General features: G+C 36.1%; 6 protein-coding genes and 1 long non-coding RNA gene across 12 annotated transcripts; 5 read left to right on the forward strand and 2 right to left on the reverse strand.

Moving 5' to 3' along the window:
- The first annotated feature begins 31941 nt into the window (after positions 1-31941).
- On the forward strand, positions 31942-48775 carry LOC115435679 (glycerol-3-phosphate dehydrogenase 1-like protein). The gene is made up of 8 exons (XM_030158254.1): positions 31942-32109; positions 34110-34287; positions 34690-34830; positions 40230-40368; positions 41818-41930; positions 43747-43983; positions 44142-44248; positions 45231-48775. The coding sequence occupies exons 1-8, from the start codon at positions 32066-32068 to the stop codon at positions 45325-45327; spliced, it is 1056 nt and encodes a 351-aa protein (XP_030014114.1). The 5' UTR covers positions 31942-32065; the 3' UTR covers positions 45328-48775.
- A 1570-nt stretch (positions 48776-50345) lies between these two features.
- tcaim (T cell activation inhibitor, mitochondrial) lies at positions 50346-60146 on the forward strand. 3 transcript variants are annotated; one of them, XM_030158378.1, is made up of 12 exons: positions 50380-50398; positions 50809-50811; positions 52347-52444; positions 53182-53314; positions 54286-54436; positions 54523-54778; positions 55259-55381; positions 55593-55690; positions 56332-56423; positions 56505-56737; positions 56814-56945; positions 57956-60146. In XM_030158378.1, exons 3-12 carry the CDS (start codon positions 52410-52412, stop codon positions 58179-58181), a joined length of 1479 nt encoding a protein of 492 aa, XP_030014238.1. In that variant the 5' UTR covers positions 50380-50398; positions 50809-50811; positions 52347-52409; the 3' UTR covers positions 58182-60146. The 3 variants fall into 3 exon arrangements, with proteins under 3 accessions (XP_030014236.1, XP_030014238.1, XP_030014237.1); XM_030158376.1 differs by lacking the exon at positions 50809-50811 and having other exon boundaries at positions 50346-50398; XM_030158377.1 differs by lacking the exons at positions 50380-50398; positions 50809-50811 and adding an exon at positions 50447-50745.
- Positions 60147-61730: 1584 nt separating this feature from the next.
- On the reverse strand, positions 61731-75058 carry cnot10 (CCR4-NOT transcription complex, subunit 10). Of its 3 annotated transcripts, none has more exons than XM_030158656.1 (19): positions 74868-75058; positions 73821-73912; positions 71837-71998; positions 71571-71721; positions 70892-71031; positions 69865-69948; positions 69696-69779; positions 69151-69268; positions 68467-68616; positions 67892-68094; positions 67617-67738; positions 67326-67505; positions 66160-66240; positions 65941-66054; positions 64941-65071; positions 64818-64850; positions 64576-64700; positions 62245-62320; positions 61731-62097 (listed from the first exon to the last, which is right to left on the reverse strand). In XM_030158656.1, the coding sequence occupies exons 1-19, from the start codon at positions 74881-74883 to the stop codon at positions 61961-61963; spliced, it is 2199 nt and encodes a 732-aa protein (XP_030014516.1). In that variant the 5' UTR covers positions 74884-75058; the 3' UTR covers positions 61731-61960. The 3 variants fall into 3 exon arrangements, with proteins under 3 accessions (XP_030014516.1, XP_030014513.1, XP_030014514.1); XM_030158653.1 differs by having other exon boundaries at positions 64576-64703; XM_030158654.1 differs by having other exon boundaries at positions 61961-62097; positions 64576-64703; positions 70892-71028.
- Positions 75059-77570: 2512 nt separating this feature from the next.
- calhm6 (calcium homeostasis modulator family member 6) lies at positions 77571-81078 on the forward strand. Its single transcript, XM_030158475.1, has 2 exons — positions 77571-78218; positions 80149-81078. Exons 1-2 carry the CDS (start codon positions 77673-77675, stop codon positions 80581-80583), a joined length of 981 nt encoding a protein of 326 aa, XP_030014335.1. The 5' UTR covers positions 77571-77672; the 3' UTR covers positions 80584-81078.
- Positions 81079-86637: 5559 nt separating this feature from the next.
- On the forward strand, positions 86638-89739 carry calhm5.1 (calcium homeostasis modulator family member 5, tandem duplicate 1). Its single transcript, XM_030157083.1, has 2 exons — positions 86638-87293; positions 89313-89739. The coding sequence occupies exons 1-2, from the start codon at positions 86751-86753 to the stop codon at positions 89700-89702; spliced, it is 933 nt and encodes a 310-aa protein (XP_030012943.1). The 5' UTR covers positions 86638-86750; the 3' UTR covers positions 89703-89739.
- A 7667-nt stretch (positions 89740-97406) lies between these two features.
- Positions 97407-108978, forward strand: LOC115435942 (C-type lectin domain family 9 member A-like). 2 transcript variants are annotated; one of them, XM_030158578.1, is made up of 10 exons: positions 97407-97535; positions 99235-99282; positions 99912-99968; positions 100717-100794; positions 101655-101726; positions 101889-101999; positions 105849-106043; positions 106969-107120; positions 108444-108562; positions 108705-108978. In XM_030158578.1, the coding sequence occupies exons 1-10, from the start codon at positions 97481-97483 to the stop codon at positions 108850-108852; spliced, it is 1035 nt and encodes a 344-aa protein (XP_030014438.1). In that variant the 5' UTR covers positions 97407-97480; the 3' UTR covers positions 108853-108978. The 2 variants fall into 2 exon arrangements, with proteins under 2 accessions (XP_030014438.1, XP_030014439.1); XM_030158579.1 differs by lacking the exon at positions 99912-99968 and having other exon boundaries at positions 101664-101726.
- Positions 108979-114813: 5835 nt separating this feature from the next.
- LOC115434843 (uncharacterized) lies at positions 114814-116291 on the reverse strand. The gene is made up of 3 exons (XR_003937601.1): positions 116262-116291; positions 115231-115349; positions 114814-115102 (listed from the first exon to the last, which is right to left on the reverse strand). It is a non-coding gene; the product is annotated as an uncharacterized LOC115434843 (long non-coding RNA).
- Positions 116292-124322: the final 8031 nt, after the last annotated feature.

The following is a 124322-nucleotide window of genomic DNA, read 5'->3' on the forward strand; positions in this document are numbered from 1 at the left end:
GATCTGCCTTGGTGGAGGTCTTGGTGGAGGTGCTTTTCTAGTTTTTACCTTTGTCTGTTTGTTTGCCTGTTTGTCTGTTAGCAAGATAACTACAAAAGTTATGGACAGATTTTGATGAAATTTTCAGGAAATGTTTATACTGGTACACGGAACAAATGATTACATTTTGGTGGTGATCGGGTGTGTGTGTGTGTGGGGGGGGGGGGGGGGCACTGATCTGCCTTGGCGGAGGTCTGCGCTCTCCGAGTGCTTTTCTAGTTACCTTCGCCAAGGAGGTTATGTTTTTGCCAGGGTTTGTTTGTTTGTTTGTTTGTTTGTTTGTTTGTCTGTCTGTTTGTTTGTTTGTCTGTCCGTTAGTGTGCAACATAACTCAAAAAGTTATGGACAGATTTGGATGAAATTTTCAGGGTTTGTTGGAAATGGGATAAGGAAGAAATGATTAAGTTTTGGTGGTGATCGGGGGTGGGGGGGCCCACGGGGGGGGGCCACTGATCAGCCTTGGCGGAGGTCTGCGCTCTCCGAGTGCTTCTAGTTTTTACTGTATTCTGTCTCTTATGGTTGAGGCTTAGTTTATATGTGTGTTCTCACTATACACACACACACACACACACACACACCCTAGTCAGTTGGGGTGGGTGGGGGGTGGATCTGCCTTGGCGGAGGTCTGCACTGCCTGAGTGTTTTTCTAGTTTTATGTTTGTCATTTTCATCATTCTCACCGTCATCGTCATCATCATCATCATAATGTTCATTAATAGAAGCTACAACATATGTATGTGGACATTGTAAAGCTGGAATCCATGGACCTTCAAACACTACAAATATATGATTTCTTTGGAAATTACTCTATTAAGCGATTGCATTTGATACAGATGACGTTCTTCAGACTTTTTTGACCATGTCGGGGAGATAGGAGCCAGCTGATAGTCTGTCTACCTTTTCTGGCGACAACAGATTAATCATGACTGTGATTAATGTTTGTGGTTCATCTGTGAGACTGCCAGCAGAGTATGTAGGGCTTTTTATAATGAGGTGGTGGAGAGGTCATCTCTATATGATCCACTGATCTACAATCAGAGCTGGACTTCCCCTCACAAAACACTGTTCTCTGTTGCTTCCACATACCGAAAGGTTTACAAGTCAAAAGCCTGAAGCTTATTAGGCCACATTTTGCAGCAGAGTCCAAGTCTCATTAAGAGCCTGCCTGAGCAGAACAGGGCTGAAGGCTTCAGTAATTATTATTACACTAGTCCTTAGTGGTTGTTAAGGATATCGGATCCAATTCACAGTGTCCTCTTTATGTCCAGACATATCATGTAATTTCAGTTGGGTGTTGTCTGAGAGTGTCTACTGACTCCTCTTCAAAGGAGAGACACTGAAATTTTCACCACTGGTGTCTCCCTGAGAGCAGTAATTACCATAAAAAACAAGATAACGGATAGTTTTCTTCAACGTTTGAGGGTCTCATTTCTTTTGCTGTTTTTTTTACAGCAGCTTTGGTCCTGCTCAGAACAAATATTTATTCTATGTAAGACCTCTGTGTTCTGTACATCTTAAAAAAGTAGCACCAGTCTGGGCTGTTTTCACATTTGTTATTTTTAGCGAAATGTTGGATGATTTACTTTAAAATTCTGGTACAAATGGAAATTAAATTCCATCTCAAAGAAAAAAACAAGTGGCAAAGCTTACAGAAACAAAATTTGTGTGATTGGCAAAACACTTGACCAACATATTGTTCTAAACCAATCAGTAAAGAAATCAATCAATTATGTTTCTTTCATCAGCTATTTTGAAGTTGAGGTGCAATGAATGTTATTTCAGTACCAATACTGTCCTTCTATCATCTGAGTATGAACAGGTTTTATACGGAAAAAGAATGAATAACGGATGCAATAACCCCATCTGAAATGACTATGCTCAAAGCTGAAGTCAGAAAATATGCTCATAGTTCTGAATCATCTTCCACATTGGCAAGCAACTGTTCATGTTGATAGATTTCATAATGGAGCGATTTTTCTTTTTTTTTTTTATTTTATTTTTGGAGTATCATTTGTCCTTTCTCAGTAGTGAAGTGTCTCTAGAGGTAAAAACACCACCACACACTGACAGGAAGCAGAAGATTATTATTTTGAGAGTCTATATAGTGTTTTTTTTTTGTGTTTTTTTTTTAAGAAATGCTATATTTATGGCCTTTAAAGTAATAACTTCTACATCAGTACAGCTCCTTTCTAGTCAGACCCATCTCTGCTCAGAGTGTTTTTTTTTTTCTTTGCTGCCAAAAAAGTGTTACATAAGTTGAAATATATAAGAATTATTTTGACAAATATATTAAAAACTACCAACAGAAGTATATGAGCAGCAACAATCACACATTCAAGTTTTTTTTGTTTGTTTTATTGATACTGATGTAAAGGAAATAAGTTTCAATGCTTTGTGATTTGCCAAGCAAAGGATAAATGTGTCTGTTCATGTCTCTGTATGTATTTCTGAGACCTTGGTCATTGCTCTGGGGAAACACTCACATCTTCAGTGCATGAGTCATTGCAGTCGTGGCACACAGACTGATGAACTCCTTCCTGAACCTAAATGAACACTGAGAGCCGGTGGACAGGCTGACAAATTGATTCCTCATCGTGACCTCATATGCGGACCACTGAGGAAACTTTATGCAGTGATGCAGGGAGAGTATTATTAGACCTGCCGTCCTCCTCTCTGCGGCTCTCTGAGGATTGGCCTAGAGCAGCAGTTTAACATGCAGCTCAGGAAACCAGCAAATGATGGTTTTAAGTCACTGAACAAGAAAATCTGTATTCTTTACATGAAACGTGGGTCAATGACGCTGTAATGCTGTGACTTTTTGTGTGTGTATGTGTGTGTGTGGTGTCCAATTTTTGGCTAAACTTTCACATTATTTGTATACATGTCGTGGAGCATAGGTGGAAGTGGACAAGTGGACTTCACCTCTGTAATATGACAAAATATTTCATGAATATATCCTTATAACAGAGCAGATTGCTGGTGTAAATGCTATGCAATGAACACAATTAGCAGGCAGCAATTACCAAGTGTTTCTTATTAATTATGACTTGTCTGGCACAAGTTTCCCTAAACTTTACATGTCTTTTATGAGTTCAAGATTCAATAATTTATCATAAAATGTTTTTTTTTCTGTATGTTATTATTTTCATTTGGTGCGTTAATACTTTTTACAATAGTAATTGTTGAGTACAAACATTTTTTTCCAGCAGAAATGATTGACTTGAAGATTAAATCTTTAAATAAATGCAAAAAATAAATACATTGGCAATATATTTAAATTATAATGATAAGAAATGCGCTATATCACAGGTATCAAACATGTGGCCCGGGGGCCAAATCCGGCCTGCCAAAGGATCCAGTCCGGCCCTTGGGATAAATTTGCGAAATGCAAAAATTACACTGAAGATATGAACAATCCTTTAGTTCAGGTTCCACATTCAGAACAATTCAATCTCCAGTGGGCAGGAACAGTCAAATACTATCATAATAACATATAAATAAGGACAACTCCAAATTTTTCTCTTCATAAATATAAATATTTTCATGTATTTGCACTAAAATAAAGTATAATTTCGCCGAAAATGTGAATAACCTGAACAAATATGAAAAACCTGAAATGTTTTAAGAGAAATAAGTACAATTTTAATAATATTCCACCTGCTATTAAATGTTTCGTGTATTTGTAGATCCACTGTGATCTGTAAGTTATAATGTACATGTGTAAATGATAAACTGAATCATAATATTGTTAAAATGACACTTATTTTTTCAGTTTGTTCATGTTATTCACATCTTTTGAAAGGATAGTTTGTAGATGTAAACCTGTTCATAACATAAATTTACTGTTTTGCTCTAAAACATAGAGAGAAGTTTGGAGTTGACATTATTTATATATTATGTTATTATTTTACTGGTTCGGCCCACTTCAGATCAAATTTAGCTGAATGTGGCCCCTGAACTAAAATGGGTTTGACACCCCTGCACTATGTGATACATTTAATATACTTTTTTTGAGACACCAAAATAAATGCTCTTCTTAATCTTTATTAAAAGTTGCTGCTACCATATATAAGAGTTGAAAACAAATGAGTGCATTAAAATATCCTCTTCATGTACTCTTTTCTGCAAATGAATTGGGCTAAACACGCTGGTGGTGTTTTCTGCAGATGGATGAAAGCATCGGGAAATATGGAAAGTGGGTGTAGTCCGAAAACAAAAAGTAACAGGATCAAAGCAGACAGCATCCAGGCTTTTTCAGCTTCTCCATTTACAGAAAAAGCTCTGTCTTTTAATGTCACAGAGCACATCACAAAGCATTACCTTTAATGCACCTGAATGTCTAAAACGCCGCCAGGAAACAAACCATTACTGACAGCAGCAGCTGTTTCAGCTATTTAACCACGGAGTCGAGAAGCAGTATTGAAAGGCAACACAGGATGAACTCAGGCCATGGCTGTAGATTTCAATCAGAGGTTTGCATTACACTGAAGTTGTCTCAAAGAAGATTATGTAGTTTGATTCTGTTAGACACTGACATCTTCTTAAACATTCTCTGTGTGTATGAGCTTAGAGTTCATATATAACTGAAGGACTTTTGAAGTCCATGGGATATATCTTGCATACATCTTTATTAAAAGAGAGAAAAAAAAAAGTTTTTTACATTCATTGTGATCATGTCTTTAAAAATTCCATAATTATTTAATTATGGAAAAAAAATCACTTATTAATAAATGATTAATAAATAATTAATAAATGACTAGATACAAAAATGTAAAATAAATAACTGTCCAGATTTAATAACTACCTTCTAATTATCCAAACAATAATAAAGTGAGCTTAATCAAAAATTGTGTTGATTGTGTTCTTTTTATTAAGTTGAGACTGACAGATATTTACTATTTGGTAATATATCAAATTTTATACAGAAAATCACAAATTGAATCTGTGTCCGAGAAATAGCTTTCAACTAAATTACCCATTACACAAACACTTCTGAAGGAAGTGTGTTAATCCTAAATCACATGACCTGTTCCACATGATGTCATTTCCTCCTGAAGAAAAGACTACTAAGACTCCAAGGTATGTTCTGTCTCCTTTTTCTCAGTTATTTAATATAAAGTAGTGTTTGAGTCAAGTGTGTATTTATCACACTCTTATGTCAACAGTGTTACTACAACATCTGTATAAATAACTTTCAATTTCAATTTAACTCACTTGTAAATATGATATTTAGAAGAATCGTTCTGTAAAAATGCCACGTGGTGTTATGGTTATGTTGATTTTAGGCCTGAAAACAGCAAAAATGTCAACAATGTTACCCTGTAAAGGCAACTCAAAAAGTCCCTCAATTATATATTGACCTGTATATCCTTCTGAGACCCAGGAAAGTGAAGCTTTTGACTTTTTTATACATTAAATAATTGTCTTGGTTGGAACAAGCATGATGCAACATCTTTTTCAGATACATTTTTAATTTTTTCATGGAATGTTCTTTGCAGTGTTTTCTTTCTTTCTTTCTTTCTGTCTTTCTTTCTTTCTTTCTTTCTTTCTTTCTTTTCTTTTCTTTTCTTTTCTTTTTTTTTTTAAGTGAAGCTGCGAAACTCTGCAAAAGGACCAAAATGCATTGCTGGGTCTCAGGAAGATATATTATTTTGAATGTTAAAAATCCATCACAATGAAAGTATAGCATCTGGAATAAAAAAAAGCTACATTTTTTTCATGTTTAATGCAGGGGTATCAAACTCATTTTAGTTCAGGGGTCACATACAGTTCAATATGATCTAAAACGAGCCGGAGCAGTAAAATATAGCGGTAAAATAAGTAAAGACAGAGATGGAGATGAAAGTCTGATTTGATGGTGTACTCACCTTGGCGCTGCTGTCAGAGTGACGTCGAGAACATAACTGTAACTGTGTCATCCATAACTCCTGCTCCTGAGCGTCTGATGCTGAGAAGAACAGAAAAACACAAAGACACAGAGAGATGTAACATGAAACTGTGCAAAGTCCAAAAACTGATACCCATGTTTCTGTACAACTACACTATAAGAATGTGGCCATATTTATTGTTTTAGAGTCATTTCCTTCCATGTGCAAAACCAACAACCTCTGAAAAGTTGCATTAGTTCCAAATCCACTGTTCTACCATTACACTATTGGATTATTCTCTCAACACTTTTTTTTTTTTTTTTTTTTGTTTTTTATCTCATTTATGTCTTTTCATCTTGTGGTGTCTTATATGTCTTGTGTTTCGTGTTATGTCTCATGTTTTCATCTCGTTGCACCTTTTATACCATGTTCATCCTATTACACATTTTGTCTTATTTTTAAGTCATTACGTCTTATACATTGCTTTTGTTTTGCTGTTATTTATGCTGTTTTCATACATTACATTTTTTGCTTTGTTTTTCTATGTCATTTTGATTTCATCTACATACATCTGTTTGTCTTATGTATTTCACATTTTTGTTTTACTCTTTTCTTTAAGTCATTTTTATCTTATTTTGTTTAAATCTTGTTGCATCTTTTACATGATTCTCATCTTTTGTGTCTTTTCCATTTTTTGGTTTCGGTATTATGATCCTATTCTGTATTTTTGATGATTTGACATAATGATAATTTCTAATATTGACTGATATGAGCATTTTTATGAACACAACATTTATGGCTGTATCACTGTCGCCAGCTGTTTTTCAAAGACACTATATCTTTGAAAAAAACAATACAGGGTACTGGTTTCATTATTTTACCCTTTATAGGGCACTCATTGAAATACTCAGAAATTCAAATTTTCAACCATAGTGTGTTACTGGACATCGTCATCTACTTCCTCTTGCCATAAAACATCTGAGCACTACTTGCTAAAAAGTAAACACATGCAAAAAATAACTGTTATAAGGTCATAAACCAACAAAAATCACTCATATTCACTATTTGCAGCTACAAATTTCTATAAAATCTCTCTGAATCACTATATAATGTTTTAAAAACCAACATACTTCTGGACCTCACTGAGGCACGGGATTGGTACCATATTTAATGTTTGAAGAAATTACCAAAAATAGACACTTACCCGATAAAGGGCTAAGGAGTAAAGTCAACTACTGACAACATTTCTCTCAAATTCCAAATAGAAGTATTGTCATTTCTGGCATTTATTTAAATAAAATGCCAAAACTGCAGTGTCTTGACTTGGAAATTTGAGCTGTGATACCATTTTTAATTTTGGCTAAAATTTACTTAGGGGGTCAAATGAGTGGCCATTTTTGTCCAAAAAAAAAGTTGTAAGAAATTCATAGAACTGTGTTGAAATAACACTAATACAGTTGTGCACAGACTACTGATATTATTTGACAGTGGAAACTATATTTTCAGAAATATTGGATTTTGAATAGCATGTGTATGTGAAAACTTTTGCTGGTGGATGGACGTGACATTACCCATGATGATCTGGTCAGTACCAGTACTGTATTAGTAATAAACTTATATACTTACTATTGCTAATTATCCTCTTATCCATAAATGTTAATATTGTGGATCTAAACCAATAACAGCTTAACAAAAACACAAAATGTGGCAGTGGACGGATGTGACATGGTTGTTACAGATCCCATCATACTGATGCTCTGCACCCATGTCACCGTTTCCACAAATGATCCCTGTGCAAAAACTAGTATCATAATTATTTATTGTATAGTTTATCATCATACTAAAGAGTAAATAACAATACAGAATTGTTATTTCTTTATAAAAATGCTTATTATTAGAAAACTGTTGATTTAAAAAGTGACATGTGACATTCTTAATGTATGTATTGGCGTAACATAAGCAGGATGGACCAGCACCATACTCCATATTGCAACCTGTAAAAATAAAACATGTGATATGTAGTATATAATCTGGTAAGAAAAAGTGGGGAATCTAAAAGAATAGAATATTTGTTTTTCAGGTAAATTCAGTTAAAATATAACTTGGCCATTTGTGACATGAAAATATATCATTAATTGCAATGAAATTGGACATTTTTGACCTGAAAACATAGTTCATATGACCATCAACATGTTGCAACAGAACTGAAATCCTGTAAATTTGCATAACTTGCATTTACCAACACAAAGTTCCTTTGGGGATTCACTTATATTGATTTCTTATGCACAAAGACATAAATAAGACCTCTAAGCAAATTTTAGCTGTTTTCAATCACCACAGTTTAAATCTCATCCTCCTCTTGACCACATTCTAGATGTTTTTAATGTTCTTCAGGTCTTGTTTGTTCTTTTTATTTTGCAGACTTGTATATTGTCAGCCATCTACTGTGTTATAAAAGTCACCTGTTGTCACATTCAACACTTCATCTCTGTGTTTTTATGTGTTTAATCCGTAACTCTAATCCTCTTCCTCCTTCTGCTCTCCTGAAATATATATTTTATCTTTTGTAATATTTTGCTGAATTCTGTAAAGCTCCAGATTAAAATGTCAGATGATATACTCTACTCATACTTCTAAAAATTTACAGCTATGCCTTCCAGAACACAATCCAACTCACAGTGCTCGTGATTAAACTGGGACGCAAAAAGTGCTACAGATACAACCTGGGAACAAATTGAAATGTATCATCTTTACATCAAATACAGTTTATATGTAATTATGAATATGGATCCTATGCCTTCTTTATTTAGAAATGGATTTACAGTTTGTGAACATTTTCTAGAATATTATTTCATCCATTCTACATTGTTTCTCCAGCGTTTCTGTTTTTATCTCAGGTGTCAGTGAACAATTCTCACCAAGTCTCATGAAAAAAAAAACAAAAAAACCTCAAGCTAGAGGTGTTATAAATGTGCAGCTGGAGACAGAAGAGGAAAGATGAAATGGTTTTAAAAACAGCAGAATTGTGCCACAGCATGTTCTTTATTCTTTCTACCTGACATTACATAGCACTGAATTAAATAATGTTGAATCCTACCACACTGCAATAGGGGGTGAATCAGTGGTTGCTATTTTATGTGTGTCTTTCATATACTGGATGTTGACATGACTGACATCGGCCTCTGTGGTGAAGATAAAGATTCCTACTTCAGAGATATTCACATATCACTGGGCCATTATTACTTGTTTAATTCTTTTAAGTGCCATCATCATGTAACTAATTCTATTAAAGTGCTACAAAAAAACTAATCATTATTTTCGTTGTCAGTTTGACAGTGTCTCTGCTTTTCTTCTTTAACCAATAAAGACCCGAACAGCCACTGGTGACCAAATCTACTTATCTAAATGTTTAATACCTATTGATCTGCTAATCCTATCAATGCATGTGTTAAATGCAGTTTGTCATCTTTTCGTGATCATCAGATATGACCCAACTGCACGGTCAGAGGCTCCGGAGTGAATATGGAAACACCGTCATCTTCTACAACATTGATTCACCAGTAAAACCCATGGATTTTGATCAGTGATAGTGGATGGATGCACTGAGTTTATGATCCGGTTTTGACGACTTGCTGAAATATTCACTTTTTCTTCAGTTTTCCCTGTTTCTGATGTAATAACCTTCAATTTTAATCTGAGCTTTTATGAACATCTATATGATCAGTAAATTAAATATAAAAAAAATAAATGATTTACACAGAAAAACGCAAATTAACCCTAAAACGCCACACTCATCATATTTGATACATGAGTTTTGAAGCCCTCCACATGATCAGTGTGATTTTTTTTTTCTTGAAAAACCTGATGTATATAATTAAATACATGCAATACACTGATAATCCACCAGGGGGGAGAAATTCATTCACCAGAGGCCTTTCCAGTGACACTACAAGATTGTCATTATTAAGGAAGGAGGCAGAACTTTGCCAGTTTTGAAAATTACCAATTTGTTTGTCATGTTTGCATTATATTATGTCTTTGTTTGTTCAAAAACAATTATATTTGAGCATTGAGACCTGATGTATCAAATATGATACAAAATTGAAACTCATACATGGAAATTGATATTTGAAAAAAACTTTTTTTTGTTATTCAGAAGGACCAATAAAGGCTCCAGTTTCAAATAACTGGAATTTTCTGCCAATGATTTAATGGTACAGGCTTTGCAGGGTTAAGCAGAATGATTATTACAGTCAATGGTGACAAACCCCTTGAAAAAGGTTAAATATAGAGGAAAATTAATTTGGAAACTGCCACAAAAGTACAAGTTACAAGTTAAAAAACAAAACAAAAAAATCTAATTTGGAAAATAAATAGTTCTCTCCATAATAGTGTGTCTGAAAAGAAGTTTTTGCTCCTACAACACAAATCATACTTGACGGATCCTTTTTATGCTTTACAAAATGAGTTTAAAAGAAGCTGATGTGATTGAACACAGGCCTGTCAAATATCCATCAGTGTCACAAAGATGCAGAAGAGAGTAGCGAGGAGAAAATCAGAGCTGTCACATGTGGACAGTCACGGCCGCATGGGGAAAAGCTGTGACCTCTGTGGTCAACCAATCACACACTATTCTCCCTGTGTCAGCTTTTCTGGATGTGGATTGTGTGGCAGCGGCAAACTACAGCTTCGGGCTTCACAGGTAGATTTCAGCCACCAAGAGAGATTTTTAGCCCTAAAATTAGAACTTCATCAACCATTTAAATCTCAAAGAAGGTTTAAGATGAACAAAGAGAGTGGGATAAGGTAGATGTGTGCATTTCGCAAATAAAACATCACACACCTGAACACTGATTTATACATTCTGTGCACGGAGTTGCTGACAACAACATTCACACTCAATAACTCTCTCTAAGCAGTCGACACATAAGACAAATGACGAGCACAGAGGAAGGCGAACACTGCGTCAACAATCACTTGAGTGCTCCTTCAAAGGGAAATACTGACCTGAAGGCTCCCCAATGTTCCTCTAACAGAAAGTCTCACAGAGGAGGCATCTAACACTCAGCTCTCTGCATCTGAAGCCAAACTTCAAACAGCTACGTTTCACTGAGCTGCTGTTTGTCTGATTCACATGGCAACACATGAGACATCACCCTCAGAGCATTAAAAATGTTCTGTGTAGATATTCTGACTAGTTGCAATAAGGGTGTTAATGATTTAACACAGTATTGTTGGTTTAATATCCATAATTACACCTTACTTGATTATTACTGTTTATTGATTATGATTATGGTGTCAGTGCAATAAGTGTATTTGCAAGAGTCTTATATTCTAAATAAAATGTGATTGTGTCAGTTTTTTTGGTGTCATTGGACAAAAATTCCATAGTCAAACATATTGTAATTCAAGTGGTCTGAGTGGAAACAAGATATCCAACCCCTACTATGTAATCTGTTTTGTGGCTGTAGAAATTCTACCCATCTATATCATAATACTGGAAGGTTTCAGAGTGTCAGTGTGCACAGTTCTGAGAAGTTGAGACGTTTTGAATTGGCCGATTTGGTACCTACAGCTGAGGAATAGTCCCATCTCCACATTAAATATCTCTGCAAGTTGATAGGTCCAATATTTTGGGAGATATTAGTACTTTTGGAATAAAATAGCCTTATAATCACATTACGTTGCCCATGACGGTTGACCACAAGTGCAGTATCACACTGCATGATGGGAAATGAAGTTAAAAACAGGAATGACACATATACTAACTGCAGTCCATGACAGCTGATTGGAAGCCATTACCACTGAAGCATGATGGGAAATGAAGTTAAAAACAACTCATCTACTAACTTCAGTCCCTAGATATCGGTATTAATATGACACGCTAGTTAAATTATAATATTGCAAGTAGGAGTTTAACATATGATTGAGAGCTGGAATTACCAGTTGTTAAAATTTCTTAAGATGTGATTATGTTTCTCTATTTTGTGACTTGACATGGAAGCTGAATAAAATGGAATAGGAATGAACTGCCTTTTTTATGACCATATGAAGACATGAAAAGTGGACAAGGCAAAATACATTGCTATTTAAATGCAAAATCTTCAGGTTGAAGAATCTGTCAAATCCACTGTAGCTTCATCTTATTAAAGGACTAGTGTGTATAGTGATTATATCCATGTTTTCATTAGTCTATAATCACCTATAGCTACAAGTCATTGATATTTCTTCAGCTTCGAATGAACCCCGTCACATTAGAATACCAAGTATTGCCAATACAAACTGCACAAATTGGGCTTTGCTTTGTGTCGTAATCAAAACTAAATCTACATTATGGCCTCACAGTGTACAGTTGTATTGAACTTCTTCTGCAGGATTTCACAAAATTGCACCTTCTCTCCATAGTATTACCATGTACCAAAGTTATAACTGAGACCAGAACGGAGAACATATGTTATTAAGAACATATCATCTTTACCTCTGAGTTTGTAGAAGTCTCCAGTGGTGGATTGAACAGTAAACATGAAGGGGAAGTCATCACTGGAGACCACCATCGCACCGAGAAGAGGAAGGGAGCCTCGAGGAGGATTCTGGCTTTTATTGAGTTCATTTAAATAATATTTGAGCTGACCGACCTCTGGATCAAGTACAAAATATCTGCAGAAGAAGGATGACACACAGAGACAAAGAGGACAGTTCAGAATATATACGAGGATCTGAGGTAATTAAGGACCGAGAAACTGACAGAAGAGGTAAAAGGCAAAAGCATAAAAGTAGGACAGAGATAGAAGAAGAGTAGAGTGGTATTTGACTAGAATCGTACTTAAATAAAAGCCTTCATCACAATTACAACATGGGTAATTTAACCCATAAAGACCCAAACAGTGACTTGGGGCCAAAAGCATCTACTGATCTAAACTGTTTAACCCTTTCATGCATAGTGGTCACTCCAGTGGACAGTTATTCTACAGCTGTTCTCTTGCATATTCATAGGTTTTGTTGTTTTAGTTCCATATATTCTCTCTGTAGCACTTTGAGATTCTGCTGAATGAAAAGTACTTTATAAATGCAACTTACTATTATTATCATTATATCAGCCAACACAGTGGACACGTATGCATCATCCCATCCACTGCAATTCATACCATTTCTGTAACCTTGCTGTTCTTGATAAACCTGATCTGAAGAAATACATTTTAAATCAATTGTTAATTGTTATTAGACTGTAATTAACACTTTTCTTAATAAAAAAAAAAGGGTTTTTTGCATATTATCTCCATGACGTTAGTAATAACTAGTATTGGAGTATGTTAAAATGTGAGAAAACATCAGATTAGCTGCATGAAGAATGTTTTTGTTTCATAGTTTTTCTTCTTCCCACTCCTTTTCAAGTGTAGATGAATGATTTTGGAATTTTGAATTTGCATTTATTCTGTAAATGCTCGAAATAAACAAAAAAATTAATGAATGAATGAATAGTTTTCACACAGTATATCACTTTCTGATGATGGGTTTTAAATCCATGTTTCTTTGCTTCAAAAATTAAATGCATGGTGTCCAGCTGAGCAGACGTGTTTGTAACTCCATGAAAAACAGGTTCATAAAAAAAAAAAAAAAAAAAAATCAATTACTTTTTTTAATGCCTAAAGACGAATAAAAACACTCAGGAAAAAAAAATCTCGACTCAGGTTCTCAAAATTAATGCATGAAAGGGTTAATACCTGTTGATCTACTAATCCTATCAATACATGTAAATAATTGATGTAAAATACAGTTTGTCATCTTTTCATGGTCATCAGATATGACCCATTTGGCTCTGTAGTGAACGTGGAAACACCGTCATCCTCTACAACATTGATTCACCAGTAAAACTCATAGAGTTGGATCAATGACAGTAGATGGACACTTATTTTATGTTCAGTTAATGATATATTCGCTGAAAAAGTCACTTCATCTTCAGTTTTCTCTGTTTCTGATATAATAACCTCCAACTTTAATCTGAGCTTTTATGAACATCTACATGATCAGTAAATTAAATACAAGAATTACCTGATTTTCAGTGAAAAAACACAAAATAAAGAAGATAATATATAACAAATGATGTTAAGTCAATTAAGAAAGGTTAAATATGGAGAAAAATTCATTTGGGATCTGCCACAAAAGTAACACTGGGTCTTTTTGGGTTAATTAATCAACATTTAAATATGGAACTAAACTGTTCATTTGCAAAAAAAAAAAAATCATCACCATTAACCATCATTAAAAATAAACCTGTGGGGAGTTATTCTCAACCCTAAATACACAAAACTGTTATTGTGCATTTTCAAGGCTTTGCAAGTTCACATTTTACAGCAGATAATATCAAACACCTTGCTCTGTCAGTCAGTATCCAAGTGTTGCCCTTCTGAATTAAACCCAGTGTTATTCTCTCTGCTTTACTGGTACTTAAAGGACATACACAAGGCTTGAACAACTGGACTCCTAATGTTGCAAATCTTTACCCAAAATCATTCAACAGTATTGAAAACTGTGACTTTTATTATTTTCTTTGGATTTCTGCAATGCACACAGTCAGCTGTGTGAGGGGAATTGAATTTCCCTTCATAGTAAATGAGAAAATCATTTGAAGCATGAAATATGTCTCCACTAGACCAAGTATTCATATTCACAAATGAAATCTGATTTAGAGAACCTGTCATGTGAGGTTTGGTTGTCCCCAAGTCCACATTTAATAGTCCACAGAGCTGAAGAGGGTTGGATGTAATTTCTTGCCAGTAGAATGGCAATTAATAAGATTTTGGTTTTCTGTAAAAATATCTCAACAGCAATCTGAGTAAAAGCTGTACTATTAGACTTTTTGAACCCATATATCCTCTGAAAATGTCATCATCAGATTAGTTCTTTAAGTTTTTGGGTTTACCTTTGTACAGCTTTTCTGATTCTTACGTCACTATTCTACAGGGGGTCTGAAAACAGTTTATTTAAATCCAGGTTAAAGACCCACCTGTTTTAAGCTGCATTTGAAGAGAGTTTTTATTCTTTTAAGCTTAAAGTTTTCATCTGTTTTATCTGCTTATCTGTTTTATATACTTTTTATTGCCTCTGCTGTAATGCTTTTAATGTTTTATGTAAAGCACTTTGAATTGTCTTGTACATGAAATATGCTACATAAATAAACCTGCCTTGCCTTGCCTTGAATACTTAGGGCCATGTGCTATTTCAGATTTCCTTTTTTAATCAATCAGCAAAAATGTCTACAGTTCTGTTTTTTTCTGTCAAAATGGGGTGCTTGAGGGAAAAATTAACTTAAATGATTTTAGCAAATGGCTGCAATATAACAAAGAGTGAAAAAAGAGTGAAAATTTTAAGGAGGTCTGAATACTTTTTATACCAACTGTATATAATTTTCTTAGCACGTCTATGGATTTCAGCTTCTTTACAATGTGTGTGTGTTTTTTTTTTTTTTAATTCTTGTTTTATTGAGTCGAATTTAACCTTTTCTTTTGTCTGTCAGTTTGGTCTACTCAATATCAAAAATAAAAACACACTCCAGGGTATTGCAAAGGTGTGCAGCAGAATTGCAGGAGTGACCTTGAATGACCTTACACACATGCAAAAGGTCAGAACTTTGAATAAGGTGCAGTTGGTCCTGAAGCCACCCTCTATGGTCTGAGTTCACGCTGCTTCAGTCTGGTCGCAGATACGCCCTATCACATATCAGGACCAACAGGAACAAGAACTGTTTTATTCCTGCTGCTATCAGACTCCTGAATAGTGAATAGTGTATGATTTGTGTTTTTGTATTGGATCTGTCATTTGTTTTTAATGTGTGTACTGCTGGCTGTACAATAATTAGCCCTTAGGGAATAATAAAGTACCTTGAACCTTGAACCTTGAACAATGTCCATGTACATATATTGTGGCTTCCAGTCATGCACAAGGATTAAAATGGCAAACATCCGTGAACATAAAGAGGAAATTAAGAAAAGAATCATAAAAGAATCAATGGATACTGTTCACACTGAAATTAGTTAAAGGAGAGGAAAGATAAAACTACACAACAACAATTCACTATGCTTTTGCTCACATCAATTGAAAAAATACTAACATGCCAGTGTGGGATCCAGAAAAAATGTCATGGGGGGGGGGCTATATAAACATACATATGTGATATTCTTCTCCAAATTGTCATATTACTGCTCAGTAGGACTGCTTGCTTTGTTTATAGAACACACAGTACAATACGGTCATATTTCATAACACAGCGTACACTTTAATCTTAATTAACCCTGAGGCTTAGATGTAAACGTCACATGCTGAAAACTACCAACACAATCAGATAACAAATAGGTCAGTGCATCAGATGACTAGAAAATAGCTCAATAGAAAAGGCTTCAGACTGCAACATGGAAGACTGCGGTTCAATTCCTGGTCAAAGCAATAAATTTTTCTGCAGATTTTCAAACGGGGGTGGGGGGGGCAAGGCCACCGATATGTAAATCAGCCATCGCATGGACAAATGTTCATTGGAAACGTGCGTATTTCCAGACCTAAAACCCATAGATAATCTCTGGAGCGTGCTGGAGAAGACTCTCACATCATCAGTCGAAGATACTGGTGAAAAATTAATGCTATTGTGGATGTAAAAAAATGCTGTGACTTTTATTGTGACATGGCATTAGCATTGTGGGGCATACAGAACACCACAACGAATGAGTCTTATAATCAAAGCTAGAGGTTGTCTGATGAGATACTGCATGTAGGACTTTTTTTATAGTGTATATTTCCATATAGTGCAGTAGTTTTTACGTAATCCTTTTAACAAGCTAACAAATGGTTATGAAAACATAACCTCCGCGGTGAGGTAATAACCCAGGCGTCATATTTCTTATTCAGAGAGTGAGTAGCCTGGTTGTGAAAGTGAGATATAGACTCTTAAAAATCGCCTGCAGTACGATGGCGCTGAAATCTCAGAAGAAGCAAGAGAGCGTCCTCTGGGAGTCATTGTTGTGCTCTGGTTGTTGTTAATACTTTATCACTCCCTTAGTTTCTACGTCTCTCTCTCTAGCACACATACAAACCCACTAACACTGTGTATGGTATTGCCCAGTCAGCATTCCTGATCCGTGATGAGAGTGTTTCATCTCACACTGAAGCTCATATGCAAGCTGAGGGCGATTTTACCCTTGAGTGTTTAACGGTCACGGAGCAGCATCTCAGAGCACAGATGAGGAACGCTGATGGAGGGACAGGTGGAAGAAAACGGAGAAAATGATGGAACGACGGAGGGATGGAATAGGACGACGGTTTAATGGAAGTTAAGGAAAGCCGGGAGTGAAGAGAAAGAGACCGCTATGAATAATTCATTCACATCTGTTTTCACGCAGCAATCTGTTTCTTCACTGCTCGTGTGACTGCAGATGATCATCAAGTACATCACATTTACAACGCGTCTGTTTTTACTGTGTGTTCAGCAATCAGAGGGATGAAAAGGATGAGTTTAAGTGCATTTAAGTGTAAAAAATACAGAAGTTAAAGGTTTTTTTGTTGTCTTGTTTGGGGCTGAAACTCTTTCAATTTATGGCTTAGTTTTAGGTTTGATATATGGTATGTGGATTTATTTGTTGTTTGTGTTTTGGCCAGTCTTTTCTACCAAATTGTCTTTTAATTTTAACCCTGCCTATTCTAGTTTTTATTCCGTTTTTAGCTGTTGCCATTTTTTTTTTTTTTTACTTTTAATGTGGTTATTTTATTTTATTTCATTTTATTTATGTTTTTATATGATATTTTCAGTGTTTTCATTTATTTGAAATGCTGTGTAACCATTTTTTCAAAAAATTATATATCCTCCAGAGACCCAGCAAAGCATTTTTGTCCTCTGTAGGGGACAAAAGTCTAACACTTTAACTTAAGAAACGCTGTCCATTGCAAAGGACATTCCATTATAAATAAATAAATAAATTAATTAATTTAAAAAAAAAACTTCTAAAATGTATCTAAAAAAACCCAAAAACTGTTGCATTATGCAGTTTCTAAGAAAGACAACTGTTTAATGTAAAAAAGCCAAAACTTCCACTTTCCCGGATCTCAGGAGGATATAAATAAAGGTGTTTATATTAGATATATAAATACACTAGATTTGTATGTAATTTAAGTCACAAAATTTGATGATTTCTTTTAAATAAAACCAGTTTGTGGTTAATTTTGGGACACCTGTCCTATTTTCACTTTTGTATACTTAAAGGTTGCTTGCTTTACATGTTTACTATTCATTCTTTATAGGCTAAATAAATATGTCATAGAGCAGGGGTGTCAAAGTCATTTTGGTTCAGGGGCCATATTTAGCCCAATCTGATCTCAAGCAGGCCAGACCAGTAAAATAATGACTTAATAACCTATAAATAGTGACAAATCCAAGTTTTTCATTTTGTTTTAGTACAAAAAAAACAAAAAAACAATTAAATTATGAAAATATTTACATTTTACAAAAAAGATGTGAATAACCTGAAAAAACAGAAATTTCATTTGAAAAATTTGCGTAATTTTAACAATATTATGCCTCGACTTATTATTTATTAATGTGCATTACACACAGTGTTACATAAACATTTGGTAACAGGCAGAATATTGTTAAAATTTTGGAGTTTGGAACTAAAATTTGAACAATTTCTACAGTATTACATCTCTTATTATTAACACAACTACAGATCACAGCGGATTTATAAATGCACAAAACATTTAGTAACAGGCAAAATATTGTTAAAATTGCACATTTCAGGTTGTTAATCTTTGTTTTTTATTTATATATTTTTGTATTGTATTATGAAAGAATAGGTTTTTTTTAAATGAAAAATATTTTCACAGTGTAATGTTATTTTTTTTTTACTTAAATTTTTCCCACATAATTCATTTTCACAAAGAAAATTTGTAGTTGTCATTAATTATGGGTTATTGTGTTGTTATTTTTACTGTAGATCACACTGGTCTGTATGTGGAACCTGAACAAAAATGATTTTGACAATCTTGACTTTTCAGGTTAATTTTTGCACTTCTATCCTGTGGGCCGGAATGGAACCTTTGGTGGGCCAGATTTGGCCCCCGGGCTGCATGTTTGACACCTATGTCATAGAGAAATTCTTCATTAGTCAATAGAATACTCAATTACTTATTAATATTACTTTTTAGACACTGTATAATGTACATATATAGGTGAATAAAAGAATAAATGTAGTTTTGTCCTCTGTCAAATCCTCTTGACCTTACCATAATTAAACTCTTCTTACAAACTGAGCAGCTGATGTTATATAATTCCTTGTATTGCATAATGTTAGATGCAAATTTACAAATGCACAAAGGATCTATGAACAGGAAATTAAACTGACCCCAGGTGCACTACTGGCTTCAATCCCAGAGTTTGTTTATGCAGCAAAGAGTTGTGATCATACTGTTTTCTCCAATGTCTCCTGAAAGGACTTTTCCGGTCTCATGTGGCTCCAAATATTCATTCAGATGCCAATCATGTGCTCAGTAGCCTTTGGGCACTGAGGTCAGCAGCAAACACAATGAAAACCAAAATGAGAGCAAAATTAGGAGCTAGAAAAAAGGATGCCTAGAATGAAAATATGTGAAAACTATATAAGATCCTCATTTTGCAATAAACAGTTTCTATTGTTAAGCAATATTTGTGGATCTGGTCTGTTTTATGATCAGAGGGAGAGCCGAGGAGGACAAAGAGTTGCATAAAAAGGAGTGAGCAGCAGGAAGCAGATGATGTAATGACTGCTGCTTAGAGATAAATGAGATAAATGATGAATGAATAAAGACTGAACAAAGAAGGAGAAGACAGAATTAGTGTGAGATGACAGAGAACAGCAGATAAGCACAGAAATAGAAAAATACAATATGAATAGATCGCAATAAAAGCTAAGGGAAAATGAAATAATTTATAGCAGATAGTCAGAGAAAACAGTGAAGAGAGAATCTGAATGAAAACAAATGTGACCACAAGAAACAATTAAATAGTAAGAAAGTGATAAGGTGAATAAGACGACCACATAAGATGACAGAGGAAGAACAAAGGCCACTTTGGAAGGGCAGACCTCCACCAGGGCCAACCAGAAGGTCCACCTCCCTCTTCTGCCACGATCAAATCATAAACAAATCTTAAATTATGGCCTTTGTTTCCCTCTTTTTGTCAACTCATGCCACTTAAATGGTTATATCAGGGGTGTCAAACTCATGTTCTTTCAGGGGCCATATTCAGCCCAATTTGATCTCCAGTGGGCCAGGTGTGTAAAATAATATCATAATAGCCTATAAATAATGACAACTCCAAATTTTTTAGTGCAAAAAATAACATTAAATGATGAAACTATTTCTATCCAAAAAAAAAAAAAAAAAAAAGTGAATAACTGGAAAAAACTGAAATTTCGAAGAAAAATAAGTACAATTTTATCAATATTATGCCTCAACTTATGAACAGATCAGATCTACCAAGGCACAAAACAGGCAGAATATTGTTAAAATTGCACTTATTTTTCTTTAGACATTCCAGGTTGTTCATATTTGTTCAAGTTATTGACATTTTATTGTTAAAGGATATCAGAATTTAATGTTCTTTGCGATGAATCAAAGAGACAAAAATTGGTGTTGCCATTATTTAGAGGCATAACATATTATTTTTCTCACATTAAAACAAGAAGAACATTTGGAGTCATTATTTCTAGGTTATTATGCTATTATTTTTGAGTTTGATGCCCTTGACTGTTAATATCTTCAGAGTAATATTTGCGTTTTGCACTTTGTAAATTCATCTTGCGGGCCACACTGGAACCTTTGGCAGGCCAGTTTTGGCTCCCGGGCTGGATGTTTGACGCTTGTGGGTTATATTCTTCTTAAAACACAAAGCTAGATGACAGTGGATGACTGGTACTACTGCCTGATACTCAGCCACGATAACCCCAAATGAATAAGTCATGTCTGTAATTTATAAAATATAATTCCATTACTGAACAATTTACCTACTCTGTTTCAGAAAACGCAGAGGTTTTTCTGTAATGTTAATCCCATGCAAACTGACATCTCCATGATTTTGTGGGATGTGCAACATTTTTTGTTCCTCCATGCATTTATTCAGACTATTTCATGATTTAGGATGATAAGATGATGGAGGCTGCACTGGTGATAAAATCAATGTTTTAACCCTTAACGACCCAAAAGCATCTACTGATCTAAACTGTTTAATACCTGTTGATCCACTAATCCTATCAATCCATGTAAATAATTGGTATAAAATACAGTTTTTTTGTCTTTTCATGGTCATCAGATATGACCCATTTGGATGTTCAAAAACACCGTCAACTTCTACAACATTGATTCACTAGTAAAACAAATGGAGTTGGATCAATAACAGTGGATGGACACACTGGGTTTATGTTCAGTTAATGACAGATTTGACTGAAAAAGTCACGTTTTCTCTATTTTTCTCAGTTTCCTATATTATGACAATCAACTCTAATCTGAGCTTTGATGAACATCTACATAATCAGCTAATCAAATATGGGAAAATACCTGATTTTTATGGAAAAAACACAAAATACAGAGGATAATATTTTAATAAATGGTGATAAATTGCTTAAGAAAGGTTAAATAGAGAGAAACATTCATTTGGGAACTGACACAAAAGTAGCACTGGGTCTTTAAGGGTTAAAAGTGTTTTAGGTGGAAATCCAGGAGGCTCAGCAAAACTGAATGTTTGAGAAAAGATGGATGAATAACAAGCCTGACAGCTACAGTAAGGAACATGTTTCTGTCTTTCAACAGCTATCTGTAAGTGGTGAACCTGCCTTGGACATGAAAACTGAAGAATAATATCAGTAAATTTGACTAAAAAACAGATATTGCTTATTTTGTAGAACACACTGCATGAATAACCAATATGGTTAGTTAATATCCAAACCACTAGAGGTTCACAGGTTATACTAGTCCTGTGTGAATAGATTTTAAGACTCATCTCTCTCTGGCTCGTCTCAGCTCGACTGAAGCTCGCTCAAGGCTTCACCCGTGACTCATTGTTAAATCATAAATCAGTTTTAGAAGTGTGGTTTGTACAGTGTTTGTTTTTTCATCCTTTCTCCACACTGTTAGTTCCAGTGCTGGAGAGGTCTGGCTCCATCCAAGATCTTTGTGGAATCGGGGCCAAAACTCTGCTGTGTTGTTTAGCTAATTCTTTCAATGAATCACCCTCACCTTGGGCAATGCTGAGTGCAAGACACAACAGCAGTGCTTTTGAAAAATAGTGTCATTGACTAAATTATTAAATCTCTACAAAAGAAAATGCAAGGAAGGGGACTTGTACGGTAACACACATAGTGGAAGAATTAGCAAACGTGCAACTGAAACACTTATGATAATTCCAGCAGGACGCAACTGTGGTAAGGAAGTCACTATCACTGTCCTCATTCATAATTTAAAATAGTGTAAATTATATCCAGCGACAAAAAGCCTAAAAAGCCTGCAGTTAAAATAAAAGTAAAGAGATTATTGCTATTTAAATAATGCACAGTCTAACCCTGTCGCATTAATATATTAATAAAAACTGGCAGGTTTTCATAATGTTACAGACTGAAACACTGTAAGTAGATGCAAGTTTTCTGCCTGTGTCATTGCGTGAATGTTTGGCCTGAACAGGATATTACATAGCCTAGTTGTGATATAGTCTGGGGCTCTTCTTCTTAAAGGGTTCATCTGTGGCCCATGCCCTAAACTTCCACCAAGTTTCATGAAAACAGAGAAGAAATCATATTATGTCATCTCATATAATTTAGGAAACGGGCGGAAAAGCGAAAACAGGTAAAGAAAGAGATGGAGGATTTCTTTGACAGGCATATATCCCCTTTTTCATATCCCCTATATAAGGCAGATGATGGAGCAATGTGCTGAAGAGTGCTGCAAGGCCCTCTGGGACAGCACAAACCCACTGCCTCATTGATTTTCCAAATCATATCACCCAACCAATGAACCTTCCCTCAGGTCTGTGGGGATTTGGGGTGGGAGTGAGGGTTAGAGTTTATAAAACAGGGAAACCTCTCTCAAAATGACAGATGTCAGATATTCTCATATGGTAGAAAGCACTGCTCCAGGATGAGGAGGAAAATAATCATGAAAAGAACAATGGCTGACAACAAAGATGGACCTGCACCTGCACCTGCATATAGTGACCTCAGGTTTTTGTCACTGAATAAAAATGTAAGGACTAAACAGAATTAGCAGAGGTTACAAACCAAGGTGGACAGGCCTCAGTGTTACTCAATTTAAAATAGTTACTGCATGGTAAGAAAGCCATTTTCAGTTTTTTCCATCATTACTCTAAGATTTAGTTGCAGTTTTTTTTTTGTTTTGTTTTTTTTTTTTTTTAACTTGGTCAGCTTTAACCCTGTAAAGCCTGAACCATTAACAGAAACACTGACAGAAAATCCCAGTTCTTTGAAACTGGAGCCTTTATTGGTCCTTCTGAACAACCCAAAAAATATCAGTTTCCATGTATGAGTTTTAATTTTGTATCATATTTGATACATTGGGTCTCAATGCTCAAATATTATTATTTTTGAACAAACAAAAACATAATAGCACAAACATGTTTAACAAATTGGTAATTCCTTTTCAAAATTATCAAAGTTCTGCCTCCTTCCTCATTAGTGACAATCTTGTAGTGTCACTGGAAAGGCCTCTGGGGAATGAATTCCTCCCTCCTGGTGGATTATCTGTGTATTGCATGTATTTAATTGTATACATCAGGTTTTTCAAGAAAAAAAAATCACACTGATCATGTAGAGGGCTTCAAAACTCATGCATCAAATATGATATATTTGGTGTTATAGGGTTAAACACCAAAGCTAGATGGTTACATTTAGGAAAATATACCCTTTTACAATAGCGTGTTTTAAATCTTTCTGCAAGAAAACTCTGAGAACAAACTCCTATGGGCTGGTACCATCAAGTCCTACCATCTAAAATTGGGATTATGTAGAGTTTTTGACCCCTGAATCTCCCATGTCATGTGCTTTGAAATTAAGACAAAACAACACATCATGTCCGAAGCTAGAAGATAAGAACATACATGACAAGAGGGTAAGGTATCACATATTAGAAAACATTAAACAAACAAAGGCGATAATACGCATTCTAAAATGTAGTTTTCCCCATCAGCTTTTCCAAAATTAAGTATCTCAGCACTGGATAAAATACTGTATATCTGGTAGCAAATGTGAAGGTGGATTCATGCCTGACTTAGCACCAATCTGTGAAGAGCTGCCACCTACTCAGAGCAGAAAACCACAGGAAGAAGGAGGCCCAAGCTGTTATTCTTCCCACTTTCAGGTGCCAAACAATGATGGTCCATATGCTTTGTTCTAATCAGATTTCTTTATAAAGGAGTGTCAGGTGAACTGCAGGTTGAGTGATGTGATGTGATAACACCTGTATTACAGAGCATAGTGCTGTCAGTTAATAAGTAGCATCACTCACTGTCTCAGATCTAAACTCATATGTGGCAGCCAGAAACCTGAGTGCCTGAGACTCAGACCAGAGCCAGATCAGAGCTGTACACACACTGATTATAGCTACAGATGAGAATTACAGGAAAACTGATGCAATGACCTCGAAGATCTCCTTGGCAATCAGTTTGTTCTGCTTATGGGAAGGAGCGTCGAGGAGCGCAATGGAAAACTGTTGACTACAGATAGACCTTAAGTGGCATTAGCATTTGCATTTTAAAAAGGTGAGTCACCAGTATGTCTGATAGAGGAGGCAGCCAACCACAGCGCCAGAGGAAGACTTCAAAAGCCTGATCCAGAATTTATTCCTGTATGACAGGAATTCAATGAGTCCTCCAACCTGACATATATCATTTACTCCTACTTTCTCTTATGACCCACAGCAGCATTTGATGAAGTGGCACCACTACAGTCAGTATAAGAAATGACCAAAAAACAAAAAAAAATGCTGCTATGTTTAAGCTGTCACTACGCCATAGTTAAGGTTAGGTTAAATTCATGCACAAAAACAAATCCATTCAGATTAGCAAAAGATTGTGGTAAAATATCACTGTCAGAGGACTTAACTATTTGGGTTCTAGCATTTCAACTAAGTTTGTGCAAGATTTAGGTGCATGGTTGTGTCTGAAGGTCATTTTGCAAAAATATTTTCCTTTTTAAATGAAAAATACATAATTTAGCACAGTGTTAGACCATTAATGTTATTGCACATGTGTGCGAATGGATCCAAAATACCCAAACCTTAAAAACAAAATCAAAAGGTGTCTGTTTATATTTTCAAAACTTTGTAAACAAACAGCATATATTTAACTGTAATATATATTAAAAAAAACACAATTTTGTGTGCAAAATATAAACTGAAAAGTACCCTCTTTCATTGATAAGAAAAATAAATAAATTGGTCATTAATTAATAAATGAACCTTTCATTAGCAAAAAATAATTACTTAGCTACTCAAATAAACTAATTTTAAATAATATAAAATAAAAATGTTCTTAAAATGTTACCAAAGCTTAAACAAGAGGATTGATAATGAAACTATTGTGTGAATGTATTTATTGTGTTTTATATTTCAGCATTAATTCTCATCATGTATTTTGTATTTGGCACATGATGACTTATTCAATGTATTTTTCCCAAAAAATTTAAGTACCCCCTGGGCTTCTTCCGAGTACTCCTGGGGGTAAGTGTACCCCACTTTGGAAACCCCTGCTTTACATGAACTTGGCTTAGATAGTTCTCAAAATGGCTTTGCTAATGTAAACTAGTGTATATTGCAACAACAAAACATACAGCTAAAATTTTAAAGTGACAATATGATGATTTGGAGCTGAGCAGAAAATGTTGCAGCAAGACATAACATGGGTAAGAACAAGCCGGCTCCTCAAATGAGCAATTAATAGGGTGTCAATTGAACAACAGGCTCAAATACCCAGGAGGATCCTGATAATTGTGGGCTCACTGCTGATTTTGCCTGAATACATTGATCAGACCATGACTAATGTTCTTCTGAACATATTACTCCAAACACAAACAAAAGTAAAGATACAACAGTCAGAGCACTACTTCTAGGATTGTAAGGTTGTGTTGTCTGCAGTGGACTGATGTCAGGGTTCCTCAGACTGCAAACAGAGCAGGATAGAGCTTCTCAAGCAAAAACAATGCACACAGAATAGTGTTAATATTTCAGCAATTGTATGTGTCATTTAATTGTTATATATTATATTGCTGTATTTCATCAAATTCCTACATCAGCCAGTCAGGTTGCAGGTTTTTTCATGTCTGCCCAGACTCATATACAGTAAAGACTGAGGTACTGAAGGTTCAGAGTGTAAGATTTAGGGAGACTACAGGTGGCTTATCACAGCTACCTATGAGTGAAAGTAGGGCACACCCTGGATGCATCACCAGTTCATCTCAGGGCCAACATATACAGATGAACAACCATTCCCCTTCACACACACACCTAAGGGTGATTTAGATCAGCTAGTTAACCTGTTGAGTCCATGTCTTTGGATGGTGGGAGGAGGTCAGAGAGCACCCCCACACAGACACAGGGAGAAAATTTAATCTCCACACAGACAGTCCCATGCCGGTGCAGTGAGGCGATAGTTCTAATCACCAGAAAACCGTGCCACCCCTTAGAAGGATCCAATTACACAAAATGAATATAATATTCATAATTAGGTTCTCATTAGTGTATAATCCTCCTAAATGAGAAGAGTTGTACTGTAGTTGCCTTAGAAGCAGTTGCTTATGTCTACAGAGTGGTCACCTTTCATGGAGCCCACAATATTGTGCTTCCATGTTTTCATGTCACTTCTTATATATGAGGATGGACCAATAATATCTAGTGTCCCTTTAACTCCCTGTTTTCTAAAAAGACCAGAACAAAAAAAAAACAACTGACAAGGGCTTTTACCGTGATTGTAGAGGGTGCATATTCATTTGGATGTAATATGCAAATCACAATTCAATGTCACTACAAACCAAGTGTTTTCTTTTTTGCTTAATTAAAGTTTTCTTCATATTGACATGCCTGAATATAACTCATTTTCAGATACATGGTGCCTTCAAACTTTTGCAGCGGCTTGAAAACTGGCTTGAACAATCTTTGACCTTCTATAAATAAAATGTCTGCAGATCATCATTTTATTCTGTTACACATTTGTGTGAGATTTTATCTTTTTTTCACAAGCTATGAACCAAAATTGAAGGGTTTTTTGGCAGTCATGGTGACCTTGACCTTTTACCATTGAAATTCAAGTTCAAGTAAATTTGAAGATATTCCTAGGACTCAGCGCTTGCAAACATGGGACTACGAGTGACAGGACACCATAGTGACCTTTGACCCTTTCACTACCACATTTAAATCAGTTAATCCTTAAAATAAAGTGAATATTTGCACCAAATCTGAAATAAGTGCTTTCTGGCACATTATACAAGCTTAACAAACAAGAACATGAGACATATCGATAATACATATCCTCCATCAACAGTTCAAATAATTGCCACTGGTCGCTAAATCACCCATATTGATTAATTATTACCATGACTTTATGGAAAGTGTGCTTTATATTGATAATAAACATCACCTGGATTAGAGATGATCGATATCAGCATATGAGATTTAGATCATATCACACAGCCTTCATACATTATTAATTAGGTGGATACCGTATGTTTAGTTGTCATACTAGAAGCAGCTCTGATTCTCCGGTGTATTTTCTCCGTCAACTTCTTGTCACAACAAATAACCACAACGAAATCCCCCCTGACAGACTGCGAACAACAGTAAAGCAACAAACAGTACAATGATGCAAACATGACACCGCCGCTTCACTGCGTCGTGTGTCTCAGATGACAGAACGCAAAGTGAAACCAAAGAGCAGGGTTTTGTGAGGAACAGAGATATTTATACCGTATTCAAACAAACACACTCAAATTGTGGTGTGTCATGATTTCTGTGTAGGAGTGAAGCAGCAGTATGCTACATGAAGGGCTGACAGAGAGTGTGAAAGTGAAGTATACCACACAGTGTCAAAGTGTGATCATGGAGCTCATTACTCGATTGGATGCTTTTCGTATCGATCCACCGGGACAGTGAGCAAGACAGCAAGGCTGAGCAGTGAAAGAGCCAGAAAGAAGGAGGAGGAGGAAGAGGAGGAAGAGGAGGAGGAAGGGGAGGGAGGATTGAGATGCAGGAGAGGAGTGCAGGGCTTTCCTGATCCTCGATGACTCATTCAGTGTTTTTGGGACTCCCACCCCCACACATCCTCTCTGTGAGGCATCATGGGAGGATAAAGATGAATGAATGGATGCAAGAACACATGAATGAACATTAATGTGGTGTGTAAAGCTGTTCAGAAGATTTTGTTTCTCAAAAGTTGGTTACTAGTTAAATGTGAATATTCTATAACTGATAAAAGCACGAGTGAGACATGTTTGTTCTGGGTTGATTTCACATGAGACTTCACTAAGAACACTCCATATAGGTGCATATAGTCTAAGAAATATACATAACTATTGTTCACATTTATTATAAAAACATTAAACTAGGTACACTTGTGTGTAGAATGGGACCTGGGACATTTTCAGAAAAGTAGCCATAACAAAAAAATACTATTGCAATGTCATTGTGCTTTCTACTTATGTATTTCGTGTTATATCTCCTGCTCCAAACATGACAACACAGAAAAGGTGACATTTAATCATATGTGTTGATAGTCAAGGATTACAATGATACATGTACAACATCATAAAGTGTTCAAGTGGATAATTAATGTTTGAAATTATTTGACAACATAGGTTACACTTTCATTATATTGTATGTGTTGCATACTCTATAGAGTTTTAAAATCTCCTTTCATTTATTAATTGCTTAAAAAGCACATCAATCACAAAGATTTATCATAAGAAGATTTATTTATTCATCTTTCACACTGATTTCTGCCTCACTGGGCCACTCAACTGAACTATTTATGACATCGTATATGGTATGATTATAGTTCTGGACCGTCAAAACATGGAAGTAGACACCTTTTCTGCATTATCATATTTGGTTATATTATCCAAAGTATAAAGCTTAAATAAAACGACAAATGCTAGTTCCATTTCTGCAGCTGGGGAGGTTCAAGTCTGTTTGATTAGATTGTGGTTTTCACTTTTCTAATCTTCCACCTGGGCGTTTCTCAACCCTACTTGGGTCTTGCCTCTATAGATGTATTTCTGACTCTGATTCTACTTGTGGACATTGTAGTCATCATACAAACTGTCATATGCTGTTCTTCCTGTGAGCTGACAGTTATTTATCTATTTTTGTTCTACTTTGTCATATGTTTTAGCTTGCTTTTCTTTTCTGCATCACAAAAAAGAAAAATAGAATGAATAAAAAGGTACATTTTCCATAAAGATAAATATTCACTCGTTGATGTTGAAATTATGTACTTTAACATCAGCACACATACCAGCAGTATACTGACTATCTGTCATTATATCATGAATAACCTATTAATTTATTCCACATGATCATATTCTACTAGGTCATTAACAACAGTTACATAACAGGTTTCCCTCCTACTGCTGATTGATTGTAAGTAAGGGAACCATTGTACATGAATTATGATCTTAATATGATAAGATCTTAATAGGTGGTAGTGCAAGAATATGCATTATCCCTAAATGGCTCTTAATAAATATTCTTATGTAATATAACTAAATGGGTTAATAGTGTCCAAGAACTCCAAATGAAGTGTTCCTAACTGTGTATAAATTCATAATTGAGGTTTTGCTCATAATTAATTCACTGAGTGTCAAACTACTAGAGAAATGGTCATAAGTGCACATAAGTGCTTCACTTCAATGAGTAATGAAATACAATAAAAATGCCTATCTTGTTAACAGTAAATATGGGTAAAGTGTTACATGCATAGAAAAAACTATTAAAATAATTAGGAAAATCAGTTCACTTCTTCAGCTCTGATCTTTTTCTTTGTAGGGAGACATTTTGTAATATTATGATGTCATGGTCATAAAGTACTGATATCACAGACTGCTCAGAGATGATATCATAAATGAGATTAAAAGACAAACTGCAGTGTCAGAATCTGAGATTTACCCCCCCCCCCCCTTTTTTTTTTTTTTTTTTTTTTCTCAATTAACATAAATTGATCATGTGATATTAATTAGAGTGGTTTGTGACCTACCTGCTCTGCCAGCCCTGGAGCAGGTTGGTGTATTTCTTCAACACCCCCTCCAGGTGCCGTTTGCTGCGGGCTGTTTTGTGCTGCTGGGGGCCCGACCCTGCGCCACCGTCCCTGGACCCTGACGGGACACGGTGGTCGGCTGCAGCCGGGCTGTGCTGCTGACCGCCCCGCTGCTCCTGCCTCCTGCAGGGGCTCCAGACGGGGCTCACAGACCGGTTCATCTCTGCTGCTGCCGCTTCTGATGCTGATGTCTGCGCTTCCACCCGAAACTAACGGACAACAGAGAAGTAGAGGCGGTGGATTCAGGGGATTCAAGTGATGCAGAGAGTGTGACAGTGGAAAGTGGAGCTTCACTCCAGCCTACTCTGACTGTGTTGACAGACTGGAGGGATATTCCGAGTATTATACTGCGGTGCTCGTCTCCTCTCTCTCTCTCTCTCTCTCTCTCTTTCTCTCTCTCTCTCAGTCACTCTCTCTCTCTTTCTGACGTTATTGCGTTTTTTGTTTTGGAAATCCCGGGTTGGTCACTCCCCCCCAGCATGGGATCCTCCCCCTCCAACCGGCTACAAAGAATCAATAATGCAGCAGAACATCACAGGCTATCCTTATTTCCAGAAAGGATCATGGGTAGAGTTTTATAATGCATCTCTTACATTATAATACTTACATTTATTACAGCAGCTTTCATCTGATAATATTAAGGTCAGTCCAAACACATGTCATCCCATTGTCATTGGTAGGCTATAGGTTATCTTTCCTAGTATCACACGAGGTGAAGATGTCCATAAATGGATATGACATTTAACTCAGGCACCTCCTTTATTCCCATAAAACATAACGTAGACGCAGCTGCTGATTAAAAACCACGAAGACATCTGGGAATAAAGGCTATGGTGATGCAGACACATGATGCCTGTGAAACAATGCATCTAACAGATACAGGAAGATATATTTATGACAAATTATGAATATGTCAATGCATGAAATCATTCTGATTTCTAATTGTTTACATAGTTTGTACATATAGTCCATGTTTTCATGTATTTCATGCAGTATGTACTTAGATGTCTTGGTGTAAACAGGTCCAAAATGTGGATTATTTCAGCAATTAAAGATTATTTTATTGTTTTACAGACTGATCATAATACTATTCATTTGGTGTCTATTGTAAATATGTTGCTTTTTTGCAGATTTGCTTTCATGACACAGTTTGGTTCTTATGTTAAAAAAAAAAGTAGATGCAAACATGATTTAAAAAAATAACAAATCCAAGCATTTTACTTTCATACTGTCATTAAAAACTCTTTTAACCACAAATATCAATGCACATTCATCTCCTTTATATCTAAACAATGATATTCTTTATAGCTGTTTTTAGATAAGTGGTTTCTATACTGCACACAATCCACACTGAGCCAAGTCTGCAAATAAAGAAATTATATATTTCCCAACATGTCTAAATACACTCACCACATATGTTATTAAATTACTCATTTATTTGGAAAATTCATGTAGATACACACTGTAGATTATTTCAGAGTTCATAAATGTTGTGTTATTTTTCTCCATTTTCCTTTGTAACAAACTATTTGCTACATATAAGGCTGTATGTTACAGAGTGAACTGCAGTCTTGCACATGCAAGCATTACAGATCGAATTGCGTTGTAATTCATCATTCCCAGTTACGTAATACTGAGTCAAATTAGTGGAAAATACAACTCCCAGTGGGTCTTAGTGCGACAACTTCCGTGACGTCATCAAAAGGGGACCGGTACTCGTCAGGGCTCAGGTAGCGGATTTCAGATAGATGTTCCTCGGCTCTCCGGTGTTCCCCCGGTAGCGCTGTGTCTCCTGGGTTTTTCGGTGTAGAAGAGTCAGAGAGCAACTGGAGCTCCACAGATGGCTTCTCCGCTCAAAGTCTGCATAGTCGGCTCCGGAAACTGGTGAGTTGACAGCCGTAGATGAGATGATAGATGGTGGTTGGACTGCAGGGCATGACGAGCTCCTGCAGCATGATGGGAACGGTATGTCTCTGACTGTACCCACTGTTCATAATGTTCCTTTAAGACGATGATTTTTAGATTTATCCTCTTTATCAATCCACCTTGAATTAGAAAATGCATCGTTACAAAGCTGAATTCAGACCTGTTTTTTGTAGATCATGAAGAGTTGACTTCTGTGTAATATATGGACCTTATAGGACAGTAACATTCAAAAACATATGATCTCATACATACATGCATTGATTAGATTAAATCACCAACAGTTCATCAAGTGTTTCAAATGAGTTCCACTTAACACATGCACAGCAGTAAAATGAATCCAAACACATTATATAGTACAGTAAAACACTGACAGACCACAACATCCATATTGAAGGTACTGAATGCTGAACTTATGCATCTAGTGGAGTGTTTTATACTTTATTTACAGAACTGATCCTCAAAATTTACATTTTCATCAGCTCAAGAAAAACAGAAAAGCAAAAAGCAAGAAAATTAATAAAAGTAGTCATCAGCCAGTGTAGCTTTAGTATTTTTATTCAGGGTTTTCCTAAGGTTTTCAGAGGGTTTAGCTGCTCTGGATTCTAAGACTTGATGGAAGTTTTTAGGCGCACAAATGGGGGTATTTGGAGGCAAGGAAATATTTGTGTACGAAAGGTTTGAAAAGTGGTGAATGATGACTAAAAAGCTTAGAATAAAACAATGAAATCCACTGGGGACCAACTGTATCAATTAGCCCACATTTGAGAAAATTCATTTAATTAGTTTTGAATAATTACTTTAATTTAAATATGTGATGATCTCCAAAATAGCTTGGGTACTGTGCCCATTCCATTTAATGGTAAGGAATTTTGTAATTATTGTGGGTAATATTGTGAATGTGATTTAGATTAGGTCTTTTTGCCTTGTTTTTTATGAAAATGTACCTATTACTTATTTAGAAATATCAACATATAACAGCTAATGACTTTAATTTAGCATTTTTTACTCTGTGCCTCTTTCTGCTCAGTGTCACTAACCCAAAACATCACCAGACAACAGAGGTTGTGTTTATATTTTTTTTTCCTCCATTTTTGCAATTAGATCAGCCTAAATCCTCCTAAATCTGGACCTTTTGAGCTGCAGTCTTTTGCAGTTATATCATTGCTGGGGATTAGTAAATGTCAGGGTAAATTTTGGGTGATTCATGTCCACTTTAAAGATAGTTTTTACATGTAAAGGCATAGTTTTGGATGGAAATTTTATAAATGTGAATGAATGCTGAGCTTTACATGTCAATGTAGACTTATGAGTAGTTATTAAAATAACTCATAGTCATTACTAACTTACACTAGGAGCTAAAAACTTAACTAAAATCTAACTTATTTTAAGTTATTTACATTCTGAATTTATTGGTGCTGTGGTTGTGGCTGTTTCTGTATCTAATCTATCTATCTATCTATCTATCTATCTATCTATCTATCTATCTATCTATCTATCTATCTATCTATCTATCTATCTATCTATCTATCTATCTATCTATCTATCTAAAAAAAATACATGCATAATAGGGTTGAACTGATATTGATATGGATGTTTAAAATGACAATTTGGCCATTACAAAGTGTTATTTTGTGGGGTTTTTTGGGGGGATTTATCCCCTTTTTTGAACCAGGTAAATGTTCTTTATATAAATAAAAATAAGTTAATATAACTGTTTTAAAATTATTACATTATCTTCCATTAATCCTTGACACATCCCTGCTTTAAAAGATCATTTAATTACAGTTGTGGATCTAAAACTATTCCTAAAAAATAAATTGTGTATCTTCTTTGTGTCTTTATTTCAACTTGATTCATAATTAACACTATCCAGGTAAGCAGTTGGGATATCTGCTGCTTTATTTTTAACCATGACTTGGCTGGTGCTGACTTGTCGACCTTTTCTGCTTTGGTTCTAGGGGTTCGGCCATAGCCAGGATTATTGGAAACAATGCGAAGTCACTGCAGCGTTTTGCCACCACAGTGAAGATGTGGGTGTATGAAGAAAACGTCAACGGCAGGAACCTTACGGAAATCATCAACACAGAGCATGAAAATGTCAAGTACCTGCCTGGATACAAACTACCAGAGAACGTGGTAAGAGAAAGGAAAAAATATACCCTATCTTCTAAGATTTCCCAGAAAAGACTTTTAGATCAGAGAAACAACACATGTAACAGCAGATTTCTTCTACTTTCATGTGTCTGTGTCAAAATCTTGTTTGGTTTTCATATTAAATGGTGTAAAGGTACAGGCAAAATATGAGTGTAAAAGAGTTTCTGAGCTAATCATCAAAGATAAGATTAGTAAAAAATAAAGCAGATAACACAGATTTAGAAAATTAAGCTGAACTTGAGATTTTAAAATGAGCTATGAGGTTTAGAAGAGTTGTGATTATAATAACCAAATGCAGTGCAGTTTCAACCTAAATCCTGAAACATTTCCCCCTCCAAATCACTGCTTATGGAGTTTTATTTTTTGCATTTTGGGTGTTTGCAGGTGGCCGTCCCACAGCTCAGTGAAGCTGCACAAGGAGCCGACCTGCTGGTGTTTGTCGTCCCTCATCAGTTCATCAGGAAACTCTGTGATGAGATGGTGGGCTGTGTCTCCTCCAAGGCTCGGGGAATAACACTCATAAAGGTGATATGACATGAGATGATAAGGGGGGGTACACACTGTAGCACCATAAATATAACTGTTCCTATCCACTCTGATGAATGATATCCATAAACAGCAGCTCTAGCTTTGTCTGACACCAAAAATAGATCCGGAGCACCTGTTATAGGATATAAACTGTGCAGATACAAACCTTAAGTCAAGATATATTTATTATTTGTTATTCAAGTACACACCATAAGAGAGGAATTTGGTTTTTTTGTTGTTTTTTTAATATCTGTGTTGCTTTGTACAAAAATAACCACGTCACACTAAATACAACAATATTTCAAATGGTCCACAAAAATTATATGCATAGATAGATAGATAGATAGATAGATAGATAGATAGATACATACATACATACATACAGGGTGTCCCATAAGTCTCCATACATAGGAGACATAATACATTCCATACATATATGGTTCTAACATGTATTTCTTTATATTTCTTCTTTATAGTTCTTCAGCAGTGGAGGACACGCATTGAAATGTGTCCCCGACAAAATGGCAGTCATAAAGAGCATATTATATAAATAAAATGGTTTATGTCAAGAAACGTTTATTTTTCCTATGTATGGAGACTTATGGGACACCCTGTACATACATACATACATACATACATACATACATACATACATACATACATACATACATACATACATACATGCATACATACATACCAGAGGCGATTTCTCATAGACTGCAAGAGAAGCTCAGCCCCTAAAATTACAAAAATTAAATGGTCAAATATGTATGGTTGTGTTGACATTTCATTGACTACAAATGTGTTAGAACACGTTCATCTCATAGACGAGTTCGTTCAGAATCAGCTTTATCACAAATCAACGGACTCAATGTTGTTCACTTCTCATACATTCCCATTGCGCTGTTTTCTCATACAATCTATGGTCAGTGCATTTGCCCGTAGACGCTCAGTGTCCATGCACTTCAATGGGACTGAGTGGAAGAGTTTCATTGCCTCAAAACTGGACAGTAATTAGATAATTGCCATGATGTTGTCCTGCCCCTGGATGCTCAGCATTTCTCGGGGTGAATGGAGCTGTGGGTGGACCTCGGCTGGGCTGGGCGCTGGGCTTCCATGTGCTGATTGGAGGATCAAATGAAAGGCTGAATCCTGTTTGATTGACATCTATTTTGAGATCTACTCCTACACTTAGCAGAGTTCAGTTTAATATTCTGCCTGTGAAATCGAGAGAGAAACCACTACGAAATTGCTTGTTCGTTTCTTGCACTGTAATTACACAAATCACAAGGAAGGGAGGGCCGAATTTATGTTTAAATAACTTGACAATTTTTTTGATGTAAGCCGACAATGAGCTTCCTCTCTCTGAAAGACGAGCAGCAGCCACTGATACATACATACGTACATATATACATATATACATACATACATACTGTACATACATACATAAGACCTAAATCGGGTAATACAAAGGGCCAATGTGATGTGCTGAGGGTTTTTCCTGTGTGAAGAATTGTGAGGTGAGTTTTCTTGCCACCTCTGACTCTGGTTAGTGTTATGATTTTGGGATGTGCAAACAATTGATCTGAAAAAAATTAATATTCATTTCTGTCATTTGTATGTGCGTGCGCAATTGATGTGCTGCACCAAATTTTACTTAGTAGAAATATTACTTTACTGGTGTAAATTTAAAGTTTCTTGCTGGGTTTACTTTTCACACTCATCCCTTTCTCTAGCAAATGTTGCTGTTTGTCTAAACCAGGCATGTCACACTCATTTTAATTAAGGAATAAGTACATTTACAAACTATTCTTGCACAAAAATGTGAATAACCTAGAAAAACTGACATTTCTATAGAAAAATAAGCACAATTTTAACAATATTATGCCTTAGCTTATCATGTCTACATGTGCATTACAGATCAGATCTACAAAGGCACAACACATTTTGTAACAGGCATAATATTGTTAAAATTTTGGAGTATGGAACTAAAATAAGTTTGACACCTTGACTGTTAATATATTCAGTGTCATTTTTGGGCTTCTCAAATTCATGAACTTCATAAAACAGTGGAAAAATAAAGAGGAAAAAAAGCCAGAGACCCAAAGGAGATCAGTTACCAGAGAAGATAAGAAAACCCAACTATAAGAACTGGAAAAAAATCAGAAACAATTTTCCTACTGCATCTGAAAAGATAAACAGCTCACCTCAGTGTCTGGGGACGTTCAGAAAAATGGAATCAGTGGTCAGAGATGAAATGAGGGCTGTTATAATTAACACAGGAAAAAGATACAATTCCCCATAACCCAAAGTAAGATTTTCAGAGCGTCTACCAGCAGTCTGTATATATTTAATTTACAAACATCTAAAGCTTAAGAAACTATTGTGCATTGATCTGATACTGATACGGGTCTGATAGTGACTCAAACAGTTGGATCGGATCTCACAGACAATGGCTCTGATCGATAGGCAGATCTAATTATTTTAATTCTATGCTCTAAACACAGAAATCAATACTATTCTAACTTACTATTCCAAGCAAGTAATGAGCAATAATTAATTTTTTTACTTAGAATCTTAATTTACAACGACATTAAATAATCTGCACTTGTGAGCTGTATCATGCTGTTACATCAATAATAGTTTTTACCAAGTCACTTGTGTATTATCATTTCACATGTTAGTATAGAAGTTGAAAGTGATGCTTATAAAATGACTGTTGCTTTCCACATGTAAGAGAATATTCCCAGTCTGTTACACTGAGACATAACCATTAACCCTTGTGTGGTGTTTGGGTCTGTGGGACCCGTCATTTTTTATTAAAAGACAAATGATGAATAATTTTTTTTTTATGAATTTTTTCCTCTCATATCTTGATTATATTACATTTTATTAAAAAAAAATAATAAAAATGAGTGGCACTTTAATTCATAAATGTGATCTAGCAAAGACAAAAGGCAAATATTAGACATATATGCTTTTTATGTTGCTTGTAATTGGGATGAAGTAAACATCTGTTGAGTATTTTAAGATAAAATTGTTCGATTATGTTGAATTAAAAACCCACAAATGCAGCAGGACCACCACACCCACGAACACTGGCTGAATAGCAAAAATCTGAACACCACACGAGGGTTAACTGAACCCTGGTATCGGTGCATCCCATGTGGCATGTCATCAAACTGAGATACCTAAAACCAAGTGCTTGTCTTCCTTGTTTATTTACAGTTGTTGGTCATTCACTTATGGATGTTGTAATCGTTGCAGCTCTAAATAAAACAGAGAGGTTTAATGGCAGGAGTCTCTTAAATCTCAGATTATGGGTCAGCTCCCTGAAGGGAAAAGAGCTAATATTAATATTAACCTCCCAAAACAGCTTGGCTTTTTTCATGCCTGATACTGATACCATTTCCTGGCAACCAATGATATAATCAATGTATGGAACAGATATAGATACGGAGCTCAAACTGTACAGTTGTGGTAAAGTTGTGGCAGTGAAGTTTTGTTTTCACACACTTTGCTGCTTCAGTTTTTTGTTTTTGTTTTTTTTAATGAATTTGTGTCGTTGACAAACTTTTTGCTTCTGACTGTAGAGTTTCACAAACTCCGCCAAACACTGAAAAATTACTTGTATTCAGTTCCAGACCAATAAAGTCATACACAAATGACATATATTAAGTAAAATGAAAATGTTTGTAGCTGAGTTTTTAGCAACACATATATCTGCCCTCAGTTTTGTAGGACATCTGTAACCGGTTCTGGGCTCACGGGGCTGTTATCTACATTTCCAACACAGCACATGATGGAGACGAAAGCAGCAACAACACACGCATACACACACACACACTCACTCTGCCAGCTTTGTTTATGTGTGTGTGTCAGAAGAGATAAGTCCTTAGCGCGATCCAGGTTAAAAAGCTGATTAAAAGCTGTGGTCTGGACCATTATGGAGAGCGGGGGATTTATATCATATCAGGATTTAGGGCTGCAGGACTGGGACTCACACAGTCACCGAGGCTCTGCTTATCCTCATTTCCTCTTTGTGAATAGAGTCAACAGAAAAGTAGGCCACAGCTGCTGCCCACATCACAGTTTGTGACTGACATAAACAACTTTTAACTAATATGTTCACAGTCAGCTCAGGGGATGATCAGATTCTAACATGTTGGTGTCTTTGGTCTCTGACACATGGAAACTGACCAGAAAAAAAGCTTTCTTTAGCCATAAAAAATGTGACAAAATGATACACAAACTAGTCATTTCTATACTAATTATTGAAACATGAAACGCATATATTTATATATGTAGGAGTCACAAATTTTTGCCAGTATGGCCATGAAATAGGTATTAAATTCTGTTCTAAGTAGTCTTAAAAAGGTCTTAAAAAGTCTTAAATTGTACTAGTAGAAACCTGTAGGAACCCTAGTAATGAAGATGAAATAGTTTTCCCAATATCATTGCTGTCACATCTTGCCTCTGAACATAGATATTTTTTTTAACCTCATGAAAAAGTATATCTATAGTCATATTGCAATTAGAAGCAATTTGTGATTGAGATTTTGCCTAGAACTTACTTTCTTGTTTATCAAAGAAAATGCCCAGATTATTCATTTTTAAATGTGCGTTTTTCCTATCCAGACAAACTGACATTATAAAATATACAGATTTTTAAAAATATAACTTTCATCTCGTTTGTTTTACATAGTCTCTCTCTGTGCAGTGCCACTAAATTAAGAATATCACCAAACAACAGAGCTCTTGTTTTTATTTTTTCTCCATGTCTGCAGTTAGATCCCTCTAAATCCTCCTCAATCTTGACCTTTAAATTGAAGCCTTTTTAGATTATATAATTACACAGGCTTATATAGCAGTTTGATTAATTGTGTAGTGCTTACTTGTGTGTCTTCAGATTTTTTGGCACTGTTTATTGGTGTTTTTCACTGATTTTACCTTTTTAAATAGGAAACCAGTCATCCAGAAACTAATCTGCATATTAATCCAAAATGATAATACTGTGATGGACACTTCAATGTTTCATCACCTTTCCGTGTTTGTGCAGATTTAGTCAACATTAGCAGGAGAACAGGAGGGGTCTGTGTAAAGAGTGTGAAGATTTTATTTCTGATTATGCCTGCTGTTGCTGTTTATCTGGATCATCATAAATTAAATCCCTGTGGTTATTTTATGACCTTTTTAATGAAGTTTTTGGCCCAAACAGAACAGATTTTGGCATGTCATCAGTGTCATCAGCCTTCTGCACATACTATATAAGAGCATCAGTTTGCCCCTTTTACCTTGAACAAACTCTTTCCTGTTTCCCTCCTATGTTTATCTGTTTTCTGTTTATCTGTTTATCTATACTAATCTGTCTGTCTGCCTGTCTTTCACTAATTCAGGGAATTGATGAAGGACCTGAGGGCCTGAAGCTGATCTCAGACATCATTCGAGAAAAGATGGAGATTGATGTCAGCGTTCTTATGGGAGCAAACATCGCCAATGAAGTAGCTGCTGAGAAGTTCTGTGAAACCACTATCGGTAAGAAGCATGTGCCTCAGTGATATGGAATTAAAAGCTTTGTTCATATAATAATATAGAGCTGCCTTTTACAGGTCGGGGTGTCAATTGTCAGGGTGAAGTACATAATATATATATATGTATATATATATATATATATATATATATATATATATATATATATATATATATATATATATATAATACATCAAATACACTAGTTAAGTTTCATTATTCAAGTAAAAGAAGATCTTTAAATATTTATCTCAGCAAAGTCATGCATAAATCCTGCAGCTAGACTTGGGTTGATTTCAGTTTTGACCGGCAGATAGGACAAGCTAGCATAGATGAGGTGATGAGCTACCATACTGATACTGGTAGGAGAACAAGGAGCAGCAGGGGAACAGGTGCAGGGCAGCCCTCACTGTCAAAACATTCAGCATTGGGATGCTTCTATGAAACTGGTCCCTACAAACAGGACATGGGGGCTAAAAATTTAAACAAGATGTAGTAATCTTATGAAGCAAGTTTGGAAGCACTTTGGCCCTATTAAAAAAAAAAAAAAAAAAAAAAAAAAATTACTGAGATGAAAGAGAAACAATTTTTCAGATATAACACATTTTTATGTAACACATACACAAATCCGCATGTAACATGGTAAAAAGGACATGAAAATTCCATGCCATTATTTTTTTGAGTGTCTTTTTACTCTCTCACAGGTAAATTTTGGGAATCTAAGTAAATATGCAAAGCAGAGTGTTTCACAAAATGACCGCTGTTGCAAAATCACTCGCGATTTATATGTGCTTAAATGGGCAGGTTCTGCATATTATGCAAGTGAACATGATGGGTTATGCATAAAACCTCAAATGAGACTGCCGATTTATGAAAAACCTGTATGTCTGGATTAGAAAACCCACTAAGATCATCAAATGTAACACAGTGTCTTTATTTATAGTGCTATATAAGACCATTTACAGCCATGTTTTCAAGATAAAATGCACTGACACCTTGGTAGCTTTTCCTGTCCCAATTTTGGTTCTATTTTTGGCCCCAATATTATAATATAATATATTAAAAATTAATTCATTATGGGATGGCTCAGAGCAAGAGTATAATTTATTTGCCTTTATCTGAGGTCATCATTAGGTACATCCTGGGGGGAAACATGTCTAAATTTCTCTTTTATTATTAAGTTTATAAAGCTGACAAAGTGCTAGATACCAAAATAAACCCAGTTTCATGGAATGACCCATTGGTCTTGTTAATCTGAACAACAAAAGCTTCTATTCCTAGTTTCTAAAATGACAGACCAACTGAGTGTGGTTTCTTTGCCCGTTAGTGTAGATGATAAGATTGAGGAATTTGGACAAGAAGCCACAATGTGTGTGTGTGTGTGTGTCCATAAAAGATGGTCATGTTACAGTGAGGGTGATAATCAGGTGCTTGAAATATGTTTTTGTGATTCAGGCAGCAGGATTATGGAGAACGGCCTGCTGTTCAAAGAGCTGCTGCAGACTCCCAACTTCAGGATCACAGTGGTGGAAGATGCTGATACGGTGGAATTGTGTGGAGCTCTGAAGGTATGTATGTTACTGTGTGAAACAACCGCATTTAGTGCAGCTTCCACACCTACTGGCAGTGATTCGCTGTGTAACTACAGTTTTTTCTTTCTTGCATCAGGTTAAGTTTCGAGATTTTGTAGGTGGGACAATGTTGATGTCTCCTCTTTTGTTAAGCTATCCAGGTTAATCTTTATTCTATTTTATTTATTCCAGTGTATCTCCCAGGTTTGTTTGACTTGTGATTTTTAGTACTAACTGAGAAGAGAAAGAGTTAAAAGAAGCAGAAGACAGACTGTCTTAGCATCTTATCAAAATCAACCTGAAAAATCACCAAGTGTCACAAGGGTCCAATTTAAATCTTAACACCTTACATTCACTATCATCTCCTATAGCCTTCCTGTGTACTTAGATCTTAAAGTAGATAAGGTTAATTAATACATCAGGTCCATTATCACATGTATTTCATGACTTTAATAAAATGAGTCAGGTGTGTGCCACTGGGATTCCTGAGTTAATTAATGTCACAGTGAAGAGGGCAGGTTCTTAATTATAATCATCATGAAGTCTGTTTTGATGGATGTCAGTAAGGCAGTGTCAACCTCGCAGTTCTTCCCCGGAGTCTTCCGTAATTTACCCTTCTTTTCCGTCATCCTCCCATTTTAATATTTTCCTTTGAATTTCAGCTATTTTACAATCATGTTCACTGCGTCTGTTTGATGTGTTCTCTTCCAATAGCAGGTGGCTGTATGTACAACATTAGCTGTAACACCAGCAAATGAAATAAGAATAAGTAGTAGTAGTATTAGCATTGTGGAAGAACAGCGGTATGAGGATTAAACATAATTGGATTAAATGATGAATGAGTGTGAGAGTGACAGAGTACCTGTCAAAGAGGATAAAGTATCAAACCGGATGGTCGGACACTGACTCGCACTTAAATGATATCAACACAGGTTTCATACTATAAACTGAAAATATCACACAGTTCATACCTGACTTTTACACATAACTTTAAGGCCCTTTGTGTTTTCATGTGTATACATACAGGTGTGTTTGCACCATTCACTGACCACGTACACTTTCTTAATGTAGAATTGAATGATACATTGTAGTGGTTGGAAAATTTCCCATATTTCAAACCCTAATGTTGACAAGTATAAGGCATGTTGACATAAAGGTTAAAGGTTAACTCACACATGGCACACATTAGGAGCAGTGTGCTGCTACTGAAGGTGCTCAGGGACCAGAACTTCATGAGCTCCGTGGTTAGCATCACTGACAGGAGAATAAACCTATATGTAACTGATAGAAACAGTAAATTTAAAAAAAAAAAAGTCCTCAGTAGCCATGTTTCCATAAAATGTCAAATGAGTTTAACAGATTCTTTGAAATGTCAGTGTGTTTCCATGAACTGGTTTGGAACTTTTTTTCTATGAGGTGGAAGTGCCTCTACACCACTGACAGGTAATGTTAGTTGTATTTATCATGTAGCTTTGAAAACCAACATAGCCAATGTTCCACTGTATAAAAGGTGACAGTGTTTTTACATTTATATGATTATTTGCCTGTTCTATCCCCTGTGGTTTCAGCAGAACATGTGCTCATCATATCCAGAATATTTACAAAGCACATTTCAATTAAAGCACAAACATCTGCAAAAACAGCACAATTGTTAAAAACATCCCACTTTTAAAGACAGAAAGTCAGTTTAAAGCAACAACAGGCAACTCATGTATGACAACTGTAAAAGCTAATACAGTTACAAAGCAAACTAAAGACCTGCAGTGGATCTAATAATCTACTAATTATGTGTAAATCTTTATCCTCTCTGCAGAACATTGTAGCTGTGGGCGCAGGTTTCTGTGATGGCTTGCGATGTGGAGACAACACCAAGGCGGCCGTGATCCGTCTGGGTCTGATGGAGATGATTGCCTTTGCCAAACTCTTCTCTAAAAATGACTCCGTCTCCACGGCAACTTTCCTTGAAAGCTGCGGTGTTGCTGACCTCATCACTACCTGCTACGGCGGCCGCAACCGACGAGTTGCAGAAGCCTTCGCCAAGACGGGAAAGGTGAGTTCCCTGTCACATGTGACTGTTGTAAGGAGGACACATCTTTGAATTTTTCTGTGACTGTCCAGCATAACAAGTGATATTTAATTTAAAAAAGTGTTTTATATGAACACAGCTACTATTTTTGTTTGTTTTTTTTCCTCAAACTGTGTCTTTAGAGCATAGAGGAGCTGGAGAAAGAGATGTTGAATGGTCAGAAGCTGCAGGGTCCTGCCACATCAGCAGAGGTTTACCACATCCTCAAACAAAAGAACCTTGTGGACAAGTCAGTATACAGTGAAACAGACTCATGCTTTCCTTTTATATATACATATACTGTACTGTGCAAAAGTTTTAGGCCACAAGTAGGTTCATTTGTTGTTTTAGCAAGATTATAATGATATATTATCATACATGAACAGATTTCTCATTCCTTGTAACAAGATATGACAGCATTAGAATTTCAGAAAAAAACAGTGTGAAGAATCCAGTATTTCTTGAAGTCTTTTGATCAGACATCATGAGATTTACTGAACTGAGCTTTTAGTGTTTTACACCAGGTTTTATTCAACACATTGCCTGTTTCCTGTATAATCCATGTAGTTCATATTTTTTGTGAGTTTTTAATGCTGTTCATATTATTCCCATTCATTTGTCCCTTCTTTTTGTTGTATTTTGATTAAGTGTCTGAGAAGTAGATATGATGTTCATTACAACAGTGTAAAAACAACATTGCTAAGGGTGACCTAAGACTTCTGCACAGTTCTGCATATGTGTGTGTGTGTGTGTGTGTGTGTATATATATATATATATATATATATATATATATATATATATATATATATATATATATATATATACATATATATATATATATATATATATATATACATATATATATATATATATATATATACATATATATATATATATATATATATATATATATATATATATATATATATATATATATATATATATATATATATATATATATATATATATATATATATATATATATATATATATATATATATCAGATTTAGTAAGTATGTCAATATGTATCATTGTCTGTATTTGAAATTGCTACTATCTACATATGACATTTTAGTCATATCAAACAGCTTTATTGATTTTTATAAAACTCGGTCAGCTTATGGTTTGAGCTGATATGTGTAAGTGATAAATAACACATTGGTTGATTATTTTTGTAACGATAAAGCCAGTTGCATGCCCTTCCTTCTGACTGACTCTATCGTCCTCTCCAGATTTCCTCTGTTCACTGCCGTCTATCAGATATGTTTTGAGGGAAAACCAGTCCAAGAGATGATCTCCTGCCTGCAGAGCCACCCAGAGCACATGTGATCACCCTGTGGGTGTCACAGAGGGCCGATGAGGGCTGATGAAGTGTTTTTCTACAGAGAGTATCAGAGCCAAAACAGCAGTTCTATCCTCCAGCTTGTGGTAGAAAAACAACCTCAGTTTTCAGGCCATGGCCATAGTCCTGTAAAGGGTGATTCTGGTTTAAAATGTGGGTCAAATTTTGTTTATTAGATCATGTTTCTCTACGTTCACTGTCCTGGTAGGGAGGATTCTGAACAGGGTCCAGGAGACTTTCTCAGCTCAGTTCAGCTGACGTGTCATCATGATCATCACGGGAAAAGAGTGTGTTTTTGAAATAGTCTACAAGAAAACCTGTTTTCCACTGTTATCTGATGAAGCATCTTGCTGTGCGTGTTGGGTTTCTGCCTCAGTGGGAACTGTTTTAGTCCAACACTTTCTGGATCCGGTCCAGTGGTTTGCTTGAATCCTTTGTCCGTCATACTTTGTTTTGTGAGTGACAAAAAAAGACACTTAGAAATTCAAACTGAGCAGTCAGATCATCCAGCCAAAAATCAGAATGCAGTCGCATTTCAAACCACCTCCAAATGCAATTTGCATCCACTTTGCAAAATCACATTTCATGTAGTTTTCTGCTGTTTAGGACTGCTAAAGTCAATCTGGAGCTGGAAAAAATGCATTGAGATAAATAGGTGTTGATGATAGATATAACAAGTCACCATGACAGATAGAAAAACACTCCAGAATTATGCTTCAAATATACCACAAAATTTTCTTTCCTCCAGGAAATATTTTGTTTTGTTTCAGTTCTTTTTCGCTGCTGACAAACCTGGTCACAAACTGAAACACCCAGGATAGACAGATGGGTGACAAATTAAAGGAAAATGTATATATACATAACATCTTCCCACACAAAAGATGTTCCCTCAGTTGGTGCAGAGCACTCTCTAACATGTGAGTCCAAAATCTCCTGTAGGTGTTAAATTGGGTTTAGTTCTAGCATCTGTGAGGTCCACATCATTTTCATCAAACTATGTTATATGGATGGAGCCGGTGTCAACGTTTATGTGCACGTAATATTCTTTTTTTTTGGCCAAATTCTTAAAAAAGACAAAATTATAACTAAGCTGCTTACATGACTAATGAAAATTATTCTTGTTCCTGTTCCATATGTAGTTGTTCAGACCCAATTAAGGCTAGTGTTTATTCATAGCATACATTCCACTGTGACTTCAGCCTCTCTCTTCCATTCCTTTAAACTCCCTCTGGAAAAGGTCAGCTTTTTTGTTTATAATTGCTCAGAGCCAAAAACCTGTTGATATCATGTGTCACTATATTTAAATTTAGGTGTGTTTGTGTTCATAACCAGAAATACCCATCTAATTATAAACAGGCTGTGTCAAAGGCCCAAGTTACATTCATTTTCTGAATGCTCTGTAAACACTAACAAAGTACCCTCATATAACCTGAATAACATCGCAACATCCCATACGTTTTAGTAGAAAATACTACATTCCATCCTGTCAAATTCAGATTGTAGGCATATTCATTATAGTGTTATATTAATGTAAATGTAAACGCACAATCCCATTTTATTTTCTTTTAATATGTCACCCATCTGTAAGTTATTAGTGTTCAAAGCTGCACTGTTTGCTAAAAGTTACAGCCAAAAGTTATGGCACTTCAGATTTCAGGTTTTACTTTATCAGACGTTCTTTCTCTAAACTTTCACGATAAAGATATACTTCCAGATCTGGGACCAAATGTATGAAATGGACCCTGTGTGTTATTATTGTAGTCTAGTGACTGTGTGTGTTTAGTGGTGGTCAGTTCCTCACATATTAATGGGCAGGTGCTGTTAATGTTTACTTGAGACCTTTAAATCTGCCAGCCGTTCTAATCCTGCCTGTGGACACCAGCACGCCGCTGCCTCTGATGCACTTTGAGCAGCGCACCACTGGGTACTTAAGAGAAGATGGAGGGATGTACTCAGTGTTGTAGTGTCTTTACAACTCCAAGGGTTGGTTTTCATATATTTTCCACTCAGGTCAACATAGTGTATAAAATAATCAAAAGTGAAGCATATTGTTCCTATTGTCAGAATCTTTGTGCTTTTCTGCTTGAGACATCCAGTGCTAAAAATCTCTCTGTCTCTACTAAACTTTATGTGCAGATACAAAATTTAGGGAAGTTAAATAATGCCTTTGAGAAAACCAGCACATATCTACAAAATTACATCCCACACTGCCGAACTCTTGCCAAGTAACACTATTTAATTAATTTGACAGACTGTGTTGGCATGTAAGTGAAAAATGCTTTTTGTTTGTGATGAGACTTTCTTCATAGCCACATTTGGACTGGCTTTGACTGACATGTCCTTCACAGTTTGGTTTAGTTTGTTTCTTATGTGAAGAATTAAATTTGTGTCAAACAAAAACAAGAATTTCAGAGAGAATATAACTAAACTGAAATGAAAAAGTAATCACAAAAGCAAAACTTCTATCTTATTTGCATAATCATGCTAACTACTTGTCTTCTACTTTTTTGACATGACTTTTTTTTTTTTTTTTTTTTTTTTTACAGTTACTCATTGTTTAGTGCAGCTAATATGAGTTTTGCCAGATAACAACACTCCATTAATCCTGTAGGAAATGCCCTATGCTGCTGTTTATGGCATCTATTTTATGTCCGAAAATAAAACAAAACTCACACTTTTTGCACTGGACTTTGATAAACATAGCAGTTTTTGGAGACACTCCCCATTTTTCATCTAACACAGGAAGTCAGAAAAGTTTCATAAAAATAAGTAAAGACAAGTAATTAATGTATTTGTCTCATTTACAAATCTGCCTTTTAATGCCCACATTAGTGTAGTCAATTTGATGAATCACATCATTTCTACAAAGCTCGAACCAACTTTGAACAGTAGTGAAAATGAAAATGTTACTTTTTTTGTATTTTCTGAGGCTAACATGAAGCTTTACTCAGTAAACCATTGGTGCATGATTATGAGACTGCATATGTAATCTTCCTTACGGTCAACTAACATTGCTTTTTTTAATCTTACATTTTAACCAATTAATCTTACATTTTAGCTTTTGTGATGCTTTTTGTAAGATCAACACCTAGAATCAGGTCAGGATTATTCTCACATATTTAAGCTAGATTTAAAGCCACTTTTTATACCCACTTTGGTGGTAATAAAAAACTTAAATCACAGCTGCTCTGGAGACACACTAACAGGTTCACCCTGGTGAAATGAGATCACAGGGGAAACGGGGCAAAAATGTATGCCAGTGTGAAAAATGTGTCTGCTTTTCTTTTTGATTTATGCCACTGTAGTATATAGAGGATCAATATGCTTTCAAAGTCATAGGTCTAATTTTGCCTTTTATTTTTCTGAATGTAACAGATAAATGTTTTCTGTTCATATTAATCAGTGCTTTTCTGTTTCAATAAAAGAGAGAAATGACCATCTGTTGTCATTTTTATTCTTAATTCAGAGCTGTCATGTTCTATTCTGACGTTCACAGGTAAAACATAAATTGTATGAACAGTAAAATTGGGACACATTACATCTACCATTCTACACATTCTGCTGATTGGAAATATCCTGATGAATATGTTCATGTCAGTGGTTGTCACTAATGACCGCAATAAATGTCCAATGAGTATTTAATTTGAAATGCTAATTTTGTATGATGGTGAAATGGCAGCATTTCCTCTACATGGTTAAGGTTGATTATGAGGTTTATGAAGGTATAGAGTTGGTATGTGTTATTATCTTTGCTAAGTTACTGTTGTTGAAAACCAGTGTTACATAAAACCACTTTAACATCTACTCTCTGTCAAAACACCAGAATCACACAAACGCACAACCAGACAAGTTGAAAAGCGTTTGATTGATTCATAATTACATTAGATTATTTTTAAGTTAGACAAGGCAAGTTTATTTGTATAGCACAACTTTAAACGTGGTAATTTAAAGTGAGGGAGGTCATTATTTAAGGGGAAAGTTACATTTAAAAATTCATTAAGTGCAAACTATGTTAAAAAAAAGTTTCTATATTACCATCTGTGGAGTAAAATTGTGGAATATATTATGTGTGGAGATAAAACTAATATCAAACATAATTCAGTTTAAAAAAGATAGAAATAATTTATTTTTGCGAGGTACAGTATTTAATAATGACTGACTCTGTTTGTTTATGAATAATGTTGTATTGATAAATATGCTGTAATTACTGAAGAAAATTGTTGAACTGTTGATGTCTGTATGACTTTACTACCATGATCATATTGTTGTGTATAATTCAGTTACTGCATTATGTATTAGTTGTGGGGTGAATGCTAAAATTAGGAGAAAAAAAAAATTGTTTGATTCATGTATTAAGTTATTGATAAAGGTTTAAAAGCACTTAAGGGGTAGGATTAAATAAGTTTATACTTCTTCCTACTTCTTTTAACCCATGCAAATTCAGATTTGCATATACGTACTTGAAGATAGACTCTGTTAATTTAAGTGTTATTTAGTTTTTGTCTGATGTTGCTCTGTTTTGCTTTATTTTGGTTCTTGGCATGTTCAAAAGAAAGAAAGAAAAAAAAAAAACAAAGAAAAAAAACAAAGAAACAAAGTGCTTTACAAAAATAAAAGAGGATAAATAAATACATAGGCAGCAATAAAGACTAAAAACAGTAAAATATAGAATTTCAAATAAACTTTATAAATAATAAAATAATAGAAGTTATTAAATTGTAAAAAAGAAATGAAAAAAATAGTGCAGATAAAACCATTTAATTTATACAAAGCAAAAATGAAATATTTTCATCATGGAATTAAACATTATCAGAGTTGAAGCCTGTTCAATATCCCCACAGTAAGTAGTTGGATTATTTATTTATTTATTTATTTATTTATTTATTTATTTATTTATCTATTTACACACACGGCTACAATAGGCGCTCTGGTTCACACTCTACCAGTAGGTGGCGGTAGTGCACCCAATTGCTGCTTGTCAAACACCAGTTAACCTAAATAAAGAAGAAGAAGAAGCACAAGCCAAACATAGACCTGAACTACTCTAGCGGTCCCACGGTGAGGGCAAAGTAACTGTACTGTGTGTGCTTTATAAATGATTTAACAACTACTTTTAGTTTTATAGAAAGCTCTTGTAGCTCACCGTTAGCTAGCACTAGCCGCTTACTGTCAAAACTCCCACTGCGCTCTGTGTTTTTAATCTGCTAGCTAGTAAAGCTAACCACGGCTGGTATAAATGTGTCAGTAGGCTAGAAGTTACACCACAGTTAACCGTTAACTGTGTACAAGGCAATTTGTGTCTGAATTTTTGTGATGTACACTAGCAGTGCTTGTTAGAAAGAGATGAGTATCCAATACGTGTGGCCAGCACCATGTCTGAAAGATTAATACAGCTAATAAAGCAGGTACCAAATATTAGCCTTAGTTAAACCATAAATCATGGGAAAGAACTGATGTCTTTATATGAGACTGTGTGTAATATAGTCGTGCTCAGTACTATGTGTGTGTATTTTGTTGTCACATAGCAAATGGCCTTGGTGAGTGTGTCTGAACAGAGAAGTTTGTAGATTCATTGTAAACTGACATGCAAAAAATGGTGGTAAGACAAACGCACAGCCAATAATCAATTCATACATAATTCTGCTGATAAATGCTGATTGTCTTGAATTAACCCTTTCGTGCATGAATTATGAGAACTTTAATCAAGATTTTTTTTTTTTTTCCTGAGTGTTTTTATTCCTCTTTAGGCATTAAAAAAACAATGCAATTGAAAAAAAAAAAAAAAAAAAAAAGTATAAACCTATTTTTCATGGAGTTGCAAAAATGTCCACTCAGCTGGACATCATACGTTTAATTTTTGAAGCAAAGAAACATGTATTTACTGATATACTGTGTGAAATTTTTTTTAATGCTGTTAATCTGATGTTTTGTCACATTTTAAGATACTCTACCAGTTATTACTCACTTCATGGAGATAATATGCAAAAAAAAGCACCTGTTTGTTTGGAAAAAAAAAAAAAAGAAGCATTAATTACAGTCCAGTAACAATATCAAGCAAATTTTTAGATTTAAACATGTTAGCGCAGATCAGGTTTATCAAGAACAGCAAATTTACAATAATGGTATGAATGTCAGTGTATGTGATGATGCATAAGCGTCCACTGTGTTGGCTGATATGGAACTAAAACAACAAAATCCATGAATATACAAAAGAACAGCTGTAGAATAACTGTCCACTGTAGTGACCACTATGCGTGAAAGGGTTAATGCAGTAGGCATCATTACTTTTAAGTGCAATGATATGCAGTCAAAAGCCAAAACAAAGAGAAGATATGCCACAAAGAAAAGCAGCTGTCATTGATGAAGTAATGAAGATTAACCACTTGATTAAGTTAAGTTTATCAAGAGTTACAATCATACCATAAAATAAGCCAGAATCCACAAGCGTTCATTTCAGATTCATGTGTTTTATCAGCCTCTCTGGATGAATAATCAAGCTGGACGTAAGAGGCAATGTATACATGTCCTATTTGTGAGAGGAAGTGTTACAGACCTGCCATGGTAATGTGAAGAGTGTAAAGAACAATTAAGTGTTCATCATTACTGTACCATTATTATGCCTTTACTAATTGAGTAAAACTCTCGCTTCAAGAGGAAGAATCAGTAGCCTATTTTTTTTATTATCGAGAAGTCGATCAAATGCATAGACCTGAAATTAAAAATTTGAGGAATCCATCTAATTTGGTAACCTACCAACTAATGTATGATATAATTAAGCAAATCTAAAATTCCTCAATTGATTATAAAGACACAAGAAGCTGATCATGAGTTCATGATGGGCAACAAGAGTCAATGGTACTACTCATCCTTCTTTAATTAAGGCCTTTAACTATCATGAGTCATGGATTAGTTAGCCTCACTTATTTATTTTGGCTACACCATTTGTTTATTGCTATGAACGCTGCTAAGAGCTGATTATTTCATGATAGACACTGTTTCTGTGCAGACTGCTACTGCTAATGGACTGGAGAAAGGTTTAAAGTTCATCAGTTGAAAACCAGCATCAGGAATGTCTGTCAGTTCCCTCCTGCGCTGCACTATCAGGTGATCCTGCTTGGATGTGTGTTATGAGGGTTGTGTGCATGATAGTCTGTAATGTTACATCAGCATTAGGCGAATATAAAATTGTTGATTTTAGAGACTACAGAGAAAACGTTCTTAAAATATAAATACTGCCATTCATATTCTAATTTATTTCCAAAAATCATCTGGTCACAATAACAGAAAAAGTGTTTTTAGACCTCAGATAATGGGGAGAAAACAAATTCATATTCGTTATCCATTTTAAAACACAATACTGATGTTTTAAACCTAGGTATAGTTCAAAAATCCACATTTGGTATAATTACCCTGATTTTCAATCAAAGGTTTCCTTCTCTTCATTACTTGCTTTCACCACTGTTGGCAAACCCTTTATGGCATCACCTGGGCTAAAATTCAGCTGATTGGCTTTGATTGATTCCAGAGATTTTCAGTGAGGCTCCAGGCTGCAAATTTGGAGCGATCTCTAATTTCCAGAACTGTATATACAGCATGTATTTATAAAATTATATTTACAGGGAGTGCTAGAGAAAAGATTAAATGATTGCAAGAAAATTAAATGACACCTTCAACAATTTAGCTAACAGTTTATTTGCTCACTTTTGTTTGTTTTTCAAGTTTCAATGACTAGATAAACAAAACCAGTCTTTAGAATGGACAATTCACTAATGAAAATATTCAAAATATTGATCTCTGTACTGAAATATTAATATTACTGGTTTCTTTTCTTCTATATCTAGACTGGAGAGGAAATATGTGGCTACACATTTAGTCCAGCAGAGGGCACTGTCAGGAGCAGAGGCTGTCAACGCACTCAGACCGTTTTACTTTGCAGTTCATCCAGACTTTTTTGGACAATTTCCCAGGGAGAGGGTGGGTCTCATATGTCAGTCTAGTAATTCATAATTCCAGTTTGTTCTCAGACTTCAGTCTGAAGTATAATGTGTTTTTTTTGGGGGGGAATACTGTCAGTTTACATTTACCAATGCTAGGTTTTTAAAAACAGCACTTAAAAATATTGCACTTTTACCTAGGGCTGTAAGAAAATATCGGTTCTGCAATATATCGCGATATTTAATTTCACAATACTGGATCGATATTTGAAAGTACTGTATCGATATTTTTAGGTATTTATTTGAGTGCAGGTATTGTGGAGGTTCTTTTTTTTTCTTTTTTGTTCATATTTTATTTATTATTATTTAACACTTTTATTAAATAATGTTAGTTCCTTGTTGGGATTGAACTAAAATAATGATCTGATGTTAGTTCTGAACTAATAGAATATGAACATTTGAACAGGATCTTAAACTGTAATGTCTGTAAAACATTATTTCAGTTTGAACACAGAAACATTTTGTGATATAGCATTAGATCCTGTTGGGATCAAATAAAAATGTGTTTAGTATTTGTACAGATTTCTGGTGTAATTCCATTCTTCAAGGAAATATTCATGTAAAAAGAGAAGCAAACAAAAAATTGCCTTTTTAACAGTATCATGACATATCATGATATATTGTGTCGTGATCCAAGTATTGGGATTTGTAATGTATTACCAGATTCTTGCCAATACACAGCCCTACTTTTACCTCAGTACTGTAGTTTGGTGCAAATCAGAGGTACATACATTATGTATGACTTGAGGCTATTTTTTTCTTTTACTTTTTACTTAGTTTTACTATTCACTACATTCCACCAACAAATACTGTAGTTAATTTACTTTGCTTAAGGTGTTGAATTTTAACTTTTGCTAGTGGTGGAGCATTTTCACAGTGTGGTGTCAGTGCTTTTAATTATGTAAAGGATGTATATACATTTTCTGCCACTGAGTCAAATTCTGTTTGCAGGAAGTGAATGAAAATTCATTAAAGAGGCTAAATGGCTACTTGGAGAACCTGCAGAAATCCGGGACTCACTCAGTCAAACCAACAAAACTCACCTTCTATGTCAGAGATACAAAGGAGAGCACCGATGAGCAGCCGGACCTTCTCTCATCAGGTACACCTACCAGCAGTCGTGTGCATGATATCTGAGTTTAAAGGGCTCTGTTTTTTTCAATTTTTATCCTCCTGTGTGGTTCTCAGGATTTCGCTCAGTCAGTTTCACACTGCAGACAAATGATGTCCTGAGCACAGTGATGAATGTATTGACATCATGCAGTCTGCCTGTGGAACACATGAAAAGACTGAAAGCAAACACAGAGAGGTCTAAAAGAGCCACTGAGGAAGGGATACCTTTTTACAGACCCATCAAGTGGGATAAGAGCTACTACACATTCACCGGGTTCAGAGACCCTGAACAAGAGCTACAGCAGGCCAAGAGAGTGGAACCTACACTCAGGTGAGGAACACAGTATCAATACACATATTTAAAGTTGTACAAAATGTGTCCTCACCTCCGGGTATTTCAGTTGATAGCAGTTTGGCTCTGTGAATGCCAGAGAGCATGCTAGTGTTTGGCTTAAGGTGCTGCTTTTCACTCAGAATCTTTTCATGCTTTTACTCAGTTCCTAAACAGTTGAAGGTTGAGTTCTTGCCATCTGTTTCTTTGCTCTTGTTGTGTATCAGTGCAGTTGTTCTTTATACTGTAGTTATATGATTTATGCTTTCAAGTGGCTCAAGGATGGTACATGTATTCATTATATGATAGCCACAACTCTAGATGTTGAAGGTTTCCTGTCCTCCTAATTGTTTTAAAATGTAAAACAATAAAATTTTCTTCTAGTACATTCTATGGGAAGGTTATGTAGGTAATGTTGTAATTTTGAATAGAAAGTAAGTCTTTGTGTTACTAAAGAGTATTTCGCTTTCTGCTTGTCAGTTTGTGGTTGAGGAACAACGAGCCTGAAGCGACTAAGAAGCACAGAGCAAGTCTTCCTCGAAGAGAAGAGCTCAACAGGCTTAAGAAGGAGCTGTGCCACAAATTCGACCTGGCTGATATCAGGTGAACTGAACACAGTGTTTCCACAACACTGAGCCAGCAGCTGACTCAGGATGAGCAGCAGCAGAGTCAGACAGCTAATTTATTGTTCCTTTACTCTGCAAGTCAGTACAGAGTAAAGGGCCCAAGGACAGATTAGTTCTCCATATGTGGACTGAGACAGTTCATGCGTGTGCTGAAGCTATGTGTTACATGAATATGTTGTGTTCTACAGGTGGCAGCGCAGTTGGGGCGTGGCCCACAGGTGCTGTCAGCTCCAGAGTCTGAGTCGGCTCTCGCAGCAAAGCCCTGAGGCCCTTATCAACCTTCAAGGTAAACATATAGCACAGATCTGTCTACAAGGTCACGGTCAGGCACCAGGAGCTGTTGTTGAAACATATAACCCTAACCCTAACCCATACAGTTACACTGAAAATGAAACTGGGTTATTTGTTCTAATAGAACTTTTTGATATGATACATTTCTTGACGCTGTACAAGACGGACGTCGAATATTCTTTCTGATCTTTTTTCATTGTCAGTTGAGGTGCAGTTGGTACACGTTAAGATGAGGTAATGAGGCTTAGAATTGTTGATTTTCACTCATTATGCACCTGTCTTTTGGAAAATGTTTATTTTTTTCTATTTTTAAAATGTTTACAATGCTTACTATGTTTCCTATTTAACCTGTAGCTATTTGTAGTAATTTTTATAGTGACATTTAATATGATGACACAAAATATCAAATATTGGTTTCGGCAAGAGCAGCTGATTTAAGTCCTAAATCTGAAATGCTAAGGCATCCCATTGGGTCCCAAGCCATCAATACTTGAAATGAAATATTGAGAATTGCAAACACATTCACCGTTGTGTGTCTAAACCTTTATTCATCCTCATAGGTGTAGGCAATGTTACTAGTTAAACAGACTCAGACTCTGTGAAACATCTGAAAACCTGCTCCTCTTCTCTCTATAGGACACACGATTATGTTTGCTGATCAGTCAGGGATGAACGCCTCAGGACACGTCATGTTGGGAACCATGGACGTCCATCACCACTGGCTCAAAGTAAAGCATCTACATCCTCTTCATGTCACGTGGTTTCTATATGTTTCTGTGCTCTGATGTGTTTTTGGCTGTGTGTTGAAGCTGTTTGAGCGGCTGCCCAGTTACCGCAGCCTGCAGCAACAGACAGAGTGGCTGAAGGAACGGATCAGTCTCCTGTTGGGTGGAACACAGGTGATCCACATGGACCGGCTGGGACCCACCCAGCCCATCGCCGAGCTCTACAGTACCCTCAACACCTTCCACAAGAACCTGATATCCCGAAGCCTCCGTCTGCACCCCAGAAGCATGCAGGGCCTCACCATGATGCTGGAGAAGTACGCTCTCACCTCTCAACACACCACTCTCTGGTCTGCGCTCCTACTAACAGAATAATTTCTGATTGACCTACAGTGACCGTTCAGCTCCCAGGCTTCATGAGATGGGTCACTTTATCATCCCTACCAACTGTGACCCTCCGAAGCTGCAGGCCTTCCTCCAGAGCCACGCCCATGAGGCCAGACAGCGCAGCTACAGCAGAAAACAGTGAGTCACATTGGGTTTTAAAAACCTCCTCTAACCACAAAAGAGGTCCTGACCCCAGAGCTGTAAATATGAGCCACAAACCCATCATCAAATACTAAAATGTAAATGTATGTTTTTTGTTTGTTTTTTTGCGCCGGGTGAAAGTTATTTTACTTTAGTCCATGAATACATGTCTCCGCACAACTAACGGGCTCTGCTACAGTCAGGTTAGTTTAATGCTTATCCATATTTTTCTGGCTTTGGCTGTTGCTGACACAAGAGATATTTTTTTGAGTGTTTAATATCAGAAACGCCTGGAGGGATTTTTTTTTTTTGCTTCTGGCACAAATGGATGCAGAGTACCTGGATTCAAGGATGAACTGATTATAATTTGGCCAAATGTCAACGACACTTTATAAGATAAAATGATGAAGTGATTCTATTTTATATCCAACAGTCCATGGTCAGCTTCATTCTGACATGATAACGTCACATAAAACTTTTCTGTCTATTATTCATCGCCGTACTCCTGTGTATCAATAGTCCATTAGTGGAGACAGTTTCTTACCTGAAATGATTCTCTACAGTCACACATGTCAATATAGCAAGAAATTACACATTGGTTTAAAAAAAACCACGTTATACGTGTATAATATGAATAAGATCTACATAGTTCATTGTTTAATATCATGATATGAATTTTTCCAGATAAACTAACAGCAGATAGCTAGTTGGGGCTTCATCTGACTGGTCAAATGTTATTGCTGAGTGTGAATGCATGACCTATGTAGTTAAAATGAGTTTACTGTCCATCGCCTTTCTTTCACACACAGTCACATACGTATCACCGTACATTCCCTTGTTCAGTGCTTTTAAATGTATTTTCTTTATAAAGTGTATATGTATTGTTAAACTCTTTTCAGGCTTACACTGTAGTTTCAGGCTTTAACCTGTAGGTTTGAACACGTGCGACTCTATAATCCAGAGGTAGATCTGGTCAATCTGCTGACCTGACTGTTTCCTTTGTCCAGGCTCCAGGCAGAAGAAGATTCTGCGGTGAAACTGTGTCTCCAAAGTTTGTCTCTAAAGACTCTGTCCAAAGAGCCCAGTGTGAGCTCCAGTCAGATGATCCAGTGCTGTAAGAGGCTGGAGGAGCAGCGATCACCTCTCATGCAGGGCCTCCACGTCTGTGTGTCTCACTTCTACTCTGTCATGCAGGACGGAGACCTGTGTGTCCCCTGGGACTGGAAGAGCTGAGCTGAAATGGTCCAACTTTACAATTATGAACAGGTTAATGTACAGCAGATGTACACAAACAGGATCATTTGTTGGACGTCCGGCTACAACAGGTTCCTTATTTATAGGCGATGGTGGTTTAAATCAGTTTGACCAGTGCTCACTCCAATAAGAATCACTTTATCCTCCCACTGAGGGAAAAACAAATTGAAGAAGAAATGAAAGCACAGCAAAGGTCACAGGGTCCGGAAGAGCCCAAATTAAAAGGAAGGGAAAGAATAATTCTCTGCAATCATTAGTTTTTTCTTTGAAAAATGCCGGCGCCTTTTACAAAAAAGTAAAACACTGAGAAGGGATCTTTATTGTGTAATAACTAACACACAAGCTGTGACACCAGGTGCCAGTTTTAAATGTGCAATATTACTGAAGCTACTGCCACACAAGGCATGATAGGCCTTGGTAAAAATGGTTCAAGAAAGACAGTATTTCTCTTGCTGTATGAGTGAACTGAGAAACCATTTAATAATTGTAGTTCTGCTGAAGGTGTAATCTGGAATTTAAATGTAATGTAAAAGAGTCAATGAAGCTTCAAATATTCAGTGAATCTGCTGAACAGAGGAGGAAGACCGGACCTAGAAGCAACACTGTCAGTCTCTTAAAGGGCATTCACGATGGTGCATTCAGGTGCCCATAAGAAACATGACACGTGTAGCGGCACAAATAACTTCACAACTGAGTGTAAAGGGTTAATTTTGAGTTTTTGATGTGCAGTTGTATGAGGCACTTGTCTAGTCCATAGTGTATGAAGTACAGTGGATTCCACTTTGGAGACAGACTAGAACCCTGGCACAAAAGCTTATATGACAATAGTTATATAAGCTTTTGACAATAGTCACTGTTGTTCATGTCATGGTTCTTATATATTCTTATATGTCCTTATATATTATGGCAGAGAGCATGTGTCAGATGCTCAACAGTTGCTGAGGATGAAATGTAGTGAGATTTATCACAAGGAAATATTGCAGTCACTTAGATTTTGAGTTAGTGAGACTTCTTCAGTTCCAGGACTAAAAAATCTAAGCACTTTGTGTGAAATGCAAGTTTCTTAGTTTGGTGTTTAATACATTTGTTCATATGATCCAAAGTAACAAATAACAAAGAAACCTGTGAAGGCAAAAGTAGTCCAGTAACTTGTGTCTAGTTTTGAGGGTTTAATGGCTCAGCTTTGGTTTCACATCGGCATAGTCAAGTGACTATACTGCAGCTATAACATACGGTTAATAACTTACTAATTTTTTTTTCTTTTTGTTAATGACTGTGGATAAGACACCTCATATAACCTGCTTCAAAAATCTGAACTAACCTCTTACAAGAAACACTCAAATCCTGTCTTTTTTTCACACCATGGCACACTTTGCCAATTATTGTGTAAAAATGATGTGAAAGTAAATTATTAGCTTTAGATACTTGACAAAAAAATGTTGGAGCAACCTAAAGTTTAATTTCAAATATAGTGAGTGAAAAATTCTAAATATTGGATCCTATAGAAATGTAAAATGTATACCCTGTAATCTAGTAGTCAAATTTTAATTGTATGTGTGTGTGTGTGAATGGGTGTGTAATTTTTGTGTTTATCGTGAAATCGCTGTGAGACAATCTAGGAACATGAGTAGACTGATACTCTGCAGTATTATATCATGTATATGACTCACCAGCAGACAACTTTTTTGTGCATACACGAGTACATTAACCATGACTGATGCAGCATGTGTATCAAAGTTAACCACATTTTTACGGTGTTGTGGTGTGTACATTCCACCAAATGAGCTTTGACCATCTCAGTAAGTTAACACACTGTTACTTTTTATTCCCACCCACCCAGGGCAGGTGGACAGTTCTTGTGCTATTGACGGAAACTTTGTAAAGGTACAATAGCTGTGAAACAGATTATTCTTTAAAATAACTTAATAAATTAGTTTTATTTTACATTGGACTGTTTATTGTGAAACCATGGGCTGTTGGGTTGGTCAAACTGCAATGGTTTGGGATTTGATTGACAGCTAGCTTGTCTACCCAGGTGAATAAAATGCATTTTCTCCCAACAGATAGCACTCCTGCAGATAACTTTAAGTTACACTAATAAGATCGTGAAAGCATTCTGTCACACAAGTATTACATTAAATTTACATCACTTAATTACAGTAGACAGCTAATTAGCATTAGCCACATTAGCTAATGTTAATTTAATTCAGTTACCAAGCCTGATAAGTACTCCTAAAGTCACTCATCCAACACTGTGTCATGACTAGAGAATATATTCTACTTATCAAATGGCAGTTATTGGAATACTAGATACCAGTATTAATGTTAAACTGGCCACTGGCCATACCTTCAATGCAGTCTGCACACAAAGTTGTGGAAATTTAAACATAAAATGCTGCACACTTTTAATACCCCTCAGCTAAATATAGTGTAAGATTCTGTTGAAAGTTAGTGCCCTATAATTTAGATTGTCTTTTTATAAAACTTATTAAAAACATATTTATATCTGAAAGTACTCATAACTGCACAAGGCGGTTTCAAGCAAACATATCACCCCAACAAAGGGGTTTATGTCACCATTTGATGTCATTTGACCTTGGAAAAGTAGGTCAAGGTCACCTGTTTTCAATAGGCTTCGGCTACATGCCAAGATGCATCCACAGTATACATTTGGTGCAGATATCTCAATGCATTCTTCAGATGATGCAATTACGTTGTTGAATGGACAGACAACAAAACGATTACAATACCCCTTCGGTCAGATGTTGGCCAAGGGGTAAAAATGGTTTCTACAATGAAACTGAATTATTTTATCAAGGTTATGTAAAATTAAAAACGAGTGTTCCAGTGGGCTCTATGCACAGCCTCACTACTTCCTGAACTTCAGGTGGCTCCTTTATTTCCTGTCTTTCATTATTGGACACACACTGATTAATCCAGGTGTGCCTAATTAATCAGTAGTTACAACAAGAAGTAGCAGACACACCTGGATTGATCAGTGTGTCCAATAAAGAAAGACAGGAAATAAAGGACCCACCTGAAGTTCAGGAAGTAGTGGGGCTGTGCAGAGTCCATTAAGAATGCATTTTACACAGAGAAAGGTATTGGTATGTAATGTGTAATTAATGTATCCTCCCTTACCCTCTGATGTACTTTTTCTTTATTGCTGAAAAAACAAGTACTATTACACTAGTTCAGGAATAAAATCTATATATTGTATAATTAGAAAATACTGCATTATAGTGACTAAGCAACAGTGATTTCAGCCTATTTACATGAAATACTAGGGCTGCAACTATTATTGCTGATTATGTTCAAGTAATCAATTGATAATTTAGTTTACAAATATGCAAAAGCATATCCAAAACCACAACCCAAAGATATTTAATTTACTGCCAGAAAACCAGAAATTTTCATTTATGAAGCTGCAATCAGAATTGAACTTTTTCCACTTTACCTATAATTGATGTTAGTGTTTTATTAAAATAGCTATAAATGACTTGCAGCTCTACAAAAGACCAACGCGTCTTACAGTAAATAAAATTTATTCCGATGTTGTGACAGAGCAGTACAACACACAGGTCAGTCAGATTGAGCCAGTGTCCCAGCTGTTGTCAGTCCACAGACACTGTTGTTCTGCTGCCGTCTCATCAGTCCACATGCATTTCATACAGCGGCTGATGCCGAGGGGGAAGCAGCTTTATAAATATGAAGGCTCCTCTGGGTCGAGTCCTGTGTGAAGCGGGAGGTTCGGGGGTTCATTTACGCTGTGTGAAGGATGAGGGCAGCTGGATGGGCTGGACGGGTTTCTTGCAGGAATCTGGGGAAACTCTGTGGACCGCGGTGGGCAGCAGCTGGTTCCGTTTGATGATCTGCAGGGCCAGCTGGGTGTTTCCTGTGGACACAAAACAACAGAGTGCACCTCATGATACTGAATGACTATTTCTGTGTGTGACTGACAGCTGCTTATAGATTTTCGGGGGAAAATACAGTTCTAAAAAAGGATTTAAAGTCTAGAAAAAGAGACTGAAGCAGGTCTGACCGTTCTGCAGCTCTAAGTAGACTCCCAGCAGAATGGCCTCAGGGGGAATCTCCTTTGTGTTCACCATAGACGCAGCCTGAGAAGGCAACAAACATGACAGAAATGAAGTCTAAACCACAACTTCACTAAAATAATTAACCCATAAAGACCCAGTGCTACTTTTGTGGTTGTTCCCAAATGATTTTTTTCTTTATTTTGAACCTTTCTTAAGTGATATATCACCATTTAAACCAATATTATCCTCTATATTTTGCATTTTTAAGTGAAAATCAGGTATTTTCCTATATTCATTGATCATGTTGATGTAAGCTCAGATTAAAGTTGAGAGTTCTATCAAAAACAGGAAACTTAAGAAAAAGATCTATTTTGCAGCAAAGTATATAATTTACTGGACATGAAATAAGTGTCTCCATCCACTGTCATTGATCCAACTCCATGGGTTTTACTGGTGAATTTATGTTGTAGAAGATGACAGTGTTTCCACGTTCACTACGGAGCCTCTAAACGTCCAAATGGGTCATATCTGATGACCACGAAAAGATGACAAATGGTATTTTACACTAATTATTTACATGTATTGATAGGATTAGTGGATTAACAGATATTAGACAGTTTAGATCAGTAGATGGTTTTGGTCACCAGTGGCTGGTCTTTATGGGTTAAAACAGGACAAAACTGCAGCACATACAGTTTTATGGAATATGAACGATACTTTTTAATATGTGTAGCAGTAAAATAATACTTCATCATGGCAATAACTCATCACCTTTATCAGCATCAATAAATATATCTGTAAGCACATAAACTGCACATGAATTATATTTGCCAAATACAGTGGTGGAAAAAAACATTTCGAACACCCCATGCATTTGTGACATCACATTATTGAACTCTTCCATGTATTGTTCTATTCTCCAAACCCACATGTTCCACTGAGGTCAAAAGTGGATGTTTGACCAAGATAATGAAACACATTCGGGGTATGACATGTGGAAACCATCAAGAATTTAGTTTTGTTATTTTTCTTGTTAACAATAAACCAAAAAAATCATTGGTATTTGTTCAATTCAGCCACACATTTTGAAATACAATAGATGTTTATGCAAATATTTCATGATAATATTCAAACTTTAAAGGGTGTCTGAAAACATTTTTCCCTCTACTGTAGTGCATCTTTAATTAAGAGATATATGCAGATTAGGGATGTAACGATTACCGGTATAACGATAAACCGTGGTGAAATTGCAGACGGTTAGTATTACCGTTTAAATTCTAATTATCATGATAACAGTGTTTGATTAGCGCACTTTTCTGGAGAAAACACCAATGTAAAGATCTGCTTTTATGTCAGATATTTGAGTACAGTTTTAATTGATTACAATTTTAATTTTATATACCTAATATTTGGAACCAATATTCACTTTTAAAGTCTTTTAAAAGATTTGTTAAGCATCTTTGTGTTATTTATGCAATAAATCATATGCATTTTTCAAATCGGATTTTACATTTTTTGTGTATTTTTTAGATAAAGTTGTGCTGAAAAAAAAAGATCCTAAACATGGGTATAGTAAACATTTGTTTATATAGTACAAAAAGGCAACATCAAAAGTACTTAAAAACAGCCAAAATAGGCTCAGACCACTAAGGGTTAATATTTGAATTTTTCTGCCAACAGAAGATACATAAGGTAAGCATCTTTGAGTACTTAGAAAAGCGCTATATAAAACCGATTTATTATTATTATTATTACATTCTGCCAATTATTTTATTTATTTATTTATTTATTTATTTTTCAAAATACAACTTGGTTAAATTATTTCAGTGTGTGTATTAGTACTTTTTGAACATTTGAGCACAATTTCAATAATACCTCAATAACAATGATAACTGTGATAATTTTGGTCACAATAACTGTGATATGAAATTTTCATATCATTACATCCCTACTGCAGATATTTACATAGTTATTGTATCTATTTGAAAAGTACACTTATGCTGACCTTTGCACAGACTTCAGACATTTTCCAGCTCCCTCACATTTATTTTTAGTTGCAGCTGTGAGTGAAACACTGTTGAGCCCTGACAGAACAGTAGGTTATGTGCAACTTGAGCCCCTAAGATAATTATATTACTTTCCTGTAGATGCAAACACATAAATCCTGTTATTGTTTACTACGAGTTTACCGAACAGCTCGTCTGTTTGCAATGGAACAATTTTATATTATGTTTTATATTATTTCATAATTTCTGAACAACCTCCAGGTCTGATAGGACTGATTAAGATAAATGACTCGACATGTTTGCTAAATTCATGTCCGTTGCCGTGGTTACCTGATGCAGGCACTTGCGGGCCTTGTCGTATTCGCTCCTCAAACAGTAGGCGCTGCCCAAGTTGAAGAGCATCATGGCCCGAGCTGACGTCACACTGCTTGGGTAACACAGGGGGGTCTGCTTCCCTGCTGGAAACAACCATACACACTTTACTGTTTATTCTGTTCCGATACGTTACTTTTGTTTCAGACTTTGTTCTGACTGTGTTTGGAATACTGCAGGTAAAAATCACGTGCACTCACAGGACTCGACAGGCTCGTCTCCTTTGTCAGACCCTGTTCACAAAAAGGAAAAAAAAAAAAAAAACAGTCTTAGAGGGTAAACTAAACTAAGCACTAGATGATCTCTGTGGTCAGGATACAGACCCTGGTCCTGCTCACTGGTCAGCACTCCCATAGAAACATCGCTGACGTTCTCTGGGTTGAGGTGGGCGATGGCATCAGAGATCCTGTCCAATGAGATGAGGGCTTCAGCAGCATAAAGGTGACCCAGGAACCTGAGAACATGAAGGAGGCGGGAGGAAGAAATGAGACATTTGAGTGGTTTGAAGTACAGAGTAGAGTCCAGTTGGATTGTTTTGCACGCCTAACATTATAGACAAAACCAGCAGAGCTAGCTAATGCAGACAAAATATGACATCTTGTTAATGTTATGAATGATTAATCAACTGTTTTCTGCCTATAAAAAGAAAATAATTTTGTGAACATAAAACGTCCAACAAACAGATTAAATCGAATAACTGCACCCCATAGTGATTGGTGATCCACATGGCCACTATCAGCTGGTTTTCCACAAGACCAAATCTGTTACACTGCACAAACCACAATATGCACTTTGAAACTTCTTCTCAGACCAATATACAAGAAAAATTCAAAACAAAAATCCCAATTCAAGTGAAAAAGGTCCTTTGTTTCTGGTGCATATGCCCTCCTAAATCATCACTTGTAGTTTTAGCACAATACTGATTGTAGTTGTTGCAGTAATTTTAGCATTCAATATTTATCATAATATTTAGCATTAAATATTCAATAAAATTAGCATATTTAAGGTTATCAGAGATATTTCTGCCCTCTGTTTTTGTACTTTTAAAATTTTTTTGTAATTTTGTTCCCCTATCAGCAAGTCAAGTTTCCCCATCTTGGATAATAAAGTGACTGAACTGAACTAAATCTGGGAATACTGTCTTTGTGCAAATGTGGTAAATTACATTTGTATTTGCATCTAATTAAATATGCAGTTTTGCAAAGCGACAGTATGTTTACCCAAGCGCTGTTATTGGATACTCTAAGCACATCTGTTGACAACTGCTTCTCTTTTACAATGCTGAACTGACGTACATCAGAAAAGCAGCAGCGTTTGTCTTACTTAAGGGATCCAGACACTTTGGTCTGATGCAGCAGCTTCTCAGCGTGGTTCAGAGCCATCAGGTTGTCTCCGAGTGCCAACGCTACATATGCACTACAGGCCAGGATGGAGCACCTGCACAACAGAAAGATGATGTAACTGTTCGCTGTTCTACAGGGGGGAGGGGTCATATTTCTGAATGTCAACTGGTGTGTCACAGCGAGTGGGAAAATTAAGTACCTGAGATTTTCTACCTCCTGTTTTCTGAGAGGAGACGACGGAGCTGCAGACAAGAACTTATCTGCCTCCTGGCCTTTCCCACTGCAAAACATGAAAATCATAACACGTCTTTTAATATCCAGTTGTTTTATCACTTGTTAGAGGAGTAGGGTTGAGTTATAACATATAAATATATATAAAAATGTATAACTATGAACAAAGGTTTTTTTCTTGATACTTCTCGGTTCAACTGGACTGGTTTAGCTGTTTTTTTGAAAACGTTACATCTAGGGTTGTTAGTTTCAGGATTGTTGACCAGATGGGTGGGTCACTGTACAATCCTTTGGGGGGGGGGGGTTTTCAGGTGTGGAAGGTTGTTAATTGAAAATTGTTTGGGAATGTGATTTAAAATGGTATTATAGGTTTTTGAAAAGTAGTGTCTCAGACCACCACTTCAGTTCAGGTAAGAATCTTCCACTTTCACAAAAATGGCTTCTTTGACTCCTCTCTCAAACCATTTGTCTTCTCTGGCCAATATTCGGACATTGCTGTCCTCGAAAGAGTGTTCTTCTAAGTGAAGATGGACTGCAGAGTCTTGGCCTGAGGTGGAGGCTCTCCTGTGTTGAGCCATGCAGGTTTATAAGTCCAGTTTCCCCCACCAGTTATTAGAACTGAAGAAGTCTCTTGGACGAGAGACCAGTCCAGTTGAACAAGAAGACCTACCAAGAAGAATGATGACCTGGGCAAATGAGAACCTACACAGATATGAACAAAGGTGTTTACTTTCAAGTTATTGTCATTTTCTGACAATGACAACACTTTTGTTGTCATTTATTTACACTGCAGGTTATAAAGAGGCTTACTGTATAAAACACCAATATGAACCCAGACAACAGGTTCCTGGTATCATGGACAGTTATACAACTCACATGAACTACAATAGCAATTACAACGGATGCTTTGACTCGAGAATTCATACTTAAGTCAAACAAGACATCATGATAATAATTTGTGGTTTTTGACTTCTCTTGGGTACCAGAATCCAATTACAATAATATTTGTTAGCTCCAGGCTTTTTTCTCTCAGGACCAGCAGTAAGGGTGTAATTTCCCAGAATAACGCCTTCTACCCAAAAAACAGCCTTGAATGGAAAATCAGCCTGTGTACAGTATATTTGTGTGACTCACCTGCAGGCGTCGCTATTCTCACTGCCGCTCTCAGTGCTTCCTGACTGACTGGAGCTCTTGGAGCCGTTCTCTGTTTTATTGTCCTGTTGCTGATGTTCAGGCAGTAGCAGAAGCGCGTTCCTCAGACAGATGGCTGCAAACTCCATACTGGCTACGGGAATAGCTGCTGACTGGCCCTCACTGCACACACAAAAACACACAGAAACCTTCTACTCAGGACAGATCTCGACACTAGACACTGTATATGCGCACACATTACAAACATTAATGCTTGTTAAAGATCACACTGACCTGTAGACTGTGTTCTGAGTGGACTGTGACGCCAGGACGATTTTCCGATGGTAGCCCTGCCCAACAATAGACTGAACTATACCTTTTTTACAAGGTAACCCTTTGCTCTCCTGCTCTGAACCCTGTAAAAATACAGAGAAAAAATATTGAGCCTTAATTCACCTTCTTGCTGGACCTTCTTGCTATGAGGCAACAGTACTAACCACCACACCACCATGTTGCCTCAACTGATATCTCTCGACTAAATGATTTCAGTTTGTGTTTCTTAGTCGTACCCCTTTGTTTGCAGAGATGCAGCACTCGGCGAGTCGCAGCCACAGCCGCGGGTTGGAGTGATAAACCTGCACCGCCTCCATCAGACACTCAAATGCTGCCAGAGGCCTGCCAATGTGCAGCAGCTGAATACCACAGTTATACAGCAGCTCATAGCGTTTGTTGGCTAGTAACGCACACATAGGGATACCTGTAAACTTTTTAGCTGGAGACAAAAAAAAAAAAAAAAAGAGAAGCTGCACATGAGGACATGTTACCCATATTCTTCAAAGAATAGAAGGTGAACATCAAGACTATATGAGGCTACAAGTACATTAAAATGTTTTATGTTTACATACTACTTCTGCTTCTAGGATCCCTAAAGAGGGAAATCTTTGTCATATTTTAGGAGAATATTCCTGAACTGCAAAGGTTTTCATCAGGTCCTTTTAATAGCTTACATTGCAATAATCAGAATTTTAACACATAAAATGTCTTAAATACAACTTTGAAAGGTCTTAGAAATTGATTGGATAAAGAAGTAAACATGCATCCAGGATTTAACTTGAGTCAGGTGACTGTGTGTCATGTGACTCACATTGCCCGTTGCCGCCATCTCCTAGTTGTGCACAGGTGTGGTCATTTTCTTGTAGTGCCTTCTTGAAGTAGAAAATGCCTAGGTTATGTTTTCCCATTGCAAAGTGAATGCAGCCCAAATTGTTCCAGAACATACATCGAACACATTCACCTAAATAAGACAAGTCAAGACACATGCAGAATTATGGGAACAGGAGGTGGCTAAAACAAGTTTGAGCTAAAAAGAAAACAAATACTGACACATTAACAGTCTGAATATGAAAGTGCTTAGAACAGGGTGCTTGCTCTTTATCCAAATAAAAATAAAAATTCCACACTTTTTCAAAACTGCTATTTGTTTCCCCAAGACTTTGGCTACGTTCAGACTACAGACAAATGTGGCCCAAATCCGATTTTTTTGCCCATATGTGACTTGTATCCGATCTGTTAAAGAAAGTTTGAACAACACAAATCCGATTTTTTCAAATCTGACCCAGGCCATTTTCATATGTGGTCCTAAATCCGATATGTATGTGATATGTTGCAACGCGACTTCAGTCTGAACAGCCAGGTTGTATTTATCTGACCTTTACATCGTCAAAATTCAGCGTCCCAGGAGTGTTATTTCCATAAACACAAAATTCCATCCTTTTTAAGACTTTCAAGACCTGCGCAAGCACCCTGTTAGAGGTACAGTAAGTATCACCTGTTTTGATGGGTCCTGGATGTTCTGCAATGTTGGAACTGTTTAGCAGCTTGACTGCTTTTCGGTAGTTTCCTCTCAGGTACTCAAAGTTACTCTTGAGGAAAAGTGATGGTGCAGACTAATGAAGGGGATAGGAAGAACAGGTCAGAGAAAGGGAAGAGGTGCCAGTTTTTCCTTTGTTTGTAGCTAAACTAAGCAATATGGGTCCTATGAGCTGAGACACAAGGAGCAGAACAAGGTCAAACTCCGTTAATGTTAAGGTCACTGGAGCCAGTCATCCCTAACAATCAGCTCACAGTGTATAAATCTGAACTGTGGATTATATACGTGTATAGATTCAATAATCAGGATTGATTTAGGGCTTCGACTCTGAAAACAGTGTGCTTTTTTTTCTTTTAAAATATATGTTACTTCTTCCATTTGCTTACAGCTACATAGGGCACTCTTATTCCAAATGAATATGTTAATACGCATGTCAATTAATGTCAATGACAATGTGACCCCAGGCCTTCATGGTGTGATGTTCATTGTCCAGTCAGACTCACATTCCCCGCTGTGTTCATCACTGATTTGATTTCCCTTTTACAGGCCTTTGAGGATTTCATCTGGATGTAGGCTCTCACTTTGTACTAAAACAGAAACAAGAGTCATTCATATTTATTTACTCCAACAGTGATCAAGTAAACACTGTAGGAGTAATGAGTGGGGTCTCACCTGGTGCATCTTTGACTTTGCTACCTCCATCATGGCTGTGAACTCTGCTTTCTGGTTCGCTCCATCTTTATTTGAACTGTTGTTCTGAAATCAAACATGTCTGTTTCAGCTTTGAAATCCGCATGATGATTATTAGATAAACATTATTAACCTTAGTTATGGAACAATTAAATAAAGATCAGTTTTCAGTATAAAGTGGTTTAGTACAAACTTTTCTTTTCTGAGGCTTTGTCATGTGGACAGGGAACGAGAGCGAGCCTAATATAGACAATCACCTATTGCACACAACCATAATGAAGCAGAGGATTTTACTGGCACATTGTCACAACCTGCTAATGAACTCTTCTAACAGGGAGTGAGGAAGTTGAGTTCTAGGTTTGAGGCTCTTCTTGCTGTGGTTTTATTTCTGATTTTGCACTTTCACTGGCTATTTTATCCCTGCTGTGCTCTTTAAGTCACATGAACTACAGGAAATAATGTCTTTTCACTGAATTCAAATTCATTTTTACAAAGGATTGGTATGCCAATCTGTAGTATTGTATTGCTGTGCCATTAGAATATTAACGTTTTAATGCAGCTTCCTTAAACATTGCCATTTCATTAGAAAATCAGTATTGCTAAACCTGTACTGTGTGTATGTTGCTACTGGAAGGAAAGACAGAAAGAAACAAAGTATACATCTCAAGAAAATTAAGAAATAAAACACAAAAGAAACAAAGACTAAAACAGGATGAACAAAAGAAACAAAGACAGAAAAGAAGGCAGAAGACAGATCACTAGCTATCCATTCAGTCCTAAATCCCTCTACTGTACAGGTTTAAGATTTGGAAGCAGATAAACTGTACTGAAAACCACTGACAAAGGCAACCTTTTAGAAGAACAGCTCAACATTTTGGAGAAGATATTTTGGGCTTTTTCCTCTTTATTTTCAAAAGTGATGTGAGCTTTGTAGAGGTTCAATAAATGTTCCTATCACTGATACAAAATACAGTCACAGTTATGACACCAGACTTGTAAAGCACTGTACCTCTCCTTTGCCGTTCTTGTTGCTTCCCTGTACAGAGAGTTTGTCGAGCACTGTGAGCAGATGGAGCGCCTTCTCCGGTTGGAAGGTGAGCAGATAGAGATCCACGAGCAGAAAACACACGGCCTGAGCAAACTTCTCTTCTAGGACAAATAACACAATGATTCCTTGTCGGGCAGAAAATAACCTTATTAACTCTTAAAAGAGAAGGCAACATAATTCCATTAAATCAACTCAGGAGTGGTCTGAGATAATTATACTAGCCATAACTTAAGAAGCACTTAGGGTTAGATTAAATTATGTGCCACACAATCTTGAGAACTACCTGCAAAATTAGTCATTTTTAACCTGGCTTTTCTAAAAATGTTAATATATCAGATTATATTGTTTTTAGCAGCTGCTTAGGGAGACTCAACTTTGATATCATAATAGGTGTTTACTAGTTTTAGGTCAACTCTCAAATAAGATGCCATGTCTGATTTGAACATTAACAGCACAGTTTATGTCCATGTCTCTCTGTTAAACCCAGATCACATCCCCATGAACACAGGAGGTTGGTAATGATTGACATATTTCACTTTAATGTATTCATCCGTATATGAACAAAATCATTTCTAAACCAGAAATTTGATTACATTATAGATAAAGCAGATAACAGTTTAACAAATACACCGTAACTTACCAAATGGTTCCAGAAACTGGTAGAGCTTCTCTCCTATAGAGATGGCTTCAGAGTACTGCCTCATGTGATAGTGAATAATGGCTTGATTATAGTACAGCAAACAATTTTCAACATCATCCAAACCGTCAACATCCTCTGCTGATGTGTGGACCTGTGAGGACAAAAGACAACCAACAAATAACCAAGCAGCAGGAAGCAACCCATCCACCTGCAACTTTGAATGAAAACTAAAAATCAGCTAAATTGAAAGAGGGCATTTCAGTTACCTGGTTCTTCATTGTCATTAGAGTCTGCTTCAGAGTTCCTGTGGTGGTCTGGCCACTTCTGTAAAACTCTACTACAGCTTTATTCATGGGGATCTTATAGTCCTCCTTGTTGAGCTCCTGCAGAGCTTCAAGGTGTTTCAGAGACTCGTCGTATTTCCCGGCCTGTCAGAGACAAACAGATATGTCTTAAATCCTACTTTCAAAATGTTACTGTAATATCAATACTGTAATTGTAGCTAATGAGTTCAATTTAGCCACTCATAACTACTAGAGCTGTGTTACAATCATTTCACTTGACAAGTAACCTCTAGTAATTTTGTTCTTTGACACAATAACATTTCTCAATACCAACATGATGTCTGTGTGCATGACATGAGGCATCATATGGCTCATGCACATAAAACCGAGCAGCACAGAATTGGATATTTACATATTTGTCAGTGCATTTGAGCCTTTATTATAGTTAAAATATGGACAGACAGGAAAGGTGAGAGAGAAGGGATAACATGCAGTAAATGACCAGGGCCAAAATTAAACCCGCTACAGCACAGCCTCAACCTATGCGGTAGGCACTCCACCAGGTGAATCATTGGGGTGCACTAGAACTGAATGTATCTTAAAGTGACTGAAACTGACACTAAAGCTAAAATCAACCTGATTCCAGTCACTGACCTAACAATCTGCCCATCTGTGGTGATTAAGACAGCAAAATAAAATGAAAATATGTTACATATCGAGACTCAGAGCATTACTTTTTCACAAAAACAAAACAACAAAAAAATCATCTATTCAAGGGGTGTGTGTTGTTTTAAACTTGGGAAGACACTTGCTCCATTAGTTTGTGTGGAAACAGTCTGATTCACTTGATGCATTCTGCTGGAATAATTCTGCCACTGTGTGATTATTTCACTTGGCATTCTCCTTCGTTCAGTTAACTGTGTATTTGCATTTTCAAAATGATCCTCTTCATAACAAAGAACAACCTCTGAGCTGCAACAACACACTAACGACACGCAATGGCAAGTTTTGACGAGAACATATCTTGTGTTTTCTTTTGTGGGGATTTAGTCATTGTAATACCACGGCTCACTTCTCTATGACCAAAACAACTTCTCCCCCTGACTCAAAAGAGAGGTGGAGCCCTGCCTCTTCTGGTGTGTCCCATGGAATGGTATGAACAGCGGGCAATGGTGAGATACAAATTATTATTTGCTCCCATTTGAACTGTGCTATCAAATACCCAGATAATGTTTCTCTTTTAATGAGATCATTTTACAAGTCAAGAAAGTTCGAGGTTAATAAGGTATGTTTCAAATGTTTGGTGTTTTGTCTAGGCTATATTGTAAATGAAGTTGCTTTCTCAATATATCGCAGAGTTTAAATAAAGGTCATGTAATTAAAATATAGCTGTGACCTTGACAACTTTAACCTAGATCTTTGAGAATGAGCTAAAAAAAGTAATAAAAAATGCAAAAAGTCTGGTCATACTGAGGTTGCAGAGTAATTTTCAATGACTGAACAGACTGCAGAGAGACTGGTATGATGACATTACATATCTGACCTTCAGGTGTGTTGTCTTTCCATTTATGCTTTTTCAGTCTGAAATTTCAGTTTTGCAATGAAAAACAACTTTCTTGACTAAAATTGATCTTTTAAATTCCTCATTATTGCATGATTCTAACAGGATCAAAGCAAACATCTTGCACCAGGCTGAAATATGTCCTTTTCCCAAAACAAGGTCCCATGGGGCACGAGTGGAAGCAGAACTTCATCTCTCGATTCATCTCTCAAAAACACTGTTGCTACACCCTACACTTAGTGCCGCCCAAGAGGAGTGTTTTTTGTTTAAAGAAAAAAAAAAAAACAAGCATACATCCCAGAGCTTTATCAACCCCTTTTCCAGAATGATGTTGGTGGATGGTACCAGACCTGTCTCTGGAGATAGGTTTAATGAGTGTATTAAGGGAAAACAAAATACTTTTACCGTAAAGGCTTCATATGCACTGGCTGCCATTTCTTTCTCTTGGTCCGTCATTCCAGGGGATGATGAGCTGTCATGTTTGGTCTCATTTTGTTCTGTTAAAAATTGAAGTCAGGGAAAAGGTCAAACTCATGCAACACTGGTCTCAAACAAAATTACAAGAAGTTGGGGAGGCAATTAATGGACCTGTTTAACTTTTTAGAAAGACTGTTTTCACAGGACACAAGCACTACAAATACAATGGTTTTATAAAATATGATGCATTTCTGAAGAATACAGCAATATAACTGTATAAACGTGTGGCATAAACATTAATGCAGCAGTAGAAATGAGTCTAAATACATGATATATAACAGTAAACACTGACAGGGACCACGTGACAGCACCATGACAACTGGAGTTTTCACAATTTAAGTTCATTATGGTGATGATACTTTCATCCTTTTACCCAAGATAGTAAAAGCGGCAGTGCGGTTACTTGTAATTGAGTATTTCCAGAGTCTTATGAGCACTTTTACTTACGTAAAGTAAGAAAATGCATTAATAATCCATTTCAAATCATTCTATTTTAGAAACGTCTCAATTATAAAAGTAGTTTAACTTTAACTGATTTGACCTTAGGTTTAACCGAAAAATGCAATACGTTAACGATTAAAACATCTAGTTGATATATTATGTGCACATTTATGTGCACATAATATGTGAATTTATGTTAAATATTCTGACTCCACTGCCTTTACATAAGAGTCTCGAAATATACATTTACTTTGTTGTTTACGCTAAATGGTGTGATTTTACAGGAATGTGATTGAATGTATGGACACACGCATTTGGGCTAATCTAACGTGAACTTGGAAGCATGGTTCATAAAGCTTCATGTGACATTATAAACTCCACCATAGATGAAATTAACGTTAATTTACAGATTGCGGCTCGTTATTAATCTGACAAAGACCTTTAAAATACATCATTTTAAGAATTAACGCTAAAGCTAGCTCTGATTGACCATTAGTAGCTAGCTAGTTAGCTAACATTAGCTGAGACACTCACCTGTATTTTCTGCCATTTCTGGGAGTTTTTCTGTCACACTAATCAGCCGTGAGCGTGCTGTCGTGATTAGATAATCCGTAAATATGTTCACCGGCAAAATAGGCGTAAAAATAATAGATGAATATTGGAACAATTGTGTCTCACATAGAAGATGGCTAATCCAAACCTATCTGGTCCGCTCTTGGTCTTCTTCTCGGTGTTTATTAGCGAATCAAGAGCCAACTTTAAAAGAGCATACCGCCCCCTAGTGTAGTGGAGGGTTTAGGTCAGGGGTCTCAAACTCATTTTCTTTCAGGGGCCACATTCAGCCCAGTTCAATTTCCAGTGGGCCGGACCAGAAAAATAATAGCATAATAACCTATAAAAATGACAACTCCAATTTTTTTTCTGTGTTTCAGTGCAAAACAACCCCATTTAATTATGAAAATACTTACTTTTATAATCTATCCAAACAAAAAAGATGTGAATAACCTGAAAAAATGAAATTTCTTAAGAAAAATAAGTGCAATTTTAACAATATTATGCCTCAGCTTATCATTTATACATGTGTGTTATGGATCAGATCTACAAAGACACTAAACACTTAGTAGCAGGCAGAAAATTGTTAAAATTGTGCTTAATTTTCTTTAGACATTTCAGGTTGCTCATATTTGTTCAGGTTATTCACATTTTATTGTCACAGGATACTTTGTAAATGTAAATATTTTCATACTTTAATGTTATTTTTTGCACTAAAACAAAGAAAAAACATTAAAGTTGTCATTATTTATAGGTATAATGTAATATTTTTTTTCACATCAAACCGGGAAGAAAATATGGAGTCATTAGTTTTTGTAGGTTATTATTTTCCTTGAGATCAAATTGGTCTGTATGTGGAAAATGAGTTTGACAGCCTTGACTGTGGAATTTTTGCACTTTGCAAATTCATCTCAACCTTTGCTGGGCCGCATTTGGCCCCCAGGCAGCATGTTGAGACCCTTGGTTTAGGTCATCTGAATACTGATTCAGTTGAAAGAAAAGAAAAGAAAAGAAAAGAAAAGAAAAGAAAAGAAAAGAAAAGAAAAGAAAAGAAAAGAAAAGAAAAGAAAAGAAAAGAAAAAAAGCATTTAACTATAACCTGAAATTCAATTTGTTATTACGTGAAAATATCTGTTATGGTGTAAAAATATCTTTATATAGGGGAAAAATCTATACTGTCACAATAAATGTTTAATGTTAGAATGAGATAAATTTCTATCATATATTTCCTTTGACTCAGCTGTAGACCCTATATTAAGGCAAATAGCATATAAATAATATTCTCTCTGACTTACATAGTATATCTAGCCTGCCTCTGTAAATCACACTCATTATAGTGGTTGATGATATTTTTCAAGCTTGAACAATAAATGTCATAATTTTGAGTAAAATTACTAACACCACACTATGAAAATGTTCAACTACAAGTAAAGTTCTGCAATAAAAACCTTATTTATGTTAAAAAAAAAAAAAAAAAAGATATTTTGTCTGAACAATACTAAAGTAAACTGTATTATGAGGTAAAATTCCTTTCTACTAGATATGATTTCATTATATTTAGGCCACTGAATGTCACTGGACTAGTCTCCTGGAGCAACCAAATGGAACAAAGCTGCAGATGAAGTATACAAAAATAATAGTGATAAGAAAACCTTATCAGTAACACTTTCGCTGTTTTTCCAGTTACAGTATTTGCGGTGATAAAGGTCTGTTGTATTTTTGTTTGGTTAAATAAATACATAGCAGGGGAGTTCAGAAGTTTGACTAACATCTGCTCCTTTTTGTTCTCATTGTTCTGACTTCCTGTAACTGACTGGATTTTTATCACCAGTTTTAATTATTTATTAATCCTTTCATGCATAAATCAAGATTTTTTTTTGTGTGGTTTTTTTTTTTCTCTTAAGGCATGAAAAAAACACTGCGACTGAATTTTTTTTATGAACCTATTTTTCATGGAATTACAAAAATATCCACTCAGCTGGACACCATGTGTTTAAGTTTTGAAGCAAATAAACATGTATTTACTGATATACTGTGCGAAAACTATGAATGAAATATTTTAAAATGCTGCTTAATCTGATGTTTTGTCACATTTTAACATACTCTAATATAAGTTATTACTTTATGGAGATAATATAAAAAAAAAACCTTTTTGTTTAAAAAAAAAAACAACAACTGTTAATTACAGTCTCATAATAATAACAAGGGATTGATTTACTCTCAAACATGTTCCTGCAGATCAAATTTATCTAGAACAGCAAACTTACACTACTAGTATGAATTACAATGTATGGGATGATGCATTTAAGCGTCCACTGTGTTGGCTGATATGGAACTAAAACAACAAAATGAATATACAAGAGAACAGCTGGAGAATAACTGTCTACTGTAGTGAACACTATGCATGAAAGGGTTAATGCAAAAACAAAACCTGCAGCATCTGGATTTCCATCATTGTTCCACACGATGATGGAAATCCCTTCATGCAGTTTGTTGTCAAGTGGTTCCTCTGATCATGGTGTTGAAATGTGATATAAGGTGTGGGTTCAGGGTAGTCATGAACCTGCAGGAGTCTGCGTGGTTTCAAAGAGAGTGGGTTATGTAGAGCGTGTGACTGCATAAATAAACCATGGTGAGCTGACACCTCTGGGTGCTGGTTTAGGAGGGGGACATGAGGACTCACTGTTGACGACACAGACCCAAAAAAAAAAAAAAAGAAGAAAAAAAAAGGTGGAAGTGAAAGTGTGACAATTCAAAAACAGTCACACTCTCACACAATACTCAGAGATGAATCAGTTGAAGACAGTTCTCAACATTGCCAACAAACAGGCCAACCTTGGTTTTGGTTTGGTGGCCCTGCTGACCGCCGGAGGAGAGCAGCTCTTCTCCTCGGTGGTCTTCAAATGCCCCTGCAATGACTGGAACTTTGAGTACGGCATGGTGTTTCTGCTGGTCCCCGCTCTGGCGCTGCTGCTCATGGGCTTCATCTTGAGTAAAAAGACCTGGAAGCTGGTGACGGGTCTGTGTGTGCGCAGAAGCAGCCTGTGCCGTTGGAACAAGGTGACATCCTGCGCGTCCATCCTGCTCCAGATCGGTGCCACTGCGCTCGTTGCGCCCTCCAGCTGGATAGCGGTGGCTCTGCTCAACGGGAACTACTTTGAATGCGCAATGACCGGGACCAATGTGAGCCTGTTCAACAACCACCTGTGTGGGGTGAAGACCACGCAGGCTGAGTGTCAGACTGAGCTGTACAAGTTCCCCTGTGGAAAGTCAGACAAAGTGTCCACTGCCGGCAGAGAGGAGGTCATGCAGAACCTCCGAGCAGAGTCCCAGGTCAGTGGAGTTCACTGTTATTACTGTCAGAAAGGGGGTCCATAAAAATACCACTATGGGCCCCACTTTAGTTCTGCAAATCCTACACTGTAAAAAAATATATCCTGTTGTTTTTACAGAAAAAAACTGGCAGCTGTGGTTTCCAGAACACTACTGTAAAAAACACATCCAACTGTAAACATATTTGCGGAGTAACATGTAGATTTAACATTTGAAACATGTAGATTTAACATTTTAAATATGTATGTTTAACATTTGAAACATGTAGATTTAACATTTTAACTAGAAGCACTCGGAGAGCGCAGACCTCCGCCAAGGCTGATCAGTGCCCCTCCACCCCCCCCCCCCCCCACGCCAAGGAGGTTATGTTTTTGCCAGGGTTTGTTTGTTTGTTTGCTTGTTTGTTTGTTTGTCTGTCTGTCTGTCTGTCTGTCTGTTTGTCTGTCCGTTGGTGTGCAACATAACTCAAAAAGTTATGGACAGATTTTGATGAAATTTTCTTCTTCTTTCTTAAATTTCTTATGACTCTCAGTTTCCTTTCATTCACATATCTGCACAGTCTATGTACATAGTTTATACTTACACCCATCTGTACACATTCATATGTATATAAAGGAACACACTCACAACAAAGACATGAATGAGGAAGTCATACAAGAAGAACCAGAGAGCTAATTTGAAGCCGGTCCAGGGAGGCTCACACCACCATGGTCAACCAAGTCCAGAGAGGGCAGAATGTCTATGAAGGGGCCCCAGATTTTTACATTTAATACTTTTTTAATGATAACATTATTACTAGATTTTATTCTAGTTTGCAAAAAAACAAAACAAACAAAAGTAATGCAAAGAAACAACTGTTTATTAGTACCTTGTGAACATTCTTCTAACATTCTTTCTTTGAACATTCTTACAGATTAATAATTTCATAAAAATGAAATGACTGATCTACTATTTTCTAGGGCCCCAGTGAGTCATGGGCCTTAGAATCAACATCACCTTTCTTCCATTACAGCATGTATTGCATATAGGATGTTATAAACAAATATGAAAAAACTAAAGACACAGTTCTGAGTGACTGTCTGCTTTTTCCACCTTCCAGAGTTAAAAGTGTTGAACATTCTAAAGATGTCCATTGGTTTAGGGGGAGGAAATGTTGAGAATTAAACACAGCTTTCCTGAATTTCTTAATACTGATACAGAAAATGCAGAAGTTATCAGTACATGTTGTAAATGTGTTTATTTAGGCTCCACAAAGCAGGAATTCCAAAAGTTTTGATCTTAAGACCCAAAAAATATGTCTGTTATCTTCTTGAGAGCCATTATACGGAGGTGCCTCAAAAAATTTGACCAGAATTTAGTATTTAAACCTATAATTGATCAAATTTTTGCATTAAAATACAATATATAAAATCAACTAAGCCTAAGGTTTGCTGTTCTAACCCTTATGGATCCATCTAATTTACTACCTTCTAAATTATACTGGAATAAAATCATAATACATTAATATTTTTAATTTTTTTTCTGAATTAATCTCTCAAACCACTTCAGATCTCCTCAAAACTATCAAAATTGTAATCATTTTCAGAATATTAAATATTAAAAAAAACAACACAGGTAAAGGTGACCTCTGATTTTTGCACATTTCTGTTTTTTGTGTTTCTATTCTATATCAAATGCAAAGCACTATTCTAATGCTGTACTAATTTTATTAAATGTAATGTGCAGATCATTTAGTCTCAGATCAGTAGCAGCATACCCCCTTGAAATATAAGTTAAATACATCACTTCATTCATAAATATTATGTCTGACTAAATGTTTATGTCCGATGACAGCGTTTATTGTTGTTTCACTGAGAGACAACTGTGTGTATAGAAAGTAACCTGTCCTATAGCTGTTATAATCCATTTGTTGTGTTTATTCTAACCACAGATCCTGGGTTGGCTGCTCATCGCTTCCATCATGCTGTGCAACCTGGTGTTCGCCTGCGTGGCTCGTTGCACGTCACCGATCAGCTACCTGCAGCTCAAGTTCTGGAGGGTTTATGATCAGGAGGAGAGCACCCTCCTGGACAAATATACAGCAGAACATGCCAAGGAGCTCGCCGACAGAAACGTGAAGAGCTTCTTCCAAATGAAGCCTCCAAAAGACTTTGTTACTCCCTCCAACAAGGACTGGGAGAAAATCTCTTCACTCTTTAAGTTCTACACCAAAGACCATTACTACAGCACTCTGCACCAGCATGTGGAGTGCTGTGAGGAAACCGATGATGGAATGATGAGGCTGGGGTCTGTCAGGTCATCTGATATTTCTCCTGAGGCCCCTCCTATGTTTAATTTGGCGGATGGTGTTAGTGTGGCAATATAGTACACTTATGGAAGTGCCCTTAATGTATACATTATCGAGGTTTCATGTGAGAAAAAAACTGATGGAAACAGTAAGATCTGGAAAAAAATGTTCTGAATTATACAAAAAAGTAAGGTAGCAGCCTGAAGTGGTTTTGCATTTGCTGTTTTCAAATCAATTGTGACATACTGAATGTTAACCATTAGCTGTTTGCTCTGTTCTCCCAGATGTTCACATATCTGGTTGTGCAACAGGAAATGTGGAATCATGAGAACTTGGAATTGTTATTTGGTCTCCTCCATGATAGAAAATATTACAGCCTTTTCAGATGGAATACAGCAACAGCATGTCTTCTACCCTGTTTATTAGATCCTTGAATAACGCCTGCCAGGACTCTGGCATTTTCGGAAATTTGTCGCGATGTGCATTTTGGGAAGCAGAGCTCCACGCAGCTACATTATGGCCACAGCAGCAACAAACACGGAAAGGGCTTCATTGCCTCTTGCTACTGCAGCTCTGTGGAGCTCCGCTTCCCACAATGCACGTCGTGACAAATTTCCAAAAATGCCAGAGTGACATACTGACTCTGTTTGTAAACAAATGGATTGTTTATGGTGGAGTACACTTTGAAATTGTTCACCGTCAGGGAAGAGATTCAGGTGCGTAATCACGGAAAGACTTATGGATTCGTGATACTTAGGCTATGACTCTGGTTTTACAGATTTGATGAAAGATTAGTGATGAAAGTCATATGCAGCTTTAAGTTAAAGTATTAAGGAGGAACTAGTTAGTTTGTCTGTTCTGTTGTATAGATTTACCAATCACAAATTAAATTAGCACCCAATGCTGTAAATAACTACAGTCTGCTATGTTTGGTTGCAAGGGTTGGATTGACACTGGTGTCTGATTTTAGCCCAAAGCTGACCCAGATAGCTGGAGCAGTTTTGGTGACACTGGCTCTATTGGTGGATCTATTTAAGTTTAATTTTGTGTTACTCTATTTTTATGTAGTGTGTCTAAAAACTGCCCATACATAAAAACTATATTTCACCAGGTGAAATCTATTAATGACCAGCAATGAAAGAATGTAACTTATTAGATTAACAAGTGAATTTTCTGTGAGTGTTTTGTACATTGTTTTTCTCTTTCTTTGCTTTTTTTTTTTTTTTTTTTTAATCAAATTCAGAATGATCCCAGTCTCTTACATACACTGTGACATGTTGCTTTGGCTCCTTCAACCAGTTAAGACAACTCTTGTGATAAAGGTCTATTTTTTTTTTTTTTTTCGTTTTAAATGGGAGATAAGTCCAGGGCAGGGAAGTTCACATTTCGTCTTTTGTTGTTTTAGTGACATCTGTTTCTTTTAGTTTTCCCTGTTGCCTGCCTCTTATTTGCTGCTACTGACTGGATTTTTAAAAACATTTTTAAAAACGTATTAAAAATATGTCACTTTACACCATTTCAATGTGATTTTTATGTTGGTCTACTGTCCCACAGTGAGCTGGGTTCTAACAGTATTGATGTGCCATCAGAGCCCTGTTTCCACAAACAAAAAATGGATAATAAATAGAGCTTCAGTAACAATATTTATGTGAACAATTTTTGTGTTGTTTTTTTCTGTCTGACATTTTTTAAGAGTACTGTACACATACTCACAGAACTGGAGTTAAATTCCGTAACTAGTATTTTCCATGAATGTGTACACTGCACAGCATGGTCAACATGATGTAAGTCTCTCCATTTCACCACACTGCATTTCGTCAAAAAATAGATGGTGTATAAGGTCATTTTTCATCACCCAAAGCATGAAGAGTATAACTTTAGTAACACCGATTTACAGTAAAAATATCAACTTGTTGTTAACCATATTAGTTAGAGTTTATTACCAAAAGACACAGATAATCAGAATCATTATTTTGGGTTGATGATTATGTCTCTGTGTATGATCACCATTGCCTGTCACATGTCCCAGATAGTGACAGAATGTCCTATCTTCTGATTTTTAAGAGATTATATCTCTTAAGACCACATACACTTCAGCTCAAAAAGGACTTATGCTCATAACAATATGTTCCAAATGTGGGTTATGCATTGCATTACCAGTTTCCTGTAAAATGCAATCAAGAGTGTTTTAAGTTAAGTGGCTGCTGTTGTGGAGGTGGAGCCGAGAAACCACTGAGAGGATGTGATCACTTCCTCACTCACTACTCGCCTGATACTGACTGTGTCTGTTTATTTCTACAACAATGGTATGTTCTCTATAAAATGTTTCAGTGGAATGAATTAAGGTTCGATTCAGCATGGCTTAAAATTGTATGTTTTCCTTGTCTTGTTTGCATGTTTAATCAACATTTATTAAAAATATGGTGTGTTTTATGAGTGTGCATGTGCTTGTGCAGAGACTTGTTTACTGCATATGGTGAATACATGTGCATGAAGAGAAACAACAGGATATAAATCCTCCAAACTGAAGCCATCTAATATTACAGACAAGCAAAGAAAACACACAAAAACTGCATGATATTATGCAGATATTTCTAAAAAAAAAAAAAAAAATTCAACTCACACAAAATGTTCTTTGTTGACCAGAATCTCTATTTTAGAGTTAACTGAAAGAGGTTGAATGCATCTTCTGGATGCTCAGTGCTTGACAAATAAAGCTTCTATTCTATTCTATTCTATTCTATTCTATTCTATTCTATTCTTTTTAAAGCAGGAAGTGGTTTACATTGTTTTTCAAGATACCTCTTGAATTTCTCATATATATTTTTTAAATACCAAATGACTAGCTCAAATATGTTCAACTTTAGACCTCAGTCATGACACATCTGTCTGCTAAAACAGAGTTCAGTCTGTCTACTAAAGAAGAAAATCATTTATCAATATTACCAAGGGAAGGGTACTGTTCAAAAAGTGTCAACACCAGCTTCCTAAACAATTCAGTTATACATTAAACAAACAATGAGGTTTAAATTAAGCTTTCAGCTTCATAAAATAAAGAGTGAACCTATTTATGGGAACTCAAAGCTGCCTTTTAACTTAATATCAATACTAAAAGTTTATGAAAACTGTTGTAATGCACTGCATGCAAAGACACTGATACGATTTACTCCATAAGCTCTGAAGTTTGGTATCAAAAGAGAATACATTCTAATATTAAAGAAATTGATTATCCTGAACTGTTCTCTTTAAACAATGTCATTACACATGGCATTACTGCCATTATGTAATACCAATGGAAAACAACTATGTTAAATAGAAAAATAATATATGGCAATTACAAATCAGGCAGTCCATGAACACATACATTATAGAAAGGAATTGGTAATCAAGTATCATCTCCAGCATCTTCTTCTATCTGTCTCATCCTAATTAATAAAAATATATTAATTTTATTAGTAGTCATAACATTAATTTGCTATTAATTTTGAGGATGAAGATCTATGTTTGAGTTATTTTTCTTTTTTTCTTCTAACCTTCCACTCTTTGGAACTTTTACCACAGATTATTGGTTATACTTGGAATGGAAGAAATGTGTGGCCTTAATGTAGAAATAAAACTTCATTTTCTTTATGAAAAGTACAGGGTATAGTTTTTCTTAAACATCATCCAGGACGAGGGTTAAAAGGTTCGAAATAAAAGCTTAAAAGGTAATAATGCCCTATATAACCACTAATATTATAAATGACAATAAAGAATGTTTAATTGCTTGTATCAGTCAGTTTCTGAGTCTCATATGAACATGTTCCAACCACTGATGACTATTATACAAAGGTACCTCAACATATGTTATGAGTCAGTGTTGGCCTTTGGAATCATATGCTACTCAAAATTTTATTCATTACAGACCATAATAATAATGATAAACTTTATTGCAGACACAGGTCCATAAACCATAAGCACACAACATACAGGATAAATAAAATAAAAATAAAAATAAAAATAAAAATAAAAATAAAAATAAAAATAAAAATAAAAATAAAAAGATTAAAAAATAAATAAATAAATAAATAAAATAAATAAACACAGTTGGTGTTTTAATACAGCCGAAAAGTCTAAGTGAGAAAGAGAGAGAGAGAGAGAGAGAGAGAGAGAGAGAGAGAGAGAGAGAGAGAAAGGGTGTGGCAATGGTGGAGCAAGGTAGGAAGAGAGAGAGTGGAACGAGCGAAACGAAAGTGAAGTGAGTCGTGTGTATCTATTGTTCCAAAAAGACAAAGAAACACATCCATACATTAGCACAACCTTCAAATAACGCTGTCCAATACTGTCAGATAGTTTATCCATCCATTCATTTTCTGAACCACTTAGTCCTCGTGAGGGTCATGGTGGTGCTGGAACCAAACCCAGTTACCTATGGGTGAAGGCAGGGTACACCCTAGATATGTCACAGGTAACTGCAGGGCTAACCATCAGCTAGTCCAGAAGGTAAACAAAACTACCTTAACTTTGGTAATTTTTAAAATTAATAATAATATAAATAAATGATAAAATCTGCAGTAAAATGAATGTCCAGGAGTGGATGGATGCAACAGGGGGACTATCTCCAGAAACCCCCATGTTAAAATGTTAAAATGGACTTTACTGCAGCAATAAACATGTTTACAGCCTGGTGGAAAAAAAAAAAAAAAAAACAGCTTTATTTATTGTTAATCTCGTTGTGACAACTGCACATCAGATGCCAAGTTGGACATTCAAAGCTCTTGTTTATTGATTTTCTTTTTTATCTCCAGGCAGTTTTACTGTAGTTGCATTGAAGGATTTATGTTACATGGAAAACACAGGATTATGTCATGAAGTTTACTGCTACTTAACTACAATACTATTATGACTTAGGTGAACTAGCTGAAGTTAGCATTAATATGTACTGAATCATATGGAATGTCAAGTAGCCTGCAAAAGCTTAGCTTAGTTATCCAATAGTAGTGTGATTTGTAATTTTACACCTTTGACCTCAAATGTGTGTTAACAGTTAATAAGTAGCTGAAATTACTTGGTGTGTATTACACTGATAGTGAATGTGGTATGTTTTTGTTAAGTTTCCGTTTCATCTCTTGCTCTTCTCCAACTCCACCCACTTGTTTCCATAAACCAGTTCTGTTTATATACAAAAGAGGATTAGGGCCACTGGAAAAAAATAAAAATAAAAATGAAGGTCCAGTAAATATTTGTATTATTATTCTGAGAAAAAAGTCAGAATTCTGAGTTTAAGGTCAGAATTCTGAGAAAAAGTCAGAATTCTGAGAAAAAAAAAGTCAGAATTCTGAGATTAAAGTCAGAATTCTGACTTTTTTCTCAGAATGATAATACAAAAAATATATATCGGACCTGAATTTAATTGATTAATTTTTTTACAGTGGTCCTGATCCTCTTCTGTAATATTACACATAATCTGAAGTGCAATATTTTCTCACTTCAGTGTTTAGCATGTACCTAAACCACAACTTAAACTACACCAAACCTGCCTCAAATGTTGCCCTGACTCTAACTTCTAAAGGTCAATGGTGGCTCGGACGATGTTACAGGGAAACTAAACTAAATGGAACTAAAATGACTAAGTGGAAATATTGTAGTTTAACAGTGCTTTTCTAAACCATCTCTATCTTTTATATAAAATAAGTTATAAAAACAGCAGAATGAACATGTAAATTCAAAGGGATCTCTTCACTGGTTCATAAAGAAGAAAAAACACCACATGCATTTTCAGTTCCTTGGGTGTTTTAAAACATTTTTGGTATGAAACTGGGTCAGTGTCTGTTTCCATTGACAACTATGAAACCAGATAAACCAGACTGGTTCAAAGTCTCCTCGCTGTAGTAAACACTGCTGTATATATGTCAGGAATGTATATAAATGGTAAGAGAAGCGCAGACAGGTTGTAACACATTACCGCTGGGGCTTCCCTGGCAGTGCAGAAGGGACTTTCCTGTAGAGACAGAGAATTAGTGAAAAAAAAGAGGCAGTGGGTGTAGAGGAGTGGCAGACTGACTGAGGGAGGAGCGTGAAGGAGGAAAGACAGGGAGGCAGGCAAAGGGAGGGGCAAAAACAGGCTTGGCAGATGTGTTTTTGTCTTCAGCTGTGTGAGAGGGAATGACTTAAAGCTGCAGTCAGTAATTTGACTTTTTACTTTGCTCTTGTTTCATTTAAATTCATTTCTTTTAAAGTGTGGTGGAAAACTCCCAGCTGAGACCATGGATAGCTTCCAGACTGTCCTACGCTTCTTCATGAACCAGAAAGCCACAATTGGCTACAGTTTCATGGCTCTTCTGACAATTGGAGGGGAACGAGTTTTTTCCATGGTCTCCTTCCAATGTCCCTGCAACCATGATCAGAACTTTGCCTACGGAATCACTTTCCTGCTGGGTCCGGCTGCAGTGTTGCTGGTCTTGGGTCTGTTCTTCAGCACCAGGTTGTGGAGGCTTTACACCGGATGCTGCCTGAATCCCTTAAAGCTTTGCCCCCGTGGGAACTGCTTCGGCTGCCTCAGAGTGTTCCTGAAGATCTTCAGTGGGGCCTGCGTGGCTCCTATTATGTGGCTCTGCGTGGCTCTTCTAAATGGGACCTTTTATGAGTGTGCTGTCAGCGGCCTTGATGATAACCTAGTGGTGGACCTGTTTTGCAAAAACAAGACCGAGAAGTGTCGGAAGGAGCTGGCCCGGGTCCCTTGTGAACGCTCCACGCTGCCCAAAGATGAGAGTGTGGAGCTGCTGATGATGTTCAGAGCTCAGTCACAGGTAAGAGGCAAACACTGGTGGAATGCATTTACTCAAATGAAAGGTACTTGTACAATGAAGATTCCCATATTCTGCCACTTCATACTTATATTCCATGATCTCTTAAAGGCAAAGGCAAAAATGTATTGTTCCCTCTACTACATTCTTCTAGTAGGTTTAGTTCCTTTTACAGTTTTGTAGAGATGGGCCCTCACAAGAAAGCAACACCACAAGTATATGATGATTTTAGATAAATTAGTGTTGGTTAAACTCCCACCAGCATCTAAAGAAATTAGAACCAACTCAACCTTCAACATGTACAGCAGTAAAATGAACCAAAAACATCTCACAGGAACTTCACAAGAACAGTTTTTACTTCTCATTCTTTGAGTACATTTTGCCAGAAATACTTCACTTGGAATGTGGAATGTGTATTGGTAATGCAAAGTAAGTAAAATACCCAGAGTTGCGAGACGTTCAAATCTAAAGGCTTCAACAGTCAAGGAATTGGATGTAAAATCTAAGACATGGTATAAACCTGCAAAATGCGAAGTACTAGGTCTAGTGTTTTTTTCTACAGCAATAGCCAAGAGATATTTTTTTAACTTAAGTCTTTGACAAAAATGTTTATAATTGCATAAACACTGGGCGGAAAAAATCAAAACAATTGGAAGCAGCAAAGCTTGTGAAAACCAAATCTGGTCATGACTGTTTACATAATGAATGCAGATCAAGGACTGCATCAGGACACTGTTGTGGTAAAAACTGGTAAAAAACCATCAGACTCCTGGACTTGTATCGGTCTCCACCCTAAGACCTAATCCCAAAACCCTTCCGTGACATCGCCTGTGCAGCTGTGTTGAAGTGTACGCCTTCATGCTCGTTTTAAATTGTACAAAAAAAAAGGAACTGGACACAAACTGGAAGCAAACCACCACATTATAGAGTTTCAGTATTTTTCAGTGACTTGGATTTACGACTGTTTAAAACCATTATGAATGCAACTGTCCTTTTGTTAGGACTTCTGTTCATACTTGCAAACAATTATGAAGGAGTGTTTTCTTGCACAAGATCTAGCAGGCCTCAAATTTCTGTGCTGTTCTCAAGCCAGATTGTAAAAATGCACTTAACAGAAAATATTTTAACTTAATTAACTTGTTAAATCAAAGGTTTTGTGTGTAACTGGGTTTAGATGAGGTTCAACATGAGCCATGACTTTGGGATGGTAGTTCAGGAAAATCTCAGTAGATCAGCAGTTTCAGACCAGTCCATCTGGCACCACATAGTATTACTAATTTAATTCTTCATATAAATTCCTTTAGAGGATACATTAGCAAGCAAATTACCAATTGTAAGCCTAATTCATTGTATTAAGCCAATAATTTAAAAGTATAGACATTTGATTTTGCATATGTTGTTAATATACCTGACATTAGTGGTGAAAATAACACTTTCAGGGTCGTTTTTGAGATGAGACGCTTCATTAGTATCATCAAAAACTGGGATCTGCAACATTCCTAATTTCCTAACTACCTGAATCCTTAGTGTTCTTTCTGGTGAATCGTTATGTTGAAAACAGCTCTTTTAGTCATAATAATACTTTAATAGAGCCCTAAAATCACTTCTAACCAACCAGTATTTTCTATGTGGATTGTTGTCTTATTATTAACGTATTTATCTTCAACAAATGTAAAGGCCTGATTTACATATATATAATTTGTTTTCTTCTTTGCTGTTATAAGCAATTTATGTTGTCCTGTATCTGGCTTGTCTGTTGAAAACTCTTTGCCATTTCTCAGGAGGGGTGGATGCTTTTAGTCTGTTAATGATTGTGTTGTGTACACATTCATGCATTATAAATAACAGTAATGAAGGTTAGGCTATTAAGACATAACTGTCACTGTCACATACATAGGCTACTGTAGATGATAAAATACAGAAGACTGAATAAGTTCTTCAATTCATTTCTTCTAAGCGAATTCACTGTCTTGTTGGATTTTGTGGATTCAGAGTAAGCATCATTTCATCTCATTCCTCCAGATCCTGGGTTGGTGCGTCATCATAATTGCCTCTGTTGTGGGCCTCTGCGGTACCTGCTACACAAACTGCAGATCCAAGGTGAGCTACTTGCAGCTCACATTCTGGAAACGTTATGTGGAGAAAGAGAAGGAGCGCTTTGATGCCTTTGCATTAGATTACGCCACCAAACTGGCTGAGAGGAACCTCCAGAGCTTCTTTGAAAACAAGGATCCTGAACCTTTCCCCTTCCCAAACCACAAGGCATGGGAGGAGATCTCTGCACTGTACACCTTCTCCAGGAGCGAGCAGTATTACAGCACCCTGCAGCGGTACGTGGAGAAGACAGACAGGGACTTCACGCCAGAGAAGAGACCCGTCATGGACTTAGAGCATGGCATTGAGATGAACTAAAGGCTGCATTTTATTGGAGAATAAAACTGACATTCAGTGAACAGACACACTGGTGCCCTGTCCCCCATGCCAGTAAAGCTAAGCCTTTTTGTGTATAAGTATGACTCAGGAAATGCTGACCACGCTGCCTGCACTCTGACAAAGCACAGAAGTATCTCCATAATGCAACTGAACAGCACTTAGTGAAGGGCACAACCACTGTCGGTGTTTCTTAAAGTCAAGGGAAGAGCATTTTCAGCTTCATGCAATATTACCCAAGCTCCCAAATATTACCAGTGTTGTGCAAGTTACTTCTAAACTGTAATCCATTACAGATTACTTGTTACTGTTATTTAAAAGTAACTCCTTACCTTACATTTTTACTGTCTCAGAATGGTAATGCATTACATGACTCCTATATTACTTTTGAGTTACATACAGACTCTAATCATTAATGGCAGTAGAACCCCCCGCCCCCCCGCCCCCCAAACAAGAGATAGGAGAACCTTTGGATGTATAAATTTGTGCCCCTAAGTACATGTGGACGGATAACTCAGTAAGTAACGCTACGGTCTACGATGTTTTAAAAACAGCAGGAATGCTTGCATTTTTTTCAACATTTTACACATTCAAACAGGGGGCATGGCACCGAGGACACTGGTACATAAATCCAGAATTGATAAAGAACTCTAAATAATCATAGAACTACATTGTCGTTGCTGATCACAGGGATCATGCTAACTAAGCAGGGTGAGGGTCAGTAATGAGCATACGTCCATGTGGACAGTGTACTGTTTACTGCCATCTTCACCCATTGGCTGAACACCAACAGGAAATAGAACTTTCCCAAGACATTTTTGATTCCTTAAGGTCCTATGGTCTTGCTGGGGTTTTTTTTTATTAGAGCAATTAAATTATGGTCAAGAAGTGTGTTGCAACTCAAACACTATTGAACATGTACCTACTAAAATATTACTAAAAATTGATTAGTAATACCTCACATTACAAAAAGTAATCTGTTACTGTAATGCATTACTTCTGTAACACATTACTCCCAACACTGAATATTACTAACAATAAGTTTTGCTACATTTACACTTCAGTATCCACACTACTCTGGTGTTTTAACCTCCCTGAAAACACTTTTGGAAACACTGCTAACCCTGTTTCAGTTTAGAAACTCCAGACAAAAAGAAATGATAATGCAGTCGCTTGAATTTGCTGTCTTTCTGCTTCCTGATTTGTCTCCTTCACTCAGCCTTCTCCGGGATTAAATAAGACATCAGCTTTCAGTACTGTTAATTCAGCATGGGTAATGATATACATGCTTTTTGGTCTTTTTCCTTAAGCAGCTGTTAGGCAGTTAAGTGAATTTGTTTCACACTACTACTGATTACATTCACTTTTAAGTAAAATGTTCTTAAGCAAAATATGACAATTCTCTTTTCCATCAGCTCCCCTTGCTGTGAGATATGTGTTTGGATAATTTCAGAAATTTTGCTGAAACACTTGATGAAGTCATTAAGTAGTATTTTCTTCTCTAATTTTTTATACTATTGTCACTCCAAATGTGCAATAACATCTACATTCCAGCTGCAGGAAGTACTGTAGTCTACTCTATGATGGACCCAACTTGGAAGGAAGGATCCTTGACTTTGAGAAACACCTTACATTATAGTTCTTGTTTACCTCTGTTATTTTGCTTGAGGCTGTGCAACACTAACTTTTATTCTGAATGTTCTTTGTTTTGGAGTAAGTAAATATTAACTTCTCTAACCAATTTGATAAATGTAACTTTAATCGCATTCAGGGCCAAACTGGGGGCACTATATTTTGTAGATTTTTTTGAGAAGGATATTTTTTTTTCCCCAACTTGGGATGTTTGCATTCTGAAAAAAAATTTGATAAGTTTTTGAAAAAGGAAAGCAGAACAAAACCTTTGATTTTTATGGATCTGACCCTAAATATACAGTAGAGGTCAAAAGTTTTGACAGTGGCACATACTGTTTTCTTAAATGTGACTAATTAATTCTTGTATTTAAATGCTTCCTTGAGTGTACCTTAGAAATATATGCAAACGCTGAAGCAGAAAAGTTGTGCGACTATTAAAATGTCTGAGAAGAATCATTATTTTATCAGTATATAATACATGTGGACATGCAACACACACTGAAATTAACCCTCTGCATTTAACCCATCACTAGCTGAACATGCAGGACCACACCACACACTGCAGACTATAGGAGCAGTCTGACATTACAGCCTTGGGAACAAATGGGGGGTTAAGTGCTTTGATCCAAGGCACATGAACCAACAACTTGGGAATTGAACCAGCAACACAAGCTGCCACTCCAACTTTCTAGGCTTTGGCTGCCCCAAAGCAAAGAGGCATTGGCTAAAACTGTAATTGTTTGTCTTTGGCCTGTACCTCACACTTCAAGTGTCATGAAAATTAGAAGCATTGTTTTTGTGTGGTCCTGATGACACACTGACAGACAATACTGAAAACTCAACCTTCTTTGCAGACATAATAAGGTGTAGCCAGTTATTATGTGAACAGGAATAATAAAAACAAAGCTACTATAGTCACATAAAAAACATAAAGATTCATGATGCTAAAACTAAATAAAGGCAGATTTTTTTGGTTTTTATCATTGTTTTTTTTTTTGTTTTTTTCACACCAAAGGCATGGTGGTGAAAATTTCAGATTTGAGGTTGATATTTGTTGGAGATGATGAATCACACATTGGCCCAATCCCAATTCACACCTTGGCCCTATCCCTTGAAATAGAGTTGCAAGGGTTAGGGGTTGAAATGGGACAACCCTTCCAGACCTGTTACGTCATCAGCAGTCATCGATGCTGCTATAAAAAGATGCGACAACTTTGTTTGCGAAAGAATTCTCCATGCCGTCAGCAGCTGTAACCATCTCTGTTGCATGGGCTTTCGGCACCTTTTTGCGGCTATCAACTATAAACCACAGAAACGCGATCTATAACACTTTGAAACGGCATTAGATGGTCGATCAAATGATTAACTTATTTACGAAGAAAATACGTACATTTTGTGTGTCTTTCATCACACTGCTGCACTTTTTTGCTATATTTACATCCATCTTGCCAATGATTACACATAATTATGGGAGATTTCTCATACCCCAAGCAGCCCTTCCCCTCTGACTCATCGAGAATTGGGACAACCCTACCCCTTCACATGAACACACAAAACTTAGGGATAGGGGTAAGGGGGAGGGCCAAGGGGTGAATTTTGATTCGGCCATTGCCTATAGTAAAATACATATCTGGTCTGTATCCTGACAAGCACACCGTGACAAGACTAAATTTAATGGTTACAAATGGCCAATAGATCTTTTTGACAGCTGACATTTTGACTTGTTACAGCAGGAAAAACATATGTTACAAGAAGTAGATAAATCATGTCTCTGTTCTACTGAAAGCTACTCCAGAGAGATGTCAGGTATAAAACCAAGGCCATGAAACTGATGCATCTAAATAGAATGCAGTCAAGAAAAAAAACAACAACAACAAAAGTCTAAAGGTACTTGTTAGAGAATATTCACAATGTAAGAGAAAGAAAATCCAACATCTACCTCTTTTTCTGGATCCATCCACAAAGTTAATGGATTTGTCCATCTAAAATAGCCGCTTATTTTATTTTATTTGATTGAGTTACAAACCAACTTGAATTTCCCTGATGGGTTGAATAAAGGGGAAACCTGAATGTTATATGTTGAGTCTGTCCTCTTTTGCTCTTGTGACATCTATTAGAACAACTACTGCTGGAAAGGAGGCAAATATTATATTATTTAGTGTTGCAAACCCTGATTGTTTAATATTACCTGAAAAATCTGCCATTGGGGTAATCTAATTGTGACTGGTTAGATTTCTTTTAAATAGAATAAAATCTAGCCACAATAAAAATAATATAAAGGAAACGAAGTGCACAGGAAGGCAAGCTATGCAGTTAAACAGAAAAATATAGAAAACTGCATAGGAATATTTCTATTTTCTATATTGTCATTATCAAACCTGACATTTTCGGAGTGTTTAATTTTATTTGATTGAGTTACAAACCAACTGCACAGGAATATTTGTATTTTCTATATTGTGATTATCAAACCTGACATTTTTGGAGTATTTAATTTCAGGTCAGAGGTTGTTGTTCTATTATGTAACAAAGGAGTCTTGGTATCATGTCGACAGCAGAAGAGAATTAGAATGTTGACTGAAATAGCTACCCAGTGGTGGGCTTTTCCCAATGGTGTGTATTATATCGTTTCACATTGGTTTATTTTCTAAAGCACAAGTAAGCATGTCTTGTACACAGTCTCAGATGAACCTTTGGAAATGACATGAACACACCAAAGCAAATAGAAACTAAGAAAATATAGACAGAATTCAGGGTCTCTGGATCAAGGTTCAAGGTTTAAATTATTGTCATTACATGTATATACATGAAACAAAATCAGTTCTCAGGACCAGCAATGTACATCGTAAAAATTCCTAAAAAAATTAGTCCTATATTAAAAGAATAACAGTAAAACCTGATAATAACAGTTAAACCTAATAATAAATAATGAATAAATAATGCATAAGCAATGCAGTGCAAGATTAAAATCAGCAGCATGTTAAAACCAGATAAAAACAGAAGTGTTTCCAGTTAGCAGCATGATATCATGAAATCATTTCCTCTTTATATAAAAAAAAATTACATATTTGAATCTTTAACAAGCAAAAAATAAAAAAGAACAAAGAAGCATATTTTGTCCAAATGCCTCACAATGCATTAGAAAAAAAAAACACCTGATTTGCAGAGAGAAACATGCATTTTGTAACAGTATAAAGTAGGAAAAAATATTATGTAGGTAGTACTAATATTTGGCCCTATAATGTCTGAACATAACTTTAACCCTTTCATGGACAAATTATAAGAACATTAGTCAAGATTTTTTTAATGAGTGCTTTTATTCCTCCTTAGGCATGAAAAAAAAAAAAAAAATACGATCCAGCTTTTTTTTTTTTTTTTCTCATGGAGTTGCGAAAATATCCATGCATTAAATTTTTGAGGTATAGAAACACGTGTTTAAAACCCAATATCAGAAAGTGAGATGAAAACAATGAAATAAAAATATTTTAATGCTGCTAATCTGATGTTTTCTCACATTTTAACATATTCTAATGCTAGTCATTACTCACATCATGGAGACAATATGCAAAAAAAAAACCCAAAAAAACTTTTTGTCTAAAAAATAACAATTGATTTACACTAAAACACATTACTCCAGATCAAGTTTATCAAGAACAGCAAAGTTACAGTAATGGTATGAATGTCAGTGTATGGGATGGTGCATAAGTGTCCACTGTGTTGGCTGATATGGAACTAAAACTACAAAACCCATGAATATACAAGGGAACAGCTGTAGAAAAACTGTCCACTGTAGTGACCAGTATGCATGAAAGGGTTAAAAGGGATCCATTATTGGCAGAAATTTGGCAGATTTTTGCAGAGCTCAGTGTAACACCAGTACCGTCACATGAGCTCATATCGCCACCTGCTGTTGTGAAGGGTGAACTATGACATTACAAAAACTAACAAAAGTCACACATTATGATTATTATTATGATTATTATTGTTTTAATTGCTGTAATTGTTGTTGATAGAAGAGGGGCTTGTTGTGTTTTGTTTTTGCTCTTTCCTCCCTCCTCTCTTTCTGTCTATCAATCACTGCAGATCACTTAATCAGCTTCCAGAAGAGTCACTATAAAAGCAGCTCACCTCCAAGGGGCTGTCTTTCTGCCCACCCACTACCTGAGCTGTCCTCTGCTGCTAGAGTGTTGTGAGACTTTGTACCTGTTTTATATGAGCTTTGAAACCTGCAAGGGGTTTGTGTTAGTTATTTTTTGTAGTCTCTCCTGTCTGACTTTCAATTACTTTTTATCAACATTTACTTACCTTCTCCACAGGAGACTTTTCTTCTGTTTTAATTTGGGAAAACTAATTCACATATCATATTATTGATGAATATTTTCCTCTTGACAAATGATGACCCCATAAAAACAGTTCCATCACCCATTTCGGTGTCTGAACCTAGTTTTGAGAAGCATAGATCATGTGACTATACAATCAGGTTTCAGGTTCTTCCATAACAGATAGTGACATATTTTTTTCTTTCCACTTTGAATTTCATTTCATCATAGATAATGATGTCCTCAGTGCTCCTCAAGATAAAACAGTTTCTTTGAGGAAGGAAAAATGAACAAAACAAGCATTATATAAGTATATCTATGTCTGTTATGCTATGATAATGACATTGACAACTGTTATGAAAATTGCAGTAAAATGTTTCTGTCACAATAACTGTCCACCTGTACAATATGACTGTCATTGTCAGACTTTGGAGTTGTTTTGTTTAAAACCAGTGTACTGTTACAATAGAAAACATATTTCAACAAAGCACAGTGATATGTTTGTAATTGTTCTAGGTTAAAGATGCATTTTAATGATTTTTGTTGGATGAATTCATCCCTGTTGTTAAAATAAAATGATAATGAAGGCATGAAATATCACCAGACTTCTCTTTTAAATGGAGTTTGCAAAAGTACAGGACTATTTTGTTTCTCAACAGACAGGAGAATGGTAATCTGATCATCACATTGTTAAACAGACTTGGATTTAATGCATGATGGTAAGTGTCAACGCATACAGTAGATTATATTATTGTATAGTAGACATTAAGTGACATAAGCCCACATTAATCATCCATCAGCAGTTTTGTTTTTTTGTTTTTTTTTTCATTTATTTCATTCATGGTTGTGCATTTCATCAGTAAACATTCAGTAATCATCAAGTAAACAAAAATGTACACACCCATGTTCGAAAAGGAGCAGGATGAAGAAAATCTTATATTTCCTGCCCCCTTCTAAATAATAATGGCCTTAATGGTTAGCCATACACAACTAGCTATAAAATCATACTGTATAAAGTCAGACAAACCAACTAAATACATCCAAAGATAGAACCAAATGAATACAAAACCAAGTGCAAAACTACATGTCCAGAAAGTACAAAACATAAGTAAATATAAACCTGATGAAATGATACAAAAATATTTTACTAATCCAAAATAAGTAAATAAATACGTCACAAAATGCAAAAACAAATATGAAGCCAAATGTAAAACTTATAACTGTTCATATAATCTCATTTTTCTTTCTTTATACACTTGTTTCAGTTGGAATATGTTTTTACAGTCCTTCAGCTCATTATAAAGAGAATTTCAGAGTTTAACACCAACAACTGAAACACACATCTGCTTCAAAGTTGTCCGTGCACACTGGTGTTTGAGATGACCTTTCCTTCTATGCTCTTCCCTCTCTGAAGTGAAGACAAACAGTTCTTGTAATTTAGCTGGTAGTGCTTTACTTTTGGCCTTGAACATAACAGTCCAGTGATGATGATACATAAACATGTGTGAAGAGAAGTACCAAATTTGCTAAAAAACAGTTTGAGAGGTGAATGTTTAAAGGTCACCGGTGTTTGTCACAAAAGTGCAGTGTGTGTTATCAGAAACAGGTGCATAATCAACAGCGATCTGACCCACAAACATCACACACTGCAGCCATACAAACAAATGTTACACAATATAAGTAACAAGGGAGAGGAAGGGGAACTTTGATTGTTCTCCATCAGGTGAGGCAGGAAAGTTCTGTTCAGTAAAGTTTTTTACACCATCAGGGGTGCTCTCATTTTCTGCTCAAAATCACCAAATAGTCATAACGATGGAGGACAATTATACAACGGTGGTTTTCAGAAACAAAGATGTTCCTTCAAAGGGTAAGTGCCTCTCCTCCACTTCTACATCATCCACATCACACATCAGTTAGTTTTCAGCTAAAATGTCAACAAGCTCTGATTTAACATTTACCAACTTCTCTATGTGCATTAATACATTTCAAGAGCATAAAAGTGTCCTATTTTTGAGAATTTGCTTTTCCAAAGAAGAAACAATTGCCAAGCACGTTTATTACACAAAAGTTATCTAATTTTACAAAAATGTGTAAACCTTTATTTGAAGAAGATTCAGTTTTTTAGCTGGATTTAATCAGTAACAAGCTCAAACAATGTTTTATACAACATCACAGTGGAACAATAAGGAACAAGGGATTCTCTTTGTACGGAAATGACACCACTTACACTCAAACTTCTTAATTTAACAATAAAATTTACTTCAAAAGTTTTTGTTGCTTCTAGTTGGTATAGTTTCCTCAGTTCTTCCCTGTTGGACCCATTTTGGTCTTTGGATTTTATCGGACACAAACTGTTTAGAGTAGAGCACTTACATTATTCTACATATGTAACTCCAAATAGGAGGACGTTGGAATGATATTACAAAAGATAAATGAAATGAAGTGAAATTTAAATTTGGTTTGACTTATTTCATTCTTGACAGAATGCAACAAATTTTATGTTTTGTGTTTTTGACTTTATCTCTTTCTCCTTCATCACATCAATGCATCTTTTCTTTGGTCTTCCTGTTCGCCTCCTGCCTGGTAGCTCCATCTTCATCATCTTTCTGTAAAATGTAAATCTGCTAAACAGCACTGAAGTCAAATCACATAAGTGACGATGACCTTTGACCAAAGGCCAGTGCAGACCTTTGCTTCTGGACAGTCCACATTCCCAGTGAGTGCTGGTCCATCCCAGACGCCTCTGTATCTAAAGAATTTGACAATTCATCTGGACAGTTACCTTAAGGCTGTGTTTGGGCTCAGTCTGAACTACATTTTGTGTCTAAGTCCATATTGTAGAGCTTGGAAAAAGCTCTCTATGGTAATCCGGACCCATCTGGTTCTGTTTTTTTACATCCTCAAAAATATCTTCTAATTCTATTTTCTACTGTCCCTGATATATCTAAATGCCTTCTTGTCTTTCTTTTTTCTATATCGTTTCAATGATTTTCACAAATTTGTCATCAAACAGTCAATTTTCTACCAATTTTTGCTACTAAAGATCTCGACTTCTCCTTGGTGCTACTTTCAAACCAAATATCAATAATTGCCTCTTCGTGTCACCTGCTTAAAGTCACATCGTCATTTCATTATTTTAACTCATCATTTGTCCAAATTTCCTCTGTTCCATCTTTTTCTTAAATGTGTTACAGCTGAATGTGAAGAATGGATGCATATTTACAAATTAAATGAAATGAAACACTGTATGTTAGCATCATTCAGTCTACAGTGAAATACAGGCCAAAATAACTTTAATTTTTAATTTTTTTTTTTGTATTTTACATACTGTTCCAACATCATCTTATTTAGAATTACAGTTTAACACAAATCCTTTTTAAAAGTTTAGTATTACTGTTTTGCAGTCAGTCTAAGTTTAGCTCAGTGTAATGCATTACAGCCAAAGTTACATTTATTACAATACATACCGTACATTTTCTACAATTTGATTCTGTGTGTTTATTATTACATTTACTGTGTCTATGAGTGTTACTGGGTCATATTCTTAATTGTCTTTTGTTGTACAGTGGAAAATGAGGAACAAACATTGTATTCTGAAGTCAAAATTGCACCAGGTAAGTTATGTTACATATAGAGAAGTATAATATTCCTCTATGATACTGATCAATGTGTATCACAATGCACCACTAAGGATATGTCATGAACACAGAACATGGTGTCCTTTTTGTTTTTCTTTTTTTTTTTCTACCACTGAATTATAGTCAATCCTAAAATAAAAACACCTAATAATAATAATCTAATCTAATAATAATAAGCAGAATAGCACCTACAAAACAGTCTGAAGGACAATGGTTAAATCTTATTTTTTTTGTTTAAAAAAAAAAAAAAATCCCTAAAAAGAATGAATATCTAAATGTTTTGCATGTTGAGTACAAGCAGTGAAAAGGTATTTGTAGTTTAATTAATTCTGCCGCTGTGAAAACTTTTTAAAAAGTTAACTTAGGTGTCAAATAAACCAGACTTAGAAGTGGTCTGTCAGGAAATTAAATGTCTTGATAGAGATAACTGTTGTGGTAACGTTAATTTTAATTTTAATTTTAATATACATTGTGTCAACAATCCACCATCAGAAGAAAAAAATCACTTCATGAAAAATATATTCCTTATGATCCTGTTTCAACATAATTAACTGTCTGTGTGTGTAGAACTGAGTAACACTCTTTTATTATTTCTTGTCATTCAGTGGAAAAAGAGGAACAAACCTATGCTGAGGTGAATAAAACTCATTCTCCAGCATCTGGTACGTTATGTTTTCTTTTTTAATAATATTCTTTCTTGTCACAATGCAATCCCCTCCCTAAGAAGACATTAAGTCACACTAAAACAGATACCTGGTGTCATGGATACAGTGTCATCTGAGACCAAAACAGATATACCGTATTTGTTTTTCGACTTTTTTTAATGTGTGCATTTGATAGAAGTGCAGTCAGTGGTCATAAGACTGAATCACTTGTGGATTTACAGCACTGTTTGTTACCATGGTGACACAGGATAACTCTGTAAAATATTCTATATTTACATAGTTATATTCTGTAACATTATTAATTGTTTGTGAAAATTAAAAATGAACCCCACATGTTTAATAATTTTGCATTTCATATCTTAGCAGTGAAAGGGACTCTGTATTATAACTTTGGCTTTTTCTTCTTCTTCTTCTTCTTTTTATTTTTAACTGAGCTTATTTGTTTAAAAAAAATGTAAAACCACAATCTAATGCAGAATATATGGATGATTTAGATAATTTCACTGAAAGAAACTACAAGTGGCATCATAGGTTGATGATTTTATGTAGCTGAATGATATTAACCTCAAAAAATAAACAATTCAAATAAATAAGTAAACAGTTCACCTACTCCTCTGGCCAGACAGTAGAAAAAGAGTTTCTCACGCATTAAAAAAAAAAACCCTTTAGTGGTCTGTTTCAACATAAAGTACAACACAACTGTAATATTAGTAGACCTGAGTCATACTCTTATTTATCTCTTCAGTGGAAAAAGAGGAACAAATATGCACTGAAATGCATGAAGTTAAAGCACCCGCCAAAGAGGAAGGTAGTCCTGTACCAGGTGAGTTCTGCATGTGTTTAGATCTTTGAATAGTTTATCTGCCTATCTTTAAAAACAGTATATAAAACAGTAAATAAAAACCTTATGTGCACCAGTGAAACAGATAATTTTGTTATGTTATAGCTGATAATCCACAGTGATGTAATAGTGATGTTCAAAATGTAATTTCAGATCTAGTTTAGTGATTATAAATCCACCCATGAACAGGAATGTAGTGACTTTTACCCCTTTCATGCTGACAGTAACACTTAATGTCAGTGGCATCTAAACTCTTCTAGCTCCAGACCCAGCAACAATCACACAAAACAAAAACTGACATGCTGACGTACACAATCACAATATCACTGACTTACATTTAATCTTGTTGCAGGGAAAAATAGACTTTAACCAATCTGTTCAGATCAATGTCTGCCAAGGGTTTTCTTTTTTGAGGTTTATAACTTAAATAATTAATCATTTTATTATTGTGTTGTATTGTTACATATTTCATTGTGACGATGGATGTCTTAAAAATAATGGCGTCAATACTCATTTTCTGTCCTCACTGAAAAAGGGAAGGGCCGATTTTGAGGGAAATTCTGAGACAATGAAATAACAGAAGTCTAGAATCTTTCATCATTTTGGTCCAAATGTGGTCTTCTTTAAACTCATGATCTGTGGCTTTACAGCCCGATTTGATATACATCATTAATATACATCAACAAGAAGGGATTTTAAAAATGAAGACTTATTCAAGTTCTTCAGTTCATATGAGTGCATTTGGTTTTTGTTAGATAAAGTGGTCAAATCAACTGCGTAATAAGTCTAAACAAACCAAGAATTTTGTCATGTGAGGAGTCAGATTCTTATTTCTGTCATAGATAAAAAAGAGGAACAAACATTACACTCTCAAACTGAAAAGCCTTCTGATGAGGAAAGGACTCCTGAACCACGTAAGTAAAGCATATTTTATTGCATCACAAATGTAAAAGAAATCCCTAAAAGACCCATATTTAACAGAAAATTGCAAACGTCATTATTTTACCCTGATATTCCTCATTGACTTTTAAAGTCTGTCACAATGTTTTGGTTTTTTTTTTTCTCTTTACTAACAGGGTCTGAGTCAGCTCCAAACTTTCATGACTTTCAGTACTTCAATGTTCTGGCTGCATTTGCTGCCACATTTTCCGTTATTCTGCTGGTGATTGTCGCTGTCCTCATCTACTGTGAGTTTCAACCCACTTCAGCAAGCCTCAGTCACTGCTCATTTAAACTGACTTAACCCATTAAGACCCAGTGGTACTTTTGTGGCACTTCCAAAATAGTTTTTTCTCTATATTTGACTTTTTGTAAGTGATTTATCTCAATTTATTATAATATTATCCTCTGTATTTTGTGTTTTTCAACTTAACCTCCTAAGACGCAGCTATGGGTTTTCTGTCCATATTTGTGGACAAGAGTTTCACAACTTTATACAAAAAAAAAGAAAAGAAAAGAAAGAAAAGAAAACTGTCCACCACAAAGGACATTCCATAAAAATTTTAAAAACTGCATCTGAAAAAACTGTTACATCATGATGTTTCCAATATAGGCACTTATTTAATAAAAAACAAAAAAAGCTTGTACTTTGCTGACATTTCCTGGGTCTGAGGAGGTTAAATCATGTATTTTCCTATATTTAATTCAGTGATAATACAAATGTTTATAAAAGCTCATATTAAAGTTGAGTGTTATTATGTCAAAAACAGAGAAAATTTAAGAAAAAGTTACTTTTTCAGTATAATACACTACCAGTCAAAAGTTTGGACTCACCTTCTCATTTAAATGATATGAGATGGACCTCAGATGGCCAATAAGTGCTCAACATCATTGGGAACTCCTTCAAGACTTTTGGAAAACATTTTAGGTGACTACCTCATGAAGCTCATCAAGAGAATGCCAAGAATGTGCAATGGAATAATAAAAGCAAAATGTGGCTATTTTGAAGAATCTAAAATATAAAACATGAATTATGTCCCACTTTTTTAAAGGTTCCGTATTATGCAAATCTCAGTTTGTGAAAGTTTTCTTACAGTAGCGTGTGTTGCAGTAGCCTCATTATGAGGTTCGAATTTGAAAACTGTCTGTTTCCTCCCTCCCTTGCAACACCACATTTAGTGAAAATGCCTGCTCAAACGGCCGAGTTTGTGTTGGGTCCACTTATGATGACATAAGCGGATTTAACTCCTCCCCCTGACTGTGCCCCCACCCTGGCAAAGCGAGCCCCGCCCTGGCAAAGTACTTCTTGGACAACAAACATGGCGAAGGCGAGACACGCAAGTTGTGGTGTTGTTGGCTGCACACACCAACACGAAAGTTTATTTTTGCTCCCCACTTCCGAGCCTCTCCGAAAAAAGTGGCTGGATTCTATCTGTGATGGTCATGTACCAAACAACATTCCCAAACGCTTGTATGTGTGTGCCCGGCATTTCACGGACGAGTGTTTTTCGAACATGGGCCCATACAGCTCCGGCTTAGCACAAAGACTGCGAATCAAGAAGGACGCAGTACCAACGCTTCGTGACCCAAGTAGAAGTGTGGGAGATGTAAGTTCTTATCATTTTTTTTGTATCTTTACAGCATAACCCTACATTACGGATAAGCTTGTGTTTGTTGATGTGTACGTCTAACGTTAGCATGGCAACTAACATAGCTCGGTTACTGCTGCTAACGTTTCCGTCCCCGTTAAAGCTGCAGTATGTAGGAATTATGTTCTAAGTAAGTGTAAAATGGCCTTGACTGTCACGAGACATTAAGGAATCATGTTCATTTCAAATACTGATCTCACTGACAGTAGTAGTCCAGCCAGAATTTGTGCAGTTGAAAAGCTCAGTGTTAGCCCCGAAATGATGTTTATGTTGACATTGTGTGTTTTGGTCTGATGCCCCGCCCATCACCTATCTGCTAATCACAGAGTCAGTAGCCTTTCAGCATCCAGGTTGCCAGTTCCCAGTGGGCTGCAGCTGGAACATTTCTGATAACAAATGTCTGACGTTATTAAACCTAAAAGGCCTCTTATTATTCCCAAATACATTGTGACAAAGTGACAAATAAAACAAGGAGATGTATAGGAGATGATTCAGAAACATGGAGACAGATGAAAGAGGAGAAGGATCTGAAGACTGACACCGGCTCTGCCTTAGTCTGACCACCAGTAAGAACCACTGAGAGCCGGGGTTGCGGCCTCTTCACCTGGTCGCTTCTTCCGGGGCCGGGCAGCAGTCTTTTCTCCTGGCCCCGGTGAAGAGACTGCCAGTCCGGGACTGGTGAACAGACCGGGTACCGGTGTAGGACTTGTCTCTTGCTATGGTAGCTCCTTGTAGTACAGTGTTTTCTGTGGAAGTGACCTGTTCATTTAGCGGTGTGTAATCCGAACGGGGGGGGGGGGGGGGGGGGGGGGGGGTTCGGTCCGTGGTTCAGTCGGAGGGGTGGGGGTGGAGGGGTCGGTAGCTCGGATTCCGTGGTTTGGTTGGGGGGGGTCGGTAGTCCGGTGTCCGTGGTTCGGTGGGGGGGTTCGGTTGGTAGTTCGGCGTCTGTGGTTCGGTGTGTGTGGGGGGGATCGGTAGTCCGGAAGGGGGGGCGGTTCGGTAGTTCGGCGTCCGTGGTTCGGTGTGTGGGGGGGGTGTCGGTAGTCTGCTGTCCGTGGTTGGGGGGGGGGGGTGTCGGTAGTCCGGTGTCCGTGGTTCGGTGGTGGTGGTGGTGGTGGTGGGGGGGTTAGAGCGATCGTGCGGCTTGTAGTAAAAGTGAAACCTAAGGCTCATTTCCCTTTTCTCTATCTCCTGAATCTTCGCAAACTTTCATTTGAGCGGGCAGGACGTTTGTCCTGGCCTGTTATATATTAGACTGATGTAGAATAAGTCTGGTGATGATTTTTTTGTATGAAATTTATGGTGTGGTGGCAAGGATTAGAGGAAACGCTAGTAGTAGATGCTCATGCGGGATCTGGCAACCCGTAGCCTGGGGGCAGGAGGAGGGTATACCACGTTCTAAAGTATTTTGAATGTGATTGCAGTACCAGTTTTGGCCACAATCCTACATACTGCAGCTTTAACATGCAAGAGCTGATAATATCAAGAGACATTCAACAGAACTACTTTGAACATGGGCCTTTTGTGGTTGGCATCAGTATAGTTAGCATCAAGCTTGTTTGTAGCTGCCTGCATTAGTGGCGGCAGGCGTCTTTCCGTGTCAGGTCCACGAACCCGACACAACACCGCCGTTTTCCGTCGGGGCTCAATCACGCCTCAAGGCAAAGAAAGCCAGTGTTTGGAAAGACGTTCTGTCTGAGACATGTGTATTGTAGACGAGAGAGCCATGGCTTCACAGTCAACATTAGCGTGTAGTACCGCTAGCGGAAGCCGCTTCCTCTCCCAGAGAGGGGAGGGGGAGTGGGCGTGGACAGATGCGTTCATTTGCATACCCGGAAGTAGGCCCAGAAACAGCCTGTTCTGAGGAGGGCTGGTGAGAGTGACTTTTCGACCGCTGAAACTCCGAAAAAAGGATGATTTTGGGGCGAACAAACTTAAATACTATGTTTTTGGGCTTCTGAGACCTATATGACGTGACTGAAAAATAGCATAATACGGGACCTTTAAACTACATAATTCCATATATATTCATTCATAGTTGTGATGCCTTCAGTGACAATGTAAATAGTCATGAAAATAAAGAAAAAACAGGTGAGTCCAAACTTTTGGCTGGTAGTGTATATCCTTAAATGACCATAAACCAAGTGTGTCCATCCACTGTTATTGATCCAACTCCATCGGTTTTATTAGCGAATCAATGTTGTAGATGATGATGGTGTTTCCACGTTCACCACGGAGCCTCTTTATGTGCAAATGGGTCATATCTGATGACCATGAAAAGATAACAAACTGTATTTTACACCAATGATTTACATGTATTGATAGGATTAGTGGATAAACAGGTATTAAACAGTTTATATCAGTTGACAGTTCAGGTCGACAGTGGATGTTTGGATCTTCATGGGTTGAGTTTCACCTGCACACACTTTCTCTACATTATCTCTGTAGTTGTGGTGACGATGAGCAGTGAGAGGGTGAAGCTGGGCGGCCTCTCTGTGGAAAACCAACGTCTGATCGCAGAGAAGAGAATCCTGGAGAATAAGACAGAGGAGATGATCAGACAGAGGGACAGTCTCAACTGGACATTGGGAGTCATGATGAAGTTCACCACCTTCCCCATGGAAAAATTCTGTCCACAAAAAAGTGAGATTCTCTTCCTGTAGACCAAATTTATCCTGCGTCTCACTGACATCCCATGCAATTAGATACTTGCAATTTGATTAGAATTACAAGACAAATTCAGAACAGAATTTCTAAGAAGTAAAAATGTTATTCTGTGTTATTCTAGTTCTACATTGTTCACGGGAAACTTATTTAATTCCACCAAAAATATCTGACAACTTGGTTGATTTTGAGAATAATATGATTAAAAGTACAGCATGTAAGATTTAGAGTGATTTAGACGGACTTAAACGCAGAATAATATTCCAAATTAGGTTTTTGTAAGTGTAAAATCACCTGAAAATAAGTTGTTTTCTTCTTTTTTTTCGTTTCATGACCGGTGGCATATGGTTTTGGATGCATTACTGTATCATAGTTTGAACCACGGTTTTTATGACCGTAACTAAAAGGCCCAGAGCAGACAAAACATACACTGACTCAAATAAGAGCCTTCACATTTTTAGAGTAGGAGGGTTATTCACACCTTGTCAGCTCTAATTTATCATGTTTTTACTTATTTTGTGGCGCTTCAGAGCAGAGATGACTAAGATGAGTCACATTTTAGAAACACAGACAATAGTATTTGTAGGATGAATTCATCACTGGTGGTGTACATGCGATCCAGTGGTGTTTTTAGTGTTCCTCTGTTGCTAGTCGTCATATCAGTCCCTTCTGTTTTAGACGGAAAGTGCCAGATCTATCCTACCTGTAACATGAGCCCCAGATTAATTGTGTTCCCACACTTGGGTTTGGTTATGGTGCTTCTTAAATGTGTTTTTTTTTCTGACTTCTTGCTGTTCTTGTTGTTACATTTCTTTATCTTTATCTTTGATGAGCCAAACTTTCACTGTGGAAGGTGCTGTGAAAGAATATTGGATTCTAATTTCTGTTCATATTTTGACACCAGAATGTCAGCCATGTCAGACAGGATGGATTCAGTTCCAGGAAAAGTGCTACTACTTTTACTCAGAATCTTCTTGGAAGACTTGGAATGACAGTCGTGAATATTGCAAGCAGGAAAATTCAGATCTCATTGTTACTGAAACTGTAGAAGAGCAGGTGAGCGCTGTTATCCTCTTCATTTTAACATCTGTTCCTTTGAAGTCGGTACTTATATGATATTTAAAAAGCCTAACTGAAGCAAACTATAACAGATACTGAAGAACTTATCTTACACACGCAATGTTTTTAATGTTTAAGCTCAGGTTTTTATTTAATGCTTTTGCAAATCAGCACATGGAATTTAAATGTTTCTGAAGAAATATGCAGCTAAAGATGATCGAATCTGTAGTAATAATCAAATATTCTCCAATAATAATTCTCCAGTTGGATTAAATAAGTTTATACTTCTTCCTACTCCTTTTTCGACCATGCAAAATTCAGACTTGTACGTGCTTGAAGAAAGATTCTGTTAATTATTACCTCCGCCAAGGAGGTTATGTTTTTCCCAGGGTTTGTTTGTCTCTTTGTTTGTCTGTCCGTTAGTGTGCAACATAACTCAAAAAGTTATGGACAGATTTTGATGAAATTTTCAGGGTTTGTTGGAAATGGGATAAGGAAGAAATGATTAACTTTTGGGGGTGATCGGGGGTGGGGGGGCCCACAGGGGGGCCCACTGATCAGCCTTGGCGGAGGTCTGCGCTCTCCGAGTGCTTCTAGTTTAAATGTTAGTTTGTTTTTGTCTTAATTTGCTTCGTTTTGTTTTATTTTGTTTCTTTGCATGTTCTAAATTAATAATAATAATAATAATAATAACAATAATAATAATAACAGCAACAACGACAACAACAATAACTAGAAGCACTTGGAGAGCGCAGACCTCCGCCAAGGCTGATCAGTGGCCCCCCCTGTGGGCCCCCCCACCCCCGATCACCACCAAAATTTAATCATTTCTTCCTCATCCCATTTCCAACAAACCCTGAAAATTTCATCCAAATCTGTCCATAACTTTTTGAGTTATGTTGCACACTAACGGACAGACAAACAAACAAACAAACAAACAGACAAACAAACCCTGGCAAAAACTTAACCTCCTTGGCGGAGGTAATAATAATAATAATAATAATAATAATAATGATAATAATAATAATAATAATAATAATAATAACATAGCAGTCCATAGTAAAGTTACCAGGATTTACCAGGACTGCAAAACCAAGGGGAGGTGAGCTGAAAAACAAAGCTTTCTCTCATGTTTAGTGTCACTATGACTGAGTTATTTATGTCTCAGGTGTCTATTATAGTTTACATTGTGCATTTACATAGCTAAACTCATGAGATACGTCATTACCATGTTCATTACCATGTTTATTACCATGCTACTTCATTGAGGCTGATGAAAGAAAAACTAAGAGACCTGCTGTGCTATATTACCATTTACAGGAATTCGTTAGTGAGAACATAAAATACTACTACAGTAACTTCCATGGATTCTGGCTTGGACTGCGACAAGATTCTGACAAAAACTGGCTGTGGGTTGATGGACGTAACGACACTCTAGGGTGAGAAGAATATGTAATAAGTGGTTTATGACACATTTGATGTTTGTGAAAGAACAGGATTTTTCCAGTTTTACAGACACATTGATTTTACTTTGGTAGAAATGTTATTGAACACACTGATATTCATGTTCTATGTTTACAGGTTCTGGATACAAGAGCCTTTTGGCCCTGTCGGTTCATATGCACTAATGATTCCTGGGAGGCCTACAAATGCCAGCTGGGACAAAGCAGAGGGCGAAATGTGGAACAAATTCATCTGTGAGCAAGAAATCCTGCTTAAGTCCTTCTAGTTTGCTTTTCTACCTTATTCCTGCTTTAACCCACAAAGACCCAAATATTCACCATCGACCTAAACCATCTACTGATCGAAACTGTTTAATATCTGGTGATCCATTAATCCTATCAATGCATGTTAATAATTGGTGTAAAATACAGTATGTCACCTTTTCACGGCCGTCAGATATGACCCATTTGGATATTCAGAGGCTCCGTGGTGAACGTGGAAACACCGCCATCTTCTACAACATCGATTCACCAGTAAAACCCACGGAGTTGGATCAATGACAGTGGATGGAGAAGCTTATTTTTAGTTGAGTTACTGATATCTTTACTGAAAAAGTCACATTTTCTTCAGCTTTTTCTGTTTCTGATACAAAAACCCTCAACTTTAATCCGAGCTTTTATGAACATCTACATGATCATTGAATTAAATATAGGAAAATACCTGATTTTCACTTAAAAATACGCAAAATACAGAGGATAATATTATAATAAATGGTGACAAATTGCTTAAGAAATGTTCAATATAGAGAAGAATTCATCTGAGAACTGACACAAAAGTAGCACTGGGTCTTTATGGGTTAAAACAACATGCTCATCGTACAGCGGCGTGTTTATTAAGACTGTAATTAGATCTTGTTTCTGCAAGCAAGCAAAAAATTAGATATAATGAAAGAGTGTGAACAAAAACTGAGCTTATATTATAAGTTGCAGATTGAGAGTTCATATTTGATTGTTTGAAAAAAAAAACTGTTTTTATTATATTCATAATCCAGGTCATTTCCATGTCACTTCAATTCACTTTACCTTTTTATACCAGTTAAAAACAAAATCATCTTCTCAGGCCAGAACCTTTAGTGTTGTAATGAAAACCCAAGACATCCATAGCTTATATGTGATGCATTTTAAAGGGTTTTACAGAAAAAAATATAGATCTACAATGGAAAAATAAAAATTTTCACCATGAACCACTGTGGGTTCAAACATCTGTGGAATATTACATGATGTCTAGATCACTTTAGATACAGTGGTCACTAATAATGTACAGAAAATATTCATATACTGATTAAGCACTAATAAAGAATCAGCCTGTGCTTCTGTGGTCAGCTTATTCTGTGTTATGTTCCAAAATGTGTAAATTACTGTTTTCTGACTGTACATAATGACCAAATCTGCCAAAATATTAACATTTGAAACCACTCTCTCAATCTTTTTGGGATCTTAAAGCACAAAGTTAATGTAATTCTTTGAATTACTGCATATTGTCTATCATTGTTTTGTTTTTTGGTTTTGAACAAACTATTTTTTTACATCTGTCTTAAGTGTCTTGTAAATTGTGCAGGTTGTGGTTTAAAATAAAAACTAATTAAAACAGTTTTCTATTTGCTTATGGTTACAGACTTAAATATTAATATTCTTTGTTGACATGTAAAAAAAAAAAAAAGATTAAAATCCATATAGAAACTGGAATGATATTCAAAAATCCTATAACAACTCCAACATTGTTCAGGTTGCAGCTTTTCAGTTGTGAGGATTTTCCGTTTCTATCTTTTGTGTTTTTGGCCCACAAATGAATTAAAGAATTAAAGGAAAAGCAATTCTACATTAGGCACCTTGAGTTTAAAAAGATGGTGGTTTTTTCATGTATCTTGTATTTCATGTGAGTGGTATTGAGTGGTATTTTATCATGCGGCGTGTTCTCACTCTTACTTTATTAATAAAGGTTAAACTGTCATGTCTATGAAAATGTAGTCATTTTTTTGTTCTGTGGCTTTTATTTTGTAAACAGTTTGTTCCTATGTGTCTGATAACTTGTCTTTCCAGTCTGTCTGAGTGTCCTCTCACCCCCTAATTGTTTCCACCTGTTCCCCATTACTTGGTGTGTATATATTGTCCTTGTCTCCCTTTGTCCTGTGCCAGTTCATCTTGTTCTGTCCCAGAAGAACCAGCATCTCGTCACCTTGTCTTGTGAAATCTCGTGTACTTGCTTAAATGTTCTTTTGCTACTTTTACAAAGTGGATTGCAGTTTTTCCTCATAGAGTGATTTTTTGTTTTTGGAAAATCTTTCTTTTGTTCCAGTTTTTTCCTCCTCTGTGAGAGATTTTGTGCTTTCTTGTGATTTCATATATTTTGATATTTTGCCATGAGAGAGTGATTTTGTGTTTTTGTACTTTAGAATAAAGACTGTTCATTTTTAAGATATTCTAGCAGTCGTGCATTTGGGTTTCATTCCTCAATCAGTCATGACATAAACAAGTTTAAAGTTATGAGAGAAATTTTAGGAGACATTTGTTCTTTTTTTTTTTTTTTTTTATAAGCAGAGAAAATAATTTGATCAACGACAGAAACAATTGGCAGATTAATTGATAATAACAAAACAGACAAAAACACAAGGAGGGGAAAAGCCATAATGTAAAGATGAGAAACATCAAATGAATGGAAGTAAATCCCAGTTGCCAGTGTGCAAGTATATAACATAAAAAACTAGAAGCACTCGGAGAGCGCAGACCTCCGCCAAGGCTGATCAGTGGCCCCCCCCCCCGTGGGCCCGATCACCACCAAAATTTAATCATTTCTTCCTTATCCCATTTCCAACAAACCCTGAAAATTTCATCCAAATCTGTCCATAACTTTTTGAGTTATGTTGCACACTAATGGACAGACCAACAAACCCTGGCAAAAACATAACCTCCTTGGCGGAGGTAACAAAAATCGTTTTTAGAAAAACACTTCATTCAGAAAGCTTTACGGGGACAAGACTGTCAGCATGCCTGATTAAAGTAAAAGCTGTAATGGATCAGCAAATCAATCAGTTAATCAATCAAATTTTATTTATATTAGCGCCAAATCATAACAAAAGTTATCTCATGACACTTTACATATAGAGCCAGTCGAAACCAGACTCTCAAGCAAAGATCTGAAAGTGTATAGAAATACAGTAGTGTATTTGATATGAGGAGGACAGACAACGTGCATGGAACAAAATGAGCCATCCTTGTATCAGTTCAGTATTACAACAGTAGATATAGGACTCACAGCTGAGCAGATGTTAAATCAATCAGTCAGTCTTTATTTGATGACAGGGTCCACAGAAAACAGACAAGGCTTCCCTTAATAACCCACTGTTTGGAGTGTTGACAGGAAGACTGAAGAGAACAACGACTAATACTGTGGAGAAGGTAAGATTGCAGTGAGAACAGTGAGGACTGTGATCTGTAATGGAGCGATAAAGGGGCTGTATAGAAGGTGAACAGAGTCTATTCATGGTGCCTGTTGATGAGTGTGAGTTGCTCGTTGCGGTGCAGAATTATCTTAATTTAGGAATCAATGGCCCTGTTCATGGTGCTGAACAATCTATGTATTGATGTATACATTGAATCAACAACACTATGTGTGGTTTTCTGAATTAAGGTCAACTCTTTTCTTAGGCTAATTTCAGTAGTGAGTACTTAACTGGACATAATTCAGCATATATAGCGGTATAACAATTTTGTAACATCAAAAGTTGCATTTAATGACATCAAAAAATTTTTGTTGGATGTAATCAAAATCCTCACTGAAGCCTGAAAAGAAGTAGAAAAAGAAGAAAGAACTGTTCTTATGGCCTTTATTGATAACACAGTGTTCCTATGCTTATGAATGTGTTTGGTCAGTTTAATTTACTGGCTGGCTCATTACTCTGATTGGTTGTAGGTCTATCCAGTTGCGGCCATTTAGATCTGCGCCTGTTGACAAAATCCCTCAGATCAGAAAAAACTGACAAGGCCAGGCAAGCCTAACTGTGCTTCAAAATGAACCATTTAATGTTTAATTCTTTTACATACAGCTGAGGTCAGAAATTTACATACACAAAGTGCATTCAAAAGTTTCACATTTCAATGTAGAGTTCATGTTTTGGTTCTGTTAATCCAAATAATTTGTTATGATACTGTCAAATTGATTAATAATTGTGCTAGCATAGCACAGCATTTTAATTGTGAAACTTGAATGAAACAATTGGGAGCGTTCCATAAACATTGACTTTGTTTGCCTGAAACCCATTCTGATCTCCTGAAAAATAAACATGTATAAACATGTAAAAAACACCATAGAAACATGCTATATCTATGTATTGATTAGAATAATTTGTTATGCCCCGGCTAGGGGACCCTGGGGTGCAACATGAAGATTGTGATCACTTTTCCTCACTCCCAAGCCACAGAGAAAAAAAACCCTGGACACGGAGGTGCAAGTTTAACAAAAAAGTTATTTATTTTACAGGGTGCAACATAAGGATATTGAGAACTAGACAAAAAGCAAATGAAACTTCGGGGTGGGCTCTGGCCAAAACAACAAACAAAACTGCACTGAGAAATTAGGCTGACCTGCAAAACAAAAGAAACCAAAATACAAGGTCTAACCTTCCTACCAAAAACAGGAGAAAACGAGATAAAACAACAGGGCAGCCCACCCCTACTTCTGACAGTAACGCTAGCGTAATGGAGGCGGGGTTGGGAGTAGAGGAAGAGCAACGGGGGTCTGGCCCAGCTCCGCGGTCTTTAAAGGTCCGCCTCATGTCGCTGCTCCAATCACAGGGGAGACATCTGGCTCAGCACCTGTAACATATAATCCACTCACACCAGACAAAAGTGGACACACCCACAGAATAACACTACGACCCACCTATGGGTCGTAACAAATTGTTTTGACCTCGTGCTAACATTGTGCTGCCTTATTTGTGCTTAAAGGTAGGGTAGGAGATGTTTTCCTGGAGCATTTTTTACTATATTACTTAAAACCCCCTTCACACCCCAATTGCAAGAAATTAATTAAATGCTCTAACACAAAAATAAAAAATGTTAGTCACCTGTGGAACAAACAGGACTGAAAAAAAACGCCATCCAATTATTTTAACCAGCCCATGGAAATGACTGAATGATGACCCTGGGGGCGGCCCTGGAGAACAAGCATTGTGTGTTCCGGTACTCTGGAGGTATGGCTTCGGGGGGGAAGTCTAAAGAAAGGGGTTTGGACTTTTGAACTGTGTATTTTCAAAATGTAGCTTGCTCAAACCATTTTTCCAGGATCGCCTACCTTTAATCACTTCACAAATGTTTGTTTACATCACTGAACTCAGTCATTCTAGGAAACACTGACATGGACATTAATTAAATGTTATTTTTAACTCAGTGATATAAATATTTGATTCCATTTATTGTAACTGTGCAAGAAAGGCTCATTAGTTGCTTTTCCTTTGACCCTCAAATTGCGCAAATATAACTCACGCATAAAAATTTACCAAATGGAAAAACGACGATTTCGCCAAAAGTCTCATTTTTCGATTAAAAGTTTTTGCGCCGGCAAGAGGTGGTTTTTCAGGTGTAGTGCAAATGGTATATCACGCAAAACTGCAATGGAAAGACCTTTTTTTGCAGTGTGAATAGTGAAGTGAATTAAAAAACCGGATGACAGACGTTACAACAAGCGAAGAAGATATGTGTGGATACACCAGGAAACCCAATCATTTTTTTTTAAATGTAGTACGAGATAGAGGGATAATAAATAATAATAATGAATATATCTGTGAATCAACACCATATTTACGATTGTTGCCATGTTTATGGAAAGACTTCTCATGTCATGTCGCGATAATAAATAAACAAATCATCGCATTTGTGATTTAATGGAAAAACCGACATTACGCACTTCTATTTTTTCAACATTTGGTAAATATCGGCAAAGTTTTGTACAGACGTCCAATGGAAAAGCGACTAGTGGTAGCTAAACACTGATACTGAAATTTCACATTTGTTCATTTCTGTCAGGTTTTTTAAGTGTATAATATTTTAATTTGGTGAAAATGTGTTTTGATAGTTTTAAACATATTTGTTGGTAGTCAAATTAACAAGTTGCAAAATCCTATTAACCTTCTATCATAATTTTGAGCTAATAATTTTATATTCATATGCTACATTTTGCTACTTCCCTCTTTCTAGCAGAAATGATCTCCTACAGCAAGATATTCATGATAGCGAGATATTAAGACAAGAATAGAAAATTGTATTGGTTTAATATATGTCTGGCTGTGATAAGACATATTCATATTAAAGTAACAAGTGAAACCACAGATCTAATTGAAGGACTTGATCAGGGGTTCAGTCTCACAGATGAATTTGTCTCTCATATTGTCTTCTGCTTTATCCCAACTGCTGTTTGGAGGCCTCCCAGGAATCATCAGCACATTTGAACCAGAGGGACCAAACGGCTCATTTATCCAATACCTTCAAACACAGAACATGAATGTCAGTGTATGTAATATCCTTTCTATTGGTGCTAGTACTTCTAAAGGCAGTAAAGTCCAATGGCATATTAAGAAATAATAAACCAATTGGTTAAATATCCTTCTCACCCTAAAGTGTCTTTATGTCCATCAACCCATACCCAGTTTTGGTCAGCATCTTGTCATAACCCAATCCAGAATCCATGAAACTTACTGTAGTAGTGTCGTATGTTCTCGCTGATGAATTCCTGTAAATGATAATGTAGCACAGTGGTTTACTTACTGTCATCATCCACAGGGAAGTAAAATAACGTATGAATCTGCACCACAGTGAGGAAGTAATCTCATTTGATATATAAATGACACAGAACCCGTAATATTCTAACAATAGCAATAACAATCATAATAAACAATGCATTGAATAAACAAGAAACAAACACTACCATGACACATGACTTTTTTTTGTTTGTTTGTTTGTTTTTTTGCAAAATAGTGCTTATGTCAGTCAGTATAGGTTGGATGTTATTATATGGAATATTTTATCTGATAGAACTAGGCAGCATATCAACTATATTGATATATATTTATTTCCTACCACCTATGTGCTGGCAATAATTGAACAGGAGAGAACAATGGAAGCTGATCCACCTCTCTCATTTCTTATTCTGATTTCATTTGTTTCCCTGAACTCAGAAAGCATTGTGTTAAATGAAACCAACAGCCAGGATTTAATCTCCCAAAAAACAAGCATGGATTACTTTTGTGGATTTGATTCATTTTCTGAAGGACTCATTCATCTAAGCACACTTGTTATATTTGCATCCATACTAATGTCCCAGTTTTCCATATTTCCCAATAAGAGGATATAATCAGCCATTCTTACTCCCTTTTGTATTCCCTCAAACACCTTATGATAAAGGTTCAGCTGTCATCAGGATATGTCATCAAGCATATTTAGCACTAATTCATTTATCTAATAAAAAAGTTCCCTACATGTTTAAAAATCCAATGCAATCTATGGAAAAAAAAAAATCCATGACATTTAAAAGGAAAAAAAACATTAGTTTGCTGTCTTTTACATGTTTCTTTATTGTTAACATTTTAAATAACATGAATTCACATAATTTAAAGATTGAAAAGCAGATGATAATAGCGCTCACCTGTTCTTGTAATGTTTCAATAACAACAAGATCTCCTGCTTGGTCCATACACCATACACGACTGTCAGACCAGGTTTTCCAACGAGATTCTTGGTAAAAGTAGTGACACTTCTCCTGGAACTGAATCCAGCCTCTCTGACATGGCTCACACTCTGGTTTCATGAAACATGCAAAATAATGTTTTGGTTTTTTTTGGGTGGTGGTGGTGTGTGTGTGTGTATGGGGGGGTCAGTTTTTTCAGTAGTGTGAAAGTTTGTCACAAAGTTATCGTTACTGTGCTTTAAGTGCTAATTTAACACTTAAGAACACAAGTGCATATCTTAGGTTTACATAACCAGACACTTACTTTTTTGTGGACAAAAGTTGTTCACGGAAAAACTGTCAAACTTCATTATGACTCCAATCGTCCAGTTGAGACTATCCCTCTGTCTGGTCAGCTCTTCTATCTTAAACTCTAAAATGTTCTTCTCGGCATTCAGCTGCTGGTTTTCTGCTGAGAGGTCACTCACGTTGACTTTGTTATTGCTCATCATCACCGCTACTATAGTGAGAGTGACAAAAGCCCCCGTGCCCCCACCCCAACAACAATAATTCAGTCTCAACATGATATGCGTATTTAAAACATCTGTTCACAACCTGCACATATTCTGAAACTAATATATTCCTTGTACAGTTAGAATATAATGCCAGCTTAGAGTCTGTTTTTAACTGATTTAAATTTGATGCAGTGTGTTGAAACTCACAGTAGATGATGAAGCTGATGGTCACCAGCTGAAGGATGAAGGACAGTTTCACAAAACATGCAGCTAAAGATACAAATATTGACATTTTTCAGCCTTTTTCATATCTGTTAGTAAGGAGACGGTTCTTCAAATGCAGCTTTGAATGACAGGCGATGTTCAGAGTGAATATGGGAACTAGACACAACTGGCACCAGTCTGACACCATCTCCATTCACAAACTGACTTACACTCAGAACTCAGCTGTCAGTTAACTGATGGAGACAAAGGGCTTCAGTGCAGTAGAACCCTTTACGACTGTATTCATATTCAGTTGTTTTGTAAATGTTAACAATTGTAACTATGTGCTAATGGAAAATGCATTAAAAAAAAGGGAGCAAATCTTTATATTAAACAGCCCTAACTGATTTACCTGAAAACATTCTCATCCAGTTGCAAGAAAAAGCTTGAGAAGAAAGTTATGTTCCAACATTCCAACAGCATTTGTCAAGTTTATTTACCAATTCAGTGTTCCCTGTGCCATTGCTCTAACAAGTTGTAGGTCTGACCTTTTATCCAGACATCTTTTTGCCATTGCCTTTTGGAAACCAAAAATGAACAGAAATTTCTCAGAGTAATTCTGATTTGAAAAAATTACTCCAGCACTACCAGGCTAATAAAATGCTGCACCCATCTGTTGAAATCTGACTTTTCATCTCACAGTTCCAATATAAACTGATGACTGTTATACACTTTTAAAGTCACTGTTTGAGTCAAATTCCTCTAATGAATTTGATACATTTTTATTCAGCATTTATAAAGATAAAAAATGTACATAACTTACATGGTACCAGAGAACTTTCCTCAGTAACAGGCCTTTTAGGTGACACTTCACAATACAATGATTGTGTATCTTTTTTAGCTGAATAACAGAAATAAGATTTTGACTCAGTGAGAATAGTGCATGAAGTCACATGACAATGTATTTTTAACTTCAACATTATACATTTATTAAAAGTTCCTTTTTTCCTATCACACAATCACTACAGAATGTTTTGAAGGAATCCAAGACACATTCATGTGACCAACAGATGCGACTGATTTTTATTTCAAAGCCTGTTCTATTGGTGCAAATTAATTCTCTCTCACAAAATTGGTCTTAAGTGATAAATGTGCTCAACAAAACAGACGGTAAATCAGATAATGAACTGAGTGTGGGCAAAAAGGAGTCTTATAAGGTATGAGGTCAGTGATCACATGTAAATGAGTTGAAAATGAAATCAACAATGATAATTTATCAACAGTTCACTTTCAGACTTATGTTATTTTGTTAAACTTCAAATGAAGTAAAGATATATGTTTTTAATGTTTCCCCCTCAGATAATACTACAGTCAGTGATGTTTTTTTTTTTGTTTGTTTGGTTTTTTTTTTGAGCAACTGTAGGACTTAGTTGGGTTTGGACATCAGAATTACTTCTTTTGATTTAAGTTTGTATTTGAAAGGTTATGGTTCAGGTTAAAATAATTCTCTCTCACTGCTGACTACATGTTAGAAAGGCTTTCTTTGTAAAATCAAGGCATACTGTCATAGAGTAGTAGGTCTGAATACTAACACATCTTCCTTTACATACAGTATGACCCACTGGAAGAAGAGATATGAAGTGTTCCATCCTGTTTGTAAATGCCAGCATTGCCAAAAAACCAATATGTAACTTACCCGGTGCAGAGGCACCCTCAGCAGCACCCCTTTCATCTGCAACTTCATCGTATATGTCATCTGCACCTTTTTAGCCGAACAACAGACAGAAATAAGTTTAAAACTGAGAATCCACTTCAAGAGACACAGTTTTTTTTACACAGAACTATAGAAGAAAGAAAGAAAGAAAGACAGTGACGTACACATTTTTATTTTTCCTCGTCACATCCTACTGTATGCACGAGACATAATGACAACATTCTTTTACAACACGGAGCAAAATTAATAAATCTAATCTTTCTATTTCATTCACAAATATTATTGTGAAGAAAACATTTTTTTGTCAATAATACAAGACAGCTGTAGCTTACCTGGTGCAGGAGTAATTTCTTCAGTAGCCGGTCTTTAAGCCCTCATTTCGGGGTAAATTATTTTTCTCTTTTTTCACTGAATAACAGAGACAAATAGCAATATGACTCAGTTTAATACAAATGATTTAATGTCATTGTTGTCGTGTAAATAAGTTTTTGCAGGCAAATGAAGTTCTCTGTTTTAAATCCTTTGGAGATGAGTGAATGTTAAGAAAAAACAAATTTTATTGTGTCTGGTAAAGAGTTCATTCAACTCTCAATATGAACCAAAGTTTAAAGGAAAATTATATGTAATATAATATGTAAAGAAAGTGCCACTGTGTTCCTGTACAGCATATGTGAAAGAAAAAAATGTAAAAGCAGTATGTACAGTGGAAAAATATATGTGCAATAATGTGTGGAAATGAATAGCTGCAGAGAAGTACGAAAGAGGAAACTTTTGAACTTCTTGAAAAGTTAGAAAAGATCAAATATAATAGATTGAATAAAATCCCTATAATCAGACATGCACACATACAGTGGTTGAAAAACAGATGTGTGAAAACAATGAGATTTGTACTTTATTCAGTGAGCAATACAGTTTGTGTAACTGGTGGTGTCGGACACTGCGTTGTGTTTTTTAAGGATGAGACCCGTACGTACAACTTTGGAGGTAGTCTCCATTTATTGCTTTTTGACAAAAGTAGTATGGACAGAAAAACCTCCGGTCATCGACCCCCATAAAACATGCCCCTACACAAACCGAATGATACAAAAATGTGTTTCAGCACATCATAAGCACCTCATACAGTTTGAACTAGCCAGTTCATTTAAAAATGAAAATAGCAGAGGCTAAACCAGAAATTTCCCCTGACTGCATGGCTGCTTACCTCTCCCATAGAACAAAAGGGAAGGAGTAAAGGCGTGAAAACTGCAGTTATAGTGGCCAGTGTCACACTGTCAATTACTCATTGGGGAACAGACCCACATTAAAAGTTCCACATACTGACTCGTAGGCCCATAAAGTCAGGCATTAACCAAAACAAATGAAAATAAAATGAACAGATTCTGTGTAATTTTAACAACAAACAATACACAATATAATTTGCATACCCACACTGCTGCAAAATAATTTACCCTTTTACATGTGAATATGTTGATTCGTTGGTGGTTTTGGTCATAAGTGAGTACTGGTACGTGACTTCCCCTGCTGTGTAGAGTTTGGAATATCACAACTGTGTGGAACCACTTAAATAATAATAATAATTTTACATAATATAACAAGACTCACATTGGAACTGAGAGTGTGATGTGAAGTAATACCTTATTGGCACATTTTATCTATCAGCAGAAAACAGAAAATTCCGCAATTTGATAAATAATGTGCAACAAGCCGACCACAGCAGCTGACTTTATTTACTCAAGTGAGTATTATCAGTTTACAAATGTTTGCTGTAGATTATTAATTTGTATTGAAGTCATTCTAGGAAACAGTGACGTGGATGTCATGTAATATTGCACTGCGGGACTGAAAAAAAAAAACTGTTTTAAGTTGTTTTAAAAGTGTTCTTATGGTTTTAACAAATAGAAAATCTAATCTTACTGTCCTCAAGAAAATATAGGAAATGGACAATATAATAGTAGTTAGAATGTATCTTCACTACTGAGTAATTTGAACCATCTTTCGCAATCTTCACCTCAAATGATACAACCTTTACAAACTTTTACTCTTAACGATCTTTATGCTCTGGCAAGACATGCATATTATATTGAAGCAAGAAGCATAAACACAGAACTGACTAAAAGGATTTTATCATGAGTTCACTCTCAGATAAATTTGAGTTGAAAGCCATTACCTGATGGGTCCCAGCTGGCATTTGGAGGCTTCCCAGGGATGGCGAGTGCATGTGGACCAGACTGGCCAAAGTCTTCATCCAGCCAGAACCTTTCAACAGAAAACATCAGTATCAGTATGAGCAAAAACACAACTAGTGGTAGTACACGTAAAAACAGCCAACACTTCATTTTACTGTTAAATGTTCTGACTCACCCTAGAGTGTCATTACGTCCATTAACCCAGATCCAGTTTTGGTCAGGATCTTGTCTTAATCCAATCCAGAATCCATGAGAATCAGTCTGGTAGGGTTGTATGTTCTTACTGACGAATTCCTGTAAATGATAGTGTAACACAGTGGTTCTCTCACTCTTCCTTTTACCATTCTCAATGAAAAAAATTAAGATCCGTACCACACGGTTTGTTTAGAAAAGTAATCTCATGAGTTTTGATGTGTGATTTAGAAAAATGCCAAAACTAATTTACACAAAAGGGAAATTAGTGAAATATTCTGTTATTACTTTCTCCTACAATCTACATGTAGTTTTGCAGTAACTTAAAATTCCAGGAGTTAAAATCAGAGGAAAAAGACCAGAATATGAAAAATACACATTTTTACTTCTGCAGCTCTCTCCTCTGAGTACAAATTGTAAGACTAAATACAACAAGTAGAAAAGAAAATCTATTTTTCCAAGCTTCCTGTCATGTCTGAGGAAGTCTGAAGAGTGATTGGCAGTTAGACTTACAATGGCTTTGTTTTGGGTATAAGTTCAGATATATGTTGGTAAGTTTACAGAAAACACGTCACTTTTATAATATGTTTAACTTAAATTTAAATCAGATAAAGAGTTATCAGATAAAACTATAATAAAAATGAAAATGTATTTGCCTTTGTACAGGAGCAATAACTTGAAATTAAAATTATCTGAAATTAAAAAATTGCATTTTTATTCCCAATAGAGAGGTGCTCTATGAGGTTTACACTAATTTAATATATTACACTTATAAATGATACTTACTGTTTTCAGCTTGAAACTGGATATTTGTGATTAATGGTGTGTGTTGGGCTCAACAAAATAAACTACGCTGAGTCGACATTGCAAACATTAGGCAATAGCCTTACACACTGATGATACAAAATTATTTCCATATCTCTCTTTACTGTAACTGGGGTCTGTCCTCAGGAAAACAGGTCTGTTCATTTTGCACATTTGACAACATCTTCTTCCATCACCTTTCTTTTCTTTAACCTGGTCTTTTCGGCTCCACCTGGCCTCTCTCTGTCCTTATATATAAATATATATCAGTGGTTTGCACCACTGACTTTGGGGTGGACGGTTGCTGGTTCTTATCCCGGCCGTGCACCACCCAGTCATAAACATATAAATCATAAGAAAACACTATTTTAATTCTGCAGGACGCTGCTTTACTGACATGTTTCATGAAATTATGGGGAAGCCATGAACTGTTATTTTGGAACTTATTAACTAAGCTGAGATGAAGTAATTGATCACAGACATTAACTACAGACTAAATTGGTTCCACAATTTACTATTTTCAAAATCTCTGTGTTCCTGGTGAATCTGTCCTTTTACTGTCCTTTGCTCTTTGGGGAAGTAAAGAAATCATTAAATGTATTATATTGACTGTTGAATGCAGCCCTTTGTCAAACTCCATTACCGTCATAATCACTTCGTTTTCATTAGCGGCTCTTTGTGTAACATAATTAACTTTCAGAATGTTTTCAGTTAAACTTTTGCCTCAGATTGATGTAGGAAGATGATACCAAAGTCAAGTTGCAAAAATCTGGTACTATGAGTTGGAAAAGTACCATGAGATGTACTTCTCTATGAGTGTACCTGTGATAACTGTACCTTCTGACCTTTATTATTTTCATACTTCTTTGTTTTTATTAGACTTCCAGTCAGGGACTCAAGCCTTATTCCTCCTGTTTACCTTTGTCATAAAGCCACTGAACCAAGAAAAATTAGTAAAGCATAAAGGAACTTTTGTATCTCATAAGTGAATATGATTTTTTTTTTTACTGTCAGTTAATAAAGATAAATAATTATTTTGTGATTAAAATAATAATAATAATAATAATAATAATAATAATAATAATAATAATAAAAGAATTATTATTATTACTCACACTAGTATAAAATGTGTATCCAAATGTATTAGTTAAAATATGTCTAACTGTCTGCTATGTTATCAGAGGAGAAATCATCTAGATATTACTACTATTATGACTACTCTATTAATACTTAGTCAATACTATTACTTCTAAATTTGCACTGAAACCACCCTTGAATCACGTGCACCTTTTTAGCCGAACAACAGACAGAGATAAGTTTAAAACTGAGAATCCTCTTCAACAGACATAGTTATTTTTACACAGTACTGTAGAAGAACAAAAGAAAGAAAGAAAGAAAGAAAGAAAATGATGTACACATTCTCATTTTTCCTCGTCACATCATACTGTATGCACGAGACATAATGAATACATTCTTTTACAACACAGAGTAAAATTAATAAATCAAATTTTTCTGTTTCATTCACAAATATTATTTTGAAGAAAACATTTTTTTGTCAATAATACAAGACAGCTGTAGCTTACCTGGTGCAGGAGTAATTTCTTCAGTAGCCGGTCTTTTAGCCCTCATTTCGGGGTAAATTATTTTTCTCATTTTTCACTGAATAACAGAGATAAATAACAATATGACTCAGTTTAATACAAATGATTTAATGTCATTGTTGTCATGTAAATAAGTTTTTGCAGGCAAATGAAGTTCTCTGTTTTAAATCCTTTGGAGATGAGTGAATGTTAAGAAAAAACAAATTTTATTGTGTCTGGTAAAGAGTTGATTCAACTCTCAATATGAGCCAAAGTTTAACTGAAAATTATATGTAACATAATATGTAAAGAAAGTGCCACTGTGTTCCTGTACAGCATATGTAAAAGAAGAAATGTAAAAGCAGTATGTACAGTGGACAAATATATGTGCAATAATATGTGGAAATGAATAGCCGCAAAGAAGTATGAAAGAGGAAACTTTTGAACTTCTTGAAAAGTTTGAAAAGATCAAATATAATAGATTGAATAAAATCCCTATAATCAGACATGCACACATACAGTGGTTGAAAAATACACAAAAGCCCTCAATGGTCCAAGTACTTACAGATAGGTTAGATCTTCAGAAAACCAGCAAATGGTGTCAACAGTCAAATGTCAGAAAGGGAACACAGGTATACTAAAGGGAAGGTGAGTGGTTTATATAGAGTGTCAGAATGAACAGGTGAGAAGGGGAATCAAAGAGGGAACTATACTGAAGATCAAATTCACAGTGAAGTCGAACAGAATAAGAAAAAGGGGGAGAGGAAGTAAGAACATGAAGGTGGAGATAAGTAATACCAGACTATATATGTATCTATATGTTTGTTCTGGTTTTTGTTTCAGCT

This window comes from Sphaeramia orbicularis, chromosome 16, assembly GCF_902148855.1.
Source record: "Sphaeramia orbicularis chromosome 16, fSphaOr1.1, whole genome shotgun sequence".
NCBI classification, from domain to species: Eukaryota; Metazoa; Chordata; class Actinopteri; order Kurtiformes; family Apogonidae; genus Sphaeramia; species Sphaeramia orbicularis.

Bases quoted from the DNA above. Each gene is read 5' to 3' on its own strand.
- calhm5.1 (XM_030157083.1), top strand. From the start codon at position 86,751: ATGGATAGCTTCCAGACTGTCCTACGCTTCTTCATGAACCAGAAAGCC. The intron at 87,294-89,312 runs GTAAGAGGCAAA...TCATTCCTCCAG, and splicing joins TGTTCAGAGCTCAGTCACAG to ATCCTGGGTTGGTGCGTCAT.
- LOC115435679 (XM_030158254.1), top strand. From the start codon at position 32,066: ATGGCTTCTCCGCTCAAAGTCTGCATAGTCGGCTCCGGAAACTG. The intron at 34,831-40,229 runs GTGATATGACAT...TCACTAATTCAG, and splicing joins GGGGAATAACACTCATAAAG to GGAATTGATGAAGGACCTGA. The intron at 40,369-41,817 runs GTAAGAAGCATG...TTTGTGATTCAG, and splicing joins GTTCTGTGAAACCACTATCG to GCAGCAGGATTATGGAGAAC.
- LOC115435942 (XM_030158578.1), top strand. From the start codon at position 97,481: ATGGAGGACAATTATACAACGGTGGTTTTCAGAAACAAAGATGTTCCT. The intron at 99,283-99,911 runs GTAAGTTATGTT...CTTGTCATTCAG, and splicing joins TGAAGTCAAAATTGCACCAG to TGGAAAAAGAGGAACAAACC. The intron at 102,000-105,848 runs GTGAGTTTCAAC...TTATCTCTGTAG, and splicing joins TGTCGCTGTCCTCATCTACT to TTGTGGTGACGATGAGCAGT.
- cnot10 (XM_030158653.1), bottom strand. The intron at 68,095-68,466 runs GTGAGTCACATG...TTTTGTCTCCAG, and splicing joins AGATGGCGGCAACGGGCAAT to CTAAAAAGTTTACAGGTATC. The intron at 64,851-64,940 runs GTCTGTATCCTG...TTTTGTGAACAG, and splicing joins GACCAGTGAGCAGGACCAGG to GGTCTGACAAAGGAGACGAG.
- calhm6 (XM_030158475.1), top strand. From the start codon at position 77,673: ATGAATCAGTTGAAGACAGTTCTCAACATTGCCAACAAACAGGCCAAC. The intron at 78,219-80,148 runs GTCAGTGGAGTT...TTCTAACCACAG, and splicing joins ACCTCCGAGCAGAGTCCCAG to ATCCTGGGTTGGCTGCTCAT.
- tcaim (XM_030158376.1), top strand. From the start codon at position 52,410: ATGTCTGTCAGTTCCCTCCTGCGCTGCACTATCAG. The intron at 53,315-54,285 runs GTGGGTCTCATA...TTCTGTTTGCAG, and splicing joins GACAATTTCCCAGGGAGAGG to GAAGTGAATGAAAATTCATT. The intron at 56,946-57,955 runs GTGAGTCACATT...TCCTTTGTCCAG, and splicing joins CGCAGCTACAGCAGAAAACA to GCTCCAGGCAGAAGAAGATT.